General features: G+C 40.3%; 2 protein-coding genes across 4 annotated transcripts; one reads left to right on the top strand and one right to left on the bottom strand.

The window, feature by feature from the left end:
• Positions 1–32350: 32350 nt before the first annotated feature.
• On the top strand, positions 32351–51166 carry ENO4 (enolase 4; the record flags this gene model as incomplete). The annotated part of the gene is made up of 14 exons (XM_082764635.1): positions 32351–32902; positions 34002–34130; positions 35266–35456; positions 36927–37066; positions 39080–39249; positions 39514–39645; positions 40864–40929; positions 41674–41736; positions 43150–43317; positions 44724–44849; positions 47085–47280; positions 48234–48301; positions 48833–48950; positions 50859–51166. The coding sequence occupies 14 exons, from the start codon at positions 32351–32353 to the stop codon at positions 51032–51034; spliced, it is 2295 nt and encodes a 764-aa protein (XP_082620761.1). The 3' UTR covers positions 51035–51166.
• A 280-nt stretch (positions 51167–51446) lies between these two features.
• On the bottom strand, positions 51447–111200 carry SHTN1 (shootin 1). 3 transcript variants are annotated; one of them, XM_082764294.1, is made up of 17 exons: positions 111112–111200; positions 103041–103093; positions 95765–95825; positions 91126–91220; positions 88828–88996; positions 85931–86028; positions 84852–84933; positions 82749–82843; positions 72301–72447; positions 70853–71006; positions 69850–69955; positions 68125–68207; positions 65424–65533; positions 64698–64751; positions 62370–62490; positions 61310–61493; positions 51447–53573 (listed from the first exon to the last, which is right to left on the bottom strand). In XM_082764294.1, the coding sequence occupies exons 1-17, from the start codon at positions 111167–111169 to the stop codon at positions 53360–53362; spliced, it is 1884 nt and encodes a 627-aa protein (XP_082620420.1). In that variant the 5' UTR covers positions 111170–111200; the 3' UTR covers positions 51447–53359. The 3 variants fall into 3 exon arrangements, with proteins under 3 accessions (XP_082620420.1, XP_082620421.1, XP_082620422.1); XM_082764295.1 differs by lacking the exon at positions 111112–111200 and adding an exon at positions 106991–107046; XM_082764296.1 differs by lacking the exons at positions 95765–95825; positions 103041–103093; positions 111112–111200 and adding an exon at positions 91727–91853.
• Positions 111201–144179: the final 32979 nt, after the last annotated feature.

The following is a 144179-nucleotide window of genomic DNA, read 5'->3' as shown; positions in this document are numbered from 1 at the left end:
TCTCACTGCTTGGTTCTGCAGTGTAACATAATCTGAAATACATGCTGCAGTACTGCAGTGATGCCAGATTTAATATACAGATCTATTTTAAATAGGCTTATGATACAAAGCTTAAAGCAAATGTAGATTTATATTTTAAAAGTAACCAATTGGGAACAAGGGCACGTAGTTTTGCAGTACAAGAAAAAAATTGGACCAAAACTTCATACTTGTTTTCATGACAGCCATCCCCACAAACCTGCAGGCAGGAGCTACAAAATTCTGTTAAAAAGGCCCAAATTAAACTCTTTGAAGTTTCATCAATAAAGGCTCCTCACTCCTTCCTACTGAAATCAATCATTTCTTCAGGAAAACCCTTACACGACTAGAAAAATAGGCTGTGATCAAAAGCTCAAATGTGCAAAAGATGGAAGCTATGTCAATGACCCCATGTCAATGGGGTCGAGGATCCCTAACTCCTTGTATCTAACTCCCTTAAGATTTAGGGGAGGGAGGAAGGGTGAGGCTATAATCCTGTGCTCTTGCAGTTACATCAGCTCCTGCAGTTAGGCCTTCCAGACAGGTGATTTCAAAATCATGCTGGATTCAAACTCTTCAGGACTTTGAGCACTTGAATCAACCTCTTCAAATACGGCAGCAACCACTTTCCACAGCAGCCAAAGCTTCCAGTGATTGCGGTGCATTATTCACGATACCGTGTACTACACTAATCTACTCAAGAGGTGACAGAGGCACAGAAAACTGTGTAAGGCCAGCATCTGAAAGGAAAGGTTGCAGACTCTTGGGCAAACACAGATGATAAAAGCATTCCTGGCGGCTCTTGCTATCTAAGCATTCTGAAACAGCCAAGGACATCTTCAGAATGGCACAACATCATCTTCAGAAACTCCACTCTCATTATCTATTTCATTTGTGCAGTGCTTGTTTTGTCCCTTAACAACCTTGCATGACCCTCTTTAAAGCCAATGGAAGTTAAACATACTCAGGCGAGAACAAAATGGAAAACAACTGTACACAGACTTTGACTTGATAGACAAACCTGAACCCGGTAACATTCTTAAACAAATGTTATTTTGATTTGCCCCTTTAGGCCCAAACACATACCACAGATCCAAATAGGATCCAAAACCACAATTGCCAATGTTGGTGATGAACTGGATGCATCTTAAAAACAGAAGCAAAACCCCCCACAAAACCCAAATGCAAGAAAAATCAACAGAAATCAAAAATAAAAGCTGAACTGATCGGAGAGAACAAATCCGTGATCACATCCCCACATTTCACAAGGGCAACAAAAAGGCCACACTGCTCAGCCCAAACCCTGTTTGTCCCAAGGCCTGAATTTTATAGCAAAACTGCATCTTTAGCTTACCTTTTATCCCTGTGCATAAGTGAAGTAGCCTCAAGACTTCATTCAGTGCTTTCCACAAAAGTCTATAACCAGTCAATCACTGAGTAAATATTCAGACCTTTTCAGCGTTGATCTCACTATCCCTGTTTTTTCAGCATCCCCATGCATGGTGCTCAACATGTCAAAAAAAATTTAGGATAGGAGCTGCAGAAATACACAGCCAGTGCTTAGTGCATAGCTAATGGCACTGTCCCAGCTGATTAATTTGTGCCCTTTGATATGGCCTTTTTCTTTAGCCAAGTTAATGCGCAAGCTTCACTTTGTGGAGGAAATCAATCAAATTCTGCTTGCAATTCCAGGAGTGTAAATCTGAAGCAATTTCATTGCTTTATTCCCAGTGTTATAGAATCACAAAGACAATGTTTCAGACAAACAACACTATGAAATATGATGCATAGCTAAAATCAGGAGACGCTCATTAACATATGATGATTACATTTTGGATTAGCAACAGCATCCTACAATGCAAGAGGAAAACAAATGCAAGGTAACTTCAGGGACATGATGTGAATATCCTGTACACACTGCTAAATTCTGAAATGTTCCCAACAAAAAAAAAAAAAAGCATGTTGTCACTGGTAAAGCACATACTGCTCAGCTGCTATCAAGAAATAAATAAAAGGCTAAGATGGATGGAGAACAGAATTAAACACTTACACCTAGATACAAAGCTGTTAAATGTGACACTCTGACCTGGAGAAGTGTTCAGTTCATACTGTCACATAAGTTGTGTAAGAACCGAGTAGGGTTCAAAGTGCATGATAATAATGACTTAAAGACGTTTTTCAGGTCGGGATTCAGGTTGGGATTGGACAGAGCTGACAGACAACTTTAGGAGAACGTTTTGTTGACACACAACTCATCAACTTAATAGTACAACAATAGATTGCAGATCACATTTTTTTCATAAAATTATTTCATATTAATTGAGAACAAATAGTACCTCAGAGTTCAACATTTCTTATTTAAATAAAATAATTTACCATATTCATTCAAACAAAGCACATCCAGGCTACACAATGATCTCTCGGGAAAAAAATAAAAAATAAATGGTAAAAATAGGAAAAATTAAAAATCCCCCAAGTATGGCAGATTAAAAGATTTTCCACTGTGAGATTTGTAACTCTGAGTGCCTGATTTGACTCACCAGATAGTGCTCAAGGGCAGAAGAGAAAACGTTAATTCTGACATCGTCCAAATCACTACTATAACCAGAAGGCATCCTGAAGAGTTACACACAAACTACGTATGGAAGCCAAGAAACTGGAAAAAATGACATGCTACAAGAATATCAAATGTTGAGACCAAACATTCCCAAGCAGGCAGTGGCTAGTCAACTGCCAAAATTATTCCCTGCCCTGCAATAATATACACACCAGAATCATACTTTGCAGGCATTAGCAGGTTAGTATAGGAAGAGGCTCTGGTATGAATACAAAATCAAGGGTGACACTAATACCTTCTCTATTTCTTGAAGATGCCCTGTGTATTTCTGGAAGCACTTTTGTGCAGACAAGAGACATCTTTAGTTAGGCCCCAGCAAGGAACAGCAAACACCCTCCCTCTAACTGGTCCATTTCAGCAGCCGAACAACTCTTACAGAAAGCTTTGAGAACAAAAAGCATCCAGATAAGGGAAGCAAAAATGTCTGGCATTCAGAGGTAGCAATCACTGACAGACAAGCATCTGCCCTGAAATCTTAATTTCTGGATTTTACTCTGTTCTAAAGTTTTCATTTAAAATTATTTAGCTTTTATTACCATTTTTCTTCTTTATTTATTTTCAGTGTTAGAATGTATGGTGGTTATGTGTTGCAGCTGTGTCTAGAGACTGGAATTAGGTTTACCAGCACAAATATATCAGAGAAGACATACGGAAGACATGTCACAGAAGGTATAATATGCTTGAAACTTATGTCCAAGGGCTACCATAAAATATAGCAGTGCTACCTAGAGACATGCTTTTATTACAGTTAATATTTTATTTTGTATATTGTTTCTTTTGCTAAATATTGATTGTTTTCCTTGCTTATGATAAAAATACAGATTTGAAGTCCTAATTACATACTACAGTAGTTTGGGAAGTAAGGGGAAAAAAACCAAAAAAAAAAGACAGCTTCACCATGGGGCAGAAACTATTTACCCTCCCACTTGAATAACTTGTGTCAGCTCAGAAATGCACCAGAAGGTGTCTGCTGTTTTTGCCACCTGCAAACTTTTACCACTCAGACAATGAAAAATTCTCAAGTAATGACAGGGAATGAATGGATGAATAGCCTCCAGCTCCACATGAATGGGAAAAAAACTGACCTTCCCTAAGCCAACACAGAAAATTGCCTGTGTCTAATACATAACTATGTGCATAAACAGATATTGGTAAAAACCTACATCAGCAGCTCCTTGTTGCCTTCTGGTACAGATAAGATTTTCAGAAGCACAAATTTTCCCCTTTTTTGGAAAACCTCTATTGAAATAAACATCACAGGTTTCTACAGATAAACATATCTTGTTCTTACTTTTAGCAAATACACATTTTGCTTTTCATGTCAATAGTCACATAGATTCAATTTGTTGAAAACTCTAAATGTCTTTTGTTTGCTATGAAGTACATTAGCAGTACTGTTTTTCCAGGATGTGTCTTAAGCTAAAAGAGCAACTAAAAAAATTATTTCTTACAAACACTTACAGCTTATTCAGAATCATGTTGCTCTTTTAATCTTTTGCTCGACCTGCTATTATCTTCATGTTACTAGTTATTTGTAGAGCTACATTAAGATGACTTGGAAATTGTGAAACAGGATTAAATCCTTGTTGTTAAAGACTGTAACAAAGCCTTTTTGGAGGGCATTCAGAGAGAAGTAAAAATGAGTAAGGTGCTTGAGTAGTACATATCTGATTACTTTCAGAAGGCAATGGCTAACTAACATGGGTGAAACTAGCAATATTTAATCTTTGACAAGAATCTAAAAAATATGGAATTACATTCAGAGTAGCTTGAGGTAATTTTTACTACAACTAAAAAAGGTGTAACAGGATGAATAGGAATATGCTAAACATCCAAAAATATTTGAAAATTGTCTTAAAGGCAAGCATCAAGAGGCATAACAGACTGGAAATAGTTTTCTGGGCTTAGAGAAGAGCTTCACGGCAACCTCTTCAACTGGTTTAGAAGTGTCCAGTTTTTGCAAGGGAACATATCACATACCTGCTGCCAGAGAATGGTATTTGCTGGGTTCTCCTGGCACATTGTAGCTAACCATAAAGCATGTCTGTGCTTCTTGGAAGCTCTAGTTTCACTGCACCTGCATGGCCTGAAACTGCTTTGTGCCTGTATTTGAGTTCGGGACAAATAGCAGCAGGGCACAGGTGTACTCCCCTAGCAGCTCATGAAACCTGTTTCTGGCTGCTGATTTTGTTTTGTTTTGTTTTCTGGAGGACCCTGAGCTCCTTGCCTGTCATGCATCTTCGGAAACTGTGGGGTGTCACCTAGGAAGGAAGAACAGATGGAAGTTGGCTGCTGCTGTCAGCTATTCACTAGCCTGCAGCCACTCCCCGAGGTGCTATCATGAAAAAACATGGCCTAAGCAGCTCACCAACCTTATGAGATGCCCTGCTTGCACTGGGTAATCAGCAGTCTGTGTTCACTGCAAAATGTCAGACATACAGCTAATATTGACTGCAACTGTGCAAGTTCTTCAATTAACATCTGTATTTAAAGAATTGTCTGTAAAACCACAAAGCTGGGATTCTTCTGTGGCTCTTAATGAAAGATGAGCTCAATGGGAGATAAAGTACAAAAATTTTACACACCTTTGAAACTCTCAGCCAAAATGACCAGCATGGTTACCTCAGAAACAGCCTCTCTCACTTCGCTATGTAGGAGCTAAGACAAAGCATTAAGCTAACAGCCCTTCATTCACAAGGGGGAAGGGAAAGAGTCCCAATTCTGAAATTTGTTTGCCCCTAATCTTCTAGAACTCAGCTGACTGTCAAACCACACTGTGATGCTCATTCTTCACACATTGGAATAAAGGAAAATTTCAACAAATGGGGGGAGATGGGGTGTTTCCCATTCAAAACCCTGTCATATTTCTTTCCTTTTTTTTTTTTTTTTTTTTTTTTTTTGGGTGCTGTTGTTTGTTTGTTTTGCAATGACTTTAAATTCATGCTGTGGATTATGGGTACAATTATTTTTGAAAGGAAAATACATAAATAAGACAGTGCAATTTTGCAGTATCATTCTCTTCCCACTTTCCTTTCTTTGCTTTATAGGAACAGCCAGAACCAATGCAGAGAGTGCTTGACTCAGCAGTTAATGACCAAAGCAAAAGGTCACGCACAAAAACTTAGCTTGCATGAAATGCTCAGTTTAGCAGTTATTAATAGTTGGCACTGAGGAAAGATCAGACTCTAAGCACTCAGACACTATTTCTTCTTATCTGCAGTGAGTTAATTGCTGCTTCTTTCTCCACCTCAAGAGAGGCGCTGGCCTCAGATGAAACTAGAGTGCACACCTTTTGAAAGAGTCACATGCATTGACCCAGACTCTTCCAAGTGACCTTTCAAAGGCTGTTCTGTGGTGCTTCTTACAAAGCACATTAGAAGTGTGATCTTTCTTTGATGTCCCTGATTATAAAGCTAATCCAATTCTCACTAAATACAATAACAGTTTTAATATTGGCTTCATCAGGAATGGAAAGAAAAGGAGTTATATTTTACATTCAAAGACGATCTACTGCTCACAAGGTCATAGAATTTGGAATCTAGAAGAAGCTGAAACCTCTTCAATTTACTCTTATGCTCTTGAGTTTATTTGAAAGAAGCTTCTGATGTTTTTAAAAGAGCTTATTTGTGGATATATTTAACCAGATCCTTGGGAAAATCAGTCTTGTGCCAAAATTAGGATTCAGTGACCCCAAAAGAAAAAAGTTTCTGTAACACTAAGCAAAAGTATAATCTACGAGGTTGGTCTTCTGATTAGGTTAGCAGACTCCCACTCTTTATCTAACAATGCACTGCCATCGTGTGGTTCATCACATCAACGACAAGATTTATCAAAATGCACCTAGAATGCATTTACTCCTAGGATGCAATAATCCTAGGATCATTTCATAGCTTTAATTTCTATGAAGTTAATAAAATATAAACTTTAAGTCTTCAGGTTATTTATTGAAAGTTTCACCATTCATTTTTTTTAAAAAAGAAGCACACAAATGATTCATCCTTCAAATTAAAGTTGATTATTTTTTTTGCAATAACATTCTTCAAAATGTTCTGCATTTTAATTGCTTTATTTTAATAGTGGTCTGATTCTAATGCAGATCACTGCCACCCTTCCATTTTCTTTAATCCAAAAGGGATGAGTTCTTGGAATAATTTTATTTTTAATAATCCTGCTACTCCACTGTGATATCCTTTGCAGGTATGCCAACACTGGATTTACCAGTTCTGCTCATGACTACATCGTTCATTTAGCGATCTTACTGAAAAGAAAGAAAAACTTATACATACCACTGCTAAAACTTAAATATACCACTGCTAATTATAATTAGTTCAAAAATCATCCAGCTGTGACCAGGCAATTTCAAAGTGACTGCCTTTGTATAATATCCACGTTCAATGTGTTTATACACATAACTTTATCATTCTCGTGTTTGGTTGCTTCTCTGAGTTGAGAAAGAGGAGATGGTCTCCTAGACATGCACTCAATCCTATATCTTCTAGCAGTACCTTTTGTCTGAACCCTAAGTATTCTGCTATGGATCCCAATGGTCCAACCCACTGAAAGTCCCTCAGGCACTTCCCTTGCATTGCTGAGCTCTGGGCTTAGACAGAGCTTCACTAGGGAAGGAAAGCTCATGTACGTACTAGTCACGAAGAATATTAAATTTAGGGGAAAGGACTGCAAAGCAAACACTTCTTAGTCCATCTGCTGATTGATCTATCAACATACAGAATGGTGAGACCACACCTCAATTTTTGTATTCCCCTACTGCCACTTCCTCCCTTCGAAATACTCATGCAGAGTTTCTGGCTAATCCAATGATAAACAGTTGGCAAAAATCACTCTATTTCTCGTCCTTCCCTGAAGATTTTTTTTATTTTTTTTTTTTAAACAGCTAAACATAATAAAAGAAATCCATCTGGCTTCACAGTGCTAGGAAGTCAATTTTGGCCAGGAATGTCAAGAGCCATATGTAGCATTTTATCGAGGATGGTCTTATTTAAGGATTTGACTCTGACATGGGAGGCTGTCACAGGTACAGCCTCATGGCTGTAACTGCACAGTCAGAAGCAGTGGTTTGATTTAAAAGGCTGTTTATTCATGAGGATTGCAGCAGCATCTAAATAATACTCAGTTTTCTACTTTCAAATAAGAAGCAATTTGCTTGTAGAAGACAGAGCTCAAATGTGGCTCATTTCCACATGCATGGAAAAAGGTCTTCCTGACCCAATCATTAATGTAGTTACATTATGTCTTGGAATGCAGCAATATATCTATTTATGATCTAACGTTCATCAGAAATCAAATCTGTTTTCCTTCTGGCACATATATATACACATAAATGTATATAAACGTGTTAAATTCATGACTTCTATATATTCAGTTTCCTTTCAATTTTACAGTGTAGCCCTTAACTATCATACAGGGAGGACAGATACATTGGAACATCCCACGGGTTGTTCAACATGTTCTGTATTACACACTTCCTAATATTTTCCATAAAACACAGGTTATAAGGAAGCCTTTCAAAGTCCCTCATCCTCCCCACCTCCCTTGGCTTGCTGCTTTCTGTGTCACTTTCTGCACAAAGCCTTGCAGCTGGACACAGCAATCCAGACGAGGGCGTCCTGTTGCTTTGTATAATGACCGACGTCCTGGAGCTGAAGCCAGTTATCTGTGGGGAAGGGGTGGCAAAATAGGACTGTACGACACTAAGATCAGCAGTGCATGTACCACATGCATAAAGGAAGCCAAGTAAACTAAGCCAAGGCACCATACACCCACCAGCTCCTGGGTAAGGCTGGGTGCTCGCTATAACCCATCGAGGTCCCTGTGCTCCCTGAGACCTTCAGCCTGCCTGCAGCCTGGTCCGAGGCCTGTCCACGGGCCCGCCACACTTGGCAGCCCATCACCTTCCCCTGACCTGGCCAAGAAAGTCATCCCACAGCTCTCCGAAGGCTGGGGGAACTTTCTGTAGCCTAAAAGGCCCAGAGGGAGAGGCGAAGATTTTCACCCGAGTCAACTGAGCTGCTACACACAACTTGCTTCTGAGAATTTGAGGCCTACCATGCTGCAAACCCATGTGCAGTATTGCATCTGAGCCAATTTTTACCAGAAGACAGCTCCAATATCCCTTATGAAGAAGGCTGTACAAAACTGGACACCCTATAGTCATATCACCATGAAAAATAGCCCTTTTGTAAAGAGGTATCAAAAGCAGCAAGAAGATACAGCCTAAAATATTATGAAACTTTTGGCTCAGCAAACAACTTTAAAAGCTTACCGGGAAATTTGGAGTACTAGAGAAAATGCTTGCACCTCCTCAGAAGTTCATGACTAACTTTACCAATCCTGGGTTTGGGAAAACCCTTAATAAATCAGGAATGAAAGAAAAATTACATCTGAATAAAAGTTCATTTGATCAGTATCTTTTATTACAATAAATTGGTTAGTTTAACTTATTTCCTAAAGTCAAACAATAATTTAAAGGGCAAAAGCCAGCCATGAAAATAAAAAGCCTCACTAGCTGCTGAGAGAAGCATGCTTGTTGAAAATGCAGCAAAAATATTTTAAACCATTCTGTGATGAAAATAAAAAATACTACAGGAAAGGTGTATTTTAAGAAAATTGTAATGTATATGAATGTTGTATGATTTAAAGTATAAACTACATAACCATTAATAATATAGCAAATTATTGCATTATACTGAAATAACTATTAGAGGTATTTTTAATACTTAAATTCTATTACATTTCAATGACTTCCTCATTTGGTAAGACTATCCCCAAACTGGGATAAGTTTCATATCTTATACTGCCTTCTGCTTCTGTTTTACTGAAGTCAAGGGAGCTTTTCATTGACTTGAGTAAGAATTGAACTTTACAGCTCTAGTCAAAGGGAAGGATCTTAGATCATCTTGATGAAAGGTAGGTTTTATGAATTTTTAAGCACAATTTTTGAGAATTTTTGGTCAACTGAATGTCTCAAGGCAGTTATCAAATGAGCAGACAATATCATACTCATCTCCCTTAAAATATACACTTGCACATTTGTTTGGTTTATTTCTAAATGAATTTCCCGTCTTAATCTTTGAAATGTTACTGTGCATTGTTAATTATGATGTTTCATTCCTATGACATTTCATTCCAGATGACCCGCATTTCACCACTAGAAATACTGGTACTGTATCTGCAACATAGCTTGTGAGGTCCTCTGAGTCCCTTTCAAATGAATTATACCACAGATTTAAGACAATTGAGGTGACTGATAAAGCACATAGTAGAGCCAGCATAGGCGGTTATATCTGACCAATGAAAAATCATAATTTTTTCCACAATATTCAGCAGGTTCTGCAATTGTTCTCTCAACGGGAGACAAAATGTTAGGTTACAGAACCCTTAAAATTCCCTGCTGGATCTCACAGAATCTGCAAGTCCCACCCCGCAGGGAATGCCACTTTCCAGCAGTCTCCACACATTCCCTGAAAGAGTTCAAATTCTTTACACCAATTGAACGCATTTCTCGTCTCGTTTGAATGGCAGACTGAATGGAGACACTTGAGAGTTCTTGGTCGCAGACATTCTAATTGATCTCTTGGCTGCAGTATACTGTAATTTGTATGGAAATATGCATTTCTCTGTGTAGGCTGTCCTGCAGTGGACTAAGCATAGTCATGTCACCTAACAAGAGCACTTTATGAACCATAATTTTCTCTGTTCAAATTATATCTCTCAACTTAGGAGGTACATGAAGAACCTTTCCATATACACACACACAGGAGAGAACCTGTCAAAACATGTAGCTTTGATAACATTGACTCAAAAACTGAATGCTTAACAAGAGCTCTCTATGAAACAAATGGGGAAGAGGCAAAAAATCATGTTTTCTTAGACTAAAGTGCTTTCCCCGCTATCTGTAAGACAAATTTAGCTGTGGCATTTGCACTGCAAATCTCATTAGGTAGGCTGGTAAGTTATGCAGGCAGAATCAGACTTCTAAGGATTGTTCTGCAAAGAGGGGGCATTGGCAGCACACAAAGCACTTCCCTTCCCACTCCCTGTGCTGTGGGATCTGGTGAATCCCCAGCTGTGCTATAAAGCAGACCTGTCAAGTCTCATGCACTGACTCATTCTTTTGTATCACACTCTGTCACTGCCGGCATTGCACATTTTTATATGGCACTACCATGGCTCTCTCCCACTTTGGGATCCCACACATCAGATGCAGGTGGTCAGTCTGATCTGTGATTATCTGACCAGCTGCATCTGATGTGTGGGTCAAGGAGCAAAAGAAAGGTCATGGTGCTGGCACTGCAGCTGGGGAATGTGCTGTTTAGCAGGACCCAGTGCTGACAAGAGCCCTGCTAGAAGGCATGCTCCCCTCTTAAGGCTAAGTGCTGCAGGACTGAGCTTTTTAATGGCTGGACATATGCTCATCACCTAACCTTGCACAGAAATGTGTGCCCCAGCACATGAAATCCAACGTGTCTAAGAGCGCTGACTTAGGAGATCTGTGTTACAAGTTTAACTTTGTCATGAGATTTTTGCAAGAAAAAGTAATAGGATAAGAGCTTGGAGATCTGGTCAATATTTCCTAAAGAAAGATTTTGTTGACCTTACCTTTTCCCTTTTCTTATATGCTGTTATTGGTCATCTCTTAAAACCACAGAAACAAGTACATGAATTCTGATTTTTCTTTCCTCAATTTACAGGATCTAAAGGCAATAAGTACTTACGGTGAAGGTAACACTTCTGAAATGATTTATACCTACTTCTGAGTCTCTCTTTGTGGCAATCAAAAATTACATTTCATAAATACATGTTTGTATGCAGTTACTTAAAATGAAAAGGTGACTGAGGTTTTAAATGTCATCCACCCAAAAAAAGCACCGTAAACATTTCAGCCACTCTCAGTGGAGAAGGCTGGTGACTGGCATATTAAAAGCCTCAAGGCTGCAGTTATTTACAAACTCTAGTTTGCTAGATTGTTCCATATGTTTAATTCCCTTCCCTTCTCATCATCATTATCCTTCCCACTCCTTTTCATCAACCGGCACGTTAACAAGAAGTTTGGTTATTCCTAACATTTCTGTATCTGGTCTGATTTTTCATCGCCTGTAGAAAGGAAGACCAGGAACTGAGAAATACCTCTATGCAGACAGCCTCCATATGGCCATGGATGCAGCAGGCTTCCACCAATGCACGTGATCTTCCATGGGATTCCCATACAATAACTCTGTATAAACAAAAGTATAATAAATTAGCACCTTTTAAATTTTTTCCTCACAAATATAGACAAAAACTCCAGCAAAACAAGGCTGAGGAAAAAAAAAAAAAGGATAAGATGTACATTTACAATAATGAGTGTCTTATTGTTTATTTAAAGGAAGAAATCCCTTTGGCAGAATCTCCACTGACAAGCAAAATTTGTTTACAGGATCATATCCATTGGAACACAGACACCTGTTCGTTAAAGCATTAACAAGTTTATCTTTCACTACAAATGAAAACCATAGTCCTTATATACAAGGAGGATTTCTGATCATAAATATCAGATAGTCATTCCTATTGCACTGCTCGACTATTAGTAATGTGCAATTGCATTTCAGAGAATCATAGAATGGTTTGGGTAGGAAGGGACCTTAAGATCACCTATTGCTTTATGTACTGATCCCTAAGCAACAGCTAGGCTTGAAAATCTTTAGATGTAATGAAATAAAGAAAATGCACAGAGATGCAAACACAAAAACACGAGGAAAAACATACAGTCCATCTAGTCCAAGAAATCAAATAAAATTAAACTGAAAATGTCATTTTGTATGTGACAGTGGATAGGACCCAGGCAGACGTTCTTTTTAAAACCTGAAGTACTAATTCATACTAAAACCCTTTAAACAAAATGTAAGTCTTGCTATCCATCAGATAACGTATTCAGCACTGGCAATGTGTTGTAGAAAATATAAGAAAATGAGAAGTCAAATGCTTTGAGCATTCAACATAGATATATATATATATCAAAGACAGGTAGGTATCAATATTCCCTGCCACGTCTTAGAAAACTGTACAAGAATTCAGACAAGCCATGAATTAGCCCCATGTTGAAGCTTCTGTAGCAGTCATTGGTCACACCGCTGCAGAACAGAACGTGCATCTTCTTTCTGCATGCATTTTTCTTCTCTAGATACAGTGGTTTCAACAAACTGTTGTTGACTGCTATTTCTGGTGAAATAAAAAGGTAACCCCTGCAGATACTGTTCACCCCTTAGTTTTGCCTATGGTCAAATGAACCCATAAGTAAAAACAGCTGTCAGAATTCCCCACCAGGACTGGATCCCTAATTACCTGTTTCCACTAGAGAAGGTGAGCCTTCCTGCTCCCGTTACCTCCTTGATTTTATTTGCCACATTCTGCCCATAATATCCTATTCAGTGCATTTGGAACAACACAAATACCTTCACACATGCTACCATCGGCTATTAGCAGGTTTTGCTCCTGTTATTTCACTAACCCTTAAGGAACTGTACTCAGTCTTCAAAGTACTAGGGGAGTCTTGGGTGCATGCACCTCTCACAGCATGGCTTTGCCAAAAAAAAAAAAAAAAAAAAAAAAAAAAAAAAACAGGTAGGAACAAGTTTGGCATCTTGGCTGTAGGTAAAGTTGTACCCTTGTGTGCAAGGAGGGTTAGGAAGCCTTAATGAGATCTCCAGAACAAAACCACCTTTCTAACATCAGTACCCCCAGTTTACTTCTCCTTTCTTAGCTTTAGCTTACAGCTCTCAATGGCGGATCTTACACATCTACTTTAACATCAGTGGAAGTAGAAATGGAAACAACCTTTCCAGTTGACATCAGAGCAATGTATCCACACACTTCTACTTAAAAAGGAAACTTTTTGGATTTATTTGGCAGATAAACCATCTCAAGCAAAAATCAGTGTTTTGTACAGAACAGTTACCCTTCTGCCCCCCGTTCACACACATTGGAACACCAAATAAAAGCACATCCTCACTTCTCAGCCCTCAACAATCTTCTCTCTTCTCCATTTCTGGTAAATTAAGCAGTTCTCTCACTCCAGCACAGAGAGCAACCATAATAAAACCCCATGGTTACCCTTAGCAGTACATGACAATGATGTTAAAAAGGATAACTTTACTTAGCCTTACCTGGCTTCTAGATTTATAGTCAATAATAACTTAATTTTAAGGAACAGATTATGAGTCTTATTACTGTCCCATTATAACCCAGGATTCAGAGGTTATACTTCTGTCTTTGTAATTGATAGTTTATATCATTTTGGATGTCCATGACTTTATTTACTAATTTTCTCCAAGCAAGAATGACAAGTCTGATCTGTGAAAGCTTTCTATTTTTTTCCCTCCCCAGAATTTATTTGGTTTCATTCTTTCGTTGAATGCAAAACAGCTTGGCAAGAGGGAAAAAAATCAGAGGGAGAGGGCGCTCCAATAGCCAAGATTAATTAACCAAAGCAAGAGGATGTAAATGCCTCCTAGTGGCAGGTTTACAAATCTGTGTTTTGCTTCAGTTGATCCTTAGCAAAATCTATATACGCAGGACAGAAAACTGAAAACCAAGAAGGCAGAGGCTGCTCTTTGTTTGGGTTTGATTCTAGCTTCCTCCCATTCTCTCCATCCGCTCTCTCAAAATAAGGAAAGAAAAGATTCACACCACACGACCCAAATTTATGCTTATTTCCATTTTAAAAGAAGATTCACTGCTATTTTTTTCTTCAGCGCTGTTAAGGCTGAACACTCAACTGACCCACTGTGTTCAGGTTTCCCTGAGTGCTTCACAGAGATTTGTTAAAGATATAAAATAACATAGCAAACAATGAAAGAGCTTGTTTCCCCAGCCATTTTTGTTGAAAGCTACTTTGTATATGTTCCTATGCAACAAAAATTAAGTTTATGTGTAGGTGTTCCATGTTTTTACAAACTCCACACTCCTTAGTTGTTATAAGATTAAAACAATTTTCTCCCTCAGTAAATGCTTCCCTTGAAAACCACTGGAAGCACATAATTCATCTGTCCATTTATAGCTTCTATTTTCTTCTAGGCACTGAGAAACTGCTGATTGTGATTGTTGTTTTCCCTTTTAAGAAGCCAATGTTGAACAAGTGACAGATAAGACAATTTAATGTTTCAGTGACCACACAGATCAATTTTTTCATTTATTCTGAAGTTTAAAAGAAAAAAAAAAAAAAAGGAAAAAAAAAAAAAAAAAAAAAGATAGGCAACCAAGGTACAATAGCAGGGATTTTGTTTAGCAAATTATTCTTCTATACCCAGAAAATTTAACAGGCACTCTCATTAAACCTGCAGGGAGTTTTAAGGTAGCTTTAGTCCTAATATTTTTCAAAAAATGCATTCAAAGATTTTTCCCCTGAATCATTTTCTTCTCTATGGAATCTATCAGAAAGGTTTGGAGATATAGTACAAGTCTTTAATGGTGAATAATAGAAGAAGAAGAAAGAAAAGAAATGTATTATCACAAGCTAGAGAAGATCTCAATAAAAAGGTAAGTGAACAGGGAACATTGTGTAGTTGCTGTATTGGATAGAGAAATGGAAAAACCACATACATTTGGGAAAGTGTTTATATGGAAAAGGTTCAGGATTGGTATCACCTATTAGCACTTACCCACTCAATACAAGTCATTGTAGGGTGATGGACACCTGATTCACTCCTTCCTTCATTTCTTCCTGGTTTTATTCCCTGTAGATCTCTGCCTTCTGTCCCTGCGGTGTGCCACCTGATGTGCAACCCTATTAGGCAAGCTAGCATTATAGCACTGTATGTGGGCTGGCAAAGTATGTGTACTCAGCCTCCTCATGCCTGGGTGCTAGCAATGTGACTGCTGCACATTGCACCAGCATTCAGTGTGAACCTGTATGAAATATCTTCTACATGCAACAGACCCTTCTGGAGACATTAGGGGGCCTTAGGTGCCTGACCTGGCTGTCCTCAGGAAAAGTAAGAACTGAGCATACCTACATCAGAACCTCCCCCTTTTCCAGTTATTCGGAGACTAAACTCAGATGCCGTGGCTGTTTACCACTGTACCTTTTCCTGCTGTCAAGTAAGACAGCACTCAATGGAAGTTATGCAGTCATCAGGCTGTCATCCCATAAAAACAGAAACTGAGAGACAGCTAATCAACAGTAAATAGTCAACAGTGACATCCAAAATGCTACCCATAATACTCATTGTTTTTAGCTTACTGATCACAGGCAATACATTTATGCCAAGGAATTTACAGGGACATCCCAAGCAATCTTGCAAAAGTCCTGGAGCTAATATGTTGGTTTATGTTCACAATTCTTACTGATTTCACAGTTTGAAGCAACAGGGAATCACTTTAAAAAAATCAGATTCATAAATAAATTCAGGTTCAGATTCATAAACATAAGAAGCAACCCTAGAGATAAACCTGCCCCATCCCACTCCACCCCCTCCTTTTACTTTTTTATTTATTTCTAAGTATTTTTATATAGTTTGCACTGGAACAGGTTGTCATGAGAGGTTGTGGAGTCTCCTTCTCTACAGATATTCAATACCCACCTGGAAGGGATTATGTGCAACATGCCCCAGGTGACCCTGCTTGGGCATCAGGGTTGGGCTACAAGAACTCCAGAAGTCTCTTGCAGCCTCAACCTTTCTGTGATACATAACATGAACTCTACTGAAAATAGCAGAAAATTCCATCTTTGTTCTCTCTGACATGAAGGTTTTCTACCTTGGAGTGAATTCAGTTCATTTTATTGATAGGAAGTAGAATTTTAAATCCTGAGCTTGGTTATCTGTGAGGCCAATTGAGAACACAGGTCTGTATGTATTAATTTGGCCCAAATACTAATTACAAGATTTTCTTTCATGAGCTTTACTGTTGTTCTCCTGTTTAAAAACATTACCAAACATCAAACATGTTAACAAATGTGTTTCTGCACGTTTCGCAGTGTAACAGAATGACATCACTGTCAGCTCCCTATAAAGAGACTTTGGTTCTGCTAAATACTAAAAGACTTTATTGCCTCATATACTACTCTTGACCACTTAATTAACTACCACAAAAGCTAATTAATTAGACGACACAGTCTCTAATCATTCTGGAATTTGTTCTATTATGTTCAGCTGGAATATCCTCTTTCCTCAACAGACCCCCTAAAGTTTCGATGAAGCATTCTGGGTTTTTCATTCACATATTTCCAGATACTTAAGATCAGGATGGGAATATTTTAGACTGATTTTATTACAGATTCTCCCCTATTTAACTCTATCTTTGATACAACAGATATCTTTGTGAGTTTGGAAGGCTTCAGCCTGTTCCAATGTTAGCATTCTCATTTTTTAATCTACTGGTCAAATTCACAAGCCATGCCATATTGTACGAATAGGAATTAAAGTGATTTTAAGGTCATAAATTTTATTTATAAAGGAGTGCCAATGGCCAGAAAAATAGTTACACAGTTTTTGTGAAGCAGTGGAATACAAAACCATGCATCCTAGAAAGAAAATAATATTAATATCCTCAATCATTAAATTAAGATATAACTGTATCTTTTAAATATATGGTTACAATTAAGCTCAAGGCTTAACTCTTCAGGCATACAGCTGTTACAGCTTTTATAGAGACTTTGTACTGTTATTGTGTAAAATGGGACTCAGGAGCTGGTCCAAAAACTGAACTGTACATGAACAGAGACAGATTTAGAAACTTTTTGGGACAGGAATGACCTAACTTTGCCAAAAACTCACTCTTAAGAAGTCAAGAATTCCAGAAACTTAATGAATGTCCACTGCCAATGCATCACAACACGTATATCCTATGCACAGGAATTTCATGAAGCACCTTCCCAAATAAACTCAAAAGATGTACGTCCAAAATTTCAAATTGCTTTGGCAACAAGATGCAGCCGGTCTGTAAAGCCAGCCTGTGTGTCGTGATGGAATGAAAGTACCAATGAGAAACAAGCTGATGAATTGGTTTGACTAATCATTAAAACCCATCTAGTATAATCATTTTAGCTGATCTCGTTTAAGTCATTCCGTGAAGCTGCCGGAAGAGTTCAGGGACAGGTCGATCTTCTATTCGCATCATGCAAGGATCAGGCAGATAAAATCCGATCAGTTACCTGAGCATTCTTGCACTTATATGTAATTATTCCCTGTTGTTTTAAAGCTTCCATCTGGAGGAAAGGAATCTGTTCTGTTCCTGACCTTTTCAGACCTCATGCCACTGTACTTAGCTTTAACAGATGGATTCTACTGATCTGATATGAAGAAAGAAATGAAAGATTGAAAACACGAGAAGAGTGGAAAAATATAGATTCATTAAAGCCTTGACTCATTGCTAACTGCAGGTCACTGGGTGAATCTTCACTGGATTCATGGGTCATTGATCAGGACTCGCAATTTGTTCCTGCCCTAAACCGCAAATGAATTAAGACGACTTTATTAAGAAGGTGATGGGCACTACCTTCCCCTAATGTGTAAGTCGGTGAGAGCAGGAAGGATTGCCAACACACACTGTATCTCCAAGGTCATGACTATTCCTAACAGACAGCCACAGTCAAAAATAAGCACTAGTTCTGAGCAATATTGAGATCTAGCTTGCAGAAGCAAGAGCAATTGCTCTGAGCAGCAAAGATTTCTGCAGAACAGCAGAATTTTCCTATTTGTGCCGGGCTTTTCTTCTTCTTCTTGGTCAGACTGAGTAAATAAAAAACTTTTTGACAGATTCATGTACAAAGCATTTTGGTGAACAGCATTATTCTTCATCTGTGCAAAAACACACTGGAAATCTTAAAACAATAAGAAATAATGAAAGCACTTTTTGGAACAATACACATGAACCAGTTAATCACAAAGAAAGGAAAGAACTGAACTTTTGCAACATCAATATTCAGCTTTGGTGTGCTATTTCAGCTTAAGGAGCAAACTGGTGAAGATACATTTCTGAATCTCACAAATGGAGAGGAAATTCAGAGCGAAACCTGGTTCTCTGTCCTTTGTTCAGTTCACTTCGTGTATGTTATGAAGATCAACTACAAGGCACTACGCTTGGATTGATAGATGCTGCAGTTTAATACAACCCTGTGTAGCCTGGAGTAGGCTACGACAGCAGGAATTTCTGGGCACGTTCCCAGAACAGTAAAGAGTAGAAGAAATGTATTCGTAGAGAAGGCTTGTCTTCCCCACATATCCATCATAAGATTCATGAAATAGACATGCATTTTAGGCTATTTGGTGTGCTGCAATATGTAGATACAATAAATCAGAGAGACAAAGACAGATTTCAATAACTTCAAAAAAATACCATTACCTTCATGGTGTTCTCCATTTTCTTACTGTTTTCTTCATTTGAACAACTTCTCATAACAGCTTTACCTTTACAGGAACTGCACTTTAAGATGTTAAAAATTTACATCTGATGTGTACTTTTTCAGTTTGTATGTTATCACACAAACAGAAAATATTTTTTTTTTCATAGCGCAACAGAAACCAATTCTTTACTTTTAGACATACATGTGCTTCTGAAACCTCCTGAGGATTTGTATACATGTATTATAAGGCAGAAGACATCAAGACAACCTATATAGGAAAACAGAGAACAGAATGCAGAAAATTGGTATTTTTGGTATTTCCAGTGCACATTTGCATAATCATAATGCTCCCATTGGAACTATCTGGCAATACAGACTTATTCACTGTCATTGTTACCAACCTTCCAAAAATATTAAACAATTAAATGTCTAAAATTCTTTTCGAATATTTGGAATTATTAATACAGAAACAGCAAACATTTTGCTTCATGTTCTTTGACTCCAATTATCAATGAAAAATCATATCAAAAGAAAAAAGAAACATCCTCTCCAGAAATTACTCAGGGGACTGGCTACCTAGCCAACAACTGTCCTGCCTGCCAAGTTCTTCTTATGCTAATATAATGAAATGCATTTCATTGTACAGTGCAGATCCAGAAAGAAGATCAGACAAGATATTGACTAACGCGACTCATTATATTTTCCAGTTAGATTTTCTCCTGAAAAAAACACGTCCCAACATTACCTCTGTATTTCAATACTAATTTCTACTGAGGGGTAGGGATACCATCTTAATAAACTACATAAGAAAACTTTTAAGACTCCTGACGTGAAATATTGCACTACTACAATAGTTGTCCCCACTGACAACAAATATTTAATAAAATACTTAATTGTTCAAGCTCTCATAAAGCATAACTGCTTGTCAGCTGTCAGGTCCAATCTCATACTGTTTCATAGCTACAATTTTGCTAAATACAACAGAAAGGTATTTGTTTTCTCCAGAGCTGAATTTCTGTGAGTTGTCTTTGACTTTTGGATCAGAGATAAGGGCAAAGGAAAAAAAAATAGTTTTACATCATTAACAAGAAAGGATGCAATTGTTTCCTGTTATAGTCTTCCTGTTTAAACAAGCAAAACTATCATTACATTATGACTACAGCCATCAAGTGATATGAATTCTGTGATTGTTTCCTGTCCTTAGTATCACTGAGTGTTATTAACCAGTTGGCTGTTACCATCCAAGTGCTACCTTATTCCTCAGCAGTGGTTTCATTCCATAGAAACCAAAGAAATTCCTGCACGTAGTGACTTTTATAGAAGTAGGGACTAGCTCAATTCATCTGCTTAAACTGTGAAGTCTGAAAAAGTCTGAGATCTACTAAGATCTGAAAAACAGAACCTCAACTCAATATTAGATTCATCCTCTCTCTATATATAATATATATATATATATAAACACTTTGAGCTATTACTTGGTAAAGCATTTTAAAATCCTCACTTATTTATACCATGGTCAGCAATGTGTTTATGCTTTCGAAATAAAGGGCTATTTTCTCAGTTAACATAAACTAGCATAACTCAGCTGAAGTCTAAGTACTATTGATTAACCAAGTGAAGATACCCATTAAAAAAGCCAATTCCCCAATATGCTGATGATCTGATTTTACAGTTGTCAGATGTCAAGACACCTAGGACTGGCCAACTATCAAAAGCGTGTGGCCCCATGTGAAGATGGTCAGGGTGCTACTAAGAAACAGGTGAGGTCAAAGGAAAACCTTTATATTCTGTGTTTTGTTATTGTCTTTAACAAAATACTGCTGTTAATACAGCAGGGAAAAAAATAGGATTTTGAATATGTTCTAGGCTTTCTTTCTGATTGTAGAAACATTTCACATTTTTTAGGGTTATTAGGATGTTTTGATGGAAAATGTTAATACGTGTTAATAATAATTAGGTTTGCAACAGGAAAATAGAAAGGATTTTATTTGTAGAAGGATCTGCATTTATTCCTCCTTATGTCTTCCTACATTTGGACTGCTCAGTGCCCGGTTTATGGAACCAGTGCTGTTTCTGCACCAGTGCCTAAGGTTTATGCGGGGAGGGGAGGGAGAAGGGCTGCTAATGATCGCTCAGAGATAAATGAAATTGCTGATTTAGTCAAGCTCATTCTTGACCTTGACACAAGACGGGACAGGCAAAGGGAAGAGCTCAAAATAGAGCAAGTGAAAGAAGGGAAGATCAAACGAATGCCCAGGTCTGGCCAAGACCCCCCCTACATTCAGCTAACACCTGGCTGAGTTAGAAAACATGACCAGCCCAACCTTCCTGTTGGAGCCGATTGAAGCTGTCAGCTCCCGGCTTGTCACCCACTGCATCAGGAGGCCCCTGGGCTGCCACAAGAGCCCTAATTAGGCAGAAATGGCACTTCGGCAACTGACCCGCCAGGACCTTTGGCAAAGCATTTAACATCATTAGTTAACATTTTTATTAAAAAAAGTGTGAATGTAAATGAACAGCCAATGCATTTCAATAGGGTTTGTCGGTGGCATTGCACGCCCCCCCACTCTCCCAACCACACACACACTTTTTTGCATGAATAGTTCACTTGTTTTCTCCAAAGGGGGATGGGGATGCAGAGAATGTTTTTCCAAGGGAACTAGACATGTTCAAAGCACAGGGAAGGTCTTAAACAATCAGGCCCAAACTCTTGCCTTTTGGGGAGTGTGTTGGGGAGTGAACAAACAACTAAATGCGACCTTACCTGCAACGTGCCTAAAGGGACATCTGAAAGGGAAAGGATGTGTAACCCATACTGGGATAAAGAGATGCACAATCACATATTCATCTGATTGTTTTAAGCATGTTCCTTGTATATTTGTTCTTTTCTGCTACATCTAAGAATATGGGCACCTAATCCAGTAAATTTGCAACACTTTGCTGGAGCTATCAAAAGCTACAGCAAGATAAAAGGATGAATGCCTAGGAATATACTGTCCTCTTGTTTCCCTATTATTTCTTTAAAGTACTGCATTTTATCTTTGATAAAACATTATCAAAAATACCACTCAGGCATATTAATGACCTACCTTAATTGAGCCACCACTGGCAGCAACCTGTATATGGAAAGTTATTTATTCATACAGATGAATATGCAGCCTTGGGAGAGTTTATTAGTATTTTTTTTTTCTGCAGGTTCTTTAATGGAAGAGCTGCCATAATATGTTATTTATTGACCAAAATTCTGGCACAGTTTTTTGTAGGTAAGGGGCACAAGGAAATGAAATAATCATAAACACACTTTTGAAAAAAGAAATAGAATTTGGAAGGATGTCCAGTCCTCAGATATTTTATGTCTAAGTTCCATGAATATGCCACAATCCTTTATTTCCTTTATACCATTAGACTCCTCCTGCCTCCATTGGAGGCACTAGGGCTGATTGCCTGGGACAGATAAAGACTATATTACCTCTAGTTTTGGAATTTGTTCACTCAATCTGTAATAGCCATACGTTACCAGAAACAGTTGTAGTGGTAAGGACTATTACTCGAACCTTCTAAAACAGATCAAAAAAAAAAAAAAAAAAAAAAAAAATCAGATCTTCCTAATAAAGTACTTGGGATGAATATTTTGGTTCAAATCCCAACTCATCAGACTTTCTTTGCAGTCATTGGAAGGTTCTTTCTCAGTTTCATGTATTAGAAACTGAAATAACAGCCTTGTCCTTTTCTCATATGTTGGCATATTCCGAGGTTCTGGTCTCTGAGCATTCCAAACCACGTCAATGCCATACCAGGAAAAAACGTGGCTGAGCACCTTTCTCCTGTATGTTCAGTTTGCTAAATAAACCAGCCTCAACCCTGACCTGACACAAAAAGAGAAGCACTACATATCACCTGACAGGGATAACCAGGAGATCATACCTCGGAGTACATCAGATCCCCCACAGATCTCCCCTACTGTGACAGAACCATAGCAATGCTTGTATTCAAATGCCAGAATAAAGATATACCAGTACATGTGTACCCCACATCTGCACAATGGTGATGAAGATGCAACCAATGCACACAGGCAGAAGATGTATACATGAATATACTCACACGTACAAGGACTGTCCATTTCTAGAATGGATAAAAAACCCTCCTTTGTAAATGCTTTAGGATCTACAGATTATTCCATATAAATTCTTGCTGTGTCTGTACATAAACAAGTGCAATCATTCTCTGTTTAAACAAGTATGTGTAGGCTTCAAGGCCACTCTAGAAACATTAAACCAACATGGGCTTCTAAATATAAATTTTTAAAGCACAAGACCAAGTCTTGAAATCCCTGTAGGAAGCCTGGTGTGATCTCTTGACTCACCTATAAGAGCAAGAGTGGCAACTTTGGCAGTATTCAAATCATTGCTTACCACTCTATTAATGAAAACAAAATCTGTATCTTTCTTTCTAGAGCAGAAATAGGCAGGCATAAACATTAAAAATGTATTTGTTGACAATAATTAGATGGTGGCTTGCCTATCCCCACGATGCAGTTGTTCAGAGGTCATTAGCTTAAAAGCAATATTAGGCACAGGCAATAAATGCTCTTTAGGAAGTGTCAAAAAACCTGAATTGTGCAAGGCACAGAAAGTTGGTAACAGTAAGGTGTCTGTATCTGACCCCTTTTCCCATCACATGGCTGTTTTCCAGTCTAGTTCTCCAGTACGGCTTCTCTTCTCCCGCTGGGAACCAGAGGGGTGGCTGAAGGGAGAGAGAGATGACAGCTTATTGAAAAGCTCCTGCTCCCTGCCTAGTTTTGGCACATTTTCTGCAGGTGCCTCACACTGTAGCCACAATAGGCTCTGGAAGAGAGGATTCAGACCTGTCAACAGCTACAGGAGGCAACTCCACAGCTTTGTCTTACATGCTAAATTCATTGTCTGCTGTTCTGAACCCTGCAGCACAGGCACCCGTTAATGAGATGAGCCCCTTTTTCTCGGTTTGTTCCTCCCTCTGTTTCTCTTGCCTTTCTGTAATGATTTAACTTGATCGTATTGGTTCCTTTCTAGTGGGGATTGCTCCAACGATCAGATAAGATAATTGCCTGTAGAATACTGCTTGGCAACAACTATTACTTCTTTGGCTGAAAATGTCAGAGCAATTGAAAGCTCTTAGTGAAGTTCAAGAACAAGGAGGCAAAAAGAAGCAGCTCCTATATATGGATGTATCTGTGTGTATATATAGCAAGTTTACTGTAGCCAGCTCTCCTGGATGATCGTGCTTTACGAGCACTGCTTTCTGCATAATTTATATTTCTACGACTTTTTAAGGAAGCTAAACAACAAACACACACACAATTCACATAAGGATGTACTTTCTCATTTGCTGTGGATTTACATGTCACTAATTTTACCTTTGGGAGATGATATTACTTAATTGCCTCTTTTGCCTTTTCCCCATTTCCTATTCCATTTCTTAAAAAACAAACTAACACAATTTCTTTGTATTTTTAAAATATTTTCTCTATACACTCTCTATTCACTAAAGGAAAGCTCAGAGTGGCATGAAAAAGTGGATGCAGTTATTGAATAGTGCTATAAATTTAATCACCTTCAAATTAGTCAGGCAAATTCTTTTTTCTTTGGTGAGCAACTCTAAGATAGACAGCTACATGTTGGTTGTTTTATGCAGTATCCCAAGATTACAAGCTCACAAATTACGTGACTGAAGACACCTGGAAAGAGCCAGGCTCTAATCTTGCAATGTAATTGAACGAGACTCACACTAGTTTAATTACATGAAGCAGAGAATAAGATGCATGGGAGGTTTATACATTAAGCATTTCAAAAACAGAACTACTATATTGGAACTAACGTTATGGTTGGGTTTTGTTATCTACAACTCAGCTGATGAGCTGAGTGAATTATAGTGCAGGTATCCAATTTAACTAACTAACTAACTAATTTGTAAAGTCTGCTATGTAACTTATTCAGAATTTTCAGAATTACTTTGTTGGCTGATGTAATGCTTTATAGCAAAACGGATTGAACAGATGTCTGAAATACAGTTTCTTCCTGTTCTTTTTGCAAGTGTTTTTGGAAACTCAGTAATTACAACAGCTTTTTTTTTTTCTTTTTTTTTTCTTTTTTTTCTTTTTTTTTTTTTTTTTTTCCAAATATACAGTCCCACAAGTTGCCAAAGAGAGTAGAATTTCTATCTAAAACTTCAACATCAAGAACTGTGACACAGGAAATTGAGAATAACTGATTTTCCTTTGTGTCTGAAGCTTAGGCTAGCAGACTGACTCTGGAGCCCTTGACAAAAACTCACACTTCTAGAGAAAGCTGGAAGTGGTAATTGCTACTCATGCTTGTCCTGAAACAACATGGCCTTTGAATGAACTCCCATCACGGGGCAGGCTGGTGCAGTAGCTTCACAAACACTTCATGGCAGTCCTGAAAAATGACTGTGTGTAAGTAGGAAACACAAAAGAAAAGCTCTACTATCTTCTGACAAGTAGCCCAGGAATTTAAGATGTTCCTGTGCTCATTTCCTTGCCTGTTACAGTCAATGCTCACAGAATCCAGGAGAATTAAAACATACAAAATTGTTAATTAAGAGCTATGCTCTTTATTAAGATATTATGCTGCAAGCAGGCAGCAATTATTCTCAAATTAAAACCTAAAACCCTTTAATCTTATAGATCACATGCAAAAAACAACACAGTGCTTGGTATACACAGGAGGTCAAGAGTAAATGATCTGATAGTCCTTTGTGGATTTAAGCTTGTAATAACCCAACTGCTAGGATTTCATTTAACTTTAAAATAGAATACTAGCATCAGGCACTTCTCAAAATAATTTCACTGCATTGAAACACAGCCTGCGTTGCCAGAGATTGTGTGTGTTGGACTATTTCCCTCCCCATGAATGGAGCAAGTAACTGAGTACCAATTAACTGGCAAAGTCAGAAACCAGAAGTGTTTATTACACGACACTGACAAATAGTTGTGCATGTTTTGCTCTCAGCCTGCTCAAGAGACATCACCAGTTAACAACAAATATACCCTCTTTCTTTGCTGTGGAAAGTGGTGATTTCTATGATGGGTGTTTGGACACATTATGTATACTGATTGCTTTCTGGCTGAAGCCTGATGGGTTTTACATACTGTCCTTTTCATTGCTCTTGATACATTTCACAAAACACACAGCTGCAGATGCAATATCTTCCTCCAGTTCTAGAGGGTTTTCTATCAAACAATTCTATCACTTCCTACCGTCATGTTGCTTTCAGTAACTTTTTGTAAGAAACGGAGACTAGAAAACAGAAGTCTGTATCACAGTTGAAGATAAAATGAATGAGTCTGTAATATTTTCTGGGGGTTACACACATGATTTTTAATACAAATACAAATCATACAAATTATAATACAAATCATACAAATCCTGATAGAAATCTAGAGCCTGACAATGAACTCTATTCCTAAGCAGTGTTCCAGTTACGCTCTATCAAATCATAAACCTTCTTACACTAGCATAATTAAATACTCCATGTCAATAAACTGCAACACAATTTTCATTAGTGCAACTGATGCAAGAACTTACCGGAGCGTGTTCAGCACAGGGCACAAAAATGATTAAAGGACTGGAGCACCCCTCATATTAGTAGAAGCTGAACTTTTCAGCTTGAAGAAGAGAAGGCTCTCTCCTTATTTATCAATCTGTATAAATAGCTGATGGGATGTAATGAAGGGGAGAAAGCCAGCCTCCTTAGCACTCGCTGACACAACAAGAGGCATTTGGCACAAATTAAAAAATGGGACATTCAGTCTGAACACAAGAAAATGCTTTTTGCTGTGAGGGTGGTCAAACACCAGCACAGATGCTCAGAGAGCCTGTGTAATCTCCCTGCTTTGACATATACAAACCTCGACTGGACACAGTCCTGGGCTGACCCTGCTTGAGCAGGGTGGTAGAAATAAGCGGTCTCAGGAGGCCCTTCCAACCTAAGCAGTTGTGATTTTTGCAATTTACATCACAGTGAAGCTTCAAGAAGGAAAGATGAAGTTTTGTGAAAGCTTGTTAAAGAGACGTTCCTTTCAGCTCCAGGGAATCTGAAATATTGAATCAAAATCTGAATCAAAAATATTTTACAAAAGGAAGTCACATTCAGAAGTAAAGCACCTCCACATTTCTCCATGTATGATTCTTGAAACCTGGCTATCAACTCCTGAAGGAGAAAATGAAGGGAGGTTTTGCATTAGAAACAGCCACTATCTCTATGTCCATATCAGCCACTGCTTAATTTTAGAAAATAGTGATATTTGAAATCTGAACTAATCTCCCCTGTGCAAATGCACTATGCCAAACTATTTCTCCAATCTTTTGCAAAACACTTCAAAACCACCACACTGACCTCATGTTCATAGCTCCTGTGGATTTACAAGTCTTGTTGACTTTTGAGGAAAGTCAGACTTGTTCAAGCTCACTCAAAATCTGTGCTTTCAGACATGCCAAACAACTAGGTTTTAATATAATTCTACCAATACACTAAATTTGCAAAAACAGTATTTTGTGGATGAATACACTCTCAAATAGTAATGCAATTCAGTAGACCTGTTGTTCTTCAAAAGAAGGTATATTCCACTGTATCAGCAGGATGTCATTCAAACATATGGTTGAATATCTTACAAGGAACTGTGAATATTGCATATTCTTCTGAAGGCATATTCTCAACAGCTTTTCAGTTTACATCTAAGTTTATTTATTTATTTAATGTGTAGGAGCAATATTTCTCTCACACTTTTTACTAAACAAGTTTTGAAATGAAAAAAACTATTAAAGGTAACAATGGAAATCATGGAAATAGAGGCAAATAGAGAATTTTAGTACCTCAATTCACACAGTATTTCTCTAGCCTCAAGGGACTATTTAAATCTTGTTTATAGGAAAAAAAAAAAAATCAGATTTCATCTGAGATCTGAAAATCTGGGGGTTTTGTGCAAAAATATCAGCAAGTTTGCTACCAAAAATAAAATAAAATAAAATAAAATGCATTACAGATACCGAAACTAGTGCAATGGCAATAATAAAGTCAGTTATAAATTCATGTAATCTTATGGGCTTATCCCAAAATGATAGTCAAGCTTTTGCTCCAGATGGTGCAATAGTGTTTGTGACATCCACTTTGAACTGCAATCTAGTTATGTGTCAAGCAGGAGAGTCCATTATTCACAGCATCAGTGCTGGGGAAAGAAGGTTAAAAGTTCAAGACATGCCCCAAGTGATTAAGGTTGTAAAAATCAGGAGATATACCATGGGGAAAAAAATGCCATTCTTCCGTTTCTTCCATACTCAGATTGTCCCAAAAAATGTGTTTAAGAAAAAAGTCACGGGACATAGGAAAGCCCCAATTCTGAACAGTAATGCAAAAATAACCTTTTTATTTGAACTGCTTAAATCCCTCTGCTACCAGCTTTGCTTTTCCTAGAAAGAAACAGAAAGGTTTCTCTTAAAATCTGTGAGCAAGTTACATGACTTGAGAACTCAACGCTATTTCTCACTCATCACAACATTCAGTTCAACTATTACATACATCCAAATAACTCTGATTTCAAACTTTACTTTTTACGTATCCCACATATCAATGGATCATCTGCACCACTCCAGCTTCACTTAGTCGTATAAGCCTTTATCAGTAACAGATAGTCAGTAGCAGATAAAATACAGATTGCTTCCAACCATCCCCAAAGTTTCTGTACTTGGAACTGCAAGTAATGCTTCTCAAATGGTTGACCCAATTTCCAAATTTAGGGAATTTCTAATCCAATATAACAGGCAAGAGGAAGGCCCAAAGCCCAAAGTGTGAAACTAAAATAAATTCAGATTAAAAAAAAATAAAATAAAATAAAAAAATTGAAATGCTCCTTGGAAATCGAAAGATTTAAAATAAATAAACAAATAAAGATGTTTTTGTGCTTAGAACCTTTAAAGGGTATCAAATAATCTTTTCCCATCAAGGCATCTCATTTCAACAAACTGGGGCCAGAAAATTAAAAAAGAGCAATTTCCTTCTAATATGTTGCTTTTTACGATTTCCATTATACCACAGGTTCAAACCAGCACATCCAAGGAAACCATTCTGACCACAAAAAAGAGATGATTTACATTAAAGTTTTTCCCTAGAATCAATAACCCAACACCAGAACTAGAAAACTTAAGTACATCTTCCTGCTTTTCTACCTCATGCTCATCTCTGAATTTGCTTGCTGGTTTGTATAATTGCAAATGCATTATGGCCACCTTGCCACATGATCTTTAGAATTGTATTGTAACTGATGCATGAGAATACATTCTTATTTTCATTTCATAGAAAATATTTAATATGAATGTCACAAAGCCTGGTAACATTCTAAGGCTGTATATATTTATAAGTGTATTAACATTTCAGAGCATCCTGTTGAAACGATCCTGACAAAGATCCTTATAATCTATCATGTCAAGGTCCTGCAACTAGGTAGGCTTCAATAATGTTTTAAAGCTCATAAAAGATACTTCAAAATGCATGCGCAAAGAAATCATGTAATAAACTCCTGATATCCTAGACTAAAACTATCCTAGTATTCCTCCACAACTGGTGCATTACAGGAAAAAAAAAAAAATAGAAAAAACAGTTACATGACAGAAATTTGAGGACAATCTTTTGTAAACTCAAAAATCAGCTGAAAGACTTGGCCTTAAGTAATTCACATTCTAAATTACCCTTAGAGTTGGAATGATAAATCAAAGCCTATAAGCTCTCATGTTTTAGCTCTGCAGCCTCCTTTGCGAAGGCTGGGCTCACCCTCGCTCAGCATGAGCCAAACAGACCCACAGGAAGAATCCTCAAACTTTAGAAATAAATTAGTATTAAAATCCACTCAACTTGAAGTAACTGTTGGAGCGGAGAATGATTACTCAAGGCAAATGAACACTTATATGAGTATTTTGGAAATTAACAACACTAGAGAAAAAAACATGACCTAATAGTCACCAGAAATTTCCAAATATTCATTATATACGTTACCCAAGTTCTTGTACATTTTTTATCTAGACATAAAGCCCAATCTAAATGTTATACATCCTAGGACCAAAGCTTTGGTTTAGTCTTGTACGTAAAACCATATTGAACTTGATACTGATGTTTATCATACATAAAATATTAAGAATTATAAAAGAAAAAACACTACAGAAGTATTTTTGTGTGTAAAAAGAATTTTTAAAAGCCTTTTCAAAAAACTAAAATGCCTCAAAAAAGAGTAATATATGTGTGTAAGAGTATTTGTATTGCCAAACTAAAAAGGCAATCCTGATTTTATTGGAAACGTCATGCAGTTTTTATGTACTCAGACTTGACTTCAAAGAAGACCCTGTCAGTGGAATGAGCACACGTTACTCTTCTGTGAAATCCTACAAGAACACAGATGGCAGTGAGACCATGATCTTAATTGATTTAAGGGGCACTTTTATGTCTTTAAAGCAACATTTCAGAATGGCAAAAATCAGATCCTTTATGCAACACGTAAGCACGCCATAGTATACTTGGTTTTAGAGTGCCCAATAGCATGTTGATTGGCACCACACATAAAGACTCAAGTGAGATATAGAGCAACTTGGGAAAAAAGTAATGCAAAGAGTACTGTATCATAAATGAGGAGAAGCTGATCGTAATTGATTTCCTGGCAAAGGAGTTAGAGCAAAGGCAAAAGGAGTTAAAAAAAAAAATAGTTTCTCTGGAAAGAAACACAAAACAGATTTCTCCATCCACCCACAATACTACACAAGTATAAACATATAAAACAGAACGTGGTGTTACTGGCCACCCCTAGAAAAGTGACGATAGCAAGCTTACAACATCGGTGGTTTGGTACCTTTTAAATGTACGTGCTGATATGAATTATCTTTATTGTTCAAAAATTAAAAAGAACTACTACGGGGCATCATTTACACCTGTTCGTTTCTTGGAGGACAGATCCACACCAGTCACATGCATTTGCTCACTGGGTGGGTTCCTTGGAGCTCGCTACATATACTTTGATTACTGAATTTTTAATTACACTTTAGCCTGTTAGCACTATGGGGCCAATAAAACTAAGAGAAATAGAACTAAATTCTTTTCATTCAACACAACTGTTAACTAAACACCAATTAATTACACCCACACAAGCCTAATGAAGATAATGGGGTTGCAGAGAGTTCACCGATGGTATGAAGTGGCTTGCAGTACCCTAACCTTAATCAGTTAAATACTTCATAATAGGTAGGATCATAGGATAAGTCATCCTCTTTCTGCGTACTTGCAGTTCCTATTACTGTTAATGGAAATTACACGACTGCAGATAATTCATGCAACGTTCACTTGATTGTGAACCTAAAGTGATAAATCTGGAGGGGAATCCTTACTAGCATTTTAAATTGGTAACTAATAAAATAAAATAAATAAATAAATAAAAGAGTGCGTGGTAATTTTAAAAAGTGAGTATTAATCTCCTTTGATTCTTTGTTTTCCTGAAACTAGCAAGGGAAAATTGACAAGTTTCTTTTCCCAGACTATTAATCAATACCAATACAGCAACAAACAATGCTGTTTCTCCACAACACATTTTGAAAGGCAGAAGGTGGGAAAGTGAGTTAAAGGCAACTGAAATTTAGCAGTAGATACCTCTGCCAAATCACATCATATTGTCTAGTAGAAGATGCCCACAAAGCACCAAACGGGCACCATTGCCTCAAGAAGTATGCTCTTATAGAATTAATACGTAATTAAAACTTAAATACTGGGGGGCAAGCCGGCAGGAGCAATGCAGGTCTGAGTCCTCTCAGCCAGCAAAACCTCACCAGATATTTATTCTCTTTCCCCTCTTTAAGGCACGGCTAGTGTCAGTTTAAAAACTTCTTCTGAGGAAAAGGCTGAGAAATAAAAAAAGGAAAAAAAAAAAAAAAAAAAAAAAAAGAGGGTTTAACTCTCTAGAGAGGTACCATGCTATTTCTGAAGGATGTGAAAGGGAAAGAAAATGATTCAGTAGGGATTTTTCTTCATTATCGCCCAACCCAGAGAAGTGAACATACAATGAGCAAAGGTCTACACATATTGATTTTAGAGCTGAGGAAGTGTGCAGCTAACAGCTTTTTAAGTATCTCCATTTTCAGTTACTTCAACAAAATTACCAATGAACAGTGTAACAAAGTGAAAGTTTTTGTAGGAAATTGCAGACTAAAAATGATCATTTAGGTTGTGAAACGTTTCTTTTCATTGAAAGTAAAGGGCTTTTAAATGCAGAAGTAGAGTTACTGGGGCATTTTGCAGCGTTATCCTCACTAGACATTTCACAAACCATAATCTGTCTCTCTTTCAGGATGATAATCTTACACAATTTCGTTGTTCGGCGACTTTTAAAACTAAAGAGCGCCTGCCCCAGGCATTCTGACTTGGAGGATCATCACCAGCCCCTGAGGGAAGAGCCAGCGCGGCACGAAAGCAAGGCACCAGCCAAACACCGCCCCTCCCTGTCGCCGGGGGGCAGCTGCAGGACCCCGGGGGGCAGCCGTAGGAACCCCGTTGGTGCCTCAGGACGCCCGGGGGCAGCCTCAAGACCGCCGGGGGCGCTGCCGCCCTCACACGGCGCTGCCTCCCCCCCGCCTCGGAGCCCGCCCGCCGCCATTCCCCCCTCAGCGCCGCGCTTCCCGCCTCAGGGCTCTCGCGAGAGGGGGGGGGGTGAAGGAGGCGCCGCCATTTTGTCGCCGCGGCCGGCGGGCGCTGCCATGGAGCCGTGTGGTGGCGGCGGGCGGCTGGGGGAGCTGCGGAGGGAGGCGGCGGAGTATTACCGGGGCCAGCGGGTGCCGCAGCGGGTGGAGGAGGCGCTCAACGCCCTCTTCCCGCTGTGCCCCGCGGATCTCTACGGGGCCTTGGTACCGCCGGGGGGGGTTGCAATGCGTGAGGCGTCCGCCCCGGCTGCTCCTGAGGGGGGCCGCGGGGCTGCTGCTGCCTCAGGGCGGGCGGAGGCTTGGCCGAGGTTCCCCTCGGCTCCCCTCAGCCCCCACCTGCCCGTAGGCCCCTCACGGGTGTCCTCTGGCAGCCCCGGCTGTGCCCTGCCCTGGTGCCCCCTGTAAGCCGAAAGGCTGCTGCTGAGAGGAGCCCGAGGTTTCTGTGGCTAAAAGTACACTTAAACACAGTGCGTGCTGCTGCCTCGGGCAATGCTCGTGATGTTTCGTTCATTTTTAGCTCTTGGGGACCCTGGCATGATGATGCTTGTCCAGATGTGCAGCATCATACGTTTTTGTTGTATGCTGGTTGCTGGTCTCAATGCAAAGGGAGATTACTTGGCCTCGGGAGGCTGTTGGGCATCCCTAGTAAAATAAAACTGCTGCTCGGCACACTGATGCCATGGGCCAGTTGCAATAAGAGGCTGGGCATGTTTCAGCTCTTGGAAAGAGTGTGGGCCTCACACCAGTTATATCTGGTATAAACTTGAGAAAATACCATAAGGAGTCATACTAATGAAACATCTGTTAGTGGTGATACAGCAACTGCAAGCAATACAAATAGGGTGTAACTCCTAAAAAAAAAAAATAGTATGTGAAAGTGTCTGTGGAAATGGAGCATTTCACAGTTTCCCATCTCCAAGTGTTTTGCCATCACCACGGGAAGATGAATAGCACAATGATTGTTTTTGTTATATAGTGGAAATCCAAGTAAGCCTTGGGCAAATGCCTATTTTCTGGGAGGGCTAAGGAGATACTTGATGATATCCATCACTAGCTTTGTAAAATAAAACACATGTTCATCTAACCTGGATGTGACTTCGGACTTTCCATTTAAGTTGGATCGATTCCCTGGAATGATTCTTAAGCAGATGCTGTAGAAGTAAATGTACAGTGTAACACGAGTGTGTTGAAGATTGGGACATAGATTTGCTCAGTGATGGATATAATCTAAATTTGTTTAATGGAATAAAAACCTGTTTGCATAGCAACTGACTTCTGATGAGTTCTTTCTCTTTCATTTAAGGCTAACTACTTGTCTACATTTTCAAAAGCTCCAGTAATATGCAAATTAGCTGGAAGAAAAGTTCTTGATGGAGTTGGTAAACCAACATTAGAAGTGGAAATATACTGTACAGTTAAAAACTATGAGAAGGTATGAGCTCCTTCTTCCTGTTTTATTTATTTAATCAGACAGTATCAGGGAGATGTACTATTCTACTCATATCCTAATGAACATTTTAGTTTGTATCTTTAGTGAAATGATAAATCTCCATGACTCAGTAGTTGAGTACCTAATGTTGTATGTACTCAAAAAATGTCATGTTAGCCGTGCCAACAACTATGAAAACTTTATGCTTTGTGAATTACACAGTACTTTTTGGACAATACTTGTTTACTTTGTGAGTGTAATGTGACAGAGCATCTATGTTAAACTTTTGTCTGTCTTAATGTATCGTGTTGCATTTCCTTACAGCCATGTCTAGCCAATGTAAGTTCATTTACCATCTACATTTTTCTTTTGTTTTTGTTTTCAGATCCTTATATTTCTATTTTTGTGGCAATGTTAAAGAAAAGTATAGTACGGTGTCAATAAAGTAGAGGTGAAGGAACTTTTACTTTGAGATGATGTGGGTGATAATTAAGTCAAACATACATCTCACCTGCACTTAAACTATGACTCATTCCATTCTTGATCCCTAAAAGGAGCCAATTTAAAGAAATTAAATATAATTTCAAAGATATTCACAGTATGTAAAGTTAATACTATTAATACAGGCAGCTCTGTGGTATCTGTAAATGATGTTTCCATTGGGTGAGTTTTGTAAGTACTGTTCATATTGTAAGTATGGTACAGAAAGATAAGCTTAAAATACCTAAATAAGACAACAAGTAAGTGATCATGAGTGATAGCATTAACCATAAATGCTGATGAATCATGGTACAACAAGCTAACAACAACTGCAATAGAAGATGTTATAATGACAGTATGATCTTTAAAATAACTATTCTGATAACAAAAGGCATATGTAAAGCAGATCTGTCACAAGGTTTTTGCCTAAGTAGTTACAATTTAGATGGAGAAACTTGAATAAGGTCTGTGCGTACCAGAGTGTAAGAGACCAGGAAGGAGGTGCTGGATTAAAAGAGATCAGTGAAGTGGAACAAACAGTAGTTCTGCAGATAGGTGCTTGTAGAGCTGGTAAGGTCATCTGCTTCTTATTCTTTCAAATTACATTTTCAAATTGGAAATGAAATAGTGCTTTAAGTTTTTTTACGTTATTTTGCAGAGGATTTGTTCTGCTATAATGTCTTCTCATTCTCATGTACCCGAAAATGCTTCACCTGAAATAACTGAAGGTGGTGAGAAAGAAAGAAATGACACTGTTACCACTGCTGTGGAATGGGTGAATGAATCCCTGAACACAATGTTAAGGGACTTGAAGCCTACTGACCAGTGTGAAATTGATAAGATGCTTGGGTAGGTCTTGCATGTGATTTTATGTTACTGCAAAACAGGTCACTGCATTTGAAATACTGTGAATTTATATCTAAATGAAAAACATATACAATAATGCTTCTAATATTTTTTTTTTGTATATTTTTAGGATATGAAGTGCATTTAAGATATATTATGGTATATTATTTCCTGCTGCTTCATAATCATTATATGAAAATTAGTCTTTTTTAATAAGAATTTATAGGGATTAGATTTTTTGGGGGAGGGGGGAATAGGAGGCTAAGAAAAAATATTTGAACATGTTAACGAGTGTAAGAAACTCATTCGGTGCCAGTTTAATCTGGGGGACAGGTTTTTCAGATTACAATTCTGCTTGTTTTGTTCATTGCACTGCAGAAAAAATGTATGAAAGGCCTTTGCGTTATGTCTTTTGCACTGAGCTAGATGCTCTGAACAGATAGATACATACATACATAGTGTTTTCAGGATCTGAGTGTTTTTTCTGGACAGGGTACTCCTAAGGGATTTTTATTTGGAGTAATTAGTTTCTTTTAGTGGGTATTCTACACTTTCTTGGAAACAAAGTTTTTCTAGTAAAGAGTCATATATATTGTTTCATACAAATATTTCATAGGGGAATCTCAAGTGAAAATGAATAGCTGTGTTTTTCCATTAAAAATAAATATTTTTGTTTATAAGAAGAAAAGCCCTGCGGTAAAAAACATCACGTGTATCTGAATGTATTTTTACTAGTGTTAGAGAAACTACCTGGCAGTGTTGTGGCCTCCTTCACCCTGGAAGCAGTGGTGTTTCTGTCAGCTGCCTGGCTGAATGCAGTGAGGCTTTCCTGGAGGGGTAGCTGTTGGGTTGCCACACTTTTAACACAAACTGTGGCAAACAGACCTAATTGCCTTCCAAGTGGATTAGCTGGAAACCTTTCTCAAGAGAATAAGAACTCATGTTGAAAGAAATTCTTCTATCTGAAGTGAATCTAAATAAGGCAAATACATTACTTAACGTTACCTTACGTAGCTTATGTGCTCCATTTGCCTGAATTGGGTGTCTGTGTGACCATGGATGCAATTCCCACTTCATGCATGTAGTTGAAATACAGCCACTTAGAGCTTGCATCCACCCAGATGACAGCGTACAACTGACCTCTTGGCTGAGCAGTTTAGGCTAAATTGTTAAATGTCATAAATTTATGACAGGATTACAGTCTGTTACTACCCGTGCAATGCAAATTTATCCTTCACACTAAGATACGTTACACCTGCTTATGGGTTCTTTTTGTTTACCCAGTGATGCCGGTAACTACCAAAAGAGAGTCATTTATTGACTTACTCAGCTTCACACAACAAGACCATGGCAGAAACTCAAATAGATGCTCTTAATCCATCTCCCAGCATCTTCCTTAGCAAGTATACTGTGTCTACTTTTCACATGCCTAACACTATTTTGAGCCAATAATCTTTATGCCGTTTCTCTCAGTGAATACTTTAGAAAAAAGGTAGAAGAAAAAAAAGAAATTCAAAAGGAAGAAGAGGAAGAAGCAGCCCCTCTTTCCTGTGCTCCATCAGCACCATCAGCTCCATCGGCACCATCTGGGAAAAAAAAAGCAGCAAAACCAGGTTTTAGTTTATTGCCTTTTATTTGCCTTTTAGTTTATTGCCTTTTAGTTTATTGCCTTTAGTTTATTGCCTTTTTTCTGTAAGACCTGTGATACCGATATTGATGAAAGATGCTAAAATAGTTCTGTGGACACTAAAGAGTAGTGTCACATGTTTAAGGGTTTAGTTACTCCGTCCTAAATCTTCTTTCTGCTCACAGCAGTTTCTCCTTCAGAAATGAGAGAGGGAAACACACAGTTTTCTCATCACTCGTTTGCATTTGTTGAACAGAGTTTCTGCCTTTGTCTTAGACAGGAGGTTATTACTCTTCAGAGTGAGGAATAAGAATGGAGGAGGATGCAAATGAAGAATAAAAATGAAAATGATAAGGAAAGAAAAGAATCATAGAACTGAAAAGGAAAATGGAAATAGAAGGAAGAGAGAAGTTGAAAAGAGTGGAAAGAGGAAGGGAGAAAGGGAGAGTTGTGGCTAATACTGACAAAAGGAGGAAATAAAGGTGAAAAGTGAAAAAGAAAAAAGGAAGGGGATGACATGGGGAAGACAGGAAATACAGAGTGAAAAAAAAGAAGCAAGCAGACAGTGATACTGAAGAAACAAAATGGTGCAAAAATAGAGAAATATGATTACTATATATAGCAAAAAAAAAAGGGGGGGGAAGCATGCTATGTTAACTCCATGTATGCATTATTCTCAGGAAAAAAGATCTTCCTGTTGTCATTTATTGGAAGGACATAAAATTTTGGCAAATTATCGGTTACTTACCAGTTTAGTTTGAACTCTCGTAAAATACTAGCAAGACCTCTCAATTAGTATGTTCTATGTGTGTACTCTAAGTTCACTTTTCACCTGAAATGGAACATCTGAAGCTGTCAGATCCATCCAGATATCATCATGCTGTATATTGTATGCTTAGTCAAGGTTCTGCTGGTACGCGTTACTTGTTTTCATTCATTTTAATTTCTTTTTATTTGATTGTGACATTGACTGCAATAAGATTGCTGGAACCAATATCTGAGTATTAGGAGTCAATGATTATAGATTCCAGTTGTGACAGGAGAGCAGTAACAGATGGCAACTTCCAGCAGCAGGTGCTTTCAGAGATAGCACCTCTAGCTCTTTATCCTCAATGTAAGAGGTACAGAAGTTACATGCAGCATGTGAATGATGTATAGTGTAATCTGCATATCTGCTTAAAATCCTTAGGCATGTTTTATTGCCTATCAGAGTTGTATCCTGCAGCATTTACTGAAAACTTCCACAGCAAATTAACATGTGTATGTCACTCCTATTAGGAACCAAAGTAACTGGTCAGATTTACAAAAAAAGTACCCAATGCATATGATTTTTGAGAATCTGACATCTTAGTTCAGTTTCATATAGGCAATAAGAAGTGGTAAGAAGCGTAGGTAACAAGTATAGTAGTGGGAACTGCTGGGTTTCAAGCATTTTGACAGAAGTTATGCTACTGTATCTGAAAGGGAAGTAAGCTCTTTTGAAAATTTAACAAGACTCCGTGTATGGAATACTTAAAAGACCTGATCAGTTCTCTTTCTGGAAAACCCAACTGTAATAGGCCTAATTTTTTTTTACGCTCATTATTAGAAGAAATCAAGTATGCGTACTTCCAATCAGCTTATAATGTAATATTCCAAGATGTTTATGCAAAAGCTGAGCATATAAAGAGGCCAATAAAGACTACTGAAAACATGTTTATGAAAAGAACCTGAAAAATGGTATGACATTACTGCATATAAACGTAGATTTCAGTGGCTGAAAGATTTCTAATGGAGATTTGAATCACATTTGGAATCAGAGTGAGGACAGATACTTTACTTACTTGTAAGGTCATTTCATATAAAACAAATGACAAGTTTAAGGTAAAAAATGAACCAACTCTTATGTTATATATTGACTACACTACCACAACTTGACTTTTTATTTACTTACACAACTACGGTATGTAAGTACATGTTTTAAACCAATAAAATGTTTTGCTACTACTCTGTCTCACAGGGAAGAAGCCGTCGAGTACAGAGAGAACACTCCCACCTGCAGAACCCATTGAACCAGTGCTTTGTGGCAGCTTAGCTATTGGGGGAACATCACTTGCTGTAGCTAAGGCTGGTGCCACTATTAATCATATCCCATTGTATTTACATATAGCACTGCTGAAATATAATCAGGTGTGTGAGACTTTGGTCATTTTGTTTATTTTATTCCAATTACCAGAATTCTAGAACTTTGAAATCAGGATTCCCTCACGAAAGTGGGATTAAATATACCTCATAAAGTACATCCATAAGACAGTTGTCTATAGCAGGCTTTGAACTGGCCCTGTTCCATAACTAAAATATATATATATATATATATATATATATATATATATATATATATATAAATGATTGTTTTTTAACACTTTTTTTTTCATATGGTACTCCCAATTACAGGATTCACCTAAAGAAATGACTCTGCCACGTCCAATGATTACTCTGTTGAACTGTGAAAAATTTTCACCTGCAAAACTGAAATTAGTGAAAGAACTTATGCTCATACCACCAGCTCAGTTATCACTCAGACAGGTACTGTTGCATTTTTGTTTAATAAATATAAATGTATATTCTATAAATTCCACATAAAGTATATATGTGAGTATATAGATCTTTTCAATACAATCTTTAGACTCTATATTTTTAATTTTTTGTTTACTCACAAGGTCAAAGTTCTAACGAATGTTAGTGCAGAGTTCTTACACAAGAAACATTGAAAGAAGTAAAGATGAAGATTTAAATGAAGATGCATGAAGATTTTAAGTTTAAAATGCGTGTGTTAATATACAGGAAAAATGGTGCACTGAAGAAGATGTAAAAGAATTCTGTTATACAACAATAACAGCCTAGTCTTTTTTAAAATGTGATTTTTTATTAGTAGATTATAAATAGCGTGAGTTGATCTGCAGCGCATACAACACAACTCAACAAATTCACAGCAGAGCCTTAAAATCTTTGGGAACAGATTTCTTTAAAAATTAAATAGTGAAGATAGACAGGAATACAAAGCAGAACAAAATCTATTCAAGGGGCAAGAAGGATGGATGAGACAGACTGGGTCAGCACCCTCTTTTTGTTTAGTCATGTGTTGCATTAAAGAATGTATCTGCACAAGATGCCTACATTAGGGCTGTGATTTCTACTTTGTATGCTGGTGACCTGAACAAATAGCTGAGCTCGATTCTCTTTCTTTTTCCTATTCCTTTAGATTTTTAGAAAGCTCTTAATAAGGTTACCAATTCTGTACCTCTAAGACTTAATGCCTCCTCGTGCTCATGGGAAAGTAGCAAGCTACTTGCTGAAGTGCAGCAAGCATAGCAGGTCCTCCTGCATTGATATGTTGTCAGCTGTAACTGACTTCTGCCCCCTTCGGTTTGCCTTTACTGGCACAGTTTTAGAAAACGTGAACTGTGATTTACAAAGTTAGCATTAAACTTCTCCTAACTCAGCAGAAAAGGAAAAACAGCCTTGTGTTAAAAGCAGTGGATTCATCTAATTGGAGTGTTCTTCCATTCCCCAATGTAAAAAAACAAAGACAGCAATTCTTTTCCTGCTTCCTGGAAATGTTGTCAGAGTTTCCAGTTAAGAACTCTTAAAGAAATCACCATCATGGACAGTGATTAAGATTTTATTTTTTTTTAAGACTTTATATTAAGGTCTGCATTCAGAAGTGTGTTCTCTTTTCTGATTTAAGCTGTTAAAGTGAAAGAATTTATCTGTCTTTTGAAGAATACTGTTGTTTCATTTCAGGGCATAGAAAGAGTTCTGGATATACAGAAAGAAGTGATGAGCCTGTTGGAGCCTGCAGGGAAAGTGGTACAATAAAAATGTGTTAACAATGTGATATACTTCATTTGACATTTCTACTACTATTGTCTATTTGAGCTTAAACATAGAACATTTAGCACGTTAATACGTTTAGTCTTGTGACACAGAACAGAAGATTTGTTTCTCTGACAGATGAATAAAACATTGGCCATTTAGTGATATTAAATTAATGAAGATAGAATAAAGCATTGTTCTAGGCATAGGAAGACCTGCTACTTCATTATTTGAACCAGGAAAGGTCCACTAGGAAAGGACGGTATCAGAATGAACATATGGTTCCTGCAAAGTCTCACACACACGTAACATATATTTGTTAAAGTATTATTATTGCAGTAGAATACCAAGCTCGGTATTTGTATTTGCTTTTTGCAAAGTGAGGTTTTTAGATTTCTCCTAGTACAGACTCTAGATTATCATTTGCTAGAACCCTGGTGTTACTGATAGGTAGGTGGGAGTATTTTGAAAAACAGATGATGGTTAGGGAAATGCCAAGATAAAAATAAGCATTTGAAATGAATTACCACCACAAAATAAAACCAGATAGTTGCTCATAATTTCTTTGTCTTGAATGCTATATCCTAAATTAAATACTTGCAATCCCTTTAGACTTAAGATTCAGAGTTGTGGTCTAAAAAATAGAGATTTTTCTTTTTTAATCTAATATCTCTTTGTCATTTTGGGGCTTTTCCATGGCATTTCTTCACTGTTTCTTTCTTCCTACCTTCCCAACAGCCCAGTCCTCAACTAGCAGACAGTAAGAAAGGCAAAGCACATAATACAGGGAAGAAAGCTCTGGTAAGAAAAGAGATTTTCATTTTAAGCCTTCAACAAGGTATTAACAACAGCAGGGAACCAAAATGTTCTTAAGAAATGAAACATTAATCTACATTACTACTTTGGAAAGGTCAAGGCAAGACTTTTAAATACTCGAAATGCCCATATTTTACATAGTAATTTAGATGCCTCTGCCTATACTTTGCCTTCCTGCAGAACATTAACATAAAGGGAATTCTTCTGGAACCTAGACATTTTGCTTATATGGAAAACCTTGTTAAGTCATCCAAATGTGGGCCTGTAGCACCGGCAGAATACATGCCCTTTGTTCTTGTAAGCCCAAAACTATTACCTCCAAGACTTGCATATTGTGCTCTTTGCTAACTCTGGAAACAACTCCCATCTTAGTCATGCTATGTTAAGTTCCCAGTTCCTCTGTGAGGTTATCAATAATGGCAGATAGGAAGAAGTAGCTGAAGGACAGCACTTGCAGTAGTGGCAGGGTGTTATTTTAACTGATTCAAATGATCTTTGTTGCTGTTTGTTGTTGTTGGTGTTTTTTTTTTGTTTGTTTGTTTGTTTAACTTTGAAATCTGTAGTTTATTGATGAGTTTTCAAAAAAAATAGCTGGAAATTCCATGCTGGTTTTGCTTTCCTTTCTGAACTAATTAAAATATTACCAGGTAAGAACTGTTGCATTTGTGGAGTATACAAGACAGGATGAGCAGAAGTTTTCACACTGTTTTGTTGCATAAACAACACAAAATCTGTCATTGCTAATCAGCTAGCCACTATTTTTCTGGTGGTTAGTTTCCACATTCTTATTTCTCTATGTACTGCAGTAGGAAGCTAAAGTAATTCCTTAAGGTAAACCTAAGGAAGCGATGCATTAGATTCTCTGAAAAAAAAAAATTATTTCAATAGGAGAAAACTAAAGGAGATAGAAGTGGGACTGAATTTTAAAGTGATAAAACATCATGCTAATTTGATTTTTTTTTTTTGAGGGAAAAAAAGGACAAATGACAAAATAGGCAGTGAAAGAAATCATTAAAACAAGAAGTTGCACCTGTTTTTTTAATGTGTTTAGATGTCAGAATGAAGGACTGTCTACTAAAGTTTCCTAGGCTTTTCTTTACAATAGTGACAACTTCACTTTAGTCAGACTTATTTTGAGCCTGAAGCAATTTTTGTAAACCAGTACTGGCCATAAAAATGGGAACTACATGATTAGACGCATTTCCAAGGATGATAAATTTTCTATCTATTAGCAGTTGGTAACCCTTTATTCATAGAGAATTGTCCTTAAAGCTCCTACTGCAATTTGTGAGAACAGGTTTATATTTTCATAACTGAAGGCAGGTTGTAATGACAGTGAATACACATGTGAGTATTATTTATGTGTAAATAAATAGATTATTTTTGTTTTATTTCCAGCCACTGGCCTTAAAAAGAGTATCACACTTAGGTTGCCTAATAACAGGATGGGATAATCTAGAACAACCTGTACTCCTAATGCAAACAGCTTGCAACAACATAGGTCTGGAGCTAGGAACAGACATGTATTTAGCAATAAATTGTGCTGCTCATGAATTAATGGATTACGTAAGTTATTTTCAGTATATGTTTTGTTGGTTTATTTTAAATAAATAGAAATTTGTTAACAATTTGCTGTTGTATTGCAAACTCACTTCGAAGCTTCCAAATCTGTTTTCCACAAGCAAACCAAAAGTTTTGTCTCTGCATTTATAAATTATCTTTGAATCAGTCCTACAAGTGTAGCAGATACGTTACTGGATTGTAAGAGCAAGGAGACAAGCCACGCAGACCTCCTTCCAGTCACCCAGTGCAGTGGGAGCCGTGAGAATGCTGACACGCATTCCTCCTCTGCAGCTGTACCAGCATACTGATGCACCTTGCCTGGAATAAGGCTCAGTGGACCAAGGCAACCCCCCTTTATGCCTTGTGTCCTGCCTGCAAAAATCTGTTACTTTCATGATTTAACCTTTACTTTCAAGTGATGTAAGCCTATCTGCATCAGCCAGCTTTATTCCTTTTCTCTGTTTATTAATTTGTCAAGTTTATTTAAGATAAAGTGTGTTTATCTCCAGCTGAAGTCCTCATGTTCTTGCCTCTATTTCCAAGATCTTTTTTTTTTTTTTTTTTTTTTTTTTTTTTAAGCAGGAAAAGAAACTTGCTATTCTATTTGGTTTAGTATTCAATGAAATTTTGTGTTTAGGTATACGATATCAGCAAATCTTACACTAGTAGTATATTTTGTGAAACAGTTGCTCGCCTGACAATTTATGATGTCTTAATCCTATTTCAGAATGAGCAAAATCGTAATGAATGAATTATCAGTAATTACTATCAGCAGTTCTGTAACTTTGTTATTGTACTGTTAAAGTCAGTAAAGCAGTGTTTTTTTCTGGCACAGTTTGACAGTGTCAGTGACCCTTAATCATCCTCGTATGTTGCAGCTTATACTTCCCATAATGATGAGACTAGTTGAAAACTTTTTTTTTTTTTTATGAGAGGACAAAGAAGCAAGGAAGGGTATTGTCTTAGTTTTGAGTACTGAGGGTATGCATCTTTCTCACAAGAATATTTTTAATGAAAATGAGGAATAAGAGTTAACCTTTTTTTTTTTTTTTTTTTAAGTACAAAGATTTTTCATACAAGATATAATAAAAATACCAAATACTGCCAATTTTATGACAAAGTTGTGTAAAACTCAGCATTGCCAATAAAATGCTGAAAGAGATCTCCCTTGTTTTGGGAATGATATCTTTGGCATGAGACCGCTGCAATGTACTGTTACTTTAGGCAAATATTTCTGTAACAATGTGCACATAGACATAGAATAAAGTAGACAAGTGGATACGTACTTACTGAAGAACACACAATCCACTGCCTTCATGGAGATGTTGGTGTTACAAGACCTGCAAGCTTACATTACTATTTTTTTTGAAGTATTACCACTCTTATCTTTTGCATTTTTTACTTACTAGGTTAAAGGGAAATATGAAATACTTACTGGAACATTCAAAAGTCCTGATGAAATGGTTGACATGTATGTGGAACTGATTAATAAATTTCCTTCTATTATTGCATTAGTAGATCCCTTAAGGAAAGAGGTAAGATAGTTTATGTGAGACCACTGAATTTTTCACATTTTTACTAAACATGCAAAATATGAAGCTTCCATTTCCAGAGTGTTTAGGGACAGAAATACCAGTATAAAAAAAAAAAAAAGTAGATAATTCATGTGCATATCTGTAACTGGCAATAACATTTTTCAAAATGTTTGACCTAATTTCTGATAGAAAATAATCTTGGCATGAACAGAATGTGGATAGTACAAATATTTTAAGGAATAACAGAAAAATGCTTTTTTTTTTTTTTTTTTTTTTTTACTGATTGGGATTGCTAAACCACAGTAATTTTTATTATTTTATTACATTTTCCTTCTTATTTAAGTAAATAATTAAAATTGTATTGTAAAATCAAATTACAAAATTCAAGTGACATATAAGTGTTATTACATTAGACAGGAGAAACTGATAATTTGGACATAGTTATATATTTCTTAGAACAACTGAAAAAAAAATCACATTGCAGCTATTCTTTACAATTGAGATTTATACCCGAAGCCAGAACAAACCTGTAACTGGCACCATTGCTCAGCAGAATTTTAAAACTGTATTTTATCACTGTGATCAAAGTTCGAGAGGTTAACTGAATATGGGCAATAGATTATAATGATAAAGTAGAATACTCTTAAGCATGGTACCAGATTATTGATGGATGAAAGAAATTGCACAACCTCAAATATTAGCATTTATGCATACAATTCAGCTTCCATATATTACAAAAAAGATAAAAATGTAATTGAAGCAGAAGCTACAATTGCGACCTAGATACTACAGAGGCACAACTTAATAAAAACTTATTGTTGCTGTGGAATTGTACACCTTTTTTTAAACATAAGTATATGACTTTTGTTCTTCTTAAAAAAAAAAAAAAAAAAAAAAAAAAGATGAATATGAATGAAGGGGGAACGAGAGTGTCTTTATGAATCTGCCAAGTGCCTGAATCAGTAATTCTGAAACAGATGATCTGCAAAATCCAGTTTTTAGCTGAAACTTTAAAAGCTTATTTTTCAAGTATCGGTGTATATTGTTACCTCACTTACTCTAGGCAGCCTTGCTTCCCTGCACTGTTTCAAACTGACTCCTATATTCCAAAACACCAGATTATTCCCCACTCCTGCCTGGGCTGCAAACTTTCTTGAAAATTCTTATGAAAAAATATAGTTGCAATAGTCTGCAGAAGAATTGCAACAGATAGTGAAGTCAAGTTTGAAATAGAGTACTGTAAGGGAAAACGCCTCCCCTCCTCACCGCCTCAGAAATCTGCAAAGTTTACCTAAGCCACATCCTTGCCACAGATAATTAGGTCCTTGAGGATTAGCTCTGGTACTAATTCAGCAATTCCAGACAGCAGACCACTTTAGTTCTTAAGTTTAAGCATTTTCCATGCATCAAAAACTTCATTTTCTGTTACATAGGGGCTTTGAAAGTTTCATAGGAATGGACTTTCATACAGATTGCAAGTATATAGGTACAAATTTGTGTGATCCATACACCAAGAATTATCACTATCAGAATTATTAACTAGAAAATTAATGTGTATTTAATATGAGAACTTTGCATGCTGTGGACATAAAGAAAAATAATTTGTATTTTTTTTTATTTCAAATTATTTACACATTTTTTATCCTCTATTTCGCTTTAAATCTCAGTGCATTAAAATCAAGAAACAAAGACCCTAAAAATGGAGCTTTGCTAGAAAGAGAGTGTTGTATTTGGCTGTTCCCTGTAGGTCTGATCATCCTCTCCACGTACCTGTCACTGAGTCTATGGCTGCCTCCTGTTTCCTTATTTTATAATCAAATAAAGATTATGACACTTCACATATTATCACAACAATGAGACCTTTAAATAAAACAATGGACAATTATTTTATAGTCCATGAAAAATAAATACAAGTCAGGAAAGGTAATTAAAATAGCAAACTCATACAATTAATTTGAAATATTTAAAACTGTGCCTGTGTGTAACTAGCTTAGATTAATTCCAGATTAGAATGTTTGTTTTCTAGGAAAATCTTAAAATTCAAACAAAATTCCAGTATTTTATTTTTATTTGCTTAACAGATTTAAAATATAAAACATATGCTTATATGGAGAGTATCTTTAGGATGAAAGGACAAACTAATTTTGTATTTTATTTTTTAATTTTTATCTCAATTATGTTTTTCATTCATTTTGTTGTTTTAAACTGCAGATATTTACTTGATTGTTTATGCAGGACAGACAACAATGGAATAACATTAGTTGTGCTCTTGGTTCCAAATGTTACCTGATTGCTGAAGATGCTGCCACAAATATTTCCAAAATTAAAATAGACCAGAACATGAATGTACCAATGTGCAGTGGTGTTGTCCTAAAATATATTAATCAAACCAAGGTATCAGACCTCATAGAATTTACTGGACTTCTAGATGGTGAGTAAAGTGCTTGCTTTCAAACCCTACAAGTCAATAAATAGTGTTGCTACATCCATAAATATTACATATTTTTATTTAATAATCACCGCTTCAAATTTAGAAAGCGTTTGTCAGAAGAAACTAAAATTTATGTTTTGATTCACAAATATTGTTTGGGAGCTTAAAACAGGCTCCAACTATAGCAAGTTAATATATTGTGGATGTTTTGAATGTGGATGCCCTTTGACACTGCAGATAAGTGTTGTACAGATAGCTAATAGAATTTAAATAAAACAAATGATCTGAATAATACTAATCTGAATTTTGACTAATATTAGCATTAATAATTAAGAAATCCAAACAAGTCCAAAATGTTTAAAACTGCAGTTTACGTAGATGATTGACTACATATTATTGAGCCTCTGTGGTAACAGTACTTGTGCAGATTTTTTTTTCTTTATTTACCTTTATAGCCAAGGAATAGATGGACAAATTTAATGTATCCAATTTTATAATTTCCTTCTCCTTATTCCTTCAAAAAGCCCAGAATCACTATATCAAAGTGAGTAAATAGCAATCTAAACATTCATGCAGTCCTGAGGGTAAACTTATAGGAAAGAAAAATCATTGCTATAGTAAAGAGCGTATTTAAAATAAATAGAACAGCCTCCTGGCTTGTAGAATACATTACCAGAAACATCAGCTAGAGATAAGTTGTAGGATAGCATGTTAGATATTCCCTTATCCATGCTGAAAATAAAAGAAAACATACTGTTAATGCCATAGTGGTAGCAAACTAATACAGTGTACATTTTTATGAGATGGGTTTCATTGGTTTTACTCCTGCTCGCATTTAACCATAGAATGCCCAAAGGAGGGGGGGTGGGACGAAAAAAAAAAAAAAGTCCAATTTATGTGTTGAATTTATAAAATATATACTAATGAAGGTTTTACACTCCTGTTATATATAGGTCAAAGACATATTACCATATTAGGAAGTCCAGATGGAGAATCTTCTGATGATAGCCTTGTGGATCTGGTAAGTATTGAAAGCTGTTCAATTGCAGAATTGCCAAAATACTGCTTTTAACATGAACTATTTTTTTTAGGAGAAAGCCTGTTTCTGTGTGAGAAAGAAACAACATTTTACGAAATGGGCTTTTTCTAGAGTTGCTTTTTTCCCCCCACAGAGAGTTAATTGAGTCTGAAGAGAACACACAGAAAATTTGCCAAATCAGGGAGTATATACAAAAGTGCAGAGAATCTATTTGCTTGCACTAGTTTATAAAAAATATGAGTTAAAACATTTCTGAATGGTAATAATACTGTATATAAAAAATTAACACTGATAATATTTAGCCTTTTGTATTAAAGCTACATTTACAAATAAAATTTCCTATTGTATGCCAGTGAAAATTGTTTGCATCCAGCAAGTCTTTCATCAAGGACATTTATTATTTGTAAAAAGATAAGATTGTTAAGTTAGAAGTAGGATGCCGTGTATAATAATTACAAATGACATCACTTCCCAAACCATATAGTTTTAAAATACGCACTTTCTTGTTTTAAGGCTGTTGGACTGGGTGCCAGGTTTATCAAGTTGGGAGGTCTTTCCCGTGGAGAAAGGGTGACCAAATACAACCGCCTTCTTGCTATAGAGGAAGAACTGGCCAAGAATAGAACGCTACGTATGAGCTTCTTTCTTACTTTGTTTTCAGCTTGCAATGAATACGAGAACAAAGATTGGAGGGAGAATGATTGAAACTGCACCACAGGAGGGAAGCGAAATCAAAAGACTATAAATAAGCGCTGACAAAAAAAAACTAGGATAGCACTTGCCACAATGTATATTGTTGTCCTAATGGATTATCTGTTTACTGAATGTTAAAATAGACCCCTTCTTGAGGAGTAGCCTACATTAAGCCTTTTTCCAGAATTAATTGGTAGGAGTCTTGAAGCCCACGGTGCAAAAGGAACAAAACAAAAACCCCGCATATAACACTCCAAAAAGCTGCCAAAATGGAATTTTAGGCCAAATACCCCACCTCCCTCAAGCCCCTAAACATATATTGCTAACAAAATGTCATTTCACAACCCCTTTGTGTTCCACGTCCAGCAAAACGCGTTTGGAAAGCTACAATTGCATGGTTAAGCACTAAATAAAACCCAAGAAAAATCCAAGTTGAGGATGCACAACAGTAGCCTTAGCTACTTGTATGCATCTGTCTGCATTTCATGATCTGCATATTCTTCATACACCATTTTCTATGCTGTTAAATACTTAACTGGTCATTAGAGCCACTTCTCACTTGCTCAGGTATCAATCAAGACAGAATAAAGGGATACAGTCTTGAGGGGAAGAAGCAGAAGAAATGAAGGAAAGGGTTTGCACAAATTTATTATGGCTAAGTAAAAGAAAAACGAAGGAGAATTAAGTCATTTGATCTCGTTTCTCATCATTTTATGTTCTGTGAATGGCATATCAGCATTTCACATGCAAGCATTATATAACAAAGTATTTTTTATAAAATACTGAAAAATATTACGAATTTTGGAAATCTCCCACTTGCTCATTTATAGCCATTATAAATAAAATAGAAACAAATTCATTTTGATGAGTTTCACAGAATGTTTTCAAAAGCAAGACAGATAATTATAAACAACTGTGACCTTGAACTGCCTCAACAATATTAATATATTCCCTATTTAAATGGAGGTAGTCTAAACAAAAGAGCTCGAGTTTGACAAATATTTAAAACTATATCTCATAAAATGAAATAGCATCAATTCCCGAAACTGTTAATCATTTGGCAGAAATAAAATCCAATAACTAAATCAACAGCAGGGAAATATTGAGATAGCATGTCTGAGCCGCATACCAAACTCTTCATTTGGCTGGGCTGCGAGCTACAAAATACACTGGAGAGCTGAGCAGTGGAGGACTCCCTAAGTGGTGCGGAGCTGGGAGGTGACATTGACCCATCAGGAGTCCCCCCAGGACTGACTGAAGCAGGCCTGCAGCTGGGCCCAGGAGCACCACAACAACAGGAGCCCTCAGCTCTGCCTGCTGCCATGCAGACACAGAGAGCCGATGGGAACCTTTGCAGGAGGTGCAGAGGAAGAAGGATGTTCAAATAAATAAATAAAAATAAAAAAGGGGGCAGCCAGAGCCAAGGTGGTGAGCAGCAAGGTGGGATGATTAGCAAAGGGAACATCATAAATACCCAGCTCAGGCTGTTGTGAATCATAGAATGGTTTGGGTTGGAAGGGAGCTTAAAGACCATCTGGTTCCAACCCTCTGCCTTCCACTAGATCTGGTTGCCCAGAGCCCCAGCCAACCTGGCCTGCACCGTGTCCTCTTCCTGCAAAGTGCAGCAGTGCTGCTCCCTTGTTTCTGAGGCCCAGACTTTTAATGGTGTTTAGAGACTTGTGTAAGCATCGTGTGGAAGTTTTTTTCTTAAAAAAAATATATATATATATATAATAAATATAAATAAAAAAAATAAAACGTATATTCTGAGTGCATCAGAGAACCTTTCAAGAAACTGAATCTCAGCAAACATGAGAACAGGCTTCTTTTTTCTCTTCTGTTACAGGGTCTGAAGCGAATTTTGAATTTCCTGATTTTGCTGAAGAAACACAGCCAGAAAAAGAAGCATCTGATATAATTCCTCCCCCAGAGCAGGATTCGTTACCTCCCCAGCTCTCTCAGCCAGCTCTGCAGGTTCATAGTTTGCCTGCACAGCTCCCAGATAACAGCACGCTGACCTAGGTTGCCCCCCAAATTAACTTTCGGGTAAATTTCTAAAAACTAATTTTGGTAAGCAACTCATATATTGCCTGCTACTTAATCCATTTATTTTCAAGTACTTCAGCTAAAAAATTTAAGCATTCAACTATTAGCTTCTTTTCCCAGAAGCCCATTACTTCCAGCTGAAACCAAGATAACTGAACAGTGACTACAGTTTGAAAATACTACAAAATTCTGTGCTGTATTTACAAGTTGACCAAACAAATACTTCTGTGTTAACTTCAAAACTAAATGTTTGTTTTGAGAAAGTAGAGATCTCTCTCCACACAAAGAGTAAGCTATTGACAAACAGTAAAAAAAACACATTTTACAAAAAACAAAGGCCTTGACTGTTATGCTGCTCCAGCCCCTCCCCACCCCCCCCGCACAACCTCAATGCTGCTCTTAGATCTAGCCTACAAGGGAAATTTTGCTCCAGTTCGAGCTAGCTATCAATACAAGTGCATTAGTGCAAACCCCAAATGTAGGGCACAAAGCTGTAATTTGCATCAATAGGAAGCCTGCTTCAGTCTGAGGCAGGGAATAACAAGTCAACTTCACAAGGTCTGGGAAACTTGTCAGTAGTCTTTTTAATAAGCAACAGTGAAAAGATAAATAAATAATTTATATCGTAGGTAACAAATAGCTTAAAAGAATTTTTTAAAACTTCTGGTTTGGAATCATTTGAAAATTTGAACATATAATACAGCAATAGTAATTTGAGGAAAAATACATATATAAAATGTTGCATTTAAAATTCAATGTAACAGATACATAAGTGAAAAATTAACCACCAAAACCACCGCTGCCCTCCAGAAAGCAAGGTATCAAATAAGGAGACAAATTTCCCTAAGTTTAGGAATTAAACATATTCAGTAATTAGATCAAATCCAAGATTTTCTTAGCAAACATGCAAAAACACCAAAAAAGATGTGAAACTACCACATTCGTTACTATCATTTTATTTTCAGGAAAAGCACCAGACAACTGCATGCAGAGCCAAACTAACAAACTCTGAACATTCATCCTCCAATACTATCAATGTTTCAAATCATTAAATAAAAAATAACCCAAGTGCATTCAGGTATGAGACCGCCCGATTTTCAGTTACACTGATCTTCCTTAGGTAAATCCCTGATTACATTTGTTTGTTCATTATAAAAGAATGCGATACCACGTTGGATTTAAAAAGAAACTACAATGGCAAGTGAACTGGCAGTGCAGCAGATCAGTTAGGTACCTATCTCACTGTCCTCATAGGGAATAAGTGCTGAGGGAAAGCGGGATTTGTGTTACCAATACAGAAATCCAGAGCGTTACCGAATGAAGATCTTAATGCCACCACTCTGTACTAGGTTCAAAGCAAAGGCATCTTTATTTATGCTACTGGGTTTTACCTGGGAGTTCTCAAAAACGTTGATTCCAAATAACTTGCAACCCTTGAATGACTGAATCCCAAACATAGTCCACACTCACGGGAGCCTAGGATAACTTACTTTTTGCAGCAGCACATGCAGATTCCAGCTGCATCAGTACCAAACTGCTACATAAGACAAAATAAAATAAAATAATTAAAAAAAAAAAGGAGATAAATCCTCCTTTGAAGAGCTGCTAATCCAAATGAGAGCACCAGTCTCTATCTGCCGTTGACCAGAAGTCTTGGTACCAAAGAGACATGCCGCACTGCCTCTGCTTTTCAGTCTGTGGGCTAGCTCTCTACTGGGGAAACTGAAACAGAAGTGTTATGCTTGTGCTTTCAATTTCATCAAAGTGGCCTGTGTGGAGAAGGCAGTAAGGAGATCCACAAGACCTTGTTTTAGGTAGGTATCAAAGTGTTCTTAAAGCAATGAGTCTAAAACCTGTTTGTTTTTGTTTGTTTTTTCTTTAGTAATACCCCTATACTAAAGCTGAGTGTAATCACCTTCATAAGGTCTAACCCAAAGCCAGTTCAAGAGGGATGCAAGGGGCTCCCAGCAAGCTTTGGAATGGTCCTTTAACGAAGGATCTTCTCAATAAAAGAATAATTAAAAAAAGCCTTTTCAAACACAGTTTTAAGAAAAAGGAAGGTAACGGTCAATATCTAGGAAAACATTAACCATACCTGCAAAACTAAAGTGGGAAAGGGATTTTGAGTGATACATAGTTGTTTAACACTAATGCTTGTAACAAAACTGCATACAAAAGACCATTTCAACCTGCATTACTGCAAACTTCGGAGTACAGACTGTAGCCCCTAGTAACACACCTAAGCAATTTACATGTCCAGATAATGATTCCCAAAAGTTACGGCGTTTTTCAGAACAGGTTTCAACAGTTAGAACTGTCGTCTATCTCTTTCATTTTCTCTATGTTAGTTTCTTTAGGCAGTGGCTTGCTTTTTTCTTCTCTCGTTTTGTTCTGATGCGGTGTGTTTTCAGACATCCGATCCCCACTGGTGGCAACAGGATCTAAAACTACAATGGATTCTGTCCCTTTTTCACTACTAGAAGCTTTTCTTGTAGACTCCGTGTGACTAGTCGATCTAAAGGAAAAAGAATAAATACATGAATACAGGTAACACTTCACGTATTTAGGAAAAACAATATAAATATACAGAAAAGCATTTCTCTTAACAGTAGTATATGTGACCAGAATAGGTCTACCAGACTAGTGAACAGGTTATAAATCTATTACACATTACAGCCCCTACGCACAGGTAGCAGTGCACAAAATGCAACAGTCACATTTCCTGAATCAATGAAGCCAGCCCTGTAAGATATTTAACAGGAGAAACAAACTTAGACTATGAAAGAATAATTTTAAAGATAATCTTAAGAATTTCTTTTCACTCCACTGGATTTAGGTTGCCCAAGTCCAGCACAGCAGTCACACCCAGAGAAAACGCTACCAGTTTCTGTCACCTAGAGGCTACTGGTCCTGGAAGGAGAACACGGCTTCTTCTCCATGCCTGCAACCCTGAGCAGTTTGCACCCTACTGCACAACGGGGAGCTGGTGGCACCATAACAACGTTTTCTGCTGCAGCTCAGCACCAGCAGGCTGCCAGTGGTCTCACTGGGAGCGAGCGCAAACCAGTTCTGAAAGTTCACCACTGGATTTGCTGAAGTACAGAGGGGCTTTAGACCTACGCTCCCTACTTCAGAACGGGGCTGTGTCTCGATTGCTTACAGCACAGGTTGTTGCAGAGGAAAAGCCCTCTGAGCGAGGAAGGAAAGGTCAGAGCCACCAGGGTTATTTCTCGAGGCTGGCACAAACACAAAAAGCACTTGTTTATATTCAAAAGCTTCGTACTAGCGTTGAAAATGTGCGGGTAAACCCTTAGATTAGCTAGAAGACACCTGCACAGAGCAAGGCAAACACGGGGAAAGCCTGACCTGAACGTGTCACAAGCCAGGGTGTTCCCCTGCCACCTTCAGGCTGCCCTCAGGACCCACCTTGCCATCGGGCTGGCAGGCAGCTTACACGGGGGCGTAAAGCTGCCCCTGCCCATGGTTTCAGGGCACGTTGGCCCTGTGTTCCTGTGGGCACGTAACCAGACATGCTTGGAGAGACTCCGCAGGGCAGTGACACCTGCACGCTCAGCACCTCTTCAGGCAGGCAGAGCCTTACGTCTGCACTGACACGGCCACAGCCACCGAAACAGAGAGGAGCAGAAACCTTAGCACAGAAAGGTCCTACACGGGCATGTGGTTCAGCTCTCACGGGAAGCCAAACTGAACAGATGCTGAATGCAACTGTATTTAGTAGTTCAGAGGCTTTTTTTTTTGTTTTATTATTATTTTTCATGCTTACTCATAAGGAATGGCCTTCCATACCGCTAAGGTAACACTCTTGAAAGGAAAAAGTAGAATCAACTGGAGGCCAAAGAAAGAAATTCATCTAGTGGATCCATCTGCTGTGAACTGCCCTTTATTGTGACGGTCTTTGTCCTAGAGGAAACGAGGAAGAGAAAAGAGGTCACCCCACTCAACAACTGGAGCATGGGGTTGAGAGTGTGCTGGCTCTCTCTACCTGAGTGGGGGAGAGTAAATGTACAGGTTAAAAATAAGTAAACGATCAGAGAAACCACAGTTGTTGCACTTGCCATTTCAGGAAGAATTTACTCAGTTTGCTGCTGAGATGTACTGGATGTATCAAATGAAATTCCACGTTCAAGCTTTAATTACAAGAATTGTCTCTTAACATTAGAACTTCGGTATAAGTTAATTAATTCAGAAATTGGCGCTAATAGATACAGTTTCAGGCTCATTTGATTATCATCAGAAGCTAGTGATTTCATAAGGCAAATAATGCTTATTTTATGCAAAAGTTGCCAATCATTCCGGAAAATACAAGGTGGAGTATTTTGAATGTTACAGCAAATTAAACTTTTTAAAGCAGTGTAACCAGAAGAGGGTTATTTTAAAAAGTGCTACCTCTGAAAAGCTGATTGCCCAACACTATAAAAATGGTCAAAGCCATAAATGCCAAGTTCATTTTTATTTCACTTTGGAGGTAACTATCTTTCAAATCCCAACAGCTGGACTATTTAATACAATCTGGTGAATCAAAGTATAATTCTTCACTGGGCTCACAGTGGGGAGTCTGCATTAGTGTATGGCAGCATTCCAACAACTGATGCACAGCCAAACGCTCTGAAGTCTGTTTCATTTATAACAAAAATGGATAAAACGGCAATCATATTTACCACCTTCAAAGGACAGAAAAATGAAAGATGTCGATATAAAGTAGTTTAATGGAGAAAACCAGTGATTAAATCAGCATTTCAAGCATAAAAATAAGAATTACTATTCAGACTTGGTTGTACTAGCATTCCCTTCTTCAAATCCTTTACACTGGTGCAGCACCAGCCTGACAGTGCTCCTGTTAGAGCTGAGGTATTGTTAAAATTATTAACCCTATTTATCAGGTATTCATAGCTCCTTTTCTATACTTGTCAAGAGCAGAATGCAGGCATAATAAAGTTTCAGTGCAAGAATGAACATAATTTTGGAGCCCTCTTTCAAAAAAACTGGTTTTGCTGCTACAAATTAAGCTTGCAAAAGCAATTAGTATGGACGGAGTTAGCCACAGTGCTGAACAATTACAAATTTGTCCAGCCAAGGTAGCTCTATCGAGCTCTATACAAAACTCTTCCCTCATTAAGATTGTTAACGTTGTTATCAGTACTCCTGCTACTTGTCCAACTAGAGATTTAAGCCAGAAACTGAGATCCTGGTTTTATCGTACTCCTTCATACATAAAAACATATGCAGGCTTACAAACAATTATGACTAAATACAAAATTCTGTACTGTGAAGTCCAGATTTGGATAATAAATGCATTTGAGATAACTGTATAGGATATGCATGGTCCCATGCAGCTTTGAGAAGGACTGCTTGTGATGTAAGAGTATCAAAAGCATTATTTTCCATTCATACAGTTACAGAAGATGTAAAAATAAAGGGTTATGACCAATGGGCTATCTGTGAACTGGTGCTGCTGTGCCTTTTGTAAATAATTTATAGCAGAACAAAAGGGCAAACTAAGGATTGGATTGTCAACTGAGACCTGGATTTCCTTTGTTTCCTCAGGTTCGTATTATAACCTTAGTGTTATTTAACCTTGCTTGGTGCTCTGCTCATGAAATCATTGAACGTATTTCCATCAGAAACCAGAACTTCATATAAATATCAGCAACGTTTTTTGAACGACATCTCATCCAATTTCCTAGCAATGCACAAAAGCAGAAGGCTAAAGGAAACCATTCAAAGAACACACTGTAGGAAAATCTGTTTTTTACACCATATGCAGAAAATAGTGGCAAAAATCCATTTCAGCAAGGACTGGCTTTGCAAGTACATCGTTAAGCACGTGGAACTGAAGGCTGGTACTCTGCCTGGAGCCTAGGCTAGCATGAGGTAATTTCTGACAGAAAAGCCAACATTAGCATGCCATCAAATCAGCACTCTGCCTTTCAGCAAGGTCCCTACCGGAATACCTGTAATCTCTCTTCAAAGCCAAACTGCTTTTAAACCCCAAATAAAGCTCAACCAGAGCTGTTCCTCACTGCCCAAAAGATGAGATGTGAGGCATTAAGTTAATTTGTCTCTTGCTCACCACCAGCTGCATCTTCAATAAAGCTCAAAAACTGGGGCTACGTGCCAACCGCAGCTTGTTATCTGGCTAAGTGCCGCCCACCTTGACCCCACTGTTCCTGTTTTCCTACAAGATCCCCATAGCTGAAGACAAACACCACTCGTGCAACAAAGCTCATACGCTTACGGGGCTCCACGGAACAGTAGAAAGGCTCAACTCCACCAGCCTCTGACCTGGTGCAGCACCATGGGGCACTGCTCCCGGCTCTGCTCACCCCACCACTGCCCAAGGAGTCTGCCAGACGCCAGCAGTTGGCTTTATCCTCCTCAAATACTTGCACTGAGAATAAAAGCTGAAGACGTGCTTATTAAATATTTCAGGATTTTTAACGCAGCATCGGAATGCGACAGGACCAAAGGCTAAAACCAAACAACGGTAAGGAGTACACCGATTACAAGCCTGAAAAGCCTTAAATGAACTGAAAAAAAAAAAAAACAAAAAAAAAACATCCATTTGTCAAACACAAGTTGCAGGGGATACAAACAACGACACCAGTGAACAAGCCTGTGGGTTCCCTCCTCTGAGGGTGTACGACTCTAGGTATTTATCAAGAAAGCACAAGGAACTTTCTCCATTTCAGGAATCTGAGTAGGAGTGGTCAACACAGCAGTGACCAGAACGTATTTGTAGAAGATCTTTAGTAAGGCAGATCAAGTCAGGGGAAATTGCTCCTGTTTTACGTACTTTTTTGAAGAAGCTCATAAAGATTGGCAAATTAATTTCCATGATGAATCTTGAAGAGCTTCTCCTCCCTGCACTGAGAGTTGGAGCACAGGGAGAGTAGAGTCTAAGAAATGTGTGTGAGGGGAGCTTTTAGAGCAGTTCAAGCCAAGGAGATCCCAAACTTCCAGAACATCCCATTGTTTTCTTCCCGCGTTGTTCAAACTAAATTGCCCATGCTCAAGCTGCCCTGGAAAACCTTTGTAGTTCTGCCTAGCTGGGGCTGAGCTGCTTCCCACAGAGCTGGTAGGTGATTCAGGGCTCCTAAGATTACAGCCAGGAGGAGGAGGACAAATCCTTTAATTGTATAAAATCATGAGATTAAGACTAGCCCTCTCCGTGGTTCTCTCTGTTAACGGAGATCTCTGGTGCCCAGAAACAAAATGTTTACAAAATTCTAGGGGGAGGAACAGGAAAAAAAACCAACAACCTAGGAGCAGAGCCAGACACACCTTTCCCTTCTGTGCCTGCACACCGCGGGGAGTCACGGGAGCTCTCTGTGCTCCCGAGGGAGCTAAATTGTCACCTTGCTCTCAGCAATTGTCACAGAATTACACTCACGCTGGGTTAAACATTTGGGAAGAGATTTGTAGAGGAAGTTACCTGAATGCAGAGGTAAGGCCTCAATTTCCTGACAGGACACACATGGTTTGTGTCCTCCCCCTCGCTGCCACCTGAGCTAAACTGCACAATCCCAAGTCGGCTGCCTGGGGGCTGCCGGCCTCGCTTCTAGCAGCGGCCTGCACCGAAGTAACGCACAGCCCTGTGCTCCAACCCCACCTCCTTCTTCTGAATTAATTTCTGTGGCTGAAGTGTCATCAATTAGTTTTGTTACCTGGAAATTTCTGAATCCACCTCTGTTTGTTCACGTCACAGCTTTTGCCCACAACCCCTCCTTTGGTGACTAACTTCAGTGGCCTGCTTGGGGCTAGTGCCTCGTGAGCACTTCACTCTGCCAAGAACCACGTTGTGTGGGGAGCCCTGCTTCAGCCCCTGACCAAATCCCACTATCACATTAGTGTCTAGGTCAGGTTGTCACTGACCTGGTGGGCACACCAGGGTTTTACTCAATGAGCTGACTTCTGAGGTACCATTCAAACTTATTTTCAAGGCTGTGCCTTTTTCAAACACGTGCCCTTCCTTCTCCAGGAGAACAGGTGTGCTTAGCTGTAACTCGAAGTGAATAATGATGAACAGGGCTGTTAGTATTAACAATAAATATTACTCCTTCAGATTACAAAGTTCCACAATGAATCCTTGCTATGCCTTTGTCACTAGGGGAATCTGCTGAAAGCTGCACACTGCTTGGTTAGCACAGGCAACTTTAGGGAATAGTGTGGTGCAAGAACAATAATTTTCCCAACCAGTGCATCCAGGAATCTGTTTGTGCACAGAAACCACTCCAGCACACAAATAAAAGCACAGCAAACAGGGACAGGAGGGAGATTTGCTTCAGCATCGCACTGCTGATGCAAACTGAACTGCTTGCCCCAATCTACAGAGCTGCCTAATTAGAAAACTAAGTTGTCAGATGTGTTAGGCAAACGAACTTCCTTCTGATGGCTGCTTCAAACGAGCCATGTTTCAAAACAACGCTACACACCCTGGAGTCAGGAGGCAGCCCCTACTAACCTCTGCACCCAGGAGAAAAAGATAAGTAATTGCACTGCAACACAGTACAAAGCAGCTTGGTTATTTCCACTCCTCCCTGCTAGCCCAACAGATGCATGAGGGAGCCCCAGCACCTTCTCTCATTGGAAAACCATCCTCAGTAATGAACCTTTCCAATTAAGCAGGTTTACACCAGTGACGTGGTGCAAAGAAGCCCTTCAGCACTGCGAAGTCTGGCCCTTCACATTTGTTTTAATGCTTTAAACAGATAAATTAAAGTGAAACGCGTCTTTTAGGATGTCACTGAATAGGCAAGCTGAGAAATAAATTGAGCTTCACATATGCTTTTATAACACATAACAACTGTGACTGTCAACACAAGATCCTTTTCACTGTCAATTCACCACGCATTCTGCAAGACCTTGGGGCCTGCAATTATTTCATTTCCTTTCTTGTAAATGCAATTTGCACTTAGTTTGGTGGAATAAAAGGTAGACTAAGGATGGTAGGAGTTGCTGTGCTTTCTGATTAAGGTTATCTGTTCAAAATTGTTGAAATCCACAAACTACAAGTAATATTTTCAGGAACCACCTCACCTTTCTGTCAGGGTGAACCTTTCTGCCTTTCTGGCAGTTCAAGAAAATGCAATGGCATCATCCCTGTCAAATTACTTGTTGAACAAATCTTCTTTCTGATTAAATTAAGATGAAGATCATCTTTCTTCTAAGGATACTTTAATGAAATAAAAGGGGAAAATACGTATAATTGGAAAAAGCAGTCTGCTTTTAAAACTCAGCGTGAATCAAGTGAGACTGCAAGGCATACAAAAGAAATTGGGCTCTATCCATTCAAAATTAAATCATAAAGGTACTTAAGAGTGAAGTAAATATCAGGTCATAAAAATAGATGTGAACTGAATTTCCAGCTCATGTGTCGTGACTTACTCCTTTGAACTACGTAATGGGGACTTGCTAGAATTGATACTGGTGGCATTTTTGAACTGATAGAACGGGAAATCAGGGGTTTAATTAGCCAGGATTACAATATGCTGCTGATCTGTCTCATCTCTTTCCTTCTCTTGAAGTGACAAACTGACAGACGTCCTGGAACTGAAGCAAGCACACAGCTTCATTTCAAAAGCAGCTTGGTATTGTTATAAAGCAAGCCAATCCTCCACCGGATCCATCTGAAATAAATACTTCTGAAGCAGGTTTAACTCTTTGATGCTTACCTGGCACTTTGGATCTTCATTTTGTTGTGACATATTGTCTGTGCAAATACTGTACACTAACTGCTTTTTTTTTTCCCTGAAGAATCTTTATCTTGAGATTTAAGAGTAATAGCCTGCATTCATTTTGATCCAACAGAAACTGCACAGCTGCACAGAGACCAATATGACTTAAATGAATCTATTTTTGAAAAAAAACTGTGCAAAAACTTTTTTTCCTGTGGATCAAGAGTTAATTATATAATTTCCTTCTTCTCTTCAGGATATGGAAAAAAACCTTCAACCTTGCTATCCCTCAAAATCTTGAGTTCTTTTTTTGTGGCAGAGAAGATGAACTTTTTTATGAGCAACATTCACAGATTCTACAGGAAAAGAGCTTTTTTACACAGAATTCAACTCCTATCTCCAGGTGAGACTGTGAGTTATTTGAGGAGTCACTGATAAACAGCTATAGATAGTACCTTTATCCTGTTAACCAAAATTGATGTAAAATCACTTTCAGAACACATCAGCTAAACAGATCTGGTACTGAAATATACCTAGAAAACCAGATGCTACTTACTGTGACGTAGCCTTGGAACCTGCAGCACCTTTAAGCTGGTTAGAAACAGGACCTGAATCGGATACTTTGGTACTGAATTCTGTCTCCAGATCTTTCTTGTTCAACGCCGTTTGTGCAGCACTGGCTTCTGAACCTAGCACAGGCTCAGATTTTGATTCTGATGTGGCCAAGATTCCAGTGGGACCTAAAACCCAAAGAAAGTTTAATGCTTCTGTTGATTGGTGTAGAAACAACAGGTAAAAAGAACAGAATTCAAGTCACCTGCAGAAGTCAAAATGAATTTTTAAAGAGCATCGAAACACCTTATTTGCAGCTTCCCTTCTCTCAGCCTACCACTATCACAGCCTGCTAAATCGACACAGCTGTGCACTTGATCCCCCCACTTTCTGTGGTTGTAAGTCCTGCTGTCAACACAGCACCACCAAGTCACTAATTGTCAGTGCTCTCCCTGCGTGAAGTCCAGCTGGGGTGAGAGGTAGCCCACCTACAAAAAATGTTTTCATACTAATGAGTAATCAGTGAACTGTCTACCTACAAAATCCCAGATGAAACCATTCACTGACATTAAAACAAGGCACATCTGCATGGAAGATGGAATGGACTTACACTTGCACAGACGGCATTTCTAGCCAAGGAGAACATCAACAGTTTCTTAGAGATGATGATGCAGATATCTTAACAACTGCAAGGCCCTTGCTCTGTAGAGGATGTTAATTCAAAACCGCAGTCCTAACCCCATTGCTCTGGTTACCATTACTTTCCAGAACATTTTCACAGGAGGCTCAGGCTAGTAATGCTCTAGTACCAATGTCTGAGCTCCAGCCAAGACAAAGGCATCTGTGTGTATGTGGCTGCATTCGCAGAAAATCCTGAAAGAGGCATTTCTTGGAGAAAATAGGGATGAAAAGCAACAGGAATAATGGGGACGTGAGTCAACGTAGAAGTAGGCAGGGCTCTCCATAATGGCTGAGACAGCAATGGTCTGGGAGAGAAAGTAAAGCTTCAAGAGTCACTTAATGCAGGGGTAGGAAGATGCCTCTGAAAGAATCAAGCCCCTTACCGCCACTGTCCTGGTCAGTAGTCACTTTCCGGCGTCGCAGAACTCTTTCTAGCTCTGTTTCACCACTGTCTGTCTCAAGGGACTTCAAGCTTCGGGAACTAGTGGATTTGTTCAGCGTTTCCTATGGCAAAAAACAGGTTTGAAAAGCTGAGTATACATTAAGCCCTGCCAAACACCCCATATGCCCAGCATGAGAACCTTTTAACTCTGAGAAAACAACCGCAGCTCTAAATCAGAGTGCAAAGCTCTCCCTTTAATACAACAAAGAGCATCAGGGCCCTGGCTACCATTCCTCCCCTTACCTAGGCTTTCCCTATCTATGGATTAACCATATTTACCTACTTTAGAGGGTTGATACCAAGCTTAAAGATGCTGTGGATCACCAATGAACAAACTTCAGTGTTTGCAGAGAACTACCACCTTCCTCCCTCTTAAAACTTAAAGGATCTTAAAACACTGTCCATTGCCTCTATTAGCAAAAAGCCACATATTTCACAGTTCCAGCATGTTTTGCACTTGAGTGTGTTTTTGTGTTGTGCTTGGGTGCACTCCCATCTGTAGAAGTCATCATGTACGAGATGCAACTGCAACATTACTATATCCTATAATGTGATCTGGCATAAATTTGAGCCTATTTCCATATACTGGATGAAAACTTAACTGAGGAGGTATGTTATTAAGGAGCAGTGTGCTCCCTATCTGTGCAAACATACATATCTGAAAGCAACTTGAGCAACTGAGTTGCTCCAACTCTGCAATTTCCAGAACATAAATGTTTTGTTTGTAACAATTATATGGAGGTCTACATGAAATGCATAATTAGCATAGTAACAACAAACGTTTACTCCATCACATCCCACCCCCATGTTTGTTGTCCGACTGTGCATAATGACTGGTCTCACGAACAGACTGGAATTGGATTTTATATAGTATGTCTTATACTGCAAATATCCTAAAGGGCTCACAAGCAGCAAGCTAGACACAGAAGTACAGTGACTGTAGGTCTCTTTCTGCTTCCTCTGAAGTACATAATCAAGTCTCCCCTGATGTCAGTGGTACAGTGTCAAAGTAATAAAACAGCTATTAGGAAACGAAAGGACCTTCAGCAGGGCTGTTGAGTCCACACAGGTCCAAATAGCACACCATAGCAAACCATGGATACACTTACGGAGTTCCATTTAAAACAATCTCCACATCACATTTTATTCCTTTTCTATTTACCTCCATGTTTAATTATGTGTCCCTCTAATTACAGCGCAGCATTAAGGTCTGGTAGCTCTCTAGATCATTTCTTCCCTTCTTATGCTGCTTTCACATGACTGGAGAACAGTCAATTTAATACGTCCTTGGTCCCACACTCATTATTTAAAATCACTGTTAGCTATTATCATCGCAGTGGCTACTCCCTTCGCTGTATCTTGCATCACCCAAAAAAATACTGAAGCTAATTTTTAAAAGGGATATTTAGGTGCTATCATGGGTGATCAGATAAACAGTCCTACCTGCTGTGGAGTGGATTTGAAGTGTTTTGCTTTGATACAGGCAGAATTTTACCATATTTCACATCACAAAGGCAAAATTTCACTTGACATACCAAAGATGCACTTCAGCTTTAAAAGCTTTGGGATTACAAAAATCAGGGAGCAAGAACTATGGCTACTTCTGACTGTTCCATACAATGTTAGCACTTGTGAAAAAGAAGCAACCAGTTAAATAAGCAATGCAATGTATGAGTTAAGAACAGAACAGCAGCCAGCTTAAGCACATTACTTGAGCAGGCCCAAATACAAGCCTAATGTCTCTGTTTAGCGACAAACAGGTATTTGGAGAGCTACTCAGAATCTGTTTCTTCTGCATATAAATACAAATGGATTATAGAGCTCTTGTTCCATTTAAACTATGTCTATGCTAAGATGAAATTTGATGAGAACTCTTCATCTGTGCAGTCCAGGGGCTTTACTTTGGACTACATTTATGCAGGTGCCTTTCCCTCCCTAAGTATCTCTACTGTGAGTACTTGGAAAGTTTCCGAAGGTCCTATGGCAGGTGCAGAATATAACAGCCCCCCTAGTGGCAGGAACGTACAAACCTGGAGCTGAATTAACAGGTTAGTTTTCTCCAAATTAAACTCTTAGCAAGACAAAAAACATTCTTACAGCAGGACCAAAGTCGAAAGTGGAGATGTTCAGGGGATTCTGTAGAGAACCGCTCTGCAGCTTCAAACCAAAATACTAACACATAACTTTTAAACACTTATCTATTTCACACAGCAAGAATGCCAGCTCAATGCAAAGACAACACTGAAATATAAATTGCACATTTTCTTACCAGAATCCCTTTTAATTCTTTCATTGCACTTTCAGAAGGCTTTGGTGTCTCTGGCTGTAAGCAAACATAACAAACACAGGTTAAAAAAACATGTGCTTACTGATCTGGCCCAACTGAAATGGACTGTGACAGACTTTGCCCTTCACCAGACATCGCACAAGGGTCTATTGCACAGGCATGCAATTGTATCACCTTCCCGTGCTCTCTCCTCTCACAAGCCCATGGGTAACATTCAAGCTATTTGCTTATATAGAGGAAGGGAAGAGTCTTAGCTCAGATGGTAAATCCCAGCCTACACATTGGGAAAGATTACACTTTTATGAAGACAGCAAGTGGTATTTTATAGCACTAATGCATGAATGTGGCTAGAAGTATTGCACAAGAGGAAGAAATATTGCTAAATACGTTTCTTGATCTTTCCCTTTAACCAATTCAGTTATTCCCTCTGTGCTTTTTCTTTCTCTGCAGCCATTTATTTACAACAGGTTTGCTTTCAGTTCCTTTCTGTGTCAAAGAAACTGGGCTTCTACTTACTTAAGTGAGTTGGTCTCACTTTTTTTAATTCAGATTTATGCTTCCCTAATTTATTTTATTCAAAATCAAGCAAAGCAAAAGAGGAAAGCAAGGCAAATGTATTCTTCTGTATGTTTTGTAGAAAATCTGATTTATTTTCAATATAAATTACTACGCTCAGTTAATAGCATTGCTTTGCAATTTATTCCAAACCTTTGTTTTAGGTCTGCTTGACTGGTTGACTGGTCTCAGGTGAACTCCCTTTTTAATTCTGTCCATCATTTCTTCAACAGCTTGTCTCTTCAGATCTGTTACTTCTTCACCTGTTCCAAAATCAAAGAACATATCACATTCCAAATATGAAGTAGAGGAATATTAGAAAAAAAAATATATTAAACTGATAGCCTCTTTGACAGCTTGTTTGCCAGACACAGCCAGCCATTGTAACCATGCACTAGTTTCAATGATGAACTGGCATTTATCAATGTTTAGTTATACTCCCTGCAGTAGCCCTTCCTGACTGCACATGTGATGCCTGGTGCTCACACACTTTTTGGTGCTTATTGCTCAATTTTGTTAAAAATGTAAATGATAAACATAAATATATAATCTTAGTTTTCTCTGAATAAGTAGGCTGTTCATGGGGTCTTCCTTAAAGGACCTCTATCTTACCCTCAGCTTTCCCCACAACGAGGGGCTAACTTACACTACATATACCTAAAAGCTGTTCCCATTTTCTATGTGATGGCAGGAGCCAGCCGTTTTATCTCTGTGTGGGAACTGCAAAAGCTCAGAGTCATAAGGCTGAGTACCAAGGACTGAAGAATATGGCCCCCCTGTTTGTGTTCATTGTGGCTCAGGAGACATTTCCACAGCTTCGTTAACACAGGACAACCTGATCCTGGCCTAGCATGGCCTACAGGCAGCCTGTTACAGGGCCACCACGTTGCTTGTATTTCACATGGGCTTAGGAACTTTTTCTGAAATGCTACCCACATTTCAGACCAAACTAAAACCACACGTTTAATAACATCACGTTGAGTTAAAGGGCAAGACTTAAACAGGCTGATTTTCAAGAGATTCTGTATCAGGACTGCAAAGCACTCAGGTGGAACTAGAGGCTGCGTGATGAACCTAACCAGTACCTGTTAACTTATCAGCCCTCTGGGGAACGTAACAAAAGACGCTTAATGTGACATGCTGAAAAGAGGAAAAAAAAAAAGACTACTTAAAAAGAATACACGGAGAAATATGGTTGATGCTATTCAAAGCTACAACATTGTACCTTATATAACGGGAATTTTAAATAGACTTTTGCTCTCTCACTTGTCAGAGTACTATTGATGATTCATAGAAATGTGGTTTCTGTATTGTAATCCAATTTAATGTCAGGCTTTAATTTCACAAACAGGCTGTTTCGAATATAAAAGCTTAATTGCTGGTATGGGATAGAAACCACTCATTCTAAGTCCTTCAGAAGGGTCAAAACAAGCCTCGGGGTGAACATAATAACTAGATCAACAAATAACTTTCCCCTTTTTTATTTTTATTTTAATAAATATTAAGCTCTATTAAGAGAGGAAGCAGTTCATATATGATTGAAGAAAGGTCAGAACTGTTAAAGTTTGCTAATAATGAAAGAATAAGGTTTTGAGAACTCATTGTAAATTTCATAATATTTCCTGCAATCACTGTTTGCAACAGTCTCAACAAAGAGGTGTAATCAAAACACCTAAGATGCTTCAAGGTAAGGAAACTTGATAAATGAAGGCAACATAATTGAACTGTTACTGAAAGATAAGATTGACTCTTCATCAGGGATCTTGGTACAAGGTCATGTCTCTCAATTTACCCAGACCAGCACCCTTATTTCTCCCATACTGGTAACCAGTTCCCAAAGGTTCCCCAAGGAACCTGCCCAAATCCACTCCATTCCTTGTTCCCTCACCTAACTAACAGGAGTGGTCACGCTTCCTTTCCCCCACTTCCTGCTTGTCGGTCCCATCCGATAATCCAGCCGTGTTTGCAACACTGCTGCCATCTGCTAACAGTGATCCTTCCTTAACAGTCATACCCTACACCTATAATTTCAGCCTGGTTCCCTTCTGCAGGCCCCTTCTTTGTTTAAGTGGCACCAAACGAGTTAAGCAATTCAATGCAAACAAACTCCCGCTGTTCCAGAAGGAAGAGAGAAACAAAGAGGAAAACCTTGGTTATTTAACTGGCAACACTTGTCTGACTAGCTCTGACTCTTCAGGCAGGCATGATCACTCGTAAATCTGTACTTAACTCCTGTTCTCAACCTAATAAGTTTCCAGCTTCCGTTAACAACAATGAAATGCAATTTCAGCTGTTACTTGGCATGCAGAGCCACCTCAGTGCAAGACTGTTTTGTTTTTAGTTCTTTGGTGTTATTAAAGGATTAGCATTACGGTCAGCTTTGAGTGGTAATTTCAGAAGATATGAATCGAGGGATGAAAACTGCAGCATTTAAAGTAGCCCTGTAGAAAGGCTTTGGACAGGAGAACTCACAAAAAAGAAGCCATTCTAAGCTGGAAACTTCCCTATGATATCCAGTGTACAGCCTGCACTTCTCTTAATGATTGCTGGGTTTGTTCTTCTGCTTCTTCCAGATAACCTGTGGATGTGCAGAGCACTGGACGTGCTGTAGCTGCAGCTACCTGGCTGAGCCTCTCAATGCTGTTGCAGTGTAACTGCTGCTGATATAATACCTAGGCTGCAACCACATTTCTGGACTGCAAGGCATATGAATATGCTGGGACACAGACAGTAATTGTTATGTTGGCAATTGCAAGCATTTGTGTAACTACCTGCACCCAAAGTTCATTTTCACTAGCTCCGTCTGTATTATCTAGTGAACAATCCACACAACTCGAGAAAGGATGAGCCATACCTGACTCCTGCTGAGGAGGTTTCTCCTTCTTGCTCACATTGGTGTTGGAGTGAGATCTCTTGCGAATCATTGACATGAGAGACCTTTGAGGAAAATGAAACTGCAGATTGTCATTCTGTCCTCTGTTACACACTGCTAGAATGAACCCTGAACATGACACACAAACAGCTTGCTTATACCTGATTATACAGCTGCTTACAAAAGCCTCATTTAACAGTTCTTGAATGCAGATGTATGTACTGAATTACCCCCCACAATGCCTCCCATCAAAATGCACCAGAGAAATTTATTTCTTTTTAACAGACATTAGGCACAAATCAAAACACTTCAGATTTGAATATTAAAAGACAGTGTCTCATTGTGACACATGACAAATTGAAGCTGTTCCAGCATAAAAAGAAAAAGGGAAGGAAGAGCTGTAGATGTTGAAGTGAAGTATTATTCTCCAGAGGACACTTAAATATGGTGATCAGTATCTCCTCACCAACTCCAAGTTTGTAATCTTCTTACAGTGTCAAATAATTATCCCTTCACTACAGTCAAAACGTAGAAGTCCAGACAATGAAATGATTCATCTTAGAGCCCGAGTATAAGCTCCTACGTGCAATGAGCATGTTAGTGGGGCCTATCCCTCCCCAGCGCTCCTTACGGAGCCCAGTGATAAGGGGTCAAAGCTCTCTCCCAGAAAAAAAAGCATCCAGTGCCTAGGTTCTGAAACAACCTTTGCTCACATAAACTTCACAATACTTGAAAGAAATACTCTGATTTAGCTACTACGGGGCTTAAAATGCATAGTGCTACCCATCCTAATTGTTAAAGGACCCAAGCTTAAAAAAAACAAACCACCACCACCCCCAAGCTAATTCACTTTCTCACTAATATTAGTGAGAAAGAAGCAGGCAAATCAAACGAGTTAACAAAGGTAAAAGGAGCAAAAGATGGAACACAATTGTTCAGAAATTGTTTAGACTGGGTTTCTACAAACAGAGCACCATGCACAAAGGGTTGAATTCTGCCTACTAATCATTATTTAACCCAGCAGTTAGCAAGACTCCGTGTACATACTTTCTATTACAGTAGTGCATTATAGTAAATATTTTATTTAGGGCTCCACATACTTGGGCTTAGTGCCCGACACATCATATTGGTCGGTTGTTTTTTTTTTATGGTCCTTTAAAAAATTCAGTCTTAATTTTGACAATTTTGCCCAAACTGCTTAATGATGTGGTGTTTTTTTCTTACTTTTTTGTTTTTAATTTTTGAAAACAATTGTTGGAACTGAAAACTGCATTTTCATCACCAGTATCTGACAGGAAGGGGCACACACTAATAATCCAACATATCCTTTGGTTCAAAGGGATATTCTTAGCTGCAGCTTCAGACAAGCACTTCACAAGTCTATAATTGCAGCTATCAGGTGAACAGGAAAAAAAAACTCCTACATTTAGAGGAGTCAGGTATCTCTCCTCCTCCAAAGTCACAGTCTAGACAATTGATTAGGCTTGTGATGGCAGACACTGTTCACGAATGGTCAGGGTGCAAATCTGTTAGCAGGTGGGACAGGAGAGCGTCCAGCTGGCAAAGTGGAAGAAATGAAGTCTGAGGCAAACAGAGAAAAATCTTTTTTTTATTTAAAGACAGGTTTCTTCCTTGCATGTAAGCTCATGTGATGTATTCTGCTTTAGCAAAGAACATTAACGCTTGACTCTTGATTTAAACACTTACCGTATAGGGTTAGGAGGTGGTGGAGGAGGAAGAGGAGGAGGCGGAGGTGGGGGAGGAGGAGGGGGAGGATTTTCAGACTGGTGTACTCGTTTTTGAAGTTCATCAACTGTGCAAGAGAAATGAAAAAAACTAAGAGTCAGTTCTCTGATTCTCACATCTACTCTAAAAGTGATTCTTATGTCTTACAGCAAAAAAAAAAAGCTACTAATTAACCAAAAAACCTAAACTACTCAATTGCTAGGAAGTCCAACTTTGGGTAACATCTTTTCTAAGACAGCTGAGAGAACTCATAGGCCTGCCTAGACATATTCTTAAATTTAGCTAATGTAAAGCTCCAACACAAAACATCTCTTCCAAGCAACACTGCCAACAAGCTTAAAATATAATACTGCTCTTAAGGATATGTTTCAAAAAAGCATGGTTATACATGTAGTCTTATCTAAGGATATGGATTTTGGCCTCCTCTGACAGGGGTTCAGATGCTTTCCTTACCAGCTATCATGAACTAGCACCTGCTCAGCCCTTGAGCACAACAAAGGCACATCAAAATAAAAAATAGGCCCTCCTTATAGTGAGACACACACACCAGTGCCCCTTTTAAAAAGCAGTTTTAAAAACAAAGCAATAAATAAATAATTTTTCTCATTCCATTTTACTAATTTTTAAAACTAGGAAAGAGGATACATCTTGGATGAATATGAACGATTTTTTCATGTAGAAACCCATTCAGATGCACGTATCCAGCTGTAAGACTGAGGGCAGGCTAAGAACAGTATTTTTATACCTTACAGAACTTCACAAGGTTATTCTTTCACATGTATTTTACACATGACCGTTCTGTGGTTGAAGGCAACTGCTGAACGTCATGTGAAGCACACGTCTGGATCCCAGCTACAGAAGCCGTTGCTTCTTGGGTCTCAAATACAACGTGTAATTCTGTTAGACATACACCACGCACACACCCTATCGTAGTTTTAAAATGGAAGTTCCTACATGATTTTACCTGTATGCTTTAGGTCTCTTGCTTTTTCTTCAGAGCTCTGACACTTAAGCTCTAGCTCCTTTTTATCTTCTTCTAGAAGTTCTAGCTGCTGTTTAAGACGACTGATCTCCTTATGCAGTGCTTGATTTTCCAGCTGCTCTTCCAGTTCTTTGATCTACAATTGGCAAACAACAGCATTCATTACAAAAAAAAAAAAAAAAAAAAAAAGTGGTTTTTGTCCTTCCTTTTAACAAATTAGGCATGGTTATTCCTGAGAACATGATGTTACAGTATAGGAATAAACTACAACTTCTGGACAGAGGACAAATTTTGAATAAGAGCTAGACAGATTTTTCTGAGAAATGTCAGAATTTTCTATTCTAACCCTAAATTCTCTTATCTCCTTCTTACAATACTTCTTCTAGACCAAAGTACTTCAGCTGTAAGTCTTTCCCTTTTTCTTTTTAAGGAGTTTTTAACACATTAATTTTGTTTCTGACTATTTCTTCATTTGAAGCATGAGAATATTACCACTTATGTTCGAGAGTATTACCTCTTGTGTTCTCTGACTGACTGCTTCCACTGATAGCTTGGCTATTTAAACTCCCTTGTCTCAATTCACGCAGATGTCAATGGGTAAAGCGTGGAACATCAGCATTAGAGGCAGCAATAATTCCCCAAACTCCTTAAATATATATAATTTGCTCTAGACATCAAGGAGCCAAAGATACAGAGGTTTCCTATAAACAGGCAACTATTCTTCCAAAATACTCATTCAGAAGCATATGAGATTACACAGTCTTAATATTATTGCATTCCCAAAAGCCCAGGAATGGTGTACCTCTTCCTAGCACTCCATTATCAGAGATTTAAGAACAGACCTCACAGCTAAGTGAAAACTCAATTTCAGGCTTTTGGTGAAGCAATGACGATTTATCCCAGTTAAAGACTGATCTAGGCATCCAGTTTCAAAGATTATTTTCATTTAGATCCTATCATGACATCCTGCAGCCTTTACCTAGCTTTTCCGTGTTCCAATGTCTGGCTGCTCCATGCAATGCATTTCCTTAGCAAGAGACCAGACTGCTAATGTGAACTGCCTACCTCTCACCTATGATTAGTTTACATCACCTTTGTTTACATCACCTGTCCTGTCACCTCTTCTCCACTTCAAGGAACTTCACTTAATGCTTATAATTAAGCTTGTGCTTTACAAGCATCCAGAATACTTCCCAAAACCAGAGCCTTCCGGCTGGAAAACCTTCCATTGTTATACTCATGTCTTACTAGTGACCCAGAAGGAGGGAATCACAATCTTCTCTGAAGTTTAATTTTTACACTGTAAACTCTTCCAGGGTGCAAGATCACAAATAATTCTTAACCACAAATCCATGACAATTCATAGCAGTCCTTAAATTCAGAAGGCTGTCAAAGATTTCTGCATTAGATGAAAAGTAACCTAGTTTTACCTTTTGTTGGTGTTGAAGTCTCTCTTCCTCTAATGTATGGGTTAGCTTAGCATTGTCATCCAAAGCCTTCAAAAGTTGCTGATCAGGAGCAGCATTTTGCAGAAGCAGCTGACTTTGCCTTTTCATCTTGTTTTGTTCAATAAACATCTGCCAAAACAAAACCCACCCCCAAACAAAAACAATAGTTAAGCAAAGTCTAAAGCTATCTTTGGGGGAAAAAAGGCAGCTGGAAAGAAAGTGAATAAGTTAATGCTGTATTAATATGGTAGGGGTGGAGGGGGAAGTGGTGAGAAGGAAGGGGAAAAGGAGTCTGAGAATAAAATTTACATGAGCTGATCTCACACAGAAAGGAACCAGAACAACGCACTGCAACACCTCTATTACTTCCATGCTGGCAGCGTAAATAATTTAAATACATGTCTGAATTTTGTTTCCTGGAAATGTGAATTATCCTATTCTGGAGCTCTGGAAAGATTAAAAAAACAGCTTGTGAATTCAGAGACATCTCCTCACACACATCTGCAAGCCTTGGTATAAAGCCCTCTTACTGTACTGTTACCTGGTATGTGAATGATGATGTGCCTTTAGGAAATGAATTTCAGCCCATATTTGTGTAATCGTTGTATAGACTCACCCTTGGAAAAGGCATTTTAGATCAATTTCAGCCTTCTATTTCTGATGCTTGTGCTCTTTTCTCTTTACTGGTTATATTTTTGATTCAGGGAATGGATACATTAGGAAAAAAAAATCCAACAGCCTAGAAGCATGATGCTGACATGAATATCACACCTCTCTCTAGGCTTCACCTGAGAGGTGCAGAGGCTGTCAGCATGTGCAGTTTCCTTAAGATCTGCTTCTTTCAGTATTGGAGAAAACGAAACAAAAACTGTTTCCTGCCCCCAAAATTACTCAGTGAATTTTTTCTGCATCCTGCTGTTTCTCAGGTAGATGGGTGCCTGCCAAGCAGCAAGAGCTTCCACAGGGCCCTGTTCCTGTTGTTACAGCAGAAGGTGCTGAGGTTTCACATGAGCGTGCACAGGCCAGCAAAGCGTGCCACTTCTGGCAGGAGAACAGAGAACAGCCAGAGACTCCCTCAGACTGTTGAAGCACTGTTCTAAAATAAAATATTAGACACACAAAAGTTCCATGAGAGTTTTTCTAGAAAGCAGCTTGCTTTCTATCAGTACAGCACGAGAAGCCCCCTGCCTGTGCTGAACTCACAACGTATCCTGCTTGACCCTGCATGCCAAGAAGAGTCAAGTGATGTTGACTCAATTGATGTCTATATACGAATAAAACCAATCGTGAACACTCATTGGCAAAGCAGTGCCATGAGGGAGGTCATAAGAACTGGAAGTAATCAGTGAAAAGGAAACAGTGAACACCTCCAGGGATGGGAACCCCCCCAGCTTCCCTAGGCAGCCCCGTTCCAATGCCCGACCACCATCTCTGTGAAGAAATTCTTCCTGATGTCCAACCTTAACCTCCCCTAGTGCAACCTGAGACCATTTCCTTGTGTCCTATCAGTTGTCACCTGAGAAAGAGACTGACACCTTCCAGGTAATAATAGCATCTCCCTTCAGCATCCTCTGCTCCAGACTAAATAACCCCAATTTCTTCAGTTACCCTCCTAAATCCTGTTTTCTAATCCGCACTAAAGAGCTCAATGCTGTATCAAAGCCTCCTGTCACTTCTTAAATCAGTCAAAAAGTTATTTAACTCTGAAAGAAACAACTTCTCTCTATAAGCCACCTTTGTGCAAGCTGGACAGTTTATCTACGCTGACCTTTCAAAGCAACGTGAAAATTTGAGTTTTATTCATTTTATTTCTTTATTTTGACATGGAGAAGTATTTTGAGGCCTTAATTCCAGATTTTTTCCCCATGTTTCTGTCACTAAGACCAGCAGAACAGGGATGTTCCAGCTGGAAGGAGCTGAAACCTACCAAAACAAAAGGAAATCACGCATAACGACTTCAGCAGATACTTCAACAAGTGCAGAAAACACACACTCACTTCATTACATGCTTTTCTAGAAGGAAATTTAGGAAGTTCTCTTGAAGAACTACGTGAAACCATTTCATTTGGAAGTTTTCACAAGAAGTCCTGCATTTTTCAATCGCTTGAAAGTTTCTTTCATGATATGGTGAATATGTCCCTGCTTACAATAAATGTGAAAGAGTCTTCACCACCAAAAAAATCCCAAATACCTTTTAACTTCATTTTGCAATCAAATATGTGGGAACCAATCTCCAGTGGGAAGTCCCACCCATTCCAGGAGCTACTTACACACCTGTAACTTGAAGTACTAGCACATTCTAAATGGAAAGGACAAAACAGACAGGATGGTCAGGGCAGATAAAGCAGGAAGAGAGCTGGTGATGAGTCAATCATAAGTTTTTGAGATGTTGCTCTGTGCGTTTGACACGGGACAAAAAAAGACACTTAGAATTGATTCTAATTCAAAATTACAACAGTCACTTCTTGCTTCAGCACTCACAACCCTGAATATTAATTAAAGCAACTGCTGAAAGGCCAAAAAAAGCTACTAACAGGATTATTTAGACCAGGTGGAATTTAACCAATTGATGAATTCGTTCCGACCCCGGCACCTGCTAGACAATGACCTGCAGAGTATCCCAAACAAGGCGAGAAATGTCAGTTGGTGCTCGGGGAATCTACCAAAACCATGACTGCGACTAAAGGCAGCTCACAAAGGACTTACACCTATCCTCTTCTTTTTAAAAACCTCCAAGGGTTGCACAAACCAGCTGCACATCTCTCCCCGAGCTCACAAACGGAAGCTCTGAAGTGCAGAAAATCTGGGACTTGGCTACGTTCCATCGGCGGGGTTTGCACAAAAAAAAACGGGGGAGGGAGAAAGAGAGGGGGGATGAAATCCTGAAAATAATAAAAGCTCTTCCCTTGACCTCACAATGAGGCCACACCTCGTTCTCAGAGCCCTGCTCTAACCGTTACCCACATAACGTTTGCTGCAGCTGGTTTTTGTTTACAGCAGAGTTACCAAAGGAATTCTTCCTCATTAAGAAAAGTTAGAAAGCAACTCTGCTGGTGTCAAGTCCCTGGGAACCGTGATCCTCGTTCAAGTAACGCTCAGAGTACAACTGGATGCTGTCCAACTACCACTTCTCCCAGGAGCAAAATGAGGCCAAAGGGAATGCTTCAATATCCATACATTGCTACGTTCCTATAAATCATTTGAGTACTCACTGTATATTTTTGGCTTAGCTCCAGCTTGAAAGAGAAGAGTAATGTCCAAATACCTCAGCACTACTATAATAACGTAATCACAGGCAGCACAAAGTGAAAGAAAAATCAACAGGAAACATCATCAGCTATAAATACAGTACCAATAGAATCATACAGTCATTTAGGTTGGAAAAGACCTCTAGGATCATCTGGTCCAACCTTTAACCTAGCACTGCCAAGACAGGTGTGAGTCAAAGGCAGAGTCAAACTTTGGAAGCCTCAAATAGGAAATGGAACAAAATCAGACAACTGACCGACTGGTCCTCATGTCAAATCCCTGGCAGCACTGCTCCATCCCCTGGTGAGGAATCAACAAATCATCCTTGTGGAGTGGTAGAGCTCCCGTTTACATGTGCCATAATTCACAACAGCCAATGTCTTTTGCAATATGGATACCCTGGAGCCTTATATTCCTGTGTCCAGAAGTGAAGTAAGTCCCCAAGAGAGGAAGGCTCGAGGCATTTGTATCTCCCCATAGGAAAAGGCTGTTTGCAGGATTTTGTGTGATGTGGGAGAAAGAGCGATTGACAGATTATGGCTTGACAGGGCACTACGTGGCTCTAAATTCAGGAGGTACTCTGCTTCAAAATGTAATTCCAGGTGTGGATTTTAGTTCATTGGCTAATCAGGAAAAAACGCATACACAGACACTTCAACACCTTGACTGCTTAACGGTGCTGTATTATGAAGGACATTTGAGCCTGTAAGCTTCACTGCATAAGAATTTTACAGCAGGAAACAATGGCTAGTGTTTTTTTGATGGAAGAGCTGAGAAACAGACATATCTCATTAAAACACATTAAGAAACTCAACCACAGTTTGGACATTGACCTAGCAATGCTCTCTCAGCACTCAGACTCAATGCTGCGTATCAAGCAATGACATTTGCCCAAGAGGAGCTACAAAGCCTTTGTGTTTTCGTGGGTTCATAAGTGCTGCTCAGGAGAAAAGCTCCACCAAATAAATGGGTTCTAAAGTTGGGACACCATCCAAAAAACTTGCTTCAGCACATGCTTAGTTTTCAGTGCACGTGGCGTTACTCTGATCTGAAAGTTTTTTTATCTGGTGCTTATATTCTTGCCTCAGATCTGCTTTTATAGAGAGTAACTATCACGAGACATAAGACAACGACAAGACTGCTCCAACAGCTAACAAAAACAACATGACGTATGGGAAACCACAGCGGTGCATTTCTAGCAATGTGTTGTGACCTTCACAGACCGGGATTTTCACTAAAGACTAACTCCAGATTTTCAAGCTGCCACAGAAAACTGACCAACTTGATCACGAAACAGGACACGTCTAAGCAACGTGCAGTAATCAGCCGCCAACAGTCACTTCTCTCTTTCCAGATGATGTACAATAGTTTTTGTTAAGACCTGCATCAATGCAAGACAGCATCCTCAAGTTTTCTGGCTGAAGAGATCTGATTTACCCAACGCAGAAACTGGAGTAGGTGAGTTAACCCTATTTGATGCCCAACAGTTGCTTTTCACCAAAGAGGTGTTTGGATCACGTATTTTAAGTGTGAGAAGACAATCCTCATCAGCACCATGACTTCCTTGAAAACACAGTATTACTGCAGAGCCTGCTCCATAGGAGAGGGTTTGTCCATCTACAACACTCTTGCATTATCCACTTATGAGCTATAACTGCCCAAGGCTCAAAATAAAGAAACAAAAACAAAAAAAGATTCTCTTTTCATACTTAACATTACTTATTTATCATCTTCTAATCTCCCATAGTTAACGGTTTTCTTTTTGCCATGGTAGAAGTGCAGAAATACATGCTATAAGGCTCACAGTCCTACAGCATTTAGACACCATCTCATATATTCAGAAATAGATCACACACCACATGAAAGAGGAGGAAGCCTCTTCACTTTTTTCCCCAATAGAGTAAGTGCCTGAACAGACACACGCACACAAAGAGAAAGACCAAAGAGAGAGTTTCCTAGAGCGTACATCTGTTACCATTTCACAAGCCTGTTCTTGGGAAAAAGCTTGATGAAATGTATTAGTGTTGCATCACGCTTCAAAAGTGGTAGCATTCAAGCTTAGGAGACTTCAAGTACTAACCACTTACCATGTCTCTCTAATTATTATTTCCAGTTCAATCAGTTGGACTGCGAATTAATTACCTTCAGCCACCAGTTTCTGTCCAGCTATTCTTGGTGATGCACAGAGCACACTACTTGTAAGCACAGACTTGTTCTACGAGTGCTGGGTTTGCTGTATGCCCTCACAGATGTAGCACGTTAATGCAGAAGTCCTCACAAATTAACCCAAAAGGTCACAAATGCATCTAATGAAGAGTTCTTTGAGAGCTCATGTCTAGCACAAGTCATTGAGACAACAAAATTCATAGCACACAACCCCATGAGCAGTGCAGACATCTGTGAAGAAGGACAGTAATTTTTCCTATAAAATAACAGCCACCTTTTATCATCAGATTCAGTCCCAGTAATATGTCAGCTGTGAACTGGCACAGGTAAGGGATAGGGACATTTTGAGGTAAGCAACTGAAATGCAAAGATGTTATTGTGTTATAGATACGTACAAACACAGACATAGGCATAGTCTACTTTTTGCATGCATCCCTAAGTGCTGAGAGTCGAAGGGAAGTCAGGGGGATGGTGGAACGATGCACGTTACAGACTCACTTCCATTTTCCACCCATCTGGATGACAGCTCCTTTGCATGCAACCTCTCTACCCGCAAAATATTTCACAGATAACCATAAACACTTGGGAAGCCCTTCATTTCTTCCAGGTTGTGTGACTTGAAAAAAGCCTGTGCTAGGCACAGAAGTGAGAGGAACCCTCAAATGTTATCTAACAGCTCAACACTCCATTTCTGTTCATCCAAAATTCAGGGAACAGAAAACAGGGGCACACCACTAACTTTGTGAGCACGCTGCCTCTTCTCGGGGAGGTTTCCAGAGTAATTTTAGGTGCAGGGGTTGTCCCCATGCCAGCACACACGACAGTAATAAACTGTTCACTTTACAAAATATTGTTGCAAGGCAGGTTGTATGCTTAATAAACCATTTATGCCAGATTATTTTGTTAAACTCCTGGGATTTTCACATCGCTAAGACTTTCAATTTACATCTTGCACTGTGTTCCACCCCTTTTGGCTTGCTTTGGCTGAATGTATTGTATTTTGCTCATCTTTGTGGAAGAGTGCTTTTCAGGGCTAGCCTCTATATTATTGCGATGGCCTTCAAGATACTCTCTGCCTTCCTTTGTTTGCTTATAAACTGCTCTACAAAGAGCTGAGAGATCTTAAAGTGTCTCTTAAAACATGACACTAGAATTCTAGTTAAGCTTGCCAAGATTCCTGTGTTAACAACCCTGTTTTATTCAGGTAGGTACAGATTTTTCCATGCCCCCGCCCCTTACACACTCTATTTATTTAGTTCTTTTATGCAGATTCCTGTACCTTTCACAATGGATTGTGACTCACTTCAAACCCTCTTTCTTCTTCCTTCCCCCTCTCCACACCACGGCTGACAATATTTACTCAGTTTCTTTAGAACCTCTAAAGAGCACGAATTCTAATGTTTGAAGTTGGATCATTTTTGATTAATTAAATATATATTATGGTGGTGCCAGCAGCATGACTATAATTAAGGCTGTATTTGATTTTTTTTTTTTAATCAAAAGCTCTGATTTTCAAGTGTTCTCTCACTCCCATGTGCACTTGCTCCCTCTCTCTCCCTGTCTTTCCCCCCCTCCTGCACTTGCTCCTGCACACGCTCACCTCCTGTTCTCTCTCTCACACCTGCACTTCCAATTACTCACATCCTGGGGCAAATCCTCATCTCCTGCAGAAGCACAGGGTGGGAAGGGCACCACTTGGAAACGCCTAAGCCAGCCACTCGCGTGGGCTCCTCCAGCTGCAGCCCAGGAGGTCACAATGAGGAGCAGGGGGCTGATCTGAACCCATGGCCAACACCCTTGGCAGGAAAGGCTTCAGATGCCTGAGCCTTGAAAAAGTCAGCGTGCCCCCCACCAAACAAGACCCCCTGTAGGCATTAAGTCTATATCTAGGCTGTTGGAGATACCCTGAAATAATGCACCATGCTAAAATGTGCTGTGTAGAAGACTCCACCACAGCAGTCCCATGGCACGTGCATTGCTCAGGGATCGGTTCCTTACTCAAAGCACTCCAGGCAAGTTAAGCACAAAGCACTCAGCACAGGGCGTTGCCCTTTGCTCAAAGTCCTCCCAACAAAGTCCCAACAAACCACACAACTCACGCAAAAAATCCAGCGGGATTTTGTATTTCAAAGAAACATTTTATAGGGACAGAGAAAACAGAAGGCCAGGGAAAGCCTTGCAGTGGGAAGCCAGGCCAACAATCACAGATTTTTTAAAGTAATTTGAAACATTGCCATTTCCCCAAACGCAACTGAGCAGTGCCTTTGTAGTCACACGCTCCTGTATTAAGAAAAAAATAAATCCAAAAATCTTTCTGAATTGCATGACACAAAAGGAAAAGAGGTACACAAAGGAAAGACTAATGCAGGCCTGAAGCTCACTGTCCTAACAGCCTCTGGAAGGACTTCAAAGACTGAAAAGTCCCAGCCGAAGAGCTACACTGTCAGTCTGCCACAACAGCAGCCCATATTTTCATATTTCATTTATGAATATTTCCACATCCATAAATAATGACACACACACAAGAAAAGAGATGCACTTGTTCATAAATAACCAGGATTTCTTTGACATTGTACTTGACAGTTTGCCTGTTGGTTTGTTATTCAAATACTAAAAATACCTTAAATATCCTCCTTCAAAACATGTAGCTGTCTGAACATTGTAGTTATGAATCTGAACAAAAGCAACATTCTGGGCCCGGAGTATCAGATAATATTCTTTTCTGACCTGAAAACCAGCTTAACTATGCAATTATAAATTACTCTTTTCTACGAGATGTAAGACCTTTACATACAATCTTCTACTGCCAGTTAATGAACAGAAGCACGTCATTGTTCCCCACTTGCCTACTAAGAAAAAGCAAAGCAGCAGTAAGAGATGTAAAATAGATATTGTAATAATGCAGGCTAAATGAACGTGCTTAATTCTTAGGGATTTATTTTCTGAAAATAGCAGTTCTGCAGGCACCACAGCCAACAAAAACTGCTAAAAAAATTAATACCTACACAGACCAGTAAGTCTTGAAAAAAAATCCAAATGAACATGGTACTGAAATTTGCAGGTCTCATTGTTATTTCTGAAAAGAAAAACAAACAAACAAACAAAAAACAACTGTGAACCTTTGACCAAAATCTAAATGCCCCAATGGCACTGAAGTCATGGCCGAGGGAGATGTCGAGCTCTGCACAGATGAATTTGGGCTTCATCTCACAGAGCTCTGTAAAAGTGGGGTCTGGAAGAGACTGTACATACAGTCTCTGATTTCAGAAATCACTGCTTTTGAGCAATATTTCTCTTGCATCAATTGACTCTAACAGTATTCTGCGAAGTCCACCTCCATAGCCCAAATCAGAGTTAGAAGGATGTTTTAATAACTAGTAAATTATTTTCACTTCTAACATTTTTTATCCTCTTGGGAAGAAACATGTCAGCTGCTTGAGCTTTGCCTGAAGTACATTTTCAACATGTGCCAGACACTGACAATAGGCAGGAGACAGCAGGTATGGGTTTCCTGGAGGGTCGACACGGTGACCTTACAAAGAGGTGAACAGGGAAGAGCTACAATAGGTGGAATGAGGAGAGAGAGAAGCAGTACCCTTGGCTCAGCTGCATGAAGTTCTTCAACCTCTGTACATGGCACAGTCAGAGAGCACACGTGTGACTGAGAGCGAGCGAGCACAAGCAACATCTGGTTGACTTCCTCACCCCTCTCTTCCAGATTTTTGAATTTGAATACAGTTTATCTCAAACCCACAAAATGTTTTGTTTAAAATGTTGCTATATTATTCTGTTCATCCCCAAAGAAATCAAATAGCCAGCACAACACACAGAACACAACAAGCACTTTCAGTGTTTTCTGTAGAGTTTCCAAGTTAATATATGCCCTTGCTATCATTGACTGAATGCAGCTAGATGTACAGGAGTAATCAAATAAATATCTTTTTGTGAAAGACAGACTGGAAAAAAAAATTGGCAGCAGCAAAAACAAAAAGCACAAGAGCTCTCTACACGAAGTTGATTTCCTGAAGGCTAAATATCTCTTTACTGGCAGCCCTGGTTTCAAAATCTGAAATTATACATTTTCCTTATTTAAAATATTTCAATAATGATTACCTATAATTTTGATGTATAATGACTTTCTTTAAAAACAGAGTTCCCTAAGAAGTAATTACTTAGGAAGTCCAACTTTTACTAAGGAAAATATTGTACACATGGCACAGGTTACAAAAGCATGAAAACATAACCCAAGTACAGAGCTCTCAAAATCCAAACTGCAAACTGAAAAAGCATGAGGAAGAAAAAAACACACTTATAATTTTATTGGGCTTTGGTCTATCACCAGAATGAGAGAGTTTGGCAGCATTGTCTGAGGCAAACAGCATTGCCAGCTAGAATTCATCTGAGGAATTGCTAGCTGTTCCATAATGCTATCCAGCATCTCGTTTCCTCTTTGGGAGTTCATATCTTTTTTAGCATACAGAAGCACTGTTTGTGTTTTTTTTTTGTTTGTTTGTTTGTTGTTGTGTTTTTGTGTTCTTTTTTTTTTTTCTTTCCACAACTAGAATGTTCCTTGCAAGAGGTTATTCAAAAAGCACATTTTAAATAAGTAACCAAACTTGCATAAACCTCAACTAATACTGTATTTTGCATCTTTTTTTTTTGTGAATTCACTTTTTTTCTTTTTCCAGGAAAAACAAAATGCTTTAAATTGTACCAGTAGAAAGGCAGCTAATCTTTCCCAGACCCAATCACTACATATATTACACTGAAATGTTGTAGCTGATTAAGCCCATAAGAAACTTTTAAAAAAGACAGAGGTAAGAGTACATAGATAATTCTGTAAAGTTTTATAAATTCTGTTGAAACAGTAAATCCATTTCACAGATGATGTATGTTAGTTAAGTAGCATGTGGAAATTCAAAGCCATCATTTCTATGAGAGTGAGGAATTGAAATCAAGTCAACTACGTTGGTAGTAGGGTTTTGGTCAGAGATCCCTTTTACTTAATTGCTCACCTCTTGGGCAAATGACTCTGCTTTCTTCCGTAGGTTCTTTTCCAGTTCAAAGTTTACATGAAGCTCTTCATATTCCTCTACAGCCAGCACAGATACTGTTCACAAGAATGAAAGAAAATCAGAATTAGAAGCAGAATGGATAATAAACCATCAAATCAGAAGAAAGTACTGCTGGATTTATCCAGATAGGCTGTTTTTCCCTAGTACCATGAATTCCTGAACAAAGATGTAACTTAGTTTTACATTTCTACATACAGTCCACAATATTTGTAATATTTTACCATTTTGTTTTAAACCTCACTAAACATACACGCTGCTTTATACCTGTGCATGCATGTCTCATGATCCCATGCACATCTGCACGTACAGGTATTTTAACACTTGAAAAATCTTTTGGAATGTTTTTTGCCTATAATAGGATATGATTTTCTTCCCCCTTCATATGAACCTTACAGGCTACATAATAACTACTACCATCTTAAAAAGAATACAAGAATATTTATAGCTTACAATTGCAAAATGAGAATTAAACAATATATATATTTTTTTTCTGGATAACTCTCACAGAATTGCTATTTCTCATCACTGCTCTTTGAGATGTGACAGCTGAACATCTAGCATAGTCTAGCTAGAAAAGGGAACAGTTTCTCTGTCCTTTTTCTCCTTCACTTTTCTTACTCTTTCCTGTCTGGTTGCTCCAGGGTTGTTGATTTTTATTAGTGAATAGACTAACGTATAAAATATTTTCATCAGTATGGAGCAATAGTTATGAGCCAAGGATCAAGTTACTTGTTCCAGACAAAGAATAACTACAGGTAGAGAGAGCATCTTCTGGTGGAGCTCAAGCTCAAAGCTTCAGTAAGAGACACAAAGTACCACAGATCGTATCTTGTCTCTTTGGGCAAAGGCAATCAAAGTCTCAAGAGAGCCTTGCTCAACCTACCAAGGTATGCTGGAGGAAACTATTTGCCTACCTGGTTTGAGGGAGGTTTGACATGTCCCTTTGCAAGAGATTTCAAGGGGTCTGAAGAAGAAAGCAGCGCAATTTTGCACTGCCTGTATTTAAACTGTGCTCACAAAAGCATGCCTCATATGCGTGGCTAAAGCTAACTATGGGACACGCTCCCCCAAACTATCCCAAACACATCTCAGTCCAGGAGATCAAGCATTGTTTACAAATTCTGTCTCACTGACCACTTGCACTTTCCTAGTAAGCTTTAGCTCTTCCTGGCCAAAGACTAGTTTCCAGAGTGATGCCACTGGATTTCTAACAGTATCTTATGTAAATTCCTTGCTTCTTTGGAAGCAAGTGTAACAATTTTTAAAGGTAAGTATAGTACACGGGACTTCAGAAAGTAGGATACACATCCTAGCCCATCTCAAAATGATATCTAAAAGAAACCACCACACTTACATTTAAGATAAATTCGCCAACTCTGACTGTATGTATCAATTACACAACTCCGAGACAGCACCGCATAGACTCAGAATACAGTAGGTATCAAAAAGACACTTTAGTAACTCATTTCAAGCATACAAAAAAATCTTGCTTTATGTTGCCAGCACATTAGGACCTAACCTTGTGTAACTCATTTTTTCTGGATAACAAGCAAACATAAAACAAGGAGCTGTTCTTTTTCAGAAAAAGAAAACATTTCAGTCTTCTGGGAGAGTGATCCACCAGCAGCCTTGGCAGTTTCCTTTACCCAACAAACCTTTCAGGATCCCTTGGAAAAGTTTTGAGAGCTCTTTATTTTTCTCCCTGGGTAAGCAGGTAAAACACAAAAGGAACGACTTGAAAATAAATCAGAACAATTTCAGGCACTGGGAATGTGTCTGCACTATTCTGCTGTTTCTGCCACAGAGCAAAAAGTCTTCCTATTCTCCCATTCAACCTGCTACTTATACTGGCACATTTTCCTGGAGCAGAGACGGTCTAGAACAGTCCATGTATTTATCCAGCATCTATAGCAATGAGACCAAATGTCAGATTTGGACTACAGTCACTGTTCTGCAACATGTTCTTTGAACTATAACATAGAAACTCTGACACATCCTTTGCAGAATATTCAAACATTTAGAAAGCCTGCTAAGACCACACACCTCTGTTACATTTTTCCAACAGTTTTTGCTGCTTATTAACTTCTGTTGTCAAAACAGCCTTTTCTTCTTTCACTTTATTCACCTAGAAAATAAAAAAGAACAAATTAAAAAATAAGACTATTTTAATTAGTGGTATAAGGCATATAACACATTACACAATGCAAGCAACATTTTGCTTTCAGTAATTTTGTTTCTTAGGTTTGGCTTGATGTTAGGGTTTTCTGTGTTATAGCAAGAATTTTCACCCTAATCTAGAGATCTCTATCACAGACAGCATTAAGAGGTTATGAACCAATCCTCCACGCAGCGCTCCCGTGGCCCATTTTCACAGCATGCACCAGACACAGCTACAAATGTAAAATCTTTTGAACTTTTCAGGATGAGGCACCATAGCACCTGGTTAAAAAGTTACTAGCTTGCCCTTGACTGCTTGCCTTTAATATAGACAGGCTGCTGGATTTTTTGTTGCATTTGTGTTTTGTTTTTTTCCCTTCCCGGGGCTCTGTTCATTGTTCAGGAGCTGTCAGCTGTCTCTTTCTGAATGCAAGTGTTGCACAGACAGGAAGAACCACTAAGTCCTGATTTGCATCAGTACGTGGCTTATCCAGTTTTCAAGAAGGAATGAAACTGCTGGCTCAAAAAGCCAATTTGCTGGTCTAATTGCCATGACAGGACACTGCCAATGGCTAAACTCAAGGATATGCTCAATGAAGTAGCAACAGTGATTAAACCGGGAGTTCTCCAAAAATATTTCTTGCATTTGGATAGATTTAAGGGGAAAAAAATTGTACTGCAGGCTAATGGGTGAGAGGATGTCAGGAAGGGGAGATAATGAAAAAATGGGCATTAGAACAGATTATGAAGAATCATCTGCCAGCAACAGCAGCAGATTGGGCTCTGACATAGAAGGCCCCTTCTAGATGTGTGCCCTAAGTGGTACCTCACATGGGCAGGCTGGCAGGACTTTCGATTAGATAGTATTCAATTAACTTCACAACTGAGTGTTTTTAGCAAAATTAGATACAAAAAGTACCAACTACACGCTAACGTGGTCTCGCCTTCCATGGTACAATACATACTTCTTCAATTACTTCTACAAGTTTGCACCTCAGGTTTTCCAGTTCAATGGCTAAGGTCTTCTTTTCCTCATGAACAGATATGATTTGATCTCGCAGCTCTGCAGTTTGAGGAAGGAAATGAAAAATATATTTTTATTTTATTCTTGGAAGAAAACAACAAAAGAAACGTCAGAGCAGTGCAAGTACAAAACAACTGTATGCAAAGCATCAGATGCATTCAAGGTGCATCCTCAATAATTTAGGAACTTTGCAGAAGTGTCAAGTAACAGATCTATCATTGGGCTCCAGTTTCAGATTTACTCTGTTGGGTAATGTGCCTTGTTCAGCACTGCCATCTTCATTTGCATTCTGAATGATTCATTTCATGCTATAATGGGGCCAATCCTGTCACCACGGAGTGTCCTCAGCCCTACTCAGGAGACTGTCACATCACAGAGACTCTGGTAGTCAGGTAGCAGAAAGCAATTTTTAATAGGCGTCCTTTAAAACAAAATAATGTACTTCAGTTCTTTTGGGATCATGAGTTCTCGTCACAAGGGAAATAAACAAAACAACAGGCAGTTAATACTTGGGAGGTTTCCACTGAAGAAATTGTCCTGAACAGCTGCCAATTTTTAGTCTTTGTAACATGTGAACAGAGTCGGAATATAACCTTTACTGATGGAAGAGCTAATGCTTGTAATTTTCCCCTCAGAATTTTTGTTCCTTAATTATCAAAATATGAAATAAATTAAATTCACAATGCAATAAACCATTTGATTATAATCACTTCTTAACAGGAGATCAGTTTGCATACATAATATATCGAGGTTTAGGTTAACAGAAAAACACCACAAAATATAAATTTATTGATATATATTAGCTTTCAGTAAGTGCTCTCATTCCCCACCTGCTTCCAGTATTTCATAGCACTGCTGTTCTTTGAATACCAGCCACCAGTTAAGAAAATTGTTGCTAATCAATTGCAGATGATGACAACAAACTGGATGTCATTTTGTTTGGTTTCAGATCTCCAAAATGTCAATTCCTCCTCCCCTCTTCCCAGCTCAGGAGCTTCAGATTTATTTTCCTCTCAATTAATGGCACAAACATTGTAAAGGAAAGAAAAATTCTTGTTTTCCCAGAAGATTCTTGAACCAAACCATTTCATGGATGTGTGCTTTCCAGTGAAATTAATGGGAAAAAAGATTCCGAAATTTATGGTAACTAGGTTAACTCAGGTGCTACAGTACATATATCAAACTCAACATAGAAAGAAGGAAGCATATCCACACCAACTTGGGCAACACCTGAGAGCATCAAGGGGAGATTGAAAATGCCTCTTTCATCACACGTGATCTTACACTTCGCAGGTAATCCAAGATGCTACCAGATTTTTCCCCTCAAGACTAACACCATGCAGTTTGGCTTAGTCGGGGCGCAGAGCCTTATTATTGTTTTTTGGTACATGTTGTCAGATCACTCTGCTACCATACACACACCCACTTCTCTCCAGGCACAGGAACAGAATATTTTTTCCTCTAGCAAATGGGATGCCAATGCTTTTAAAATACTCAGCACTTGTAGAAATAAGACCAGTAACATTTAATAAAAGTGCCAGAGAAAGGAGCAGAAGTCAAGATTTCTAAATCCTTTACAACTCCTGCCACACTTTGTTCTCTAATGAATTCTTCAGCAAGGCACAGACCATATACAGCAGAGCATTTCTTCAAATATTTTTCTCATTTGGCCCTGCTACTCTTCCTAACAACATTGTCCTTTGACCTCCAGACAGAATCTCTGCCCCTTCTAACAGTATCCTTGACGTCTTTCTCCATTAAAAGACAGGATGAACTCCAGAATCTTATTTGAGATTCAGAGGGGTTGCATGATGTGGATCACACCATTCTCTGCCTCCTTTCCTACATGTGTAGTACATGTGAAAGGGTATACGACATCTTATTTCTTGGGTGTTTTGTGGGGTTTACTGTTTTAGTTTTTAAAAAATTTTTAAAATACTAGGGTTTTTTTTTGTTTTGTTTTTCTTTTTTTTTTCTTTTTTTTTTTCCATTGATAATTTGTACTGTTTCACTGAGGCTACAACATTCAAACAGATAACAATTAACAAGGTCAGGCTGAGTTCAAGACAGTTGTACTTGCACAGTGTTCACTACTGTAACTTATCAAAAAAAAAAAGAATTTTTGCTTGTTTAAGTGAACCATTTAATCTCTCTCTGTATCAAAATGAAGAATGTGGGAATTCCCCTTTTCTGGACACTGGGATATAGCAAAATATATACAAAATCACAGTAACTTCACCATGGGGTTAGACTAGAAAGATAGGCAAATTTTCTATCAACAAAAAGCCTATCAAAAAGAAACCAGAAATTTCTGCATATTGCACAGACTTATAGCAGTGTACTTCCATGTTCCCAAGCTTTGCTGTTTTCCCTGGTACAACAGTCCCTTTTTAATTTGCTTGTTTGGCAGGAACTCTGGAATATGAACAAAATTTGTGTATACAAAGGGACACAATGGCAGTATCAATGGAGAGTCCTGCTTTACAGTCTTTGAACTAGTGACACTGCAATTGAAGTAAATACCAAGGTGACCTTGTCCTTCAGCTTACCTTTCAGTTCGTTAAGGACCTAAAGAAACGTTTCTTTTACCAACCCAGTAACGTTGAGCTCTCTTGGATGTGTAGATCCCATTTTCCTGTAACTTACTTACCAGGACATATATCCATCATATACCTTACGCACTATCACTCCAGGCCTACCATGTCCTTACAGCCCTCCCTGTGATGTCCACTCTGAGAAGCCTGACACAGAGCCAGATGTATCTCTAGTCCCAGGGCAATGCAGCCATCCTTCAGAGCACTCTTTCTCTGGTGTTGTAGGCTCAGCAACAACACTTACCTTTTATTTGCTGTTGACAATGCACAGAATTGCATGATCCAGAGTTGGCTTCTGTGTCTGGGGCTGGATCTTCCTCATCAATGTTAATCTCTTCAGTGATAATTTCTGGGCCCAGTTTTGCCATATAAAGCATGCTAATTCTTTTCAAGGTCTTGTTTTCTTTGTTCAGCTGAAAGTTCAGAAGTGCAAACAGTAAGAAGCTAGTTAGTCTATCTTTATGCTGCTGTGCAAGGAGAAAAACAGCTTTTTTCACCCTTATTTGAAAGTGCTAGCAAACAAAGAGCAAGACAAAGTGACATTATCTTAAATGTTCCATTCAACATTAAAATGGTCTAAAGATGGGAAAGTTCCCCTCTTTCTCCTCTGAAAAGGTTTGAATTCAACATGATACTTCAACTATGCCCTTCTTCCATCAGGGACGACATATTCCTCTCTGGTACTTTTGACTATTAAGTACCCTGTGTAGATTTAAATCAAATCAACTATCAAGTTTATTTAATGCTGTGCTGCCTTTTTGATAGCTGCTTCAGCTCCAAACCCTTCAGCGTGTACCAGTATCAACAAGAGCACTGACTGAATGACCTGAACTGGACTGTGCTCCTGAAAGCTTGTCTGATTTTGCCAGCTGTATCAATTGCTCACAGAAAAACAGTTATTTTGCTTATGAACTACAACTAATACACACCACAATTACACTTCCAATGTGGACAAAATTACTGTAAAATTATTTCAGATTATTTTCTGTTCTCAGGAGTTACCACCGTAAAGTCAAGATATGTAAAATGAAAGCTATACCACACACCAATTCCTTCTGTGTCAGACCACAAGCCAGAAACCACTCCAGGGTGGATGCTGAAACACATGCCTGGTTGGTGGTTGATACAGAAGAGGTTTTACAATGCCACTCCATCTGGACCAAAGTGCCAGGAAAATCTGAACAATGGGGATTGCTGCAAACGTTCACTCTCTAAATTTCTTTTGCTACTCTGCATCTAGACATCCCACATCTCAGCAGGCTCAGCATAATCTCAGGAGTGGCGAGGTGGATGTTGGGGTGTCTGCCCACCCACCAGCCAAGCATTATCTGCATTCAGCTCTGAGAATGAGGTTCAATTTTCCACTAATGACATACAACACATCCAGGTCAACGTGTACTTCAGAAGTCCAACTTTTGCATTGAAATAAAACACGTACTGAACAGTTAGGCTTACCCTGAACTCTTGCCTGAGCAATCATCTTTGATTCTTTCCTCAGCCCCCTAACTACAGGAGGTTCACTCAAGAACTTCACCTCATTCCCAAAGAACAAAACCGAGCAAGTGGGCAGGGTGGTGTGGGGAACCTCACATGGTTTATGGCAACAAACAAATCCACTTTGGTGAAGCATCCCTAGGGGATAAAGCTAGTCTTGGAACTGCCCCTGGACATCCATTACAGCAAAAGTGCAGAGAAGAAGAAAAGTTACATAAATACATTCATTTTCTTACTTAGATGCTGATTGTCTATCTTACGAATTCTAATATAGTGTCATTATGCAAACAATTAAGTAAATACCTCCAGAAAGTACATTGCTAATGCATCTAAATTAAAGTGATTTCTTGCTGGTGTGATTTTTACCATATCTAAAGATGTACTTTGGGCAGGGGATGGGGAGTGGGGGGAGGGAGAAGGCAGTCAGCATTGCTAATGAAATTTGGTTCAAAATTGCTGTAATCCATTTTCTGATGAAGTGGCTCAGATGCATTTTACACAACCAAAAATATATAACACAGAGATAAAAACATTCTTTAATAATAATGCACTTCTGATGAGATGGAATATAGAAAATTACACACTTGCTAAATTCATCAGACTAGACGCAATCAACAGAGCAGCGGAGGTCACCTTTCCCCTGCCCTTGCTTTGCTTTCATAAACAATCACCTGAAATGTAATGCAGTGGTTGACTTTTTCCATTTGATTTAGACACTGAAATGCTCATTATTGTTTTATATCTCACACAGGACAGTTCTAAAACTTGTTTTCCATTTAACCTAAATGCATATAAAAACTAGACATCAACAAGATGGTCCATGACTTACTGCTTCAAAATAGAAACTAAATTTAAATGGGTGTTTTTCCCCCCCCAAGGGCAGGAACTGTATTTTGCATCTCCCATATGGCTTACAGTTTTTGCCACTTCAAAACAACTTCACAGATCTACAAGATTATGCAAAAACATACATGAGACATGCACACAATATCAAGTTTTAACAACAAAAAAAGGAAATCAGATGAAACGGAATCACCATAGTTCTCACCTTAGAAGCCAAAGCCTCAGCACTTTCACGGCACGTCTTCTCAATTTCAAGATGATTCTGAATACAGTTTACTTCCTCAATAACCATGTGAGAAACTAGGAGGAGAATTTAAACATTAGTCAGTGTTTTCCTGCATTTGACACATGCATCCCATGATCAGAACTATTACATCTTTTTCTGTTAACCTTCTATGTAAAAAAATCAAACATTGTGAAGTACGTACTTAGAACATCTGCACAGTTACAAATTGCTTTGAACACTTCGTATTTGGATGATTGCTTTAAGCAACTCTCTGAAACCATGCCTGCAACCTTAAGAGAGGGAACTGGAGAACTGAAGAAAAACTTAAGGAAAGAGAAGGCCAGCAGAAGCCTCCCTGACCATCTTCATTTCTATCATTAACAATTGAAAAATTGTAGTCCTAAACTGGGAAGTCCTAAGCTGTAGTTCTAAGTGGAGTCATATCATTAGGATTGTTCCTTAAGATTGCCATAGCAATTTCTCCTGAACATTTGGCATGGATACAACTTTAAAAATACTGATGTTCTGATCTTCAGAAACAGCAAGATTAACCCAGTTGTTACAAAGATATTATTCTCACCTTCCAGTCCTCAGGTTTAAACAGTCAGTACTTTAAACATCACCACAGTTGCTGAACACAAGGTAGAAGAAAAGCTGCAGGATGGACACACAGCACAGACCTAGGGCTTACTAGGAAATAGAGAAAGGAGTGACCAAAGCCTCTATACTTGTGATGCCTCATACAGCATGTGCTCCAAAAAAAATAATGAAATGACTAGCTCAGCCCTGCTCCTTCCCCTCTTTCTGCCCTATCAGCTTTGAAGCTGGCTGTAGTAGCTGGGGTACACTCTGATGGATGCAATACTGATGGAAATTCAACACCACTCACACTGTATGACTTTTGACAAATTCAGATGACAACCCAAGTTCCATATTATTGGAGAGTTGTAGTGTCTCAATTGCTTATCTAAGGTCTCTTTGCACTTGAGTGTGCACTGAAGTGAGCATTGTGGTCTCACACCCTGCCTTCACCATCCTACAGGACTGGGACATCCTCCAGGATTAGGACACCACCACAGACACATTCAGCCCTCAGTGAGAGCAGGCCAAGAGCCAGCTGTCTGACTGCATCAGAAACACGAAGCTGTGCTCCCACACTAACTGCCCAGCTGGGAGAGCAAGAGAGAACCACAGTGGATACACATCACTGTCAACGATGTATAATAAACTTGACCATGAAGTTATAGAACAAAGCTTATTTAGTAATGTAGGAGAACGATGCAAGTTAGAGGAATTTTAAGTGCATTTTTGCTTGCAATTCTCCTCAACTTTCAGCAAGATGTAGGTGTTTAACTAGCGTTGAAAGCCTTCTAAGTGCAAAGCTTCAAGTTGTACAGGGGTTCTGAGGAAAAGCAGGAAACCAAATTTCCCATTTCGTAGGATAGCTGAACTCTAATTCTGCCAGGCACTTCACGGCAGGTTCCTTTCAGCCCAGTGTCAGAAATTGAGTGAGCAGAAAGGACCATTCGCAGCTTACTACCTTGGAGCAGGAACAAGGCTGGCAGAGCACAGTGGGAATAAGGAGGACTTTCTCTAGTGTTTCCTTCCATTTTCATGGAGATAAGGTCTAAAAACTAACGACTTCATACCACTGGATAGTACATACCTTCTGCCATCTTCTAAGACTTTTGCCTAAAAACTGAACAGAGATGCTTAAGCCCCCTGATGCCCAGCGATCACCTTAATGACTACAAAACGGGCATTTCAACTAGAAAAATGTAGGCTGTTGAGAAGGCTTATTTATGCGGCATTATTGATACTTAGCCAACATTAACTAACGTTATAGTTGATGACACAGGAAGCCAGCAATACATGGGAGTTTGCTGTCCAATTGGTACCTGCATGCAAGAAGTAAGCTCTATAATAGAGAAGCAGTTTTCATGGCGTTCCTTAAATTGTCTGATCCGAAGGCCTGGGGCTCAAAAACCAGAGCTTCTCTCAAGTGCTGCCTGCTAACTCCCCTTTAGAGCAGGAAAAATAGTATAGCAGGGAGAACTGGTCCACAAAGCATATTTGCAAAGTCTTCTAAGAGCAGAACCACCCCACCTTTCTTCTTTTCATTTTCTTGTCTTTTCATTTTTTTCTGGCTTTAGAGAAGTTACATGCTCCAAGCATGCCATACATGATGCTACATTTAATCTGGAAGAGGAGAAGCTTCAGGTAACACATACACATCCTCGTAGGTTCTCTTTTCCTTCCACCTAGTTCTAGGATTTGGAGCAATGAAATGCTTCAGTCGGGATGAGGGACCAGCGGAGACACAGCGCTGCTCCCATTTCACAGACGGGGATCGAACGCCCTCAAGCAAAGCCAGCTAAAGTTGGGAAACAAGGATCGGGCTCGCATGGTAGAACTAGAGATTACTCTTGGTTCATTTAAGCTTAATTAACCTGCAATTATGATTAACTCAGGGGAAAAAATTCTTTCAAAATTAAATACAAAAATATATTATTTCCTAAGTCTGTCCAAAGTTCTTATTATGTCAATATTAAAATTCATAAAGCAGCACTAAGTGGCCTGAAACATCTCTAACCTTGACAGTTTTTTTCAGGGGTAATAATAATCCGCAGCAAATGCAGGCCAACCAAAAACCACTTAACTAATTAGTAGTTGCAGTCACCGAGAAAACATGAATCAACACTGTTATTACAAGTGGCACATTTGAGTGGCATCTAATTATGACTTGATGAGCACGATACTTGCATTATCAACATTACTACTGCATCCCATCAGGGACTAAAAGCCGCTGATGGCATTGACTGCGAGAAACTCCCACTCAATGGTACTGCAGCACCCAACAATCTCCTTGGCAGGGGCACCCTCACTAAATGACATGTTAAGCGTAATTACTGGTAGACATTGTAAATAAACAGGATTGGAAGTGAAAATTGTACCAAGTGCATAAGACACAATCTGACACATTGGAAGTGGCAGCCTTAATTGAGAGTTTCTTTGACTGCTCAAGATCATTTCAACTGCATTTCTCGGAGGACAGTGATTATAACTGTGGAGACAGACGGCATAATGGTATCAGCACTGCTGACAGAGCAGTGAATTAAATTGTATCTGCTGTTGTGTGAAAGCCTTGATGAGAGGTACAGATCCTTAGTGGTCTTATCATTATAACACAATGGTCATGTTGTCATCAACCTTGCTGGCTCCAATTGAAAAGAAATGATTGTGTGTTGAAGCTTTCCCCCCCACCACCACCTTCTATCTCTTGTGCTCAATAGAACCAATTTTCAGAGAGCTATGAAATCACGCAATAGGGCCTAAAATGCAGCTGCTTGGCATACAAACGGGGCCCCATTAAACTGGAATCACACACAATATGTGTTTATGCCAGGAGAACAAATAGAAGCTGAGTACAGGCCAAGTTTATTCACAGACACAAAGCCGATGTAGCTCTTCATCAATATAATTGCCTTTTATATTGTCGTTCAAATAATGGGCTCTATTATTGCCTTAAAATCCTAATATTCCTGGCATTTTATCACTATGTTTACAAGGTATGTCCTTTAAAAGTGTGAAAGGAAGATAAAAGAAACCTATAAAATTTTACAACATCAAATATTACTTCAAATTTTAAGTCTTAACTACTTGACATTTTCTGCCACACTCTGGTATTCCTTGTATCATAACAAAAACAAAACAGGCTGCAATTTTTTCCAGAGGAATTAGACTTCTTAGAGAACATTCTTGCCTCACAGAATAGTTATCTAAGATCATTTAAGGCAGTAGATGATTCCTGTTGATCTTACACTATTTTCCATAATTGTATCATATGAACAATTATAAAATAGAAGTGAGCAAATTCCTCTATTAACGCACACAAAAGTGTAGACCATGTGATTTCCTTATCCTGCATTAACGTCATCCACATTTCTAATGCTTCATCGTGCAGTTCACCGTACTGGCAGAAACCAGACATAACAGACCACAATCCTATTGTAATTGTCTCTTCTAAGGAGCTATTCCACTAGAATACTTCCACTCCCATTAGATGTGCTTTGTTGCTTCCAGACACCGTACAGTTTCAATAGAACCATTACCATAAAAGTGTAAAACCGAATATTGACATTCTCGCAGCCCAGACAAGACAGAACTTGCCCGAAAAGTTATCAATGGACATCAGTGCAGCCTAAAAACCTTTAATGGTACATCTATGCTTAAAGTAATTTTTTTCTGTCTTCATGATAAAAAATATTATTATCAGCACCAGCAGTAGTTTTAGCAGTAGGGTCAAATCCTCCTCAATCCAGGCATATATTATTCCCAATGCCACTTGCAGAACCCTGGTGAGATAGGTACCTTTTGTACCACCGTGTTTTCACCGCTCTGCACCTTACAAATGGCTACCTGGGTCAAGCTGTAAGTGCTGTGACACCAGTCAGTCTGACGATGATCAAAGTCTTGCTGGATTAACTGCTTCAAACGAGGCTTTGAAGGAGAAACAGCAAGTGGACCTAGCTCCCAGCATTCTTAACACTGCTTTATAGTTTGCAGATCCATATTCATAAGTCTATAGAAACACACTTCCACTAACATATCAACTTACTTTTCTGGAACTCCTCCAATTTTTTGACAGCCTCATCTCGTTCTTGTTTGATTTTGTCACACTAGGAAAAGAGAAAACCGAAGTGAAACACTGATCCCAGTTATTTAATTAGCAGTCAGCCACAACATGTGAAAATCAACAAAGATCAGCTGCTGAACAATGATGTACTATCAAATGCATCATTTCTTCTTCCTTTCAGTCATATAGGATTGGTGGGAACTCTAAATGAAAAACTTGTTACTCAGAGTATTTCTCAACAAAAATGACAAGTTATACTTGATTTTAGGCTCCAATTCCAAGCTACTCTGGAAATATTTTAGAAAAGCCACATTTATGCCAGACTGGTATAAACAGTCATCCATGTACCACACAACAGGAAAAGCAACATTTTGCATGCCATGAATATGCTTTAAGCCTAGTTTCTTTAACACAAATAGATTTAGACAATACTATACATTTCCATACCTACCATATACAAAAAAATACCCCAGACCAATAACAGGGACATCCCTCTCAGTTTCAGAACACTGTGAGCAAAGAGTAATCCTTGAAAAGGGAAGGACACTTTTTCATACCTTGATAATTTCTCAGTTTTATTAATTTTCAGGTTAATGCTAACACTACATAGGGTTGCAGCCACTGATCTTATGACAAAAAGGTTTCTTCAAGGAACAAAACAGACATTAAATAGACTTTTCTAATAAAACCCCACTTATAAGCAAATGAAAGATTCCAGAGAAGTGAGTAAACTTCACAAGAGCCACAGTCAGTGATTAACCGCAGTGTGAAAGCCCCATGATCCAAGGGGAAGTATGACAGGCACATAACGTGTTTCACGCTCATGGTGCACCGGGCATTCTTCCTCACACGCGGCTGTGCATGTTCAAGATCATAAATTAACTTCTGGAAGAGATCTGTGTGGCTGAGCTCCTTACAGCACTACTCCTGCAATTACGAGGATTCAAATCACTGGAACAGACTTGGGAAAAAGAAGAAAGCTGAAATGATTTTGCTCGATTTTCACTTTTTCCACATGAGGACCCACTTTGAGCTGGCTGGGAAAGGAGCCTGCTGTTAAGTAACAAGAAGGGAGACAGCGCGATTCAATGGCAGCCAAATCCAAGAGAGCCCTTCTATCAGCCCCCAGGAACTTTGGATAAGGCCCAAAGAAGGATCGGGGGGAGGATGCCAGTGGTGTCACCACGGGAATAACCTCCACACCAGCACTGGAAGCTGCTGCTGATGGCTGTCTGGGAGCAGCAGGAGCTGCCCTCGACAAGCAAGCTCTCCTCTCGTGGCACTGGGGTGATGAGACGAGGGACGGCGGCTGAGCAGGAGGGAAGGGCTGTGAAACAAGGAAGAGGTGCAGAAGGAGCAAGCTGTGCTGCGCGAGGACTCGCTGTTTCATCGGACGCTGTGGGATGTTAATAAAGCAGTAGTTAAGGTTGTCTTGCATAGGAAAAGTGGGGAAGGGAAATCGTGCACGAATCTTGCTGCCCTCCCTCCCAGTTTCCTCAGCAGAAATGTGTCTTACCTTACTGGTGGAAGCACGGTCTAGGAACAGAAGGCAGTAAAAGCCCCAGAAAGGAAGTGTTTCTGACTGTTCCTGCAGAGCACAGCTGCACTGCAAAGGGGGAGCAGTGTGAGCCACTGCTGCTGCCTCTTCACATTTACAACAGAGACACTGTACCGCTCTGGCATACTTCACCCACGGACTTCTCTGTGCCCTGTAAGCTTACAGCCCGCTGCACATCAAGTGAGAAAGCGCTTTTAAAGCTCAGGCAGGAAAAGAAAAATAGCATTTTAAGGATTTAATCTGTTGCCTGTGGAAATCAGCAAGATACTTCCCTACTGACGGAAACCCCGATGGACAGGATGCCGTACGCTCCCTATCCCAGTAGCAGAAGAAACTCCTTTTGAAATCCTCCAGTAATGTGCTGTAAGGTGTAACAGCCTTCCCTGCGCAGAGAAAGGGGAAGTTAAATGACCTATTCCACTTCACCTTGAGTGCTATTTGCAGGGAGCTCCATTTGGACCACGACACGGCGACTGTTCTGCGGATAGCTACACGTTTCTCTGCACAATCAGGGTCTGCAGGTTTGGGGCTCTGCAGAGCAATTCCTGCTCCCAGTTGCAGCTTTCTGAATATTTTCCTTTTGCTGCTACCGTGCTTCGGAATGAAAGGGCAGGAAGAAAAAGAGAATGGGAGATTGTTGCCCTTGCTGAAATGATCAATGGAAAGCACTTTGCCTTTTGTTTTGCAATCAGACCTGTGCAAGCAGGGCCACTACGCAGTCCTGCAAAAACAAAAATTTGTTCACCTCCAATTTAGCTAAAAATTAGGAAAAGTTGAAATCATCTTTAACTACCTGTACTGTTTAAAACTTGAAAGTTATGCAAACTGTTCAGATAAAATAATTAAGATTCATAATAATGAACATTATCTCCCCTTAAAATAATTTGATCTTCCCTTTAAAACATGAAGTATTTACTGATACCAAATTTAAGTATGCTACCTGCTCTCAACAAAGCACAGGAGCTGTAAAAATTCACAGCCACCTCATGTCAAAAAAGCAGTTTGAGGCACATACGACAGAGCTGTTAATTAACCAGCAGATAACTCATCCTAAATGTTAGAAGAGCGGTGTTATACTCCTGTAAAATACACTGTTCACTTTTCACATTCAAGTGCATGAATTGTTGGAGAGAAACAGTTTTCAAGCATTTATCTCCTTGTCAGTAGTAACTGATAGCTCCAAACTCAAGAGTACCCTCAAATGGAAAAAAACAGTAGACTACTCCCAGACTGTCAGTCATTTGTTGTGGTTGTAATCTGTTGAGAGTTTTGGCTTCTCTGCAGAGCAAAATAAGCTTTCATATCATTTTACTTCCAATCTTTTTAATCTAATATTTATAGCATTGTTATCCCAATAAAAACCAAGGGTAAGAGACAACAGACATTTCTGAACTAGCTGCAGGAGTCAATGTTAATTTCTTGGTAATGAAAAGTCATCACATCTGTACTTTCAGAAACAAGTAACGGTTCACTTTCCAAAATTCATTTTGCAACTAATTCCTTATGATACTTCACCTTTAAAGAAACAATTTTGGGAGCTTTGCCAGCCCAGCTCCATTAGAGATTTTTGCCTTTAGGCACACAATATGAGGCAATGCTTTCAGCTCTAATGCAGAGAACTGACTGACATGTGACTACTTAGAAACAAATCATCTACACGTCAAGTAGGGGTGTTCACACCAAATACTGCCTGTACAGCGAGGCAATGGCAGTAAATGGACTCGGCGTGTACTCGGAGCAAGCACAATACTAAGAGAGCTCCATGCCAGCACGGGATCCTGATATCACACGACGATGTCGGGTAGTCAGTGAATGCAGCCACACAATGAATGACTGCAATGCAACTGGAAGGCTGCGGGTACAAGGTCTGCACACCCTCTCCCACCCACCTAGTGACCCTCTGCCACTGATTTCAAGGAGACAATTAGTGGGTTTCTTGTCTATTCTCATCTAACAGCCTTCTGTTTTGCCAGCTACTTTGTACATAAGGACCTACTGACTTCAGAAAAGGGCCTTCAAAGGGCAAAAACAAGGAGGAGACTGTTCAGCCCAGATATTAAAATGCAAGAAGTTCACATGGTAGCCATATCGTCAATTAAGCCATTGCTAAGCAACACAAGATACATTCTGTCCCTTTTACACAAATTGTAAAATTTATGCAGATTTAATGCTTGCTCTAAAATTATGAGTTTGGCACAGCGTGCAGAAGTATCCTATGACATTTGCTATGTTTCTTGAAAGAATGAGCATGTCATCAAGGCAGAATCCATTCTCTGTTCCCATTTGGTGACAAAACATATAATCCACTCTGTATGTGTGCTTTAACAGAGCAAACACCATGAATGATCTATCAGAGATACAGTATTACACCTACTGTTTGGGAAAGCTGTCTTGCTTTTTTTTTTCTCCTACTGGCAGAATGACAAAACACTGTCAAAACCAGTGTTCAGAGTCATTTCTGTCTGATTAGCAAGTAGTCAAATATTTATTCATGATCTGACTCTGAACACGTCAGAACTGCATATTAACTACACGTGTGTGCAACTGAGCACAGTTACCTATTTATTTCTTTTTGTGAACTATTACACTTGCTTAGTAGGTTGCTTCAGTTCAAAGGGTGACCTAAGAGAAGTAATCTGCCGGTGTCATTTTTACTCCATTTTTTTTTAAGTACTTAAAAATACTAATAAAAAAATGTCCAGGCCAATTTTGTCAAAGACCCCACCAGAGCTCTCCAAATCAGCAATTTAAAAAAAGGGAATGAGGAAGAGACACTGTGTGGATCAAGATCTGATTTTTTGCTCCTGAATTTTCAATGTTAGTAGCATCCTCCTAAGTGGTAGCGTTTTAAGCAAAGTAGCATATGTAAAAATCAATTTACTTTCCAATTTTGAAAAAAAAAAATAAAAATAAAAATAAAAATAAAAAGCACGGAGTTTCAAGAATTTTCAAAAATTAAAATTACATGGGATTTTAAGTTAGCTGCCTACAAGGCGCTTAGTTCCTTGTTTCTATTATAAAGTAGGATCATTGTTCCATTCATTAAAGTGACATAGCTCAGCTTACAGAGCCATACAGGTATCTTGGTGAGTTAGAAAAAATTCCACTGAGTGTGTCAAAAGCATATACACACAGACTGTTACCTAACTCCGTGGTACTTTCCACTAACCACCTGCAAATCTTTTTAAAAAATTATCTTACCTTCCTTCTATCAATGCAATTGTGTCCATAATGGATACAGAGGGAGTTTACACTCATACTGACAATGGCAGAAATTGTACTGGAATTTACTCACAACTTATAAGATCCACAGACAGAGGTAGCCTGTGCTATAATTCCTCCAGATCAGGTTTAATCCTACAAAGCATAAACTAAGATATAAAGTTACAGAGGTGTTAATGAGCTTTCAGGATTACCCAGCCCTCCGATAGTTTCTGCCAGTATTAGCACTGAGAGTAAACATAACCATGAACTCTGTATCAGTAGATTCTTTTCATGCAGAAGAAATGCACTCAGGGCCTCCCACTTAACCACTTGAGTCCAAGCACTTAAACCATTAAGCAGAGCTGCTTACATAAGCTCACCAACCTGCAGGATGGAGGTTCTCACTCCCCCCATCTTCCAGTTGGGCAAATGAGTTCAGCACGTGCTCGGTGCTGGAGGATGCCCAACTGTTGTGCAAGTATTTTGAAAAACGTCATACCAGGTTTTCAAAGAAACCCACAGGAGTGACTACAGAGGAGCAGTTATCACAAGGAAATCTTGGGAAAAAGAGGAGCGAGGAAGAAGTAAAAGCAGGATGTAAGTAGTAAGCTCAGAACATTTCATCTTTATTTCGGCAGCAAAATTTTTCATTTCAATTGCCTCTGAAAAAAAAAATTGTAAATAAAAATGAAGTTTAAAGAAACCTTCCTCAACAACCCCTGCCCTTTCCCCAATATAAAGAAAGCTTTGTTGAAGAAACACCGGTGCTAAGAGGAGTAAGTTTCAGGGCAAAGCTGGAGAGCTCCTTCTCCATGCAGAAAACAGTCAAACTGTGGAACTCCTCACACGGGATGGAAGTCAAGCCACCAACGCAGGCTCGAGGGGAGACTGTATAAACTCAAGAGAGAGAGCACTGCTGAGGGCAGAACACACAGAGAACACAGACAGCTCAACAAGTCCCTGTGCTACAAATGATTTGGAGGCCGGGAGAGCACTCTGGGGAGGTCTTTTACATGATCTTACAGCCCTTACAGATGGGCTCCTGGTCTGCCTCGGTTTTATCCTCCTTTTCTCCTGAGCACTAGGAAGTTAACTGCCACAGTTTTCCAGGTAGTGAACATAGAGGACAAGTTTCCTGGGATATCTGAGGGTCTGGTACAGGACAGCAGAATGGGAATGCAGCGACAAGCACAGCAGAAGGGACAAGAAAGTCAGTAGGTAAGAGGGAGTGAAGCAGAATATGCTGAGCTTGGTGGATGTAGGCATAATGATTGCTGAAATGTGAAGATAAGCTTCAAGTTTTCTTTAATAATGAGAAAGTAGTTATAGGACAAGGTTACAGCCTTGAATTGCAACATCTAGAAAAAGCAGGCTAAAACTGACCCCTTCAGAAATGACTTGACAAAAAACCAAAGCTAAACCTACATGTCCTGGCACCTAATACAGATTTGAAAATTAGCATACAGCTTCCATCTTCAGCTCACTGATACTGGAGGAAGGGGAGATTTCTGTTTACAGCACAGAGGAGCAGTGCTGCCGCTGCCCTCCTCACTACCTAGAACTAATAAGGGACTTTCACTGGCCACAGTTTCTTTTGGCAGGTTATCTGCTAAAACCCTTTTGCACATTGACAGTGGTTTACACAGCACAATGCTGCCATCAAGCCTCTCTCCACGTTCTCTCTTCTTGTTGGTTCCCTCACAGAAAAGAAGTGTCTTCAATGATCAAGAGTCCTGGGTGAGAAGTGACCTTGCCGAATGTGCTTAATTTCCCTACTAGGAAAGCAGCTTATCGGAATTGCAATAGACAACCCAGAAAGTGGACATTATTTTTGTACTACAGGACCTCCACACATTAAAAAATAAAGCCTGCAGTAACATATGAAGTTCAGCCCACACATTCAAAGTCTCTTTTCAAGTTAGCCAGGCGTACATATTTCACAAAAGGATATGTGATACACTGCAAAGCTGTTTGATGCTGCAGTACCGCTGTGCAGACTGAGATAAGACAAATTCCTCTCCTATTAAAAGGCATTTTGTGGAGAGAGAGGACTGAGTACCTCCAGCAATCATACTCCTACATTCTGAATTTTTAGAGGGGCTGAGCAAGGGCAGGGGTTGTTCTCTTCTGTTTTCAGCAAGTTCCAGTGTGCAAATCAAGTTGTTATGAAACAATGTATTGATATAAGGGAAACAAGTTGTCCCAAGAATATCTAAAGGCTTGAGTTGTTTCATGCTGACACTGTAACCACACACAAACCAGCTACAGCTGCAGTGATTTACATATACACAGTTACAGTAACTTTTCTGGAGTAGAACATCTAGAACAGCTGCTGGGAGTTACTTACATTATTGCCTAAAACAAGACGTACTGATGAGTGATGCTGTTGGAAATAACCAGCTGAGCTCACAGAAGCAGACGACAACCTCTCTTTGTTAATACAGTGTTCTGATATGTAGTATTTAAGTATTAAAGAAATAATCCTGAGATACAAACCTCCTCTTTCGTTTTCTTATTTTCTGCTCTAAGCTCTTCATATTCGCCAATAGCTATAAAAGAAAAATAAAGAAAAGGTTAACATTGCAGTCTCTCTTTTACTCAGATTAGCGATTTCATTCATTTTAAAGCTCTTCTGGCTATCTGCACACACTTCTTAAATAACATAGGTCATAAACTTCATTAACAGCCTATGGATGAACAGGATATCCTTTTAGAATTGAAGTAATTGGAAAGTGTCTGAAAAAGATGGTGGCTCCCAAAACAATCAATTTTTGATCAATGGAGAGTTAAACAATCTTATTGATTGAGTTCAGAAATTACAAGGTGAATGCACTGCCTTGCAGACACCAGTTTAAACCCGAACTGGCTCAGGTTACAGATCAATGCTAGAAAGCATGCTTGGTGCAGCGCTGTTATGCATACATACACCTGTGTGCCTCCAGAGTAGCTGGGCACCTTATACATTTTTCTTTTACACCCCACAACGGAGACATGAAAAGACTGCATGATTTACCCAAGATCACACAAGAACTCAGCTGCAGAGATCAGCAGGGAAGGGATCAGCCTCCAGGATGCTGGAGGTCCGTTGTTTCAAACCAGTAAATAGCATGCAGAGACAGTTATCAGCTACCAATTAAGCTTCCAGTTTAAAAAGGGCACACAAAAATATACAGTGAACCGCTCATTCTACTACCTTCATGCCTTATTTATGTATGCCTGCTATATACCTTCATTGCCACAGGTTCCTGATCCTATCGTTCCTTCAGCGTGTCCCATATGGACCATTTGGCCTTCAAGGCCACAGAGATTTTATTGTTACTGTAAAGAAGCCAAGCACCCTTCAAATTTTTTCTTGTATATACATGAAAGCTACACTACTACACCAGTGTTATTTTAAGCCATCTTAATTATAAATGGATAAAGGGTTGGAATAGATAGCTTCCAGCTGATAGAGATGTTAGATATTGAGAGATGTTTCTCTTAAACCTCACACCTCACCTTACATCTGAAGGCACAAACATGCAGAGTCTGGTGGATTAGCCATGTGAAAACCTGCTGATCCCTTCTAGCTTTAAATATCCAGACTTTGAAACAAGCAACTCTTAGAAATAAAGTTCTACTTTGTACTACCGTTCTCCTCTATCACCAGTGTTGAAATAAACTAATGTTTATTTCCCATTAATTAATTTCCTGTTGAAATAAACTAATTCCTGTTGAAATAAACTAATTCAACTCACTTCTGAAAGCTACGACCAAGACACTGCTGCTCTGCTTGTCTTAACCACGTCTATTACTCTCATCACCAATGCAGAAATATATATTTTTTTTAAATAATAATAAAAGTGCCCTCCTTTTCTCCAAGGTCACTACATTTTAGAGATGCAGGAGTGAGGTACAAGGAATCTGGAATTCAGAGGCTCCTTGTCTAGGATGGTGCAAGAAAGGGCACACAAAGTGAACCAAGATCTATTTCTCGCATAAAAGTCATGCCTCTCAATCACCATCCCCCTGCTAAGCCATTTCTGTGGTCCTCTTAGGAAAAGGAAGGCAGAGATTTCCAGCACCTGGCACCGAGAGGCAAGGCAAGGATGACAGCTGTATCCCCAGATACAGCCTCTTGGAACTGGAAAGCTGTCAGTGCTTGCTTGCCTTTCCTAAGGCAAACTGCTACTTGCCATGCACCGCGTTGCGAACGACTGAAAAATGCAAACACAGCCCTGTCCCACCCTTGACAGCCCTCCCCACGCGCTCCACAACCCAACAGCTCTGAAGCCATAAGCCCTTCAGGCACGAGAACAAGTCACCGCAAAGCACCCCACGAGATGAGCTTACACAACGCCCTGGCACCCCAGGTAACAGGCACGACCGAGGAAGCCCTTCCCTCTCCTACTGCAGATTGTAACGCACGGTGCATTTGCCATGGCATAAAAACACAAAATCATCTTGCTTCATGCCAAGCTCAAGCTGCAGCCTTCTCCGGTGTCTTTTTACCAATGGCAACCCCTAACCGTCATTAATAATGATATTTCCTTCAATACAGCTAGCAAGCAGGAAGGCTCCAGTACCTTATTTAACATCTTTCTTCATGGAAAGCAACTTCTGGATGATGCTTCCATACAGATCCCACCTTTTGGATTTTCAGCATCGGTTTGTTAAACACTAGTGAAGAAACTGCTCTTTTTACCAGGCCTGGAAACTGAAATAATAATTTAAACATGATCACACGTTTTCTGCTGTATATCAACTTCTCCACAAAGGCAGAAGAGAACTTCAAAATTAATGAAGAGTGAATGGAAAGCTGGTGGATTTGTTGTGTTTATTTTTGCATTAAAGGTTGCTTTTTTTTTTTTTTAATAGGGATTTTATACAAAGCTTTTCCAGTGCTTTATGTACAATGAAGTTTTGAGGCCACCTCAAAAAAGTCAAGAGCCTGGGTAAGGTTCACTGAAGCGCTACCCTGCATAAAGGTGGTAATGATCTCCTCACTTTAAAGCTGTCCTAGGACAGCCGATACCAGCAGCAACCAGGCATCACTTCATACGCTGCAAATCTCAAATAGATCACTTAGCCTTGGAAACCTCTTTGGCAGATTAGAGGTGGTATCCTCATCTTGACAGACTGACAAACCACATACGCTGTTTTACGAGGACTTGCCTAACCTTCCTCTGAGAGCCAGGAACTTCTCCTTAATCTGCGAAGGCTCTCACACAATGCACACCTGAAAACGTGGTACATCTCATCTTGACTCATTCAGATTACACTATACTTAAATTACCCTGGAATAAAGATTAGTGGTGAGTGAAACAAACAAGTGAAGATGCTTTACCAAAGGTGCTACTAAAATTCCAGAACTATACATCATTTTCTTGAAATACCTTCACTGTAACACATACTGACAGTAAAATTCCTATTTTGCAGCCACTGGTCTCCAGTGAACCCTGAAGAACATTACTAAATCTGCATCAGATGCCTTGAGATACTGCCGTTTACTAACAGTGACTTCAGTTTAACAGAATTATTCCTGATACACAGCAGTCTTATGGAAATAATTTAGCAGGGTCCCAGTGGCACTTCTTTGCTTCAGACAACCTTCATGCAGACTGAAGGCAACACGACGAGTTGATTTCAAGACTAAGGAAACAAAATATTTGGGAAGAAAATAACAGAATATTTTGGGCTACAGCTCTTAACCCACCCAAAACACACTTGTAGCCAGCCTTGTTCTTATTTTAAGCTAGCCAAAGCACAGAACAGACAGCACGGGCAAGCACAGCCTGCTCCTCCATACCACGGCCTTGCTCGCTCACCAGCTGCTCCCTGGCCAGGACGGGCTGTCCTGGAAGCACCCATCAGCGGATTTCGTCGGTACCCAATTAAGCAGGTAGCTCTGTGTACCACGTCTCCCTTAATTATATCTCAGTCTTCCGATTTTTAGTTGTCAGCCTGTCTCCCGAACCTGGACTTGCACTTATTACTAAAACAAGGTCATGAGGGGAGAAGTGTATAATGACTATAATTGGGAATGAACCACCAGAAAAGACACCTTCAGGTATAGAGCGAGATGGTGAGACTTCCCACTCTTTTTATAATAAAAAAGTTAATCAACCTCCCTTCTAAAGCTGCATATTAAAAAATAGGAAGAAGAAAAACCTTAGAAATGCTGCACTCCTATATTTTAGCTTTTATATTGTAAACCAGGGCAGCCTTCAAGTAGCTCGAGATCCCTCCCACATCAGATCAGCCCGTAATGCTGCTTCAGCATTTCACCCTTACTTTATCAACAAGCATGCAGAGCTGTCCAAAAAAGCAGGGCATTCTCCTTGCTGCTCCCTGGACCGCATGCAGGCATGTCTGTGCGGGCACAGGCAGGAGCCAAAGCCTGCAGTGCCCTGGGTGAGATGAGCTATCCTAACGGAGTCACTTTGCTGGGAGAAGGGAATTCACACCTGGCCTTTGGCAGCTTCGGACAGATCCTTAAAGGGAGGAGGGCCCCTGCAGGAGGACGACACCAGAAGCTTCATCGGGGTGGCTCCTGCCACGCTCCTCATCCCAGAGTGCTTGGAAAACAGAGAGTGGGGCCAACCCTGTTGCACAAACCCTCTCTCAAAAAGCAGCGATCTGCTGACGAGCAAAGCATGCACAAGACCTGGGAACTGCTGCCAGGAGTGAAAATAAAGGTCAAAGGACTGGATTTTTCCATTGTTCCCCATTTCATGCACAAAGATCTTCTGCAAAGATTCCTTCTGCTAAACCCAGGCAAACCCAGCAGGATGCAGCGTGGCATTGGTGGCACTTGCCACAGACAAGCTGTAAGGTTCAGATACCAAGCAGTTCCTTAAAAGAAAGAAAAATCACACGTAAGAATATGAAGACAAGCATTAAGAACGAAGAATAAGTCAGATACCGCATCCGTGTTCCCACATGCCTTAATTTTACTCAAATCTGTAGAAGTATGTACTAAGATTTTTTTTAACGAGACTCCAAATATATATCCTGCAGTCCTACGGCTCCCTGTATGCCAGAAATGGAAAATAAACACACTACAGGCTGATAAAGCCTACTCAGCTCATACGGAAAGATTTGCTTTCACAAGTTTCTGAAAATCAGGCGTGGTTACACACAAGCAACTGAAGTGGGAAACGCTTGTAGACGCTAACAGATGAAGAAAGCGTTCAAGCAGGAAGGGTTTTGCTGGGAAACGATGGCTACTGTGTACACAGGCACACACACAGGTATGTGGGAAAAAAAGAGCAGGTGACTACAGAAAAGATCAGAGCAGCCAACAAGATATCCTACCCTGAGTAAAGAAATTCCCCTGGCCACAAAAGTTACTGCTCTGCCACAAAGACCAAGTTGGTCAAACTGCATTACGTGATATTGACGAGCTCTTGCTGTGAAAGTGATATCCTGAGATATTTGTGCTACACTGGTAGTCTGTCCTTTAGAAGACATATTCAAAGTTTCTGGCACTTATTTATTTATTTATTTATTTTTCAAGAGAATGAGCAGATCTAAAAACCAAAAAAACATAGGTTCAATGTCTGGGGTTAGAGACTGGAAATCATCACACTTCAACAAAATAAGCCAACAAACACAAAATAAGACCTTTAAAATAGGTGAAGAAAATCATATTTAGTATCTCTGTAGTTAACAGTAGCAAAAAGTTGACACTAGTTAACTACAGTAATTTAGCAAAGTCACCAGAAATTTAACTGTGATAGTGGCAGGTGTAGTTTTAGGCAGGATGTAACTCCAGATATTCTGGTTGCTGGCTACTGTTTTCAATTGAATGAAGATGTGACCGCAGCTGAAGGCGTTTCTTTAAGGGCAAAGTTCTGGAAGTGCCAATCAAACCAAGGACAAACAGGGCAATCTTCCATGCTGGAAATCGATCATGGCTAGGGCAGCTGCTGGGCTGGTTTGCTGGGTCCTACACCGAGCCATTGGTAAGGCAAGGTTTTGCCCACCTCATTTTGTTTCCAGAAGCATTTGGTTTTAAATTAGAGTCTCACCCATAGGGATTATACGGGCAAGTTACATGGAAAGGTGTCCTGCTGGAGATATCACTGAGAGTACCTTTAGGTAACACTAATGTTTACAGCAGATCTGCTTTATCTGATTAAGCCATCTCAGAGCTATTTAAAGTATTGTTTGAGTTTTAGTTCTGTAAGTCCTAACTATCAACGCAGAGATCGTGTTTCTCCACGATGCTCACCTCAGACCCGGTAACAGAGCAAGCTGATGAAGGAGCAGTGTCAGGTGTCCAACTCTGCTATGCAGGACTTGGAAAATTCGGCACGGGTGAAAGACAAGCACATCACGCTCACAGACAGCCTCGGCGTCCTTGCTGCTGCTCAGAGCCTTGCCCAGCAGCCAAGTGGATTTGCCCAGACACCAGTCAGTGTCACAGCTGCCACGGAGAATTGTGTGGCTGCCGTGAAACACCTGCCTCAGGTGCGATCTGCTGACCTTGCTTGGGAAAGGATAAGCAGCAGTAGAAACGTTACAGCCATCAGCCACATACGGGCTGCTGCCGTCTCCTCTGCAGCTACCCGGCGTTACGTGCCAGGTTTTTTCTCAAGAGTAGGAAAACACCTCCTGAAAGAGAGCCTGAACCAGGGCAATGGAATGAATGTCTTCAAACTGCTTCAAATCAATGGGCGTTATCCAGAAACCTGACAACAGGCCGGAATGTTACAGTAACCTGAAGCCACGTTCCACTTTAAATGCTGTAACTACAGGGCTCCTGAACAGAAGGTACACCCAGCACCCCAGGTGTTCAGGGACTGCAGATCCTTCTATCATCTGCACTTGCTTTCAGAGTAATATTATCTATACCTGAAAGTGGAACAGAGAAAAAATTATAGCCAGCCATACCACTACAAAAAACACTCGCTAGTCTCACAGCAAATTACTAACAATCCTACTTTTTGGGAACGTCCATCAAGAACAGAGCCTTACAGGTCAGGATCTGCCTGTTAGTTTCTGTTTCAATAGATTAAGGGGATCTGGGACAGCCAGTGCTAGAGTTACAGCATCTTTCCTTTGAACTTACTCTTGGAGTCTCATAAACTTTCTTTACACACCAGTGGTGACTCAGCCTACCAAAGCAGAAGACTTTCAGATTTCATAACTGAAACCCCGGTCCCACTAAGTCAACAAGAAAATTCCAACCAATTTCAAGAAGCTAGGATTTCTCTGAAGAGTAACCCAAACCTGCCTTGTTAGCGACTGATTATTGTCACTTTAGCAACTGTCGTTTTGGCACAGAGAACTCTTCTAGAGCCAACAGTACTGGAAGGAAGCAGTCACTCAGGAAAAAAGCAGCTTTTTAGTCTTATTTTTGTCTTATGGTATAAATATGACCATAAGATTTAAACCACCTGTAATCCTCGAAAGGCAGAACATATCTGGGGGCAGCCAACAATTGTGAGCTTCCAGTGCTGAGTGGATGGGAACAACCAAAAAAGAAATACCAAGGTCAGCGATCACAGATACCCACCTGAAGTTTGGTTAAGGGAAGCTCCTGTTTAACCAGACAAGGTAGAAGCTGTTCTAGACCAGCTTGGTTTGGACATAGGCTGACCAGGGGAGGTAGAAAAATGTGCTACCTTCTGAGCATCCAAGCTCTTTTCCATGTTTTCTTACAGAATAAGGAATGTTACAATGTTTTAGTTTTCCAGCCAAGCACTGCACTGGTGGAGCTGACCATCCATAAGGCTGTAGCACTGGACTTCACCGCCAGATATTGACTCACACGGGGAACCTGACCAGCCCGAGACAAACACATTTGGTTCATTTACAGCAGAGCTACAAAGGCTCTGCAGAACCTCACGGCATATCAGGGCTGGCCCTGAGCTACTAAAGGGAAGTTTGCACATGGATTAGCCCTGGACCGGGAGGCGTGGGACGGGTTGGCGTGACAGCCCCTGACACACACCAGGCGCAGACAGACGCAAAGTTCAGACACAACAAGGAGCTGCCCCTGCAGGTAACCCTCCTGAGGAAGCTCTGCGGACAGCTGGTCTCTCACCTCTTGGAGCTGCCCAGCCCTGCTGCTGAGGTGGCGTCCCAGGGCGCTGTCACCTGCTGTCACCCTGGGGTGTCACCCATCGCAGCTGATGGCGTGTCACCAGCCTGACAGCCAGGCTGCCCACGAGGTGTTAAAACCCAGGTTATCAGCACCTCAGCCCATGCAAGGAGCCCCTCACCCTACGTCCCCATCACTTCGGTGCCCACCCTGAGCAGGTGGGTGCAGGCAGAGCACCCCGGGGGGGAGCACCCACAGCGTGTCAGCTCCCCCCCTTCAACCCCCATCTCCCTCGCTCCGTGCCCAGCTCTTTCATTTCGCTCAGGCTTTTTGTTTCTTCCCCTGCAGGGGCCTAGAAACGAGCGGAGCCCGGAGCGGAGCCGCCCCCAAGCCGCGCCCCGTCCCCCACCGGCCGCTCCGAGCCCAGCCCGGGGCGGTACCGGGGGGAGGTGGGGGGGGGAGCGCAGCGGAGCCGCTGCCCCAGGGCGAGCCCCCCTCCCTCCCGGCTCGGAGCCCATCCCAGAGCCCGGCCCTCACCTCGCTCCTTGAGGCTGGCCAGCAGCTCCAGCTGCTTCTCCTCGTCCGAGCTGTTCATCGCGCTCCGCTCCGCAGCGCCCACACCTAGCGCCGCTCACACCTGGCACCCTCCCCTCCCCTCCCTTCCCTTCCCCTCCCCTTCCCCCGGGCGGCGGCCGCAGCCCCGGGGCGGGCTCGGCGAGCGGCCCGGCCCGTGCCGGCTCTGCACATGCCCAGACTCCCGCGGAGCCCCAGTGAGCATGTGCGGGGGGCGGCGGCGGCACCGAGCCCCGACACCGCCCGGCAGCGGCCCCGCCGCCACACGGCTCCCCCCGGGGCGGCCAGGCGGGAGCAGGGCTCACAGGGACTCCCCGAGGGGTCGGGGGGTAAAAGGGAACACCCCACACGCGGCAGCGGTTAACGAGGGTTTTCGCACGCCTTCACAGAATGACCTCGGTTGGAAGAGACCTCCAAGATCGCCTCGTCCAACCTCTGACCTAACACTAACCCATCCTCCACTAAACCATATCGCTGAGCTCTACGTCTACACGTCTTTTAAAGACCTCCAGGGGTGGTGACTGAACCATCCTGGGCAGCGCATTGCAATGCCTCACAACCCTCTCAGTAAAGTTTGTGTAGATCAGCCTTCCACTGGGACTGACATGCCACCCAAAGGAGTGGGGAGGGTGTAAAACTACTCTTTGAGCTTAGCGTTGGTACCCAGAAAACCAACGAGATAAAGAAAACAACCAAACAAAACAGTTACATTACTGTTTCTGAGGATCTTAGGGAAGCAACTGCAGGCCAACATGACCAAAACTTTTGGCCAACATCAAGGCAGAGGGCTTTGACAGAGAACCTGCCTCGTTCATCTGAAGAGCACAGTTCTGCCTGCTGTTCTCCAGTGTCAAAAAGGAGAGGAGACAGCAACAAGCCCTGCATTGAAACAGTGACCCTACCCAGCTCAGCTGAAGGCTGATATCAAATACACACCGTAGCTACACTGCAGCATTTGGTTCTGCCCATTTTTTGTTGAACTTCAGAAAATCAAGAGCCAGAAGTTTGAAATAAAATTACTGCCTTTGATGTTAACTAGCCCAATGCTGTGCTACACCCCATTCACAGTGGACAGCACTAGAGTGAATTTGAGTGAATAGAGTGAATTTCTCAGTCTCAAAAACTCTTTGTCAGTCACACTGAAGTTGTGGCCCACAGTAGTGGTCACCTGAACAGTCTTCATATTTACTCTTTAAGCATGGGAAAGGCACTGCTCGTCTATCTCCTTCCTTGGCAAAGCCCATAGATCACCATGGCAGTCAGAAAACCTCACATAGCCACAGACATGGCAGCATTAGAAATATCTGTGAAGAAAATGAAAAAGACCTCACTACAAATTTTTGTTCAGTCCACCTGCCTCCTCCCTCTGACTGCATGCTCTACCCTTCCTGACCTAATAAACCTTTAAAACACGAAGAGACTCTGTATTGACATTTTACAATGTTATCTGTCCCAGGATGGTTAATAGCATGTGTAATGTCCTGGAAAGGAGCACAGAGAGCCACGTGAGCTGTACCAGTGCCTCAAAGTGTGATATGTTCAGGTAAGGCATGTGGAAAGTTCAGAAGCTAGTCAGCTTGTTTTGAACTAGTCAGCACAAAACACATTTAACTGCACAAAAGTGAAATTATAAATCCATGCTCCTAGAGAGAGTCATACACAAAGAATAGGAAATTACCTTGGAAAACAAAGGCTCTGCAGAGGTCGTGGGAGGCAAAGCGTTCAAGTAATTACATACATGCCATCGGTGAGGTGCTGCAGCAGAAGAACTGGATGTTCGCTTTCAACCGGAAAAAAAAAATTGTTCTGTGACATTGACGAGACCAAAATAATGATACTGTATCCAGTTCTTCAAAAGATGGTACAGAGTCATTTACAGAGAAAGCAAAAGAAAAAAGCAATCCAAGGTTTGAGGAGAGGGCTTTGCAATGAGAGACTGCAAACTCCTGGTCTTTTTAATTGAGCAAACAGGAAACAAATTATTTGATTATGTTAATTTCAGAGGAGAAAATCATTGGTACTTGAGGGCTTTTCAGCCTAGTGGAAAAGACTCAACTACATTCTGTGTCTGCAAACAGAAGCTGAACATAAAAACTACAAGTCAAGTCACACATCAATAAATGCCTCCATTTTGGAAGAACACAGAGGTCCTATTTAAGTGTTTGGAGTTCTGAGCTGACCTCGGTTTTGAATAGCCCCCACTTTAACTCAGAGCAGTTTTGCCAGTGTTTTCGTTTTTAGCATCCTTTCTTGGGCTGCCTGTTGGCTTCCCTTCAGCCACAGGTTTCATTCCAACTCCCCTTCCCTTTGCTGTTATCATCCCCTCCATTCCCAGACCAATTTCTTTCATGCAGTGCAGTAGCAGGATTTGCAAAAGAACGATTGTAGGGTTGCTTACTGTGCCAAGGCACCGGACATCTTCGTCTTGCAACAATGTTCTGTCTGTTGTGAGCTGCCAGAACAGCATAAAATCTCTTTGATATTCACAGAGACAGTAAGCCAATTCTTCCATTATTTTATTTATTTATTCAAGTTAAACTGTTATGGGTCAAAAGACTTCCCTTCCATAACTTCAATATTGCAGCTTGAGCATTGTTCTTATTGCTGTTATTCACTTAGACCTCCATCAAGTTACAGTTCCTTGATAAGTGAGCATTTAAAGCAAGCATGTCCTTGTTGCAGACCCTTTTGGTTGCAACAGTAGAGGGATGCTACACTAACATTGTTCCTCAAAGGTATTAATCATTCATCAAGCACTGCCAAATAGGCTTGCTAACTTTTTCAAGTTAAGAGTAGAAAAATGAACTCTTACTAATTTTGCTAATGTACTTGTTGTACTTGCTAATGGACCTTGTGCACTAAGAGGACTTAACACCTCCAGTAGCATTTCCCCTGCAATGAATTCAGTTCATTGTTTCCAAGTTACTTTAAATAAGAGTCTGTAATGCCTATACTGTTCCGTGTAATAATGCCCACATTGTGATCTGATAGCTGATGCTGTAAACCATTAAGATCATAAAAGTTTGCGCAGGCACTTCAAGCATCCAACATGGGATTTCACAATGTTTAAATAGGGATTAGGTAATTACTGCTTCCTGTAGCAGAGAAAGAGAAGCAACATTGTACTTTGAACATAAATAGCCAGTTTTTAGTCACAGCATTTCAAGAATATTATTTCTGCTTTGTTAAACTGGAAAGCTAAGTCTAAATGTGTTTGAAAACTTGTCCAGTTCACAGGCAGCACCAGTACTGGGGGAAAAATTGAGAACTGAGTCCCTTTATACTGGAAAATCTGAGTTAATGGATGATGTCAAGTGTATCCACATCCTTTTGGAGAGGAAGATTCAGACGGACTCACTATATTTTCATGTTATTTTTATAGTTCTGTCACAGACTGTGACAAATTGAGAATCACAGGTAATACCTGGTAGGAAGCATTTAAAGAAAATGTAATGAGGGTTAGAAGCACTTTAGAAAGTGGTATTCAAATTCAGATCTTGTCCGAGTGGAGCAATGATTTTAGCTGGGTATCATTCTGCACAACTCTGTACTACTCTACACAATTGTGTACTATTCTACACATACACGTTTCTGTACATGCATGAGTAAAATGAGTGCATTGTTTGGGGAAGTTAAGAGTAAATTAAGGCAATATATTTCTGTAAATAAAAGAAATACTGGACAAATACATAAGACACTGTGGTTTCTTCCTATTGTGCTTAGTTGTGGTGGGACATCAGAGAGAAAGCATGCCAGCTTCTAACAGCACGCTTCTAATTGAAGTACAGGCCAGTTGGGGAGAGTCTGCAAGAAAAAAAAGGTATATTTGTGGAGATTATTTGTTGCAGAGAAAACTGAGGGAAAGAATAATAATATATAATAGTTAAAGATTATCACAAAGTTGTTAATAAACCGTCCTCAATAACCATTGGATTGGAGAATTAGTGCAAGGTTTAAACTGTAGGAGTGGATACAAAAGGGGCTAGGTATTAAAAAAGGTTCTTTTAGTGAAAGCACTTGAATAGGCTACAAGTGAGGGGGAAGGTGAAATCTTCAGAAGTTTCTAACAGGTTTATAAAGGCACACAGGACCCTGCCATTCTGATTGCCTCTGTGGGTGAGAGCAAGTATCACTGCTCTGCCTACAGCCCCCATCATCTACACCCAAGCTAACCTCATAAATGACCTCCCCTGCAGTTTTTCCAGTGTTTCAGAAGCAATCCTGTATTTCAATGCAGGTTCACATATACACAGGTAGCTTAGTCAAAGTCCATCACCAGTTCGAGAGGGATGAGAGAGAAAACTGGAGCTCAATGACAATACCTCCTCACTGCTGAATCTTTCAACACAGTAATCCAAGCCAGATATTTGGAGGGGTTTGCGAAGCTTGTGTTTAGAGGGATGATTCAGTCTTCACAGATCTCTGCTCCCACCCCCTGTTATTCACAGATGATGTTTATAAACTTTATTGGAAATAAGACTGACATCTGTTCAAAGCCCTTTGCTGTTCCCCTTGCAGCAGGACAGCTTTATTCCTTGCACCTGCTGCTTCCTGGGCCATGCCCAGGTCTGTGTGGGCTCTGCTACTCAGGATGAGGCCATGGCTCAATTCTTGTCACAGAGGGGCACTGACAGAGTCCCAACCTAGGTGCATCTTCTGGGGCAGCATCCCTGAGCAAGAGCAGTGGGCAGCAGCAGCTCCAAGCATTACCTTCTTGGAAACATAGAATCATAAAGGTCGGCCTCCAAGATCATCTGGTCCAACCATGACCCTACTACCAATGTCACCCACTAAACCATGTCCCTAAGCACCACGTCCAACCTTTCCTTGAACACCCGCAGGGATGGTGGAACCACCACCTCCCTTGGCAACCCATCCCAATGCCTGGCTGCTCTTTCAAAGTATCTCCTCATTTCCAACCTGATCTTCCCCTGTTGCAACTTGAGGCCATTCCCTCTAGTCAGTCCTATCACTAGTTACCTATGAGAAGAGGCCGACCCCCAGCTCCCCACACTCCTCTTTCAGGTACCTGTAGAGAGCAAGGAGGTCTGCCCTGGGCCTCCTCTGCTCCAGACTAAACAACCCCCGCTTCCTCAGCCACTTCTCACAGGACTTGTGTTCCAGGCCCTTCACCAGCTTCATAGCCCTTGGAGCCCGGGACATGTTCCAGGGCCTCAATGTCCTTCTTGTAGAGAAAAGAAGCAGAGCTTGGCCACTGCTCACCTCCCAGCCCACCATTTCTGCCTGGCTTCCTTCTCAGGCTCAGCCCCTTCCACAACAGACTGGCCACAAGCCTGTCCCTGCACCTGTTGATGGAAGAACAGAGCAAGTCTTATGTACAGACCCACAAGAACAGGAGGGGCAGTGCCAAAAAGCCAGGTACATTCAAAGCTTCTGATGCCATTCCCAGTTCCTCTTTCTCCCCCCCTCACTCTCCTGATCACAAGGCAACCTGGGACTTCCATTACCCCTTCATTTCTTCCTGCTTCTGCCAGGTTTTGATATTTCAGGAGGCATTTGCTCATCAACATTTGGAATTTTTCCAGAGGTTCACATTGCTAACTGCAGCTTTTCACTGAGTTGCTCCTACTGGTTATATTTAATATGGTATACACGTGCATGTCCTTCCATCAGGGCTGCTCCCCATCTGTTTAAGCTCTGTGCAAACAATACAAGTATTTGTTTACTCATTACAACTTACACTGCTTTCCTGCACTTTTGTTACCAGAGATTCCCAGTATCATCACAAACACAGTAAAGATGAACAAATGCTAAGAGGAACAAAAATAAAATATTCAGGATTTGCCAGGAGACAATATTCACTATTAGAGTGTCTTCTTTTCATGTAAGAGATTTTTAAAATAACATCCGTGTGCATTAAAACCTACCTGCAGTCAAATAACCAGTGCACAGGATGGAACATGAATGATGTTCACTGTTCTAAGAAGCTGCTAAGATAGACAAAACCCAAAGGAGTCATTGTTTCCCCTCTACACTCCGCTCCAGAGGCCTTCCTTTGCAATACCTACAGGAGCAAATGCTGAGGTGAGTAAGAAAAGCTATCCAAAGCAGGCAGCATGAAGGGGATCACACAGCTGGGGCCATATCAAGAAGTAAGAGAGAATCAAATAAAGATCACAGAGCTGCAATGGGTGAAAATCTGCATGTTATCTTCAATTTCACAATAGTTGGCAACTGTATACATAGGATAATACAGAAACTGGAAGGTAAAGAAAAATATTGAAAGGCTTAACTTTGTCTTTCTTTGGGATCGATCTTAGTGAGATGTTGGGCACCTTCTGTGGTCTTCACTAATGCTTGGATCTCATAAAAATGAACAGCTCCCAACATGAATGCATATCTCAGACACATAGATGCTTATTCCTGTTCCTTATCTGGACAAGAAGTTTAATGGACACAAAGACAATCTCACCTACATGTCCTAGCATCTCCAACAACAAATGGCAAAGAAGGGAGCAGCGGACCTGCTGTGACTGAGAGAAGGGCATTCTCTTCTGAAGCAGTGACATCCATCCATCCCTGCAAAGCCTAAAGGAATTCTTGAGGATTTGTCATCCTACTGTTGAGGAGAGATGCCTTGTGGAAAGGGCTGTGGCTACAGGCTGCACTTACCCCCAGGGCGTGACTACAGCCATATGTTTAGCACTTTCAGAGCAGACATAATTTGGAGGGGAGGGGGAGAAGGAAATATGAACTACGTAATCACTGCACAAATAAACAACTGCTAATAAACTCCATAAAAATTGAAATTGCAATAGTTATTTGAGTATATAATTGACACTATGAATAAGACTAAGCAGATTATCTGCTGAAGCAATGTATATTTTTCCATCAAACCAATCAGTGCTGAATAATGAGTAGCATAATATATCTGGGTAAATATAAGCACTTCTTGTTTCTCTAAGATGACAACTAACTAATCAACACACATTCAAACCAGAGTATAAGTATGATTAAAAAAACCACACAGATAATATAGATTCATTTGAAAAACTTAACCATTTGATTAGAGACACTGGCATGTTCTTTCCTAGTTACTCCCTTCTAGGATGGCAAATACATCTATCTGCAGAAAAAGGCATTAAGTGATTGGAGGATAGATCAGAAGATTCAGTTTTTAGCATAGCATTTTAAAATGCTTTAATTATGCTGTAATTAACAACCTCACATATTAAATTTACAACTATAAAATCTAACAAGGTAAATTATAGCAACTCGCCCTTCAGAGCAGTACACCCTACTTTATGGATGCTTACCTCGTATAATTTGGTTGAAATAGGTGCTCCCTTTATCTACGAGGACAGACAGGTGGTGAGGCTCTCCCACTGAGTGCTGAACACCTGCCAACACATGCGAGGACACATTTAGAGACAGCAAATAGCTCAGAAGTGATTCACTGTGTTCCTACCATCAAAACAAGAGAGCTCATTTGCTTCCAGTCTGGCAGGAACAAATACCACGCTCTTGGAAAGCTAGAAAATGAAGCTGGGTCCTGAGATGTGGGACCCAGTTTCACCAGTATCACAATGGGGTGGCTATTCAAACCCCCAGCAGTTATTGCAGGGGCTCTTATTTTTTCCTTTGGAGTTCTATCCTGGTTTATCCCATAGCTCTGAATAAAATAGTCCACTAGAGCAGAGATTAAGAGGGTTTGTACGGGACTGTGGTGGCAAGAAACATTTTGTCCTATAATTGTGCAAACAGTCTTCTTAGAAACTAATTTATTGTGGTCACTACAGGCTGTTTAATACAGTTTGGGGGGAAGGAATGGCTATTCTTTTTTCCTAGGAAGAAGGAATAATCTAACAGCTTGGGTGAAAAAAAAAAAAAAAAACTTAGCCATGTAATCTTAGGCAAGTGTCTCTGTGCTCATCATTTCATTATGGAACAAGGATAAACTTAGATTTCAGTGTGCACAGATATTTTCCATGGGAGAAATCCTAGGGAAAGAACCCACTGAAACCTAATGAAGTGTCAATGAATAAAAAGTTATTCCTTGGTAAGTTACTCCTGAAGATGATAGTGCTATCTTGTTCTTTGATAAAACAACTAACATCAAGTCAAACAAAATTAGTTAGAAACTTAAGTATGTTACTGCACAACAGTCAAGGTCTCCTGGTACTGATGATCATAGACATGTTAATAAACCACTCATTATGCATAGCTTTTAAATTCAATGCCAGCGTTATTTCGCTTACACCCTTACTACCACCTCTGTAAAGTTACCTTCATAATTAATTTCTGCATGAAGGGCAATTCATTTCACTCATATTAAGCAATTTTACATCTTATGAGAAATAACCCAATGCCCTGTTCCTCAGCACACTTTCCATCAAGTATTTATGTGCAACTGGAGCCACTTTGTCTCCCTCTCTCCCGCCTCTCAGCAGATCTTTGCAAAGACCTCAACAGCAGTTGATGCTTTTGTTCCTGTTGCAGACTTGTCCACTTTCTGGTGCTTGCACTACCTCCGTTTTCACTACATAATTAGGGTCAGATGCTAGTTCCTTGAATTAAAGAGCATTTGAGCTCTCCTTCCAACAAGCCCTTCTACTCCCTTCTTGCAAAACAAAGCTGTCACATGCATTCTTTAGGTGGTGTTGGATTACATTACACCACTTGACCACACTCGCTGTGCTAAGATAATTATGCCAGGTATTTTGCTGATAAAAATCACCATGGCATTAATGTATGCTGTAGAGCTCTGTTAACTCATGACAGTAGAAAATCAGGTACTTTGTAAGAATTTAGGGCCAGAGACAATACTCAAAGTTGACATAAGGGTTCTCACCAGGTTAACTAGCATTTCTGGAAGTCCTTCAACAAGAAAGAAGTAAAGGGACCAAGGAATAAATAAGTTTACTTCCATAAGTTAACAGACAAATTCTCCCACTTACCCAGCTGTTCATCATCCTACAAAAATCAGCATCCTTAGCAAGTTTTCACTTTGCAGGTGTGCCATACCACAGGGCAGCTCCTCAGGTATCCTCAAGCACCATTACTGGCAACACAATGAACAGAGAAATTATGCAATGAATCAAACCCATTCGCTTGGGCTAGAAATTCCAAGAGGTTTGTAAAGGGATGGTCAGGAGAGACAAAAAATGTTTGTTGTTTACTAAAATAGACTACAATATTGACTTTAAAATGACTTGATTTACCCCATTTAAATTAAATGAAGTTTGCATATTGCTTGGATGACACCACATGCTATTTCTTTCACCAGAAGCAGTGTGTAGCATGATCTCACTCCACCAGTGCATTCACTTTGTACACTGATCCTACACTACAGCTTAGTAAAGTGGATGGCAAATCATACTACAGCCACGTCTCTGGAGCTGATCAAAAGATTTGGGGGATTAATCGCACTTTTTAACTAACTTCCTTCATGTACTGCATATAAAGTGTTTTTCATCGTCATAAAATGCAATCAAACTGCATGAAAACACTGTTCTAATGCAAAAATGAAGGAAGCCTCAGAAAAAAAATACTACATCATACAAAAATGGAATGCAGCAATCTGGTAAATCTGTGTTCTCTCAAGGTGAATTGTTTTGTCAGCTGAGTGCTTGAAATGCTATCTAATGTCTCTGTGGATCTGGCTGAAAGAAACAACAGATGTCTCAGATTTTTGCCTTTCATGTCCTATTAAAATCAAAAGATTGAAAGGCAAACAAGGGGTTAATCATCATTTTCCTCTCCCTGGAAGAAGTTCCTGTGAACACCGCCTACAATATGAGGTGACAATAACTGGAAGATAACTGAAAGACAAAAAGCAATTTAGATAAAGATGAGCATTAATAAACCAAAGGTTTCACTGACAACACTATTCCCAAGGATAAAAGACAGAAAAGAGCAGAGAAATTCTGCTTCGTTCGGAGGAACAGCTTGCAGTGCCACTGCTGCCTTCAGCATAGCCATCTTGCATCATTCCCCCCAAAGCATTCAGCTGAGACATTCAGGAGATGCTCGTGATCTGACTTGTGCTGGGTAATTCTGACTCGACTGTCTCATTCAGACCTGCAGCTGTGGCCTCTGATCCAAATCCCTGATCTGCAGGGATGGGAAAGGTGTTACAAAGTTGGTCTAGAGCTACTTTGAGCTCCTAGTTCAAAGCTTTCAGCAGAACTTTCCAAATACCATCACCTGTCTCCACCTCTTACTTGCATCAGCTCCCCACACTGTCTTGTACGCAAAACTGCAACATTTGCCCTTGTTAATTATGTGCTAAACAGGAAATATTAAAATCTAGTTCCCATTGCTATGGTAGCCACTTAAACTTGGCTCTAGGAGCCAAAACAACTGCCCCATCCCTTATTCTATTATTTTCTCCTTCTCTTCCTGAAGGAAGATGGATATGTAATTTGCATTGGCTATCAGTTCCTGATAAGATGAACACACAAAGTGCAACCCAAGCAGCATTTCCAATCCCATAGTACAAATCTGGGAAAAAAAGAGTGAGTGAGCACACCAGTGGGATCAGAAGTCCTAGCAGTGCCCCCTGTGCGTGTCCCTGTGCGCTTGGCATCGTGTTCCTGCTGGCAGGCAGCATGTTGCAGGATGCGCTGTGCTGCCCTGCGCACAATTCCCACGGTGGCTCCTTCAAGCTGCTGTTTCCATCGCCATCCTCCCCATCGCTCGTGCTGCTGCTACACATCCGTAGGCAAAGGGCCAAGTGTTAAACTCTGAATCATCGCTGGCTTCGTACAGAAGTGCTCGACAAAACGTTAGAGAAAAGCAGCCGGTGCAGGGGATCAGCCTGTTCTGCAGTAAAAGCCACTTAAAGAAGATGTGCAGAAGTCCAGCTGAGATGCTAAATAATAATCACACTGGTTTTGCATTCCTGAGCTGAAATTCTGTAGAGGAGTTCACACAAAATGGCTTAGCTTTGATCTTACAAATGTTATTCTTCAAATAAAGAAGCTGAAGAGACAGCATTTCTTTCCCTGGCTGTTTTCGTTTAAGGCCTAGATCCAAAGGTGGTGACACCGGTGGGCTGTGCTGTGCTAAGTGCCTCTGAACACTGACAAAAAACAGTCTTTAAACCATTCAGTGAATGATCTCATAGGTAGTGCCAAGGGCTATAGACACTGAAAAAGGTTTGGTTAGTGGATGTGTACTCCAGCAAACTTTTACAGAAGGCTAACCTGGGGACTGTCATTAAGCAGGGCTTCAGAAAAATTAAAATATACATACTCCCTATGAAGACACAGCACCACGTTTACATAAAAATGTCTGGGAATCTGTGCATGCTTCCAGACTACGTGAAAAGCAGGTCTCCTAATGTCAGGTACATTTCATTGTAAGGGCCAGTATGCCTTTGCTTATAGAATTGCCAAAAATACAATGATTTAGATTCAAGATTTCAGTGGCAAAGTTTCTGCCTGAAGCTGTATTTTGGGATTTTGGTGTTTATATTGCCACTTATTTTGGATACCTTAAGAGAGAAATATCATCCCCTGGTTGAGAAGCTCTAGCATCTCACCCTTGCTCTTAAACACTAGCCAGGGATGCCTGCAGTGTACAGGAGATGCCTTGGCCACAGTTTGGCTTTACTATTCCTGTCTGCCTATCCTTCCTCCAGGTTTTAATATGCTAAAACTTTAAAAATAGCACCCAGATATATAACCTCAAGCATTACTCAACTTTGAAGTGCTTGGAAATTTGTTGCCACAGCAAGCCTGGCTTGTCTTACCTTATCTGTACACTTGAGGATGCAGCCTTTGTTACATGATCCCATTTTTCCCTGTGGGACATGCCTTATTCCTTCCTCTGCCATAATTAACATTAGCCCTGTCCATTTTATTGCAGGAACTGGAAGATGGACAATTAAATACAAAGCCTATAAGAGGTAGTTAATGCAACATGCTATTAAAGACTTTTTTTTTTTTTAAAGCTAAGGTTACTGTTTGTTATCTAAGACCTTTATATTGTTTGCTGACAATACAATTCCATTTTCTACATTGAATGTAGATATTTTTTTCAGGAATACAGGGAGGTAAGGTCTAACTTTAAGCATGGTTTTATGGTACAAGTTAAAAACATCCATCCTCATAGCAGTAAGCAGTTGCACATGTGAATTAAAAAACAAAACTGAGTACATCAGGTGTTACAATTTATTTTTGCACTTTTCAGAACAAAGCATGCCAGCTCAGCAGTCCCAGGCAGAATAAGAAAGCACCACCTGGCTACTCACAGAAAACCCATCCTGCTTCCTAACACACCAGGAAGAAATACTAGGGGCAGCTCAGTCCTACAAGAGCCACTTGAGCCTGAGCATGATGCCACAGAGCCCTGGTGGTGCAAAGCTACCTTTGAGCACCAAAACCACAGCATCAGCCAAGCAGGTAGCACCCTGGCTATGGCAGGAAAGAGCCCCATTTCTCACCGCAGGCTACCCTGTAGGACTACTCTCAGGAATGGTGCTCCGTGCTCTTATGTACATGCTGATCCACAGCTTCAGCATGTTTTCATTTTCCATTCGGATTTTTAGGTATTTCTGAGACATCTTCACACTCAGTAGGCAAGTAGCTTGTATTCCCATCAACTCTAAACCACCCAGGAAGGGTAGCCAGAGCATGGGGTAATAGCCACATGCCCTCTTACGTTTGATGTAGTAACACACATCTGCAAAGTTGTCCCTGCTGTGAGAGGCTTGCACAGCTCAGTAACACTGGCAGAGCTGTTCTGGTCTCTGCCAGGAGGAAACAAAAATCCTGTGTGATGAGCTTTCCCATGGCTTTAATTTCTGGAGCATCCAGTTAGAGAAAAGCCTTAAAGATGGTGATCTCTGGAAAAAGCTGAGCATTTATCCACCCAAAGTCAGCTAAGGCCTCTAGGTGGTATTCTAAGACAAACACAAAATTGCTGCCCTTTCAAGGAGCCTGAGTTAGGTGCTCGGCATTGCAAATAAAAGATTTGGGTCTGAGCGCCCTTAACAAAGGATCTAATCTTGGCAGTTCCTCGGGGGAGCAGGAATTTGCAGTGGCAGGTGCAGGAAAAAGGAAGCAAAGGGGGAGCACGGCCAAGGGGGCATTAACCCCTCTGTTAGCCTGGGCTGGTGCAACACGCATTCCTGTCTCGTGGCAGGGTTACAGCTGCAAGTTTGAGCAGGGGGTGATGCAGAGCTGCCTCATTCCCTGCTGTCACTGCAGTCAGGCTGTCCTTTCTCATAGTCATCCTACAGGCTGTGCTACACCCCACCCCCTGGTCCAGCTCCAGGAGATTCACAGACTAGCTGTGGAACAGGCCTAGCATTCCCCTTCCTGACCTACAGCCACAACAGCTTTTGCTAAAAACCCTTCTGCTACTCCCAGCAAACACAAGCACACCCTCACACACGCCTGTCTGGAAACAGAACAGCCAAGAACAGGCAGTCTTCAGTGAACAGCAGATTTCTTTGGAACAAACGCTTGGCAAAAAAATACATTTATATTTTACTTCCATCAAGAATGAAGTCTGTTTAACTAGCGTGCGCTTATCAAGCTGGTACAGAAGGCATTCTGGTGTGATTGGTAAAAAAAAAAAAAAAAACAGGCATTTGTGTACCGTGTGGGACACAGTCCAGCTTGACTAGGTGGTTTGAACAGCATGTTCTGCCCCATCAAAGCAGCACTCAACTTGCACAGAGGAACTGGCTGTATTTTATGGAAGTAAGGGCAGATCCTCCAACCCAGCCTGCTGGCAGGAAGAGGCTGGGAACAAAGGCAGCGTGCTGAGGTGAGAGGCACTGCCTGTCCCGGAGAGCTGCCACCGTTGTTCTCAGAGCTCCCCTCCATGCAGGCTCTGGTATAAGCACCAGTCACTAAGAAGTCTGAAGCCCATCCAAATCTGATCAGATCAAGTCCTTGACACACAGTGAGCTAGTCCCTATTCTTACTTTTGCTGAAGAAACATGGACTGTACTCAAACACTAAAAATTCTGTTCCAGCCTCAACTCGTATATACAAGTCAGATGCAGCACAGACAGATGTTGATGCCTTTCAGCCTTTCTAGAATTTTACTGTTTACACTAGCAAATAAACCTGGACCCAGTCTGAGCTAGCAATCTAAAGATGAACAGTTTGGCATTTGAGTGTTCCTCTCATCTTACATCTCACTAAAACACATTCCCATATACCTTGAGCTACTAAAAGCTTCTCCTGCTTCTAATATTTTATGGCCTTTGTGTCTAGTCTGTACAGTTAATATCTGTGTGTGCTCTCAAAACACGTTAAGCCTTAATTCCAAGTTAAGAACCAACTGGCTTTTGCCAAACATTTGAAAAAATCACCCCCTCAGCAAGAGTACAGGAGAAAAATATCTTCAAACTACCCTGTGCTCTCCAGCTCTGACATCTAGCAGAGCCACCTGCCTCAGTGGGACTACATCAAGTTTGAGATGTCTACAAGCATTCAGGCAGTATGAGTTGGACAGAAGTGGATCTGATGGAGGGGGTGGGGGGTGGAAATCTAACAAACAAAAGGTCAGATCAGATCACAGTAGGAATGAGCTCAACAAGGCCGGCAATATTAAACAGCCGAGTAGGAATCAGCCTTCTAGTGTGTACTTTGTCTCCCCCTGCCTTTCCACCCTCTTCACTTCTTCCAGCTGCTCAGCAAATCGAAGCCATGACTGGTGCAGTATCTTCCAGCCACCAGGGTTACTCTGGTCATGATGCCCACCCTTTGGAGCTGGGACAGGGATTTCCCACCTGGAATTGCTCGGGGCTGTGTTCAGTAACCAGTCACTTGTGTTACAATGGCACCTATCCAGCTCTAGCTAAACCCTACACTCATCCTAGATATCACACAAATGTCTGGAGATAGTTTATACCAATTAAACCTCTCCAGCCTCATCCATCTCCAAAAAAGTCAGTTTCAATAGATAATGCGAATAGAAACTGGTAGAAAGGAAGCGCTACCAGTACTGTCATTAGACAGCCTCTGATGCTGTCTTTCTGTCTCCTGTTGCCTATCAGCAGCCCTTGGGCTCAAGGCTCTGGGCCTTTTGTCCTTGCTTTGGCACACTCAACATGTGGGATTCATCACCCTCCTAAGGGTAGCATCTGCTTTTAACTATGCAGGAATTCTATAAACCATTGTTATCATTGCTCCAAGAGAGGAGAGCTATCAGCATGAATCACAGGGATGAATCACAGGGATGAACTGAAAGAAGATTTTTCAGGATTAATAGGTCTGAAATGTTTCTGACAGATCAGTTAAAAGATGCATTAAGGCAGAGTATAACTCTCATCTAACCCAAGAATTTCTTTTCTTTCCTTGACTTCTATCCATTGGAGCAAATCCAGAGCCACTAAGTCAGCTTGTTGACACACCAGGGCAGGAGTAACTGAAAAACACTAGTAAAAATACATCATAAAAGCTCTGCAATAAAATTCTCTATCTTAACTCAAGATCACTGATATTTACAACAGTCATTCTTCGTCATTGTTTCATAGAGTTGTTCAGTATTCTGGGGAGCCAGGAGCCACATACATTTTAGATTATTCTTATTCAAGATACAAGTGCATCTCTATGGCCGTTAACTTGGAGAACTATAGCCAGGGAACAAAAATCGGCTCTACCTTTCACTAAATGAAAATAACCAAGATAACTGTAGTAGTAGTGACAGTGCTATTGAAATGCTAGTATTATAGCAAGAACAATTGCCTTTCCACTTAGTTATGATACAGAGAATTTAAGTGATGAGAGGGGTATTAATAAAGGGCAGTTTCTGTATCAAAGCCCCCAGACTGCCCTCCTAGGAACAGGGAGAGACCCAAAATTACCTTGAATAAGATTATTGTGTGCCTCCTCTGCCATCAGCAGGTGCTCATACACAGCCAGGACTGCAGCATTTCATTTGCCTTCACTCAAACAATACAGTCAAGCTTGAGATGGTCAAGCTGTCGATGCTTCATCTCCCCTAAATAAGACCACTTATCCTATGCAGCAAGTTTACTTTTATGTCATTATGGAATCCCTGGACACTTACAAGTATGAAGACTGCATTGACTAATGCTTCAGCCAATATTCTGTGTATAGAGTTCAAAGTTAACTGCATGACTGATTCATGCTGAAGGAGGACAGCCTATTATCCATCCTGGGAATAAGTGTAGGTGCTGCATAAACACACTTAGCTGCCAAATACAAACTGGATTATGGTTTTATTCTTATATAAATAAAACCAACTCTCTCCCATAATGGTAAACAGGAACAATATTTAAAGGACCTAAAGTACATGATGAGCAGTCTCAACCATTTTACAAAAGCAAATGTAATAATAGAAGAAGAGAGGGGTCTTATAAAAATATTATAATGAAAATGGCATTCAGAAATCCATTAGCAAGTGACTGTGCTTCATCACAGCACTAGGAAAGTATTTTAAATGTAAGCAAAGATCTTTGCTTTTAAAATCCTTAATGAAGATGTAAAGTACTAAAAGCCACTGGGAAGTCTTAAAAATGAAAACAAGACCTTGTAACAAAGCTAACACCTTGGTTCATAATGGATTACAAGTCAATACTGTTGTTCTTGCCTACATTACTGCAGACGAACATTATCTGAGTGAATGATACTATAAAACTCACCTACATTTCTTTCCTTGGCCTCCTTATTTCTAGTAAGATTTGCTTCATTTATTGATCTCTGATGGGTACCATAGCAATGGATGAAACAGGACCATTTAAACTGCCTTTTATTAAGATAAACAAAATGCATTCAGGTGAATACTCAGAACACTAAGAACACAAAATAGGCACTGAAAAAAATGTAAAGAGTACTTGCAGAGGATTGGCTTTTGAAACCTAGATAGTCTGCACTTTTGGCAGGAAATGCAGTGTTAATTTCTAGAGGCAAAACCCAAACCATTTTGCAGGAAAAAGTTGGGGCTTACTAGGTGCAGAAGCTCCCACTGGGGCAAAGGGATCCTGTATCCTATAGCAACATCAGAAGTTTAAGTGGTGAAGGCACTGCCATTTAAATTCTTCAAATCTTGCAGCAAGAGGAAGCTTTTTTCCCACTGACTTACAATTCAGACAAAACCTGTGATTTTTGGTATGGTTGCTTTTTTTTTTTTTGACAAGTGCTCACTTTCTGTCATTTTGTTGTCAAGTATGGCTATATCGGGGTGTGTTGTGCAACCACTGGAGCTCCGAGGCATGCAAAGGGCAGTTTATAGCAGCAGAGCTTCACTTTGAACAACTCATTCAGTAGCACATTGTTTACTCTGCCACAATAAGGAAAAGAAAATTCCCTGGAAGTTTCAGAGACCTCTAATTTCATGGCAAAGGGTAAACTAAGTGAGGAAAAAGACACCTGAAGAGTTATTTGTTAATGTAAACCACAATTACAGGAAGAATAGCTTCAGAGGAAGTGGTATCTGAGAAAGGAGGGACCCACATTTTTAAAAGCATGCATCATTTACTTCCAGGTTTGAATTGCATTTGAGTCCATTTATTTCCTGATGCAAGGGCACTGCCTCAGCTTCTCTGGACCACTTGCAGGTATGCTCAGTCTGCAGTATATTGCACCACTGGACAAATTAGAAAAGCAGGCATACAACCAGCAAGCAAAAATTAATGACATGGTTAAACTTGAGCCACAGGACATTTACAACAGCAAATAAAATCCCTGAAAATAATCAGCTCTAAAAGAGCCTACACGGTCTTACCTTTGGCTGTCATTCCATCAGAAGTCTGATATACCTCTGGCCTCCCAGGTTACTTTCTGATACAAGCAGCATCTGTTCTTATTTTGCACTTTGAGTAGGTATGCAAGTAGTTCAGCCTCCCTGCACTTGTTTGCAGCGCAGAAAAGGTTAATATCCAGCCCAAATTAATGTTTTTAAGCTCCCATTTATCTTAGATACAACTAGGTACACATTTCTGAGGTGAGAGAAGCCAATGTAAGAGCACACAGCTGCAGAAAGGATAAGTAATTCTCTTCCTTATTCTTGAAGAAAACAAAAAGCTAAAGTCTCAAGTGTAACAAAGTTGATGAATTGTGGCATTAAAGAAATGGATCTTGCACATGAATACAAGAGATTGCAGTAGGCATTTAACATTATGTAGCTGCTGTTTATGCACTTCACAACTTAAACAGCAAAACAATATATAGGCACCAACTGACTTCATAAGTTAGCATAATGATTTCATACACCATAGCTATTATAAAGCAATGCACTATTTGCTTTGTTTTCTTGTCAGTGCCCAGCAGTAACTGGTCAGTTATTGATCTCTTTCTGCACAGGAAGAAAGTTAACAGAAATCTTACCTGGGAGTCAGGCATACGACTCATTTTTAAATGGTTGGTAAAAAGTCCTCAAGTGAGCTATGTAAGCCTCATGAATGTTAGTGTGCATTTCTTTAGAGATTTGAATTAGTTCAGTTAATTTTTGCCATTCCAAGTTTACTTCACCATTTACTACACCACGTTACTTTAACAGCTCAGATATTGAAGTCAGGATAGGCAGAAAATTCCTTTTTTTTCCCTCAAGCCAAAGCTCTTTATACACACTGTGGCCTGATCCTCTACTGCACAGGGAGCCCGAGTTAAAAGACAACATCCAGGATGCCCTTTTCAGCCCTATGCATCATCTCACACCATGCCTTTCATACACTTATTAAGCTTCCTTTTAGGACCAGGTAGGTGCTGCTTGTTCTTACCCTGATTACAAGGCTGCACAGATGCTAAGCCAGTGGTTAGAAGGTATCTAACTAGCTATTCATTGTACCAACCTCACCTTGTAGCTTAAGCAGCTTTTTTCCCTTGAGGCTCTTTTCCATGCATACATGTGAAGAGCAGTAGTTTCCCCTTTTCCATTCTCATTTTGATAGGATGAGCAAACAAAGCTTTTAGTCACTCTGAATCATAGGCTCCCTGTTCACCAAGCATCTTCTAGCCCTCTGCTTACTTGTCACACTCCCCTACTCCTCCTTCACAGCACACAATCAGTTCCTTCCTTAGCAGGAAAACACAGCTCAAGTACACCTCCTTCCATTCACTCCACATAGGCACCATGACCAGCAAGTGCCTGGCAGGAGGTGCTCTAAGCTTGACTCAAATACTTGGGTGTAAACACCTCTGTGCTATTAGGGTCACCATGGCTTGAAGTACAGGCCCTCTCTTTTACCTGCATGCTTAGTTTCCAGAAAGGTACTACTTGCTTAGGACCTCCGCTCAGGGGAAAGAGGCCTTCCAGTTCTCCACACCTGGGGCCTCACTACAATCCTTTCCAGAGCTCACTCTCCAGATGCCATGCACTTTACTTCTGCAAGGATTCACAGCAGTCAGTAGCAGAAAGTTTGTATTTCTTATACAAAACTGCTTATTTGAGATTATCTGCAACATATAAAAGACTAAGGAGCCATAAACCATCCCAGTAGTTAAGATAAAAATTGAGACCAAGATACACCTACCAGTGACACAAAGGGATACAGAAATCAGCCAAAAACACAGGACACTAACAAGGGAAATGCTCAAACCAAGCTGAGACAAACCAAATGAAAATAGGCCCCTCTGTGGGGCTGCTTTAAATACAGTCATGGCACTCAGCAGAGTAACCACAGGTGTAGCTAGGAGCCAGGGAAAGATCTTGCTTCCCCATAATTGCCAGGTGGCCTCTGCTGAGACAGATTAGGTCCCAGCCCAGGTGCCTGATGCTCATCAGCTCAGGCAGGTGACCACCTGAGATCAGCATGGCCCTGACAGCTTTCAGAGCCCCATTTCTAGAGCACCCTATCTGCCTTTTCCCTTGAAAAGGGAAACTCTCTACTTCACACTGCTTGCTCCTTCCTCCCCCCAGCCCTCCCCCCTTTCAGATTTTTTGTTTCATTCTCTTCACAAACTGAACAGGGCAGTGTTTTGGGGGTATGCAGTTACTCTCTTTTCTAAGACACGTTAGTCAGTTGTTGATGGTTTCTAATGATTGCCACTTATGAATTTGTTACAGAGGCTGTATCTATACTGATAAACAAAAGAGGTCCAGAGGGATATCAGCATCCTCAAGGACGAGGGACTCAGACTTGCTGCTTAGGGCCCATTCCCTCTTGATAGGTTGACTTTGCACTTCACTGGAGGTGGCTCTGGGCATCTCCTAGGCATGAGTGAAGAGACTCAAGAAGGCTAACACCGTGTGTGTGTGTGCAGCTGTATGCAGTGTGGGCTTATGCACCACATGGTTGTCTCTGATGCATTGGATGGTTTCAATTATACCCTTCAAAACCCAGGCCTGATCTTTTCCACATCCTTTTTCTTTTAATTTGCAGAGATCCTTTGATGGTGGCAGAGAGAATTCACATTTCTGAAGCATCCTCATTTGTGTGTGTTACTGCTTTTCCCATCATACTGTCTACTCCTGCAGGCACTGGTGAAACTAGAGGTGTGTTTGTTCTCACTCCACAGTACAGGGGAATGAGGCTTTCTACGTAAAATCCTGGGGCCAAAAGACTTGCTAGCTACTGCCAGCCTACGAAGGCACTGTGATATCAGCAGAGCCATTCTGGCTGCTGAAGCTCTAGTCAGGTATTACCAGGTCAGCAAGGAATTTGATGTAGCACCCTTGATGGACCTTTCATATTTTTTACTCTTTTTTATTTTTTCTGTGAGGAAGTAAAGCTTTAAAACTGCTAAAATATTGTCGGACTTGTCTTATTGTGTGTAATTTTGAAGCATTTGTTCCAGGCACACTACAATTTTTGCCATTTAGTGATTACCTTTATCTGCGAAGCCTTTTCTCATGTGCCCTTGTGTAGCGCTTTGGGAGATTGTCTGATGTGAAAGGCACTATTACACATTGAACTGATTATTGTTGTTTGTTGCTGTTAACACAGACAAGAAACCCTCCTGGCAGGGAAACAACTTCTTTGCTAATAAGTATTCATAATTTGTATCTCAGCAAAAGATGTAAACATATATTATCATTAAATAGGCTGTAATTTTAATTGCCTATAAATGTTATTAATTCTGATTGTGATTATTCAATAGGTAATAAAGATAAAGGCTGTCAAAATTAATTAAGTACATATTCATTAAATTCAAGGTAGCTTCAGTTTCTTTATTGCACAAATACAATTAACACTTAATCTGAATCTCAGTAAGTTACATAATCATGTGACTCAAAATAAAGGGAGGATACAACCTTGGCCTTTTACTTTTTACATGGGAAAACATTAATGATGCTGACATTGGAGACAATTAGACAGTGTCGGCCAATTGTTTTTAGTCAGCTTTCTCTCACATCTGTGGTGTCTACAAGCAAGAAGGGCCATTGTTTCTGCAGGCCTCCGTCGCGCTTTGGCTCTTTGTGCTAACCGTCAATCTCTTGCTGAATATCAAAGCTGTGAGGAAATTAGAACAGACCAGCTCTACTGCACCACACTAAAGCTTAGCAGGGTGCATCCACTATGCTACTAATTAGGCAGTGGCCAACAAAATAACCTGTCAATGTGTGCTTGCCATTTCCCACACACCTGCATTTCATACACTAATAAGCGTACAGCCAGGGAGAGAAAGGGATAACTGCTGAAGTGTGAAAAATGAACAAAATATAACAATGTTTCTCTCCCCACCTATACTACTGCCAATTACCATTTAACATTAGGTAGAATCAACATGTCGGAAGAAATACAATACAGTATCTGAAACTAAAGAGGGGGTAGGACGGGGCAAAGCCACACATAGAGTGTATTAATGTTTGCTGCAGAACGCCACACTAAGTGGAATCTCTCATTATTTGTATGAACTGGGAGGTTGAAAATGATCGTGATTAGGGTTTTTCTATTCACGTCAACTGAGGGAGAAATCCATATTTTAGCTACATACCAAAAATGAGTGAATAAACACAGTAACGAATGACGTCCAGTGCTCCACTAACAGAGCCCATCCTTCACATACATCAGTTCAGCTAAGCCAATACAGACTGGGCTCTTGGTCTCTTTCTTATTTGCTTTCATTCAGTTTCACAGAAACTTGTGTGCACCATCCTTCCAGAGGAATCATATCAGTCAGGATATTGGTACCAGGTTGCCTGGAGGATTTGCTGCATTCATGCTATTATTTCCTGTCATGAGTCTTTTTGCTACCAAACACACGGTTAAAAAACTTCTAGAAATGACTTTTCATTCCAAGAGATAAAAATATGCGAAACTGCACTGTTATTACTATTATGAAAGGGGGAGGAGGGATGTTTATGTGGTGATTACAAATATTGTATTCGAAAAAGACTCATCCTCAAAATACAGAAATCAGTCTCATTACAATCTTTATAACATAGTATCGCTTAGAATTCACAAAACTCCCACTTACAAGCCTTTGTAAATTACTGGGTTTCGTACAATAGTAATTCACACACCATATATTTCTTTCCCTTTCCCTTGCTTTAATGCCTGATCAGATTGCAAGAGTGATGATTTAGAAGTGATAGGCACTGAAAACAAAGCAGGGCACGAGTACAGATATTAAGTCAGGTGCAAAATACCCCGGGCCAAGATGCAAAGTCCATTACCTCTACTGAGGATCTGGCTTGGCTTAATTCAACAGTTTGGATGTGGAGCCCTTTATTTTTTCCCCCTTTGCACAAACCCGAGGAGTGTAAATGCAAATTTACTCGTGTAAAACACAGCTATTCCCTTGTAGGTCTCCCTCCCCCTCCATCCCAATGCACGTACTTAAATTCATTCTTTTTTCCCTGTAGGCTTGAGCTTTGGTGGATCAGGTGTATGAATGGCAGAATTCCCTCCAGAAAGCACCAAAATTTATGGATGCGTATGACTCCTGAGCAGCCATCTTTTAATGTATGGCTGAATTTAAAACAAGAAATGAAAACCAGAAGGGCCGATGCAACGTGCGGATGAAGCTGTTTTCCTCTACAAGAAAAATCACTCCATCTCAATATGTAGGAGAAATGACTATATTGTTACGCTATCCTTGATGGAAATTATACAATAAAGGCCAATATTCAAATGGTATTTGTTAGATACTTTTGAACACCACTCTGCCTTTCATTAGACTTTATCCAGGAGCAGCATTTTCAATTATAAATAAAAACTTTCTCCGCCTCTTCCCACTTGAGCTCAAGTACAGAAGGCCCCTATTTAAAATGCAGCTCCCGAGCAGGCCACCAGGCCGCCTGTTCAGCTGCCAGTGGCTTTTGTGTACAAAGATGTTAATTGGTCCTAATCCCCTCCTAGAAGCTGTTTTGGTAGCCTGACCTGGCACCCCAAAGGACACCTTGGTGTGAAAAACTAAAGGGCCCATTCAAAAGAGAGTGAAAAGCGGCACTGAGCATTCCAACACATTTTAATTTCAGGAATTAAGAAAAGGGAGGGTGTAGCCGGAGGGTTGTGGCGGAGGGGGGACGGCACACATCATCCTCCTGGTTCAGAGCCGGCCGTACAAAGCTGTGGCAGTGGTGAAGCAAGCTCTGCAAACACCCCTTCCACACAAAAAGCCGTGGCCTGTGGCTGGCCCAGGTTCGGATTCCTCTTCCACGTTGTTGTTGCTAACACACAGACTATGTCCTGTAGGGCCGGGGATGCATGGGCTGTGTCCAGTAGGACCTATAGGGCCTGGGAAGCACGGCCTGTGTCCTCTAGGGCCAGGGACGCATGGACTGCATCCTGTAGGAGAAACCCAAATGCAACCCAAGGGCCCAACACCACTGCTCCCACCACCCACAGGAGCAGGATAAGGCCAGGCCGAAGCACGCTTCCTGGCATGTTCTGCTCACTCTTTCTGTGGCACAAATAAGCAGCCAGGGCATGAAGTAGAGAGGACATTTCTATTAGGCACTTCCAGAGCAGCTGGGGTGGGGGGTGGGGGGAGGAATGAAAAAGGGGAGGGGGGGAAAGGCAGCTATTATGGCAAACTTATAATCAAACGTGCACAAGAAATGTTAGATATAAACACTCCCCCTTAGGACGTTGTAAAATGCTATCTGTTCAGCATGCCATTGTACAAAGTGTACATTTACAGCTTGGGTGGTAAATTATGCTAATAGAATGCACAAACCTCAACCGTGAGGTTTTGAATTTTTTGACACAGTTCACAGATCAACTTCATAGGTCAAAGGAGTTTGCCTCCCACAGGCTGATAAAGTAGAAAGATATAAAGTGTGTGTATTATTATAATCGCGCTGAATGCAAGTTTTTAGATAGAATACATTTGGTATATTTTCATCTCTGCATTTGTTCGTAATGAATTTTTTTCATTGGACACTGCTCTAGGCAAGGGCAAAACACTTAGGAGACTCTTTTCATGGAAGTGTTTCAAGGTGTTAAATGTAAAACCCAGTAATAAAAGCTTCCACAGAACATCAATGTACACAGAAAAGAAACTACAGTAGCAATTCTTTCACCAAAGAACAACTACTCAGATGTACTTTTTCATGAGTGTTTGCAATGCAAGAAAAAAAACAGAGGCATATAAAATGACAGATCCCTTAACCAGCAGAGACTCACTGCCCAGAGAAAAAGGACTTGTAGGAAGGTAAAAGACACAACAATCACACGATTACTGTCTAACAAACAAACCAGCCCTAAGAATGCAACATGCTGGAGAAATGCCACATACCCATTTGGACAAAACAGCAACATTTGGTGCTTTATCATGTTCGTTTCCTAAAACACCTTAGCTGTTGGAAGGTCTGCAGCTAGGATTGCCAGCATTTTCCATGTTTGTATTTTGAAAAATGAGTGGTTTTAACCTTAAATAAAGAAACTATAGCAATGAGAAGTTCATCCAGTGTGGTTATCGTTTTCAAAAGGAACAACTGGTTCACTGCTGTCATGAGACAGGCGTCTCTGTCTTTGGCTTGGCACCTTCTGTGCCAGTGGCTTAAAAATGTTGAGGTAAGATATATATACTAGGAACAGTGCAGGACCACAATATATCATAATGGCATTGAATGCTTTGTGGGTCTATTTCTATTTTAATTTACTTTTTAGCTGTACAAACAAAGGCAAGAAGAAGGAATTCAGAGCAGCTCTGGGAGCAGGATTTTGGCGGGGGGCAGAGTGCTTCCATACGCCTGCCCTGAGGTGTGTGCAGGGAGCTACAAGTGGGGTGTCTGCCCTTGGAAAGGGTGGCATATTTGAGGCATTCCAACATAAAAAGTTCTTGTTACAAACCAGGCCTGAAGTCACACCAGGTTTCAGCAGAAGAGAGTGAATGGACAAAGCAAGAAATGCTGCTGTGACCCCACCTGTGCCTCCCATGGACCTTGCAGGGCTCCAGAGTTGCACAGGATCCAGAGCAGGAGAAGTTTACTGCAAAGCGAGAGTTTTCCCTGAGAAACAGGCTGAATAAATAGGAAAAGGAAAAACAAAGTTGTATTAGTAGTTTTCTTTTCGAACATGAAGTGAAAAATAACTGCTCCAGAGCACCAGTTCTTGTTTTTCCTCAGGCTGCTTAAAGGGTGAGCTTTCAGACAACGCTTGTGGACTGGTACTGGCCTGAGATATGTGAAGCCGTGCTTTCCCCTCACTGCTACTGCACTAAAAAATAACAGGGAGAGAAGTGGCCTCTGAACACCACTCGGGGAGGTGAGTGCATAGTGCATACGTTGAACTTGTTTTTTCTCCCCATTCCAGTCATTTCCCTCTGCTCCCCCTTGCAGTCACAGCTCCAGTGGTATTTCAATCCAGTTAATCTATGTGTGTTGTAAATGTCACAGGGGTTAATCTCCAGCAAGCTTTTAAGAAAATAAATCAGCATTCTGACTGATTTGATACTTAAAAAAAGTTTCCACCCACTCTTCCTTTCTTCTCTTGATGTGGCAGGAGGGGTATTAAACTCTGGGTTAGCCTGTAGGAAGCTGTTGGGTATTTGCTGTTAGCCCTGCCAGGTGGCAAAGACCCGCAGGAGTATGCAGCTCCTTTTTATGGCAGATTAGTAAAATAGGATTCCTAAATGAGGGCACAATCCTGCTGGGTCCTGTCTGTGCCTGTTGATTTCTGCTGCTGCTACAAAAAAGATGAAAAATTTAAATGAAAGAAAGCAGTGGAGGCAGAGTGTGCCGTGGGATTCCTCGCCACTGTGGCTTCACCCACTACACTTTGCATTGTTTGATATGTAGCCTCTATGAATTTCTAAAGATATGTTTCTGCCTTTGAACTTACATTTTTTGGCTTTTCCAGCAGGTAAGTGAAAACATCAGCCACACTCTCACACCTGCCCAAAGCAGCTCCCAAGTGCTGCTGGCTCTGCATGCAGCTGTGGCAGCGAGGCACATGCAGAACAGAGTAGAGGAGGGCAGCACATTGCCAGGGTGCTGAAATGTCCTCGTCCCTTCTTGTATATGTCAGAGACAAAATCTAGGTGGCCGTGCTGCATCTGGGAAGGAGGGCTCATGGTATGTGTGGTGCCAGCTGCTATGGTGAAGGGAAGAAAAGCACAGAGATGCCCTTCCTGTGTCCCTCCCTGCCACCAAGAGCCCAGGAGCAGCAAGTTCAGATCTTCAAGGGTCTTCTGCCGGCCTTACCACCTCCTGTGTTAGGCACAATAGGACACAGGATGCTCCCTTTTTCTTGTGAGGGTCCTCGAGACAGCGCTGCAATAGCAAAACAGCCAGTGCTGGAGCTGCAGAGCCAACCTGGTCTGTCCAAAAGGATGCAAAGCATTACTCCTGTGGTTTTCTTGACAGATGTGTCTAGAGTGACCAAACAGATAAATAATATAGCTGTTCTCTGCACACCCCCTATATATCAATGAGATTGACTTCCCATCTATCTACTCTGAAGGGAAAATATTAGTACCTGCTCTTTAAAGATAGAGAGATTTAATAAAAGGACTAGCACACGACTTTCAGAGATAATCTGTCACAAAATCAAGAATGGAAAAACATCATATTTAAAACTTAGGAGTCTGACTATATACTGTGAAACTTGCTGGCATCAACCCCCCTCCCCAGTAAAGGAGGTGTCATGAAAATCCAGACTGTTTAAGCTCTCAGATGGAGTGTGCTGTCCCCCATCTCAGACTCAGACAATGACAGTGGTTTCTGTGAATTAACTAATTCATTCTCAAAAATCTCTATTCATCTTACGTTTTACCTTTTTCAGCAAAAGTATCAAGAGGTGAAGTTTTTCTAAAACAGATTGAATAAAGTGCCCAAGTCCCCAGTCCCCCGTCCCCCCTGAAAACCAACTAAATAACCTCTCTAAATAACCATAATGCACAGAAAATAGTGAATATGCAGTGAATGAACAATTTAAGGAAAATGAATCTACTTCTGTCCCCAAAAGCACAGCAAACCTAGGGGATGTAGCTTGGCTTCCTGTATTTGCATTTCCTCCACACAATGAGTGGATCTAGTTACATTTGTTTCACCTTTCAGCTATTTCTCCAATTTTCCTTTCTGAATGGAGGAATTTATCCCTTTTTTTTCTCCCAGAGTCAATGCTGGGGAGGGAAGCAAAGAAGTTATCAAAGGGGGGAGGGTGGGGAGAACAGCCTAGCCAGAGCTAAGGCTGTAATTACTTTAGAAACATAAAGGTCTATTCTCTCATTGCTGAAAAAGGGGAATTACACACATAACTTCCATTAGCATTAATGGGACTCACCTACATAAATCCCTGGTACATCAATGGGAGAATAGATCCTGTATAACTATAGGTACTGTTTACTCAAAGGAAGTGTGTACCAAAGCAGACTGCCTAAATCAGGATAGAGTGGGTGAAAGCTCTACCTTACTCATTTCATTGTCATTTGCTCTTGAAGGGCAATTATCAAGAAATTATTAGGTAGTGGCATCTTAATATCATGCTCTCCTGCCTTTTTACTTCTTGTCTGACAAAGGCAAAAGCTGACAGAATGAAAAATATTTTCATAATGGATTTTTTCCTAGTTGTTTTTCTGTTACTCCACCAGGTTAGTTTTCTGCAAACAGACACACATCATTTGTGTTTGTTCTCCTCTGCTCCGTCTCTGTGCATGATTATGAAGGCTGGGCTGATTTATAGCCAGTAATGTATTCAAGGACTTTATCTCTTTTTCTTTTCATGGGTATATGAGAGAAAGAATTTTCTTCTCCTTTTTTTTTTTTTTTTTTTTCAAATTGGTTTGCTATTCAGAATGGTTAGGTGAATGTCTTGAGTGAATGTCACTCCATAGACTGCAAATAGCAAGGGATTTAGCATTTGCTCTTACAGTTACACAGTGCAAACTCTTGTCGGGTTAGTGCAAGTGTACGAAAGAGGAGAACCGAGGGCACCAGCTACCCACGAGGCTTGGCATTGCTCCTGATTTTGGACTGGTAGGACAAGAATAAAGAATATTTAAAGCAATTCTGCAACTCCAAATCACTGTCTGAAACTTTATGGCTGCAAGAACCAGCCAGCTGCCTGCCCCACTGCCACCTCTCCTTCGCTCCTTGCTGTTCCGTGGCTGGCAGGGAGCTCGCTGGCTGCTCAGATGCTGCGGGGGTTTGGGAGTGAAGGGCTTCACCTGCTTTTCTAGGGAGGTTTTCTCTCTGTAAGGGTTTCTTTAACCAGCCTGGGGTGCTCTGCCTCTTATCTATTGCCACCACAAAACCAAAAATTAAAGCAAAAGTGTACATGGGCAAACTTAAATGAGAAAAATGTACATGATGCTTCCTCAGAGCCACCAGCTTGAAGTCTGGGAGCACTGCAGTGGTCCTCTATTACTCCAGGGATTACCAGTTTCTATTAGTAAATGCAAGGACAAAAGGAGGAGCAACAGAAAATAAAATCAAGATCTGTCTAGGCCTGGTGCACATGTTAGGGACCAGACTAGATGGAAAGCCTGGATTTAAAAGCAATACAGCTAATGTGAGTGGCATGAGTCAGCTCAATACATCATATTTGGAGAGGGAAATCATTCACGATAGCATTGTAGCTCTTTCAGGAGTCTGCAAAGATCATATCAAATCCATTTAAAATGTGAAATGCCTGCTTCTGTAAGTCAGAGGCAGTAATCTCACAGACATTGCTGGGGGCAGGGTTTCACTCACTATCAAGACAGAGGGTGCAGGGATGAGGGTTTTCGCTGTTACCTTGTTCTGTTCATTGGAGCTACTCCTCTGATGATTCCCCTTTGAAACACAGGTATTACCTATGTGGTTAGGCCAGGTTCTGCAGCCCTTAGCTCAGCAGAGGTGTGGCTGAGTCAATAGGAGCTAAGGACTGCAGACGTGACTGTGCCTGAGATCTGGTCTGCCAGCCTCCTGAGGAACAATGCATCCTGCAAGCAGAAAAGCTGAGTGAGTGGAGCCAACCAGCAGGGCAAGAGCAGCTGTAACATTGGGAAACTGTCAAAAACAAGGGAGAGATTTCAGGAGAAACAAAAACTGTTTCAGCAAGTGTCCTGCAAAGTTCTTCAAATTCATCTGCTCAGCACGGTAGGTAGCCATCTGAAACATAAAGTATTGACTTTTCTTGGAAGCATACCTTACCTTTTGTACTTGGCTGTTTATTTTTACACTGAGCTTCTGCATCTCTTGGAAGCTCCTCATGTGGGCACCTGTAACCAGACTGTGTCCATGTATGCAGTGGTCAGGCAGGAAGAGTACTGTAGGTATGTTATTTTTGTCTTCTCATGTTTTAAGCATAGAAGCCTTCTGTATCATCCAAGCTTGATCATAATAAGCACCAGATATAAAATAAAACTGTGGTTAATAGAAAGCAGTGCCTTAGCTAGTTTGGCATCATATGAACACATAAATCTTGATATTCACAATTTGGACCACAGATCACAGATGATATAATCCTTTCAGAGGCTGTCAGATCCAGGAAACCTGCTGGAAGCAAGTAACACAGGTTGGTTTTGTTGGTGACTATATGTACAACATTTGGGCACAACTGCAGCAGACACTTCTCAAATAACAAGGTCCTTGTCTCAAAGTGGTCCTATGCAAACAGACAAGACATGAGGAACGTGGGGACCTATGGGGCTGCACTCCATGGCACTTTCCGTGGATACAGCACCCTGAAATAGAAGTGAGGGGCCAAGAGCCCAGCAGCGCCTCTGGAGCTTCAAAGCCTGGCTTGCTGAGGTTTGAAGACTGTGTAATTAATGACATCCTCCCTCTCTATTTAATTATGTCATGGAGTTGGCTCATCTTGGAGCTAAGTTCTGCAGAAGCTAGCCTGCTATGAGATATAGCCAGTCTGAAGCAAATATGTGCACTTAAAAGACCTCTTAAAAATACATGTAATTATCTGCATTGGGGTGGGGGGAAAGCTATTTAGCTATTTAGTTTTTCACATATACAGTCATTTCAAAAAGGATTTAGAGCATGTGACATATTTTTCCATAATACAAATCCTATTGACAGAAATAAACCACAAATGTAACTGCTAATAAATCTCTTCTCCTCAGAGAATAGTGCCTGCCACCAGATTTCTCGCTGATGCCAGCTTGGGGCTTTTGATTCCTCCTCAAAATGCATGTTTGTGCCCTGTGCACACTATTAACACTTTTTAACATTTCTTCCAAGTGAGCAGAACCACCTCAGTTTTGGGGTTTAACTTGTAAAGGCAAAGAAAAGCTGCCCCACTTTAGCAATATTCCTCCGTCAACAAAGACTGTGATGCCAGTTGCTGGTCTCAGCCATAATTATTGAACCATTTTTTCCTTTAGAAACACACAATTATTGAATTCATTGTAGACATACTGTATGTACTAACTTAATTTTAGCCGTATAATCTCATAATGGACATCAATGAATAGAGGATTAGTCAAAACCTATTAATAAAGAGATATAACAGGCCCTCCAATATTTTCTTTCAAAAGGCACAGTAAGCTTCAGTTCCTGCTCCTAGAGCCAAGTCTAAGTACCCAGCCTGCGTAGTGGGCATCGCGGTAGGGGCAAGAGGGAGAAATCACTCCCTTTAAATTGTGGATTAGAAGCAAATTTACCTCACAGCTCTGACTGTACCTTTCATTTTGCAGTGACTGCTTTGCCTTAGCATGTCCTTTCCTGCAAGGGTGCTGAAATCCCCCTGGGGATGATATGTGAATTGTGTCCCAGGCCCTCACCAGTGCCTGCCTTTGCATCTGGGGTCTGTAAGGGTGTGAGGGATGTGGCTGTGTGGGGCTGAGCAGCATGGCATGGTGCTGGCAAGGGGAGCTGGGCAGCCTCACCCTGTGCCTGAGCTGATGCCTGCAGTGCTGGAGGCAGCGCCAGGGGTGGTGTCTTCTAAGGGGAAGCATGCAGAGAGAAGGAGGCTTCTTTGCTGTGTGTGTGAGCACGTGTGTATGTGTTTAACCCTTCAGGAAGAAAAAAAAAGCTTTGAGTAGCTCACACGGTAACTTCTTGAAGGCCTGGTTCAATGTGTGTTGAAGTTAATGGAAACCTTCCCCTGCTAACAGTGGGAGCTGGGCAGGAGGTTAGGTGAGCTGTACTTAAAAGTGAATTGCAAAACACATCAGAACATGGTTTGGAAAATGTAGATTAAGAACAGAGAAGTAGCTGGAAGGGGAGGTTAACTGACCAGCCACCTGTGCCACAGGACTGCCCAAATTTTAAAAAATAGCAAAGAGGAGAGTGATACACCCTGAGAGCTATCCAGCAGCTTTCTTTAAATACATGCTACCAAAAACAATCAAACAATTCCAACAGCATCAACAAACACACCGCCTTATTTCCCTCATTTTATATATTTTTGTTCACCATCCTTCCCAGCATCGGGTGACTTGCCCAGCTTCTGAAGCATTCAGGACCCCTCACACCCCAGCCCTCAAATGTCATCCCAAACACAGACCAGGGGTTTCTTTGGGAAGGTCATGCTGTGCTGCTGCACAAACTGCCTGCCCTGTCCAGCCAGCACTGCAAGTATCCAGCAGCCTTGTCCCAGCCCAGCAGAGGCCATCCAGCACCTGCAGCAAGGAGAGCCTCACCTTCATCATACAGCCCTGCACTGCACAGCCCTGCTGGAGCAGAGCAGCCAGGGACAGACCTCTCACCAGCAGCTCCAGTCACCACTTTCCCCTGCATCCAGAGAAGAGATGTTGATAAAAAGACAATGAGAAGGAAGGTGGCTCCTCCAGCTGTCTGTGCTGCTTATTTCACAGGATGTTCAGTGGATCACAAGTAATCTCCTGCGCTGCCATGAGAGCAGACAGGGTTTGTTACTGCAGGGTCTGTACGTCCCTCCTCAGAATTTGGAGGGGTAAGGGACAATGTCAAACACATTAAAAAAAACAGCTATGGCATGGGTGACATATAGGCTGCCAGATCTGCCACATATAGTGACTGTGGCTTTCTTAGCTGAAAATCACAAGGCCATTTTACAGGATACCCAATTACAATTTTAACACCATTTCCAATCTCATTTACAAGTTACACCAAAAAATTACTAGCCTGGAAAAGGCATAAGTCCACCAAGATACTATTATTATTCTTACTGGTTAGAAGTTACAGCTGATCCTGGTCAGACTGGAGACAGGAACCTCAAAAACACCCTACATAAAGCAAGACCAGAGGGAGTGTATTTTTTCCTAAAGTCCAACAGTAGCTTGTGCATTGCAGCTGAGGCAGCTCTGCAAAGCACAGAGAAGTGCTGCCGGACCACCACAGTACTTAAGAACTGCTGGCAGAGCTAAGGGACGATAGCTGTCACTTTATTCTGCACACTTAACTCCTATTAGTATTAATAGAGCTGCACACAAACAGTGAGAGCAGATCATGGCCTGCAGCTATTTATATATTTCTGCCTCATCTCTTATATTTTATGGCATTGTTCAGTGGCGTCACCTAGAAGCTTGCAGCCATTATGTTGCGATTTTGACATATAGAGGAATGTGCATGTGAAATTTGATAAAGGCAAAAAGGAGGCATGCATTTTGAATTGAAGTGTATTCTTCAGTGAGGGAAGTGAATTTCCTTGAGTAGCGCCGCTGCTGCACAACCCCCCACTCCCAGTCTTCGTGTGGCCCCAAGAGCTGCTTTTTGTAGGCTGCTGGTGCCCTCACCATCTTGTGCAGAACTTGTTTATTTGTATTGCAGTGGCACTTAGAGCTTCCCGAGGAGTGAGGTCCATTGTGCTGTGTGCTGGGCACACAGCTGAATTG

This window comes from Aythya marila (assembly GCF_965140915.1).
Source record: "Aythya marila genome assembly, chromosome: 7".
In the NCBI taxonomy this organism is placed as follows: Eukaryota; Metazoa; Chordata; class Aves; order Anseriformes; family Anatidae; genus Aythya; species Aythya marila.
Note: the sequence above shows the minus strand (reverse complement) of the source record. Positions and strands in the feature narration are given on the sequence as shown.

Coding starts and splice junctions, on each gene's coding strand:
- SHTN1 (XM_082764294.1), bottom strand. CDS start 111,169: ATGAACAGCTCGGACGAGGAGAAGCAGCTGGAGCTGCTGGCCAGCCTC. Junction 69,956..70,852: donor AAGAGACCTAAAGCATACAG/GTAAAATCATGT, acceptor TCTCTTGCACAG/TTGATGAACTTCAAAAACGA. Junction 61,494..62,369: donor TACTGACCAGGACAGTGGCG/GTAAGGGGCTTG, acceptor TTTGGGTTTTAG/GTCCCACTGGAATCTTGGCC.